The 144,179-nt window shown below is 36.5% G+C and overlaps 3 protein-coding genes across 4 annotated transcripts; 1 reads left to right on the top strand and 2 right to left on the bottom strand.

The window, feature by feature from the left end:
- Positions 1–64,598: 64,598 nt before the first annotated feature.
- LOC128199246 (uncharacterized) lies at positions 64,599–65,791 on the bottom strand. Its single transcript, XM_052887945.1, has 3 exons — positions 64,923–65,791; positions 64,717–64,838; positions 64,599–64,636 (listed from the first exon to the last, which is right to left on the bottom strand). The coding sequence occupies exons 1-3, from the start codon at positions 65,789–65,791 to the stop codon at positions 64,599–64,601; spliced, it is 1,029 nt and encodes a 342-aa protein (XP_052743905.1).
- Positions 65,788–67,593, bottom strand: LOC112045164 (uncharacterized). Its single transcript, XM_024081255.2, has one exon. It carries the CDS (start codon positions 67,591–67,593, stop codon positions 65,788–65,790), a length of 1,806 nt encoding a protein of 601 aa, XP_023937023.2.
- Positions 67,594–83,799: 16,206 nt separating this feature from the next.
- On the top strand, positions 83,800–128,788 carry LOC112045148 (diuretic hormone receptor). 2 transcript variants are annotated; one of them, XM_024081232.2, is made up of 10 exons: positions 83,800–83,884; positions 92,415–92,508; positions 95,089–95,191; positions 102,063–102,143; positions 103,741–103,820; positions 108,047–108,172; positions 108,794–108,982; positions 114,557–114,723; positions 122,447–122,561; positions 123,635–128,788. In XM_024081232.2, the coding sequence occupies exons 2-10, from the start codon at positions 92,455–92,457 to the stop codon at positions 123,680–123,682; spliced, it is 963 nt and encodes a 320-aa protein (XP_023937000.1). In that variant the 5' UTR covers positions 83,800–83,884; positions 92,415–92,454; the 3' UTR covers positions 123,683–128,788. The 2 variants fall into 2 exon arrangements, with proteins under 2 accessions (XP_023937000.1, XP_023937001.1); XM_024081233.2 differs by lacking the exons at positions 122,447–122,561; positions 123,635–128,788 and adding an exon at positions 120,008–121,770.
- Positions 128,789–144,179: the final 15,391 nt, after the last annotated feature.

Raw genomic sequence — 144,179 nt, 5'->3', positions numbered from 1 at the left:
GGTGCCAAGCCAGTGTCGTGTTTTAATTAAAGCTGTTTCTGGAATAATCACAGAAATTTAGTTTAAACGTATTTAATTAAAACATCACTGGCTTGGCACCGACTTCTAACTGATCAGTAGGTAGCACATAGGTAGGATGTTATTTTTTGCTTTTTAGTTAAAGTTATTTTTTGAGTTGGAAGTCGGTTGAATTTTTTTTATTAAATTTTTTATTTTACTTATGTGCAATTGTGCACTTCGTCCCTACCCCTACCCTACCCTACTCCCAATTTACACCTACCCTACCCCTACCCTACCCCTACCCTTTCCCTACCGCTACCCTAACTTACCCTACCCTACCCAAACCATACCCCTGCCCTACCATACCCTACCTCTACTGTACCCGTAACTTACCCTACCCCTACCCTAACGTCACTCAATTATTGTTTTGCCTTCACGTAACCTCTTCACTAGCACTTGATCAAATGAATGAAGTCCCAGTGCAGTAAAGAAGCCAACTGCAAGTGCAAACTGCAACTTTCACGTTCCATTTAATTAAGACATAATACTCTCAACTTGTCTGCGGTTCAAGCTAACGCTAGTTACGAGAATTCTCTATGGAGTAACTTGTTCCATTAAGTACTTTCAACCTGACAATAAAGTTTTATGGCTGGGTGGATGGCTTTCATATTAAAAACCAGCGGATTCCCGCGACTTTGCGTGCAATCAAGTTATTAACAAATCCAGCGAAATTTTTCGAGATAAAAAAGTGAAAAAAGAGAATTTTTTAGTGAAAGTCTCGTTAGAATCATTGCTGAGCGCCTTCAACTTGTGTATTGATGAATAAACTATTAAAAAAAACAAAGAATATTTGATATATCTTTTAAATATGACCAATATTCCATTCCCCTCCAATTCGTAGGAAAATTCTGTGTTAATGGTGGGTATGACAATAGTCCAGCGGGCGCGGATCGAACCACCACCTCTTGGTGATGAGTCCGACCCCTTTACCTCTAAGCTATTGAGGCTTCGAAACTTAATTTCAAAGTAGATGTACCAAAATTATCTTGTTAGTTCAGTTCGGTTAGCTTTATGTGGCTTAGGACCACGAGGTCAGGAGTTTGAGTAAATTGAGTTTTTTCTTTTTTCTAAGAAACTTTTAGAAAAACTCATGAACCCGGAGTTAAAGTTGTTAAAGTGTTTTTCAGATAGCATGGGTACGGTGACGGTCATCAGTCAGATCAGTATATAATACGTACTTTTATAGTGAATCGCGGCAAACTTTCAAGAGTGAAACAAACTGTCACCCGCACCGTTCTACATGTAACGAACTGTACTGTTATACCCCCGTAGCTCAAGGACGTTAAGCCAGCCAGTGGATATGACCTCTGCCTATTCCGAAGGGTGTGGGTTTGAATCCGGTCCGGGGAATACACCTCCGACTTTTCAGTTGTGTGTATTTTAAGAAATTAAATATCACATGTCTCAAACGGTGAATGAAAACATCGTAAGGAAACCTGCACACCTGAGAATTTTCTTAATTCTCTGCGTGTGTGAAGTCTGCCAATCCGCATTTGGCCAGTGTGGTGAACTATTGGCCTAACCCCTCTCATTCTGAGAGGAGACTCGAGCTCAGCAGTGAGCTATGGGTTGATAATGATGATTTAATAATGATTGGATTACGACCAATCGTTACGGATCCAAACATTAACTTAAGCCCACCAACCCGCATAAAAGCAGCGTGGTTGATCTAGGATCCATATTCCTCTTACAAGAAGGGAGGCTATATAGGCTGTTATTGATAAAAGGTAATCTACTACTCTACGCCTTGCTAAATATAGACCAGCCATCGGAAATGCAACATTCATTTACAACAAGGCAACATACACACATTGTTTCAGTATATGTGCAGCAGAGTCTAATCCATGACAGGAATACTAAAATCTCGGACGTTTTAATCCGTTGCAAGACTACGCTCAGATTACGTATGCTCAGCTTTAGCATACCTATGCTCGACTTTACTCAGTGTGCTCAGGTTACAAAGTTTCCGATTGTTTGCGAGTTTCAGTCGTTCGCTGCGGCACTGATACTTTCCCCTGGTGCGGAACGAGGTTTTTTGACCTCGAACTAAAACATTTTGTGGTGTGGAACGAGGTTTATCGACCTCGTAACGTTTACAAGGTCAATTGACCTCGTTCCGCAGCGAAAGTGTTAAGCAAATGGCTAAAACATGGCACAAACAACCTGTGACAAGCAAGATGTTGATTAATTATGTACCTGTTTCCGTCACTTTAGCGAACCCTTTTACTGATTGGCGACGTCCACGTCGGCACGGCTATCTATCAAAGATCCTTATAAGCTTATCTCCGACAGCTATACCTATTTCCTATATCTAGAGCAATTTCTAAATACCATACATATATTTTGTATATTTTGGGTTCGAATGCGGTCCGGGGCAAGCACCTCCAACTTTAAAGTGGGTGTTAAGAAATTCAATATCACGTGTCTTTTTTTTATTCTTTACAAGTTGACTACAATTCCACCTTTCCAATCCATCCGCATTGGGCCAGCATAGTGGACTATTGACCTAACCCTTCTCATTCTGAAAGGAGACTCGAGCTTAGCAGTGAGTCAAATATGGGTTGATAATGGTGATTTTGTGTAGAAACCTTTACTCCGTTCAGAAAATACTTTCTTAAATCATCAAAATTGTAAATGTACATTAGCTTCAATAAATGAAATTCTTTATATTCTCCTTTATTTATTATTATTTGCCACTATAAGAATACGGGGATAAAATACGGAGCTGTGATACTCACAAATAACTCGGATTTCTAGTGGTAAGAGTATTTACAAAATCGGTTCAGCAGATTCAGAGTTTACCTGAGTTTACCCCCTACAATACCACAGTTTACCTCTTTAAAATATTAGTGTAATATTTCTATTATTTTATATATATTATTTCTGTTCACAGGTATTACTTGCCATCATCTTTTACACTTTGGCCTTCCTGTAAGTAGATACATATTATTTTTTTTATTTAGTTTATAATTTGTAATTTAGATAATAACCGTCCCATTATGTGCTCATTTTTATAAAGTAAACAAAACTAGCGTCAAGCTTCGCTTTGACTCATTTCCGACAATTATCTTAATCTACTTCCTACCCTACCCTACTCCCACGCTACACCTACCATACCCCTACCTACCCAAGCTACCCCTACCCAACCCTATCCCTACCCTACACCTATTGAAAAAGAGATAATAACCGATTCCCAGACTTACTGAAAATGCATAAAAAATTTCATAAGAATCGGTCAAGCCGTTTCGGTGGAGTATGGGAACGAACATTGTAACATGAGTTTTATATATTAGATAATTTGCCAATCTTAATGAACTAAATGTAGTCATACAATTAATTACACCAGTGTTAATTCCGTACGAAATCACTACGGCCGTTTACTAATGTAATTAGACTAATCATAGCTATAAAACTAGAGAGGTTTGGTACCAATTAACGGATGCTAATAAAAAATAGAGGTACTTTTTACAGAAATGTTGTTTATTTAGCTTCAAACACTGCAACCATAACACATAAAGTTTATTATGCCCATATTTTGGCTGATGCCGTGGCTAGTTACCACCCTACCGGCAAAGACCTACCGCCAAGCGATTTAGCGTGTCGGTACGATGTCGTTTCATCCTTCTCTTAACAAGTTAGTCAGCTTCCATCATAGATTGCATCATGAATTACCATCAGATGAGATTGTAGTCAAGAGCTAACTTGTGAAGAATGAAAAAAATATCGTAGTTCCCGTTTTTGTGATAACACGATCATAAAATATAGCCTACGACACTCACAAAATCTAACATGGTTTCCTAGTGGTAAAAGAATTTTCAAAATCGGTTGAGCAGATCCAGAGATTACCCCCTATAATACCACAAACTTTACCTCTTCATAATATTCGTAAAGATAAATTCATAATTTATTTAAGCCAAATAAAACAAATTAAAAGTAAAATTTACCTTAGCTCCACAACAAGGGTATACTTGTCCCGCCCACACGTATTTGGTGAAAAAAGATTATCTAGTTACCTATCACATTACCGATTTCGTTACTTTGACATATAACAGGAAAGGTTCCCAAAGGTCACGAATTTGTGCTGTGTAACGTTCTACCAATAAATTATGCCCAAACTTATAAAGCTGTTGTCACGTATGAGGCATCAAAGTTTAATGTAGTTTCTGCCTCCACAAGACTTAGATAGATGAGACGCACAAATAACCATTTTTAACTTGGTACTCTTATGACTAATGTGCTCATCTTATTTCATTTTCTTTCTTTCTCTAATTTCTTCTTCTTTTTAAGTTAATAATACGAGTGTGTATATTCTTTATTTGTGATATTTAAGTTATCTTTTATTTACTGTTCTTCTTTTTTTAATGCTGTGTTTGTTTGTAAATAATCACTACACTTAGAGTGATTTATAATTTAGTTACATTTTATTATTTTAGTTAATGTAAGTGATAATAAATAAATAAATTAACACGCTTATATTTAGCTTCACTTGTACTATGTATGTAAGAAAATCTTGGAATCTCAATTTGACCCACTTCCCGGTCTTCGATTAGGATGAAATTTTGCACACGCTCTGAGTTCTGATGACGAACATGAATACAAAGAAACGTCATTACAAATCCAATATGGCGGCCTCCCCAAGACTGGCTGTTTGAAATCACCCCCATGATATGGATATCAAATGAAAGGGTTTGCTGTCAGGAAACATCAATCAGCCCAGCCGGGACATAGGGGGTCGAATTCTAATTGTAAATCCACCGCGCATACCACTGGGCCACAGAGGCCGTCAAAGGCTATCTAATTTAATATTTGTAGGATTAAAAATAATCTAGATAAATTGAAATATCTTAATTGATGGAATAATTAATGTTAAAAAAAATTAATAACCTCTTGGCGGCAAATATGCAAGTCCTGTTTAGAATCAATCACTAACTGCCTTTTTGATATTTTTTTTAATCCTGTAGAGGTATAGTGGCGGTGTGTAGGTACTTACTCGTAAATACAGAAATTACTTTGAAAGAAAACTTGAAAAATTCAAAATAAAGAGCGAGGGTGGACTAAATTATTAATGTAGCTGTAAAGGGAACTTTACGACTTGTGAAATTATAATTAAGAAATACCTCAGAGAGCATGTCGTTGTAGTTTATTATGTAGGTATATAGAAGTGCCATGACGAGATGTTATGCTATACCATCAGATACAGTGTTTTGTGGTGAGACTCATAATTGAGAACCTCGCAAATGGTCCCTTATATAGTCGTCGTTGTTATCAACCCATATTTGGCTCACTGCTGAGCTCGAGTCTCCTCTCAGAATGAGAGGAGTTAGGCCATTAATCCACCACGCAGGCCCAACGCGGATTTTCAGACTACACACACGTAGAGAATTAAAAAAAATTTCTAGTTTCCTCACGATGTTTTCCTTCACCGTTTTAGACACGTGAAATTTAATTTCTTAAAATGTGTGCATTTTGCAACTAAAAAGTTAGACGTGCATGCGACGGATTCGAACCCACACCCTTCGGAATCGGAGGTAGAGGTTATATCCACTGGGCTATCACGGCTTACATATATGGTACCGGTATTTAAGTGATTTTGTACACTTAAAAATACACAAAATCTCACTCACTGTATCTCAGTTGATTCTGTTTTGATTAATAATAAATAACGCTATTTTTCAAAAGAAAGAAAGAAAGAAAATGATTTTTTTTTTGACACACACTATATACAAGATATGACAAAAATCTATAGTAATATTATAAAGCTGAAGAGTTTGTTTGTTTGATTGAGCGCGCTAATCTCAGAAACTACTGGTCCGATTTGAAAAATTCTTTCAGTGTTAGATAGCCCGTTTATCGAGGAAGGCTATAGGCTATATTTTATCCCCAAAATCTATGGGAACGGGAACCACGCGGGTGAAATTGCGCGTTAGCTAGTAAAGTTAATAAACTAAAAATACGGAAAACAAAACAGAAGGCGTTGTGTGTTGCAGGTAACAAAACATGTTTTTAGATACAGTGTTTTATAACGGCCGAGCCAGCTGTATACATACATAGTAGGTATATACGCTATTACAAAATTACAAGTACGATATAGAAACAGTAGGTACTGAAAAGATTTATCCCAGATTCTAAATCACAATAAAAGTTTAATTGGTCGGAATCAGCCGAGGAAGGGACACAGAGTTTCGATTACCGCACCAGTCCTAATCGTTTTCAATTAATGTTGAACATACGTATAAGCTAACACAATATTCTATGTAAACATATTATATAAATAGAATAAGTATATTATAATTATATAGCTACGTGTGTAAGCTTAGCTGAGCTGTGATAGCCCAGTGGATATGACCTCTGCCTCCGATCCCGGAGGGTGTGGGTTCGAATCCGGTCCAGTACATGCACCTCCAACTTTTTCAGTTGTGTGCATTTTAAGAAATTAATTATCATGTGTCTCAAAACATTGAAGGAAAAACATCGTGAGGAAACCTGCATACCAGAGAATTTTCATAATTCTCTGCGTGTGTAAAGTCTGCCAATCCGCATTGGGCCAGCGTGGTGGACTAATTGACCTAACCCCTCTCATTTTGAGAGGAGACTCGAGTTCAGCAGTGAGCCGAATATGGGTTGATAATGATGACGTGAGTAATACCTACATAGTGTCAATTATGGACTTTAAATTTATCCAACCGACATGGCCCTAATAGTTTTTAAAGGTAAAAAAGGTTTTTTTTTTTTGTTTTAGAATACTGTACTTTATTTTTTTATTAGCTAGGTAATATTTTTACGTGATGATTCTATTTTCTATTGAAGTGTTATTCAAAATAAATTCCACACACACATTATTTGAAGCGATATTCATCGTGTCAAAATTACTCATAATACTAATAATACCTAATCAAGCATTACAGTTAGATAACGGAGAAAAATTGTCAATTAAACTATTTTTGTATCTCTAAAATTAATTTTCAGCAATTTTCATGAATTACATATTTGATGGAACATAAAATTTATATTCACATAGATTCATATAATGTGGGTTACATTTTTGTGGTACCATTACGGCTAGAAATGAAAGTTATTACATATGGGCAGTAATTACAGAGGTAACCCTCTAATGTACAATATTACGTGGGCAATGTTTGTCGAAATTTTCGCCCGCAGTTTAAACGATTTGTTTGCTTTTACACAACAAATCCTGTCGTCTGTAATACGTATTGTCAACAAAGTTACACGTGCTGCAAATGTCAATGTAAAAAAAATTTAATAAAAAAAATTTAACCGACTTCAAAAATGTATAACATACTGCCTAAACTAAAAAGCGAAAAATAACATCATACTATGTTCTATATATCACCTTACAATTTTAGAAAGTTTCCATCGATTTCTCCAGGATCCCATCATCAGATCCTGAAATGGTGACAATGGGACCACCTCAGGAGGATACCCTTTCAAACAAAAAAAGAATTATTCAAATCGGTCCAGGCGTCTTCGAGTAATGAGGTAACATACATACAAAAAAAAAACATACAGACGAATTGAGAACCTCCTCCTTTTTTTGAAGTCGGTTAATTAAAATAGGAAACGATCATATAAAATTACTAGCTAATGCCTCGCGGTTTTACCCACGTAATTTCTCGTGTCCATTCATTTTCAAGTGTGAAAAAGAGGATAAAATAGAGCCTAGTCTCTGCCTACGAATTGATTTGCCATTAACAATAAGGAGTTAGAAGGCTTTCAGGCGTTAGATGCGGATAATCCGTCGCTCTTAAGCACCCAGGTAGGTTTCTCATTTAAGGCCCGAAAAACGTAAAAAAAGTTTCTATTAATCTGTCGATGATTGGAGAGGACTCATTTGGAAACAATAAACTATATATAAAAATCGATACCACTATAAATTATATAAATCACTGGTATGGAAACCTGGAACCATACAAAATAAATAATAAACGAAGTACGAAGTCACTGATATAGCTCAGCAAGTCGCGAAGTTGAATTGGCAATGGATAGGGGGTCCGAAGGTGCTGGAATGGGTACCCCCAACGCGAAACGCAGTGTTGGTCGACCCGCTGGATGCTGGCGTCCTCTTCTTCTTCTTAGAGTGCCTCTATATTACTGACGCCCTAGACGTCTATCGGCTGTTGCTCACTGATGATGAAACTTAGGACGGCCAAGTACAATTATTTAACGGACCGCAATACTTGAGTTACTCGAGTAGCACATACAGTATATTCGAATCAGGCATCGGCCTAATTAGTACACTGGTACAAAATACCTCTCTCACTGAAATTTGTGCGCTGAATATTTGCAAATCCATTTAAGCTTATCCTTCAAGCGAGTTTGATTAGTTCGCCCATTAGCGGCAAGTGTCACAATCATTATCATCCATTAGGGGTGTCGGTTAACTTATACCCGCGAAATCCGCTTAACACTCCCTTCACACTACCAGTTGAGGGCTAAACAAAATGCCATTTAACCCTTTGAACAGTCCTGAAACTATCCAACCATACTTATAGTTGCAATAATAACTTTTCAGATGGTAAAATTAATATAAATATTTAGTTTTAAGTTTATAGCCTCGTAAGTCCAATGGTTTACTCCGCAAGCGTTAGATTTAACGTTTTCTATGTTCTGTGTTCTGTAGTTTACCACATGTGGGTTGAGGATCCAGTAGTCATGGGTTCGAGTTCTGGGTCGAACTATGAAATCTTTCATCATTCATCATTATCAACCCATATTCCTCACAATGTTTTCCTTCACCGTTTGCGACATGTGATACTTAATTTCTTAAAATGCGCACAACTGAAAAGTTGGAGGTGCATACTCCGGATCGGATTCGAACCCACACTCTCCGGTATTGGAAGCAGAGGGAGGAGAATTAACAAAATTCTCTGATATGCAGGTTTTGGATATGATCAATAGATATCAGAGAATTTTGTTAATTCTCTACGTGTGAGAAGTCTGCGAATGGGCCAGCGTGGTGGACTATTAGCCTAATCTCTCTCATTCTGAGACTCGAGCTCAACAATGAGCCGGATATGGGTTGATAACGAACGAATTTGTGGTACTCACTGTTACTCTTTTTTCTTAAATCGATGGTGACAGTAAAATTAGTTATGTTTTAAGTAATTATATTTTTTATTGAAATAAAAATACCGAGAAACAAAGTACCTATCACCATTTTTAATAATGTGAGAGTGAATATTAATTGGATCTGCAGCTTTTATATAGACTTTTATATAGCTTTTATATAACCTTTGACGGTTAAAATAAAAGAGGCAAAACTGAAATACCTACATGCTCTTTTAGCTGTGTTCCGCTTCAAAGAGGGCTGGAAATAAAAGCCATGTTGTTTTAGCTTCAAAAGTATACACACTTTTGTATTGTTTAGCCATATTTTTAAGCTATTGCGTAGCTTTTATCGCGAGCTTTGAGCGCGGTGACCGAATCCAGAAATTCCGTAACAAAAATAAACCTAACACCCAAGCCGTGCATCAAGTTAACACATTCCGACGTTATCATATCGACTCAACTGGACAAGTCGTGTGAAACTAAGGGGAGTTTGCCCCTTATTAAGCCAGAGTTTGGTTAAAGACATTTACGTTGAGCGGGATTTTATTTTTTTATTTATTTACTCTTTTATTTTTATTATTTTCTAAAAAAATACTCAACTCAACCCCTCTCCCAGCGCGCAATGCGAGCAGCAGCGCGTCGCGCAGCCGCTTCGCAGTTTGGATCGTGCCGCGATGCAAGAACCAGCTCATGGCTAAGGGCCCCGTATGGGGTCGAAACTAGTCGTAGTTTTAGCCGTGTTTCATAATCAATTAATATGAATAACACTCACGATAGTTTTGAATTCTAAAATAAAGAAAATACTGCATAAATAAAATAAATAAATATTTATAATTGCATAAGTCGATAAAAAATTATATGCAATAGCTTTACCGGGGCAGTTCCGAGTGCCACACGTATTTCGATACTAACTCTTAGTTGCTTTGCTATTTTTTAACACGTTCACAGGGTTCATACGCATATTTTCTAGAATATTAAACTTGCTAAACTGGCAACACTGTGACGCAAGGCAGTCACTTCAACGTTCACCGCCACTTATCCCGCATACTATGCCCGTAACACGATTAGCTACAGAGCGGCCATAATGAAACCCATTTACTTGTATCTAAAAGAGAACATTTACTTTATAATCTACCTCTAGAACGTTTAATCTCGTATTTTAATATCCACTATTACGTAACTGATACAATCTACTATTACCTACCAAAAACCTTGAGGCGTTTATCTATGAGGAGCTAATTCAAAGGGATACTTACTAGTATTTACCGGGACATTAAATATGCTACACTGGCATACTTGCAAGGCTGACACTCCGATGTTCGTCGCCGCATGTCCCGCAATCCGCACACATGGCCACGTAACAAAATTAGCTACAGAGCGACTGTAATGAAATGCATTTACGTGCATCCACATGAGAACATTTACTTTATTATTCACTTAACATTACGAGGACAATCTACCTCTAGAACGTTTAATTTCGTATTTTAATAGCAACTTTTATGCAACTGTTACGATTTACTGATATCAACCAAAGGAGGAGGAGCTAATAAAGGGATATAATGTACTCGTATTTGCCGGAACAATAAACATGCTAGACTGGCAACACTGCATCGTAAAACTGTCAGTCCGACGTTCACCGCCTGTCACGTAGTCCGCACACATGGCCACGTAACACGATTAACTACAGGGCGGCCATAATGAAACGCATTTCTGTGTATCCACATGAGAACACTTACTTTATAATTCACTTAACATACAATCTACCTCTAGAACGTTTAATCTCGTATTTTAATAGCCACTTTTATGCAACCGTTACAACCAAAACCTATTACCAACCAAAGGAGGAGGAGCTAATAAAGTGATACATACTTATCTAGTCATATTTGCCGGAACATTAAACATGCTAGGGTGGCAACACTGCAACGGAAAGCTGTCAGCCCGACGTTCACCGCCTGTCGCGTAGTCTGCACACACGAACACGTCACGGCTAGCTACAGAGCGGCCGTAATGAAACGCATTTCCGTGTATCCACATGAGAACACTTACTTTATAATTCATTTAACATACAATCTACCTCTAGAACGTTTAATCTCGTGTGTTAATAGCCACTTTTATGAAACAGTTACAATCTACTATTACCAACTAAAAGAGGAACTAATAAAGGGATACAGTATACTCATATTTGCGGGAACATTAAACATGCTAGACTGGCAACACTGCAACGTAAAGCTGTCAGTCCGACGTTCACCGCCTGCCGAGTAATCCACACATACGAATACGTAACACGGTTAGCTACAGAGCGGCCATAATGAAACGCATTTCCATGTATCCACATGAGAACACTTACTTTATAATTCATTTAACAATCAATCTACCTTTAGAACGTTAAATCTCAATGCTGAATAAAATCTAAAATCTGACTATTCAAAAATATATTCTTAAATAGATCAATTAATAATATTCTCATCTGTAACTATAGTAAAACATCTATTTTATGTTTCATCACTATCAACCCATATTCGGCTCACTGCTGAGCTTGAGCCTCCTCACGATGTTTTTCCTTCACCGTATGAGTCCCCATATATTTAAATTGCCTGCAAATTCCTCCGCGTATTTTTTTTTAATCCCGCAGAAATCGTGGATTTTTTTGTATAAAAAGTAGCCTACATGTTATGCAATAACCTCCACTATCTTCTAAGTCTCATTCTAATTGATCAAGCCGGTCCAAAGATTAGACCAGACAAACAGTCAGACCTTCAAAATTAAAAAAAAAGTTTGTGTGTGAAACTCTAGCTCAGCAGTGAGCAGAATATGAGTAGATAATTTAAAAATTAATTAATATTAAATAGTCTCCGGGAAGGTTTTGAGGACCCAATAATTTAATTTTATTTATTTCTACTCTATATTATATTTATCACTGACAACTACTAATAATTTATTTAACACACTATATATATATAATTATCAATTAGTAACACTTCTTCTTGTTGTTTCCGCCCGCGTCACCACATGGTTCCACGGAAGACCAGCGCTGCGCTGGTGCATCCATCACTAGCGTAGCACATGCTGAGTGGAGACCATTTTGGTACCACACACATCATTTTTTTGGATTTAATTTAATCATTCGTTTAATATCTTTAAATTATTAGTTTACTATATTTTTAAAATTTCTGTCTTTTGTTTTAGGTATTTATTGTCTTTTGTGTATTATGTGTGTGTGTGTCCAAATAAAATAATTTTCTTTCTTTCTTTCTTTCTTTCTTTCATAATGATGATGATGATGATAATCACTAAAAATAAGCGAGAAAATTTTGGTTGGCCACTTTATTTTTTTTTTACTTAAAAAAATGCAATTGAACCTTACACTCAACTCATTATTGACTTTGATTCGCGTAGAAATTTCAACGCTAAAGGTGAATTTACTTTTACCTCCACACATCTCACGAACTTGGCGGCGGTGGTAATTTTCGTCGCAAACATTTCAACAAGCAATTACGAGAACGAATACGTTCTCATTTAATACTCCCCAACTCTGAATATTCAAGGCCTTGATTTGAAAACGAGTTAAAACGAAAATGTTTTCAAATTTCTTATTGAAGCACACAAACGGTTAATATGGTAGAACGAAACCTGCAATAGTCAGAATAGCCTCATTTTATGAGTTTTTTTAGCCCATTCCCTTACTATAGCTAAGTATGACATCCAATTTGGGAGTTTGAACCATGGTTATGGAAGGTAGTAGGTTTCAAGGGTCCAAATCCTCAAATCATCATCATTAACATATTCGGTTCACTGTTGAACACAAGACTCCTTACAGAATGAGACAGGTTAGGCTAATAGTCCACCACGCTAGCCCAATGCGTTTTGGCAGATTTCACACATGTAGAGAATTAAGGAAATTCTCAGGTGTGCAGGTTTCCTCACGATGTTTTTCCTTCACCGTTTGAGACACGTGATATTTAATTGCCATTTTTTTCAAAGTTAATACACAATTGATGAGTTCCTTAATGATAAAACTGCTTGAAGGCCATTGAATCAGCTTCCACCTTCACACAGATAAGTATTGATGTTAACAATTGTAAATTATAATACTGTATAATTTTTTAAAAGAGCAGCTGTTGAGTTTTTTGTCGGCTCTTCTCAGCAAAACCTGCCTTCCGAACCAGTGGTAGAGTCTATACAAATAGTCAACCCTTACGTTTCATAAGTGTTTGTAAATTAAGCCTACTAGAAAAAAAATGTGAACCATCACGGGACTCCTGGCAGATGTGAAACGTCGACATTATTTTGTAAAAGTTAAAAAACACTGTATACACTATAGGTATCCGAGCTCAGTGTAGCGAGAGAGATGGCTTAACGCCGGATCGAGTAGGAGAGAATCGCACAGTCGATTGCGCATGGCGACGCATCGCCACACCGTACACACTACTATATATACTGTATATATATACCATCATATAGCGTCGCCACGCCAGAAATCGGTTTTACGTGCGGCTACAGATGTTTCACATCAAAAGTTTTGAAGGTTTGTCTGGTTATCGCTAGCTTTTTGTTCATAGAGGCTTATATGTAAAATTATTGAAACCGAAACTTTTTACACAGTCGCCTACACAACCACAAAAAACCGTCTGAAGGGTAGGGATCAAAAGGGCCCTTGGTCTGTATAGAGATTGACCGATTTAGCCAGCACTGAACGCCCTTCAAGTGAAAATAATCGCATGCCATTCGTCTTTATACCCGAGAGCTTACTCTCATAACAATATGGACACTGTACAATATTGAGGCTCATAAATAATTCTTTGAAACTGTAACTAGACTAAAATGATAAAACTTTTCACTCTACTGCATAGGGTCAATCTTTACTATAATACAAGAGTAATAACATAAAATTGAAAAAATCCCGAAGGTCCTTTATTTATTTATTATTCTACAAAAACATATTTAAATTATTTAATAAATAATTCCTAATCATAGTGCAACACAAACCACAGTTGTTTTACTGTGCACTGGTTATTATTACATAATATCATATTTAAGAAAAAAATAATTAACAAACAAAAAGAGAAGAAAAACAAAGAACAATCATTAGCGGGTAGTTAAATAAATATCATAATTATAGTGTGAGTAAACCGCTGCTGCGACGCTACGTAGGCTGTCAAAAAAGTATTCCTTTAATTTCCGCAAATGTATGTTCGTAAATATATTCGTATCTTTTAAAAGATTTTTGACCGTATCCGGAAAATCGTTAAAGATTGTTGGAACAATATATTCCAGCCTTCACATAATATAATATATGAAATTATTAATTACTCTCTCGATCAATATTCATGAATATTCTCTTTTAGTGCGCTTTCATTTGGGTCCCCACTCGAGTATATTTGCAGACATTCGGTTATTCTTCCCCACATTCACCCCCCAAAACTTTTATACGGCTCAGCAGATTTTCATCAAATATGTCTAAGAACATTCACACATAAGTCCTTTAATACAAAAAAAAACTAAATTGAAATCGCTTCATCCTTTCGAGCGCTATAATTTACAAGACTGAGGTCCTGGGTTCGATCCCCGGCTGGGCAGATTGAGATTTTCTTAATTTGTCCAGGTCTGGCTGGTGGAAGGCTTCGGCCGTGGCTAGTTACCACCCTACCGGCAAAGACGTACCGCCAAGCGATTTAGCGTTCCGGTACGATGCCGTGTAGAAACCGAAAGGGGTGTGGATTTTCATCCTCCTCGTAACAAGTTAGCCCGCTTCCATCTTAGACTGCATCATCACTTACCATCAGGTGAGATTGTAGTCAAGGGCTAACTTGTAAAGAATAAAAAAAAAAATTAGGAAAAATCGGGAGTAGCATCTCAATAAAAAGTCGTATGCGTTTATAATTTTATACGTATTCCAATACTCTCGTTAATGTTCACATAAAATATCTTAATAGTCGAAATTTTCCATTACGTTATCATTAATTCCTCTATATTCCTATAAAACACATGACGCATACAATTTCATTAAACATACGGCCACAGTGATAAATGTATTCCCAAATAGAACGGAGCCCTCCTTATTTTATATTAACACAATAAAGGTTAGTTTACACAGAAAGTAAAGATAGCTTATCGCTTTGAGCGATACCAAGCTGAAAGTTATCAGTTGGTAGAACTTACCCTTTACACCCGTATATTTGAGCGAGAAAAGCTTTATCAGAACTTTAGATTAGAAGTCGTACCATTACGTGTGCATTACGATATAATAGGTAACTTGACCAATTAACTGTCTCTACTAAAATTCATCATAATTATCAACCCATATTCGGCTCACTGCTAAGCTCAAGTCTCCTCTCAGAATGAGAGGGGTTAGGCTAATAGTCCAACACGCTGGCCCAAAGCGGATTGGCAGACTTCACACTCGCAGAGAATTAAGGAAATTCTTTGGAATGCAAGTTTTCTCACGATGTTTTTCCTTCACCGTTTGAGACACATGATATTTAATTTCTTAAAATGCACAAAACTGAAAAGTTGGAGTTGCATATCCCGGACCGTATTCGAGCCCACACCCTACGGAATCGGAGGCAGAGGTCATATCCACTGGGCTATGACTACTTTTAATGGTGTACCTACTCGAGCTTCAGCTATATAATAGCTTGGCAGCTACAACTGTACGGTGCGTCTCGCTAGATATGCACCAGCCCTAAATCATAAACAATTTGGTGAAAGTGCTTCGAGCCCAATGTTAAGAGGAAAGGTGTATAATGCGAAGGTACTAGTACAGGTGAGCCTAAACGTCCCGGACCGTTACGTGTCGCGGAGACGCAAGCCTCAGTTGCTGGTGGTACCGAGCGGACGTACTCTTTTAGCCAAAAAAGCTCCATTGACGTGCGCACTTCGCACTCTGAACGTCGTAGCTGAAAACATCGACATCTTCTCTTGTACTCTGAGTGATCTCACAAGGATTGCTGAGTGGTGTATTTGTTATACTAAGTAGGTAATATTAATTGTAATGTATATAGGTAAATAGAATTAAGTTTTAGATTTATAATATAGTACTAAGCTAGCGAATTAGGTGATACCTGTAAGGCTAGTTTTAAGTTATGATGATAATAAATAAATAAATAAATAAATGTTATGTCAAATGTTCTAGATCTGCAATTTAGCGTTTACTTTAGAAATCTTGATACCCGCTTATTGAAATTTGACCTTTCAAAATTCGAAGCCTTTATGCCTAGACTGTGTGTAATGTGCCTTTTAAATAAATATCGTGCAAGTCATATGAGCCTGCCTTTGAGTATTAAAAGTTTGACGTTTATTAATGAATGATTTGACTTGTTGCCTTTAAGTATTCAAGAAGTTATGTAGTAGGTAGCAGACCCAATAGACGATTCTTTGTCAGAATCACAGTTTTGTGGTTGGAATCTAGTCTGATAACGATGATTCATTGGTTTATTATGCCTATAAAATTATAGGATTCTGTTCAGATCAAGAGATTGGCGATTTGGCGTGGACTGACAGAGAGACAAAACTTTTAAATTTATTAATTTACCGAATACTAAATGGTCAAATAAATAAAGATACTTTTGTTAAAGAGAGAGAGAGAGAGAAACGAACATTCCATGGATTCACCGTGTGGGTGCTAGGTCTCTCTTGTAATAGAGAGGAAATGTCCGAGCCGGATTTGTAACCTGGAGATGACGTAAGGTTAAGCCCTCATTCGCACGAGAGTTTTTTAACGGACGTTTAAAAAAGCATTCAAATATAGTATAAAGTTGAAGTTAAATGAAGATCTAATCTAATCATTAAAAAGCTCTCGTGCGAATGAGGGCTTGGACTTAATTATGTTATGACATATCAACACTCTTCTTCTCTGCTCGTGCTGTCCTCTCTACCAAATTTTGGAGCTACTAGAACTGAGTTTGTAGCTAGCTTTAGCTTTGAATATCCAGTCTAATGTAGACGTATAGAACTGACAAAATAAAATGAATTTTAGAAATAGTGTTCGTAAAAGGTCCATGCAAATGAAACTTATCGCCCGGATATAAAACCCTTTCATTCCTGCATAAAGTTCCGGTAGGATCTGTCCCGATGGAATATTAAATTCAGAAATGAATATTTTACCGCCTGGCCGTTTACAAGAAAATTTTTGTAAGTATTATAACAACCTCGTGGAATTTTTTCGTTTTATTTTCATGGACTTATCTAAGTAATTTTAACTACCTCGCAGGGTTGTGATTAGCCATACCAAGCTTTGGTTCGATAGGTTTCGGGTTCAAGTTATACATCGGGTTGTGGAATTCAGTGTTTCAGAGTAACCGTTCCCGTTTATGATACTACTAATATTATAAACGCGAAAGTTTGTTTGGATGTTTGCTTGAATACCGCAACTACTGACCCGATTTGGCTGAAATTTGAAATGGAAATAGATTTTACTCTGGATTTATGCTACTTTTCATCCCGGAAAAATCAATGTTTTCCGAGGAATTGGTGAAAAACTAAATCTCACGCGGGCTTTCCCTAGTATTAGTAGGATTAAGCTTTTTTCTTCCAATATTTTTTTATTTTTGAGTTTACATATTTAAAAAAGTTCGCATTTTACCGCATACATGCTTTTAGCGGTTTTGTTTTATATGTTCACGGAATTTCACGGAAATTCAATTCAATATTTCCGCGTATTCATCAGACTCTTTAAACCTATTACGTCCAAAGCTCAGCGTATTATTCTCAGAGCATTCCAATGCAGTTTCCCGGCGTCGTATTTTTGTTCCACAATGCTTTTTTATTCTTATATTTACCTGAAAATTCGGAATTTTTTAACGTTTTTTTAGATTTTTATCCTTACAACGTACTTACTATACAGTTTTCCTTACTTCTTTAACGCCATGGAAGGATCTGCACGGCTATTCTCTAACGATGTTTTGTATAACTCGCAAGAGCTTGTTTCGAATTCTTCGTTATCTTTCTCATTCTAAAGTATCTTGTTAAACAGAGAGAGATAGAGGTGAATTTTGAAACTCGCACTTGCGAGTTATGAAAACGTCGTTATAGAATAGCCTAGCTGGAACGCCCTTTCACCTTCGCTTTTCCATAACACTTATACAATGTGAATATTGTACATCAACGATTACCAGGAGTGATTTCAATGAATTTATATGTACTTATAAAAAAACACAAAATAAGCTACAAATTCAAAACGAACCCAAATTGAAGATAAACGATCCACAAGCCAAACACATGCCGAAACGTTAAAAGCTCTGTCTAAATAGTGTAATTAGTGCGTCTCAAACTCGGCCAAATGATTTCATTTCGCATTTGGTCTACTAGTGATGTGATGCTAGCCACCATCCGATAAACTCACATGCCGGCAGCGCTAACAACACCAAACACATCGCGCCCAACACACGATCTGTTTTGTTGGCCGTCAAACCGTTAGCGCTGCAGGCATGTGAGCTTACTTGATCGTCAGTGGCTGACATTAGTCCAATCAGAAGCCACTTTGACTACGCCACTACGAGGCAGTTCTACTCTAATACGTACGTTTCCCAATTCGAACTAAACAGCTCAACACATGATATCCACATGATCCAATATTCCTCCCGATTATTATATTATGTTAATAAGATATTATACTCGTAACTGACCGTATTGTCATTTGTGACTGTTTAATAATCGGGTAGTGTATTGCAAACTATATACAATATCCTTAAGCTTAGTGTACTTAATCAAAAATTTGGAGAAGAAACAAAGTCACCGACATAGCTCATCGAGTCGCAAAGCTGAAGTGACAATGGCGGGGAACATAGTTCGAAGAGTTGGAGTCCCAAGATGCTGGAATGGCGACCTCGCACTAGAAAGCGATGTGTTGGCTAACCCCCCACCAGGTGGACTGACGACATAAAGCGAGTCGCAGGGATTCGCTGGATGCAGAGAATTATCTAAAACCTGTCCAGATTTTCGGAACCTTTTCGTTAAAAACAAACAATGAAAATATCAAATCTTACTCTTTATAATATTAGTTTAGAAATTACTTATTGAGGTTGCATTATAATTTATATTTTTAGGTAATGGTTTGCATTAAATTTTATCCAAAGTTGACAGAAGTAGGTATCCACAAGTGTGCCTGGCCATATGGGATCTAATTTGCTAAGCTTATGCGTCCGGTTACACTAACTATTAGATTAAGCCAAGGATTAAGTTACCGCTGCTACAAATTGCATATCCGGTAAACGTATTTTGCTGGATAATCTCATGGGATTATTGTTTTTATCAGAGCTCAGAAATTACTTAATCTACTTTTGGCTGGTGGAAGGCTTCGGCCGTGGCTAGTTCCCACCCTACCGACAAAGACGTACCGCCAAGCGATTTAGCGTTCCGGTACGATGTCGTGTAGAAACCGAAAGGAGTGTGGATTTTCATCCTCCTCCTAACAAGTTAGCCCGCTTCTATCTTAGATTGCATCATCACTTACCATTACGTGAGATTGTAGTCGAGTGCTAATTTGTAAAGAATAAAAAAAAATGCGGATCTATGCCTACCATAAATCGAAAAACAAATATAAACTCTCCCACAATATACTACACAACCATACACAGTATACTGTTTTTTACAGGATAAACAAGTTGAAAAAAGTGTGTGTGAGCTCCGATGCACGAATGGAGTTTACTCTTTCAGATCGACTGTCTAAATAGGCGTATGTTGCCCCGCAGCATACAATATGTACGTCTCAATACTTACGCCTGAAAAGTGATAGGTGCGCAACCGAGGAGCAGCAAGCCGCGGCCTGATGCGCAGAATATGTTTCGCACAAAAAAACGAAACGCTGTCATTCGTTCATCGAATTTTACTGCCCATATTTTTTTCATACCGGGGTCTTTAAATGAAAAATCTCCACTTTTTATGTCCACCCCTGAACCTAGAAACTCGTGATTTGAAGCCGCATGGGCTAACCACTGAACATAAAGGCTTCTCATTCAGTATGAGGCAGAGGAACGTAATGTAATAACGCTTCGAAGGGTACCACGCTACACACACAAGAAGATAATACATTCAAGCAATATGCTTAGAATATTGCATTATGCATACGAATCGGAAGGCAAATTGGACTGAAATTTAATTCAATTTGTTCGTAGCGAATGCCAATATCGCTAGACGAGGCTCTTCTACAAATTGTAAGCCGAAATTAACTTATGTTTAACGCAATAAATACAGAAAACATGAACATTACACGCTATCCTTAAGATATACGTAAGATCTTATTAAATTTTGTTAAAATTAATAAGGGCTTATCTTTAATTTTTCTTGATTATTATTTAAAAGCCGATGGACGATGGGGTTCCAAGGTGCTGGAATGGTGACCCCGCACCGGAAAGCGCAGTGTTGGTGGATCCTCCACTAGGTGGAAGAGGACATCAATTGGGTTGCAGGGAGCCGCTGGATGCTGGTGGCTCGAGGCCGTTATGTTTTTGAAGTCCATGCAAATGGCCTATGTCCAGTAGTGTACGTCCATCGGCTGATAATAATTATGATGATGATGATGATGAAGAATATTCATTGGAGCTCCATAGCGACCCCGCGCTGGAAAACGCAGTGTTGGTCGACCCCTAACTAGGTGGGCCGAGGATATCAAGCGGGTTGCAGGTAGCCACTGGATTCTGGCAGCTCAAAACCATATTGGATGTCCAAGAGGCCACTGGAAGATAAAGAAGATTACTGAGCTTAATACACAGGATACTTTTAATCCTAGAAAAGCTCATGGTTGCCACAGGGTTTGGGATGATAATGATAATGAATATATACATAAAGTATCATATTTAGACTGCCACATAGGACATGATAGCCCTCTCGTCGTTGTCAACCCATATTCGGCTCACTGCTGAGGCCAATAGTCCACCACGCTGGCCCAATACGGATTGGCAGACTTCACACACACAGAGAATTAAGAAAATTCTCTGGTATGTACGCAGGTTTCCTCACGATGTTTTCCTTCACCGTTAGATACACTTGATATTTAATTTCATAAAATGCACACAACTGAAAAGTTTGAGGTGCATGCCCCGGACCGGATTCGAACCCACACCCTCCAATCATATCCAGAGGTCATATCCACTGGAGGTCATATACATATAACCCTCTAGCTAGTCAAACTTAATTCTATACTTCCAAATACTACGGTCTTGGGCCGCTTGCATACAGCGGCTAACTAATAAACTCTATACCAATAGGGCCTCCCCAGAGGTCGTAATATATATATAAATGTAATTTTACGGTCCAACGAACTCAAACGAAAAGGCTACACATTCAAAGGACTGATAAATGTGCCGGAGAAAAGTATTTCGAATGTTTAATTAAGGTCATCGAACCAATTTAAACTTTAATGGAAAAGCTCCAGAATTTTTCTTCCACTGTTTTCATATAATTTTGAGAGAGTGGAGTTCTTTTATTGCTTCCCGATTCAATGAAAAATAAATACCTTTTTTTAAAAGTGTAAAATTGGTGTAAAACATATGTTTTAGATTTTCCGTACGTAATTAGATTTATTTTGGTATTGAACTCTATAATCCTTACTTACATACCGCTGAGCCACTGCCGCTGAACTAATTTCCAATGGAAAGCTACATCATTAGCGAGTGTGAGTGAAATTAGCCTTGCCATATCCGTGATTATACTCAGAATCCACTTCCAGCAGGCTAATTCACTAACTTTGACGTATGTTATTGTAAGTTGTCATAATATTATATGAAATTGAAATTTTATGTTACGAGTACAAATGTCATCCGGTGTGTACTGACATTTCTCAGTTGTGAATTAGTGAATAGACCATATATGGTATATAAGAAAATTATGAAGTTTAAATGGATTGTTCTCCACGTTCCTAGAATGAGTGTCATTCATTTTATTGGTCTATTATAGATGCGATGGTTACCTCACTTAGTGGGGCACCCAAGGTGGGGTAACTGTTTTATAGATTAATCAATAGTACAAAAAACCGACTCGCCCTCTGTATTCCACAGGGTTCCGTATGTTCGATACACATTTAATAATTAGTTACGTTTTGAATAAGGACTATATTTTTAAAGATTTAATTACAAATACACATTTTTTTGATTTCTTTTCCTTTTTACTTTCCCTTGACCTACACCTAAAAAATCTTAGTAAAAAGGTATTCTCCTTTATAAGATAAGTAGATATAAAGGTGCATACCCATTTTACTAAGAAGTTGGGTCCATTCCACGTTTGCATTATTTGTATAGTTATTAGGATAAGTTAGCTTAAGTTCCTTATTGTATTCTTTCTAAATAAATTAAGAAAATAGCTAAATTCATAAATCAAATTTTGTGAAGTTTTTAGGCTTTACCCAAGTAAAAAGATTGCTCTTTTGACTTTTGTAATTTCTGAAGTGAAAGTCTATACGCAGTATTTTATGTTTTTTTTTTTCATGAAGCACCAGATACGGGATACGGGGCCCATGTATTCCGGGGCCCCATATCATTGATACGGCTGATACGGCGTTAGCTACGCCCCTGCTACGGAACCCTAAACATTACGAGATTCTATTGGCACATTTTAGTTACAAGAGTAGAAAACGCGTTGACGAAAACGGAAGCGTTTATCTCCTTCGGTGCGAGGTCAGGCCACAAAAACCGTTTGTCACTATCTGTCACCTTTTGTACGCCACGGAACATTAGGGTGGCTCTTATCTACTTCTGCACATACATATTTTACATTTTCTGTGTCAAAAAAGTAATAAATGAGGGCGTTTTAATATTTAAGCCAAAAATATTTTAAAGCTAAAAGAATATTGATTTGAAAAATTCGTAATGAGTTGTCTATCTCGCTGTATTTAAGATGTTTTGACTGTATTCGTTTCAAAGTTTTAAAAAAACTTTTAATTTTCATTTTTTTATTCTTTACAAGTTATCCTTGACTGCAATCTCACCTGATGGTCAGTGATGACAATCTAAGATGGAAGTCTTGTTAGGACGAGGATGAAAAATTCACACCCCTTTCGGTTTCTACACGACATCGTACTGGAACGCTAAATCGCTTGGCGGTACGTCTTTGTTGGTAGGGTGGTACCTACAGCCGAAGTCTACACGAGCTAAAATTTATACTATACGTGAATAACTAAAAGTCAAAACTAAATAGGAAAGCGCGTTCCACCGTAGGCTGAATCTTGGCTTACCGCTAAGCTTTATTGTACACAGCGCTTGCTTATACAATGTAAATATTACATAATTACAAGCGGACGCCCGCGACTTCGTCCGCGTGGAATTCAGTTTTCCACAAATCCCGCTGGAACCATGGACTTTTCCAGGATAAAAAGAAGCCTATGTTTTAGTCCAGAGTAAAATCTATTTCCATTCCAAATTTTAGCCGAATCGGGTCAGTACTACTACTGTTAAAGAGTAACAAACATCCATACAAACTTTCGCGTTTATAATATTAGTAGGATTAAGTTTTCGAGTTCAATTATCTAATATCATAACCTGACGTTTCAAAAGTGCTTGACTATTATTGAAATAAATGAATTTTGAATTTTAATCTTTTAAATACCGACTCTTGATGGACTCACTAGATTCTAACTCTAACAAATTTAATTTGTTTCAGATTTCAAGAAAATATATCAAGATTACGTCATAGGTAAGTCCAAAATATATTACTTTAACAAAACTACAAATCTTTATCCTTTACAATATTGTATAGTAAAGAAAGCTAATTATTTAGCAGAATAATATATACCTAAGTTAGTTTAGTACGGCCTGTAAAGTTAAACAATACGTGGTAACAAGAGAAACAATGTGTAGATTCCGGCCAAAGCAAATTTTAGTAAATTATGGTACGAGTAGAAAGGTGCTTCATTAGTGTTGCAAGCTCAACTTTAGTAAAACGATTGTATAGAAGAGAAATATAATATAACAAAGTATTTAATTTTACCCTATTTTAGATTAAAGCAGTTTTAATTTTTTTTTATTTGTAGGAAATAAAATAGATATGATTGGAAATAATTAGGTATTTAATTACCACAGATTGGGCGCGCCAATCTGCATTGGAGTGTGGTGGGCTTAAACTCCAAATCCCCTGTTTCTATATTATGAGTCTTCCTCTTCTTCTTCCTAGCGTGGTCCCACTATGTGGGCTCCGCTTCCCGAAATAATTTCGCCCACTTTGAATGATCTTGGGCATCCGACTTCTAGTTTGTTGCTGCTATATAATGAGTATTATACATTATATATTACAAATTTATTCATAAATCTTTCCTAAAGTTATTTTGATAAACGGCTAAAAATAGTTTTCTTATTTTTTTTTTTTTAAAGTTTTTTTTTATTGAAAAACAATACAATAAAAAACTTAAGCTAACTTATCCTAATAACTAAACATCATGCCCACGTGGAATAGTGGCAAGAATACTGGCTGCATTTCCGCGCTGGACAGCCAGGCTGATCCTTTGCGCATAAAAAGAGCCAGCCCTCCTGTCACCAGTCGAGGCAACTAAATTAATAAATAAATCTTCCAACATAAATTAATTAATAAACAACAAATGTCACACATAAAAGTCAATCACAGCGCACAAAACCAACACAACCTGCTATAGGCTGTTCAAATAGGCTAAAAATGATTATGATAAAAAAGTTATAATAATTAGGATTAAGAAAAATTGAGTTGAAAATTGTAAATTGAAGACTGGGAGAATAATTAATCTCAATTATGAGATTGAATATACCCGTAGTTCAATAGTTCTTCGTGACACTACCGACTCAAACCCATAAGTTTAACTCTAAGCATCTCGAACACTCTCGAAGGATATATTCTCTAAGGCGAGCAAGTTCAAAAGTTCTCGAAAATTCTACGAGTGAATCTCATTAGTTTAAATAGGCGTAATTCCGGCACTTGGGAAGTCTTGGAGCACACGAAACGCGTATCCTTCGTACGTTCGAAGAGGTATGTGCTTAATTGAATTACGGAAATAGACGAAGCAAATATATCCTCAATTGCCTGCAATTCGATCGGCAACCCTGCAAACTTAAACAAAGTAATGCTGCTTGATCTCAGATAAACTTTATTAAAGTGTTGTAGTAGAAGAATTAAAAAAGACCTTCACCCATCTATTTATTGAAGTGTTTCAAATATAAGGTTAAACAAATATTTTATACTATTAGATGATTCACTAGCGCGTCGAAACTGAGGCGATCAAAAATGCCTAATTAATTGTCTTGATTTCATTTGCGGCTAAATGAAATTAATTATGAATTAGACATTGATAGTTAACAAACAAACAAACAAGTACTTAAACGTGCCAACGTGGCAATACTGCCAGCCTTCTGGGCACTTTACCTATGATCGTCGATTCGGACGAATTCTACGACGCCTGAGCCTTTAGATATAATTTATATTTAGTATATTTCCTTTTTATTTTTTATAATATGTAGTTATAGATATGTAGGTACGTAGTTTTAATATTATTTTAAAACTTTATAAAATTGGATAAATAAACCATTACTTTAAAAAAAAAAGTATTCATTCAAACATTCATATGTAATAGAATAAAATCTTTGTGGTCAAAGGTACATTGCGTGTAGCCTGCCTATAAAACTCCAGGCCAAACTAAAGTAAATAGTGGTTAATAATAATAGACCAGCAGAATATTTAATTGAAACTATTCGAACTATATTTTTAGCCTACTAAATTTTATTTAAAACCATTTTGAAAACTTTACATCCAATTAACAGATGGGTGAAGGTTGATTCTAATTCGCATCGTAGACTATTATAAATCAATGTACAATAGCATCAACAACATTAAACTCTCTGCTATTTATAGCAGCCTATTATATTTTTCGCTCCGATGCACAAATGGCGTACTTAATGCGGAATACGGATATTTTATATTAGATACGATATTATCAGTATCATCGAACTGGAAAACTAAGACTCGAAGTATGGTCAGCATTAGTTATTTTCATTGACTTTCGGGTTTACACCAATGTCTCAGTATATAATGAACTAAATATGATGACGATGACGATGACGATGACGATGACGATGACGATGACGATGACGATGACGATGACGATGACGATGACTATGACTATGACTATGACTATGACTATGACGATGACGATGACGATGACGATGACGATGACGATGACGATGACGATGACGATGACGATGACGATGACGATGACGATGACGATGACGATGACGATGACGATGACGATGACGATGACGATGACGATGACGATGACGATGACGATGACGATGACGATGACGATGACGATGACGATGACGATGACGATGACGATGACGATGACGATGACGATGACGATGACGATGACGATGACGATGACGATGACGATGGCGATGACGATGACGATGACGATGACGATGACGATGACGATGATGACGATGACGATGATGACGATGACGATGACGATGACGACAGCCTTGAATGATACACAACGTATACAATACACACACATAAACTCTTATATTATTATTGAACATTACGTATAATTTTACAAAATCTGTCAGTGCTAACTAACCAATGATGTTAGAAGAAAAAAGAGGTAGATAGATTACATAAACCACATTCGATGCTTACAATTGGCACGCAAAAAATATTTTAGCGAGTGCGGCGAATGAGCTCAGGTTTGCTAATTAGCATAGTTTTAACGTGCGTATCTACCTCTTTTTTCTTCTAACACCATTGGTGCTAACAAATTCAAATATTGACAAGACCAAAAATGTCAAATATTCAAAATTAACACTCCACCCAGATATTTAATTAAAAGCAATCATGATAAAATTAATTATTAATTAAAATAAATCGTAGTTACGCTGAATCGTATCTCCCGCATATCCTTAATTCCGCGTCGATGAACTCCAAACATTCCGGAGGGCTCAGCCGTAAGCACGCCATCTTGAGAGGATAAACTTTGGAGTGGATTTCCAAGGCTTCATCCACTTATTCTGAAGTTCTTTCAAAGTAAAACATCTGCGTTGTTTGCGTTTAACATGCATCGCTGGCTACCAAAGTTTGTTTTGGACCCAATACGACAAAGTAAATTAAGTTAACCACCTAATCTTTTGTCTGAATTCTAAATAATTTGCCAACAAGAATCATATTATATAAACTAGAGCCTGCAATAGCCAGACATGCTTCATTAGTGTGTCAGCCCAAGCTCATAGCCAATTAGAAGCCTCAATAGCTCAATGTATGCGTACATGGTAAAGGGTTCCCCGCTCGCTGGACTATTGTGGTACCCACTCCTAACACAGTATTTTTAGACTACTTGGAGAGAAACGGGAATATTGGACATTTAATACAAAAATATAATAAATATAATATATTTTTTTAATACGTATATACATTATGGATATAAGTGGTGGAAGGTAACAGGTTTTATGGATCCAAGTCCTCAAATTGTTCAAGTATAAAACGTATTTTATTGATAATTTCTAAGATATATTATGAGCGTTGGCGCTTTTTTAAATGTCGTTAAAAAAAAATTCGTGCGAATGAGGCCCAAAGATCTTCTGCGGTCTCGTTCAAAGATATGTCACAAAATTTAGTAATTTGGCGACATAATTTCTCATAATATGCCGAAGAAAACTTCCAAAATAAATCATTTTATACTTTATACGATTGAGGGTGTGGGCTCTTGAAACCTGCTAACTAAAGCCCATAAATCAAACTCCTTAACATGCTACCTTACCTATGGAAGGAGAATAGACTAACAAACTAACAGCTCCATAAATGAGGTGTATCTGGCTATTGCAGACACTTAGTCTAATGTTAATATTACAGAGAATAAAGTTAATAGTTAAGCTAATTCCTTCACCTTAGGATACTATACTAATATTTTATAGAGATAAAGTTTGTGACGTTGCAGAGGATAATGTCTGGATCTACTGAACCGATTTTGATAATTCTTTTACCACTAGAAAGCGATTATATGTGAGTACCATAGACTATATCATATTTCCATAATCCCACGGGAACCGAAACTATGCCGATGGATCCGCATGGCGCTGGTGTGTTTTATTATAAACACAGCTTTTACGCTTTCATATAAGACGCGGGCTCATATGAATATAACATTTCCTTTGATTTAAAATAGGGGCCTGCTTAGAAATGTACATGCTTTTACATGTGGTCTGTTAATATTAATAAGGACAATATTACACCTCTCCTCTCTTACATTTTACTTTGAAAGGTCCTATGGTCTTGAATTATTAAAATGTTGAAAAATACACACTTAGATATTATTTTTAAAAGTTATTACTTTATAAGTAGTTAGTAGTATTACTTTTCACTTTACGTGTCAATATTTAATAAAATAACGATTAAAGTAGAACAATTTTTCTCAGTAATAGATGTTCTATTTTATATTATTTTCGCACTTGGATGACTTTCTGTATTAAGAATACTAAAATCACTTTGATACGATGCGTCCGATACGATGCGGATCTGTGGACGCCTACCTTTGGTGCGTGAAACTGAAGAAGCGCCGGTATAGCATAAACGTATAATATTAACATCAGCTGAGTGGTTGCTAAGCAACGATTAAAAAAAAAGCCTCTCCAAAATATAGTCCGAAAGTAGAACTACTAAAATAAATGAGAGCATTTATTTATTTTTTATTTATTAGCATATTCGGGGTCATAGTTCGTGAAAACGTTAAGATCCAGCATAGATGCATTTAAGTGTCCTTCTTTTATAGACACATCACACACATACACTCAAATGTTTATAGCTAACAGTCATTTTGAAGCCAAAGTCAGACCAATTTTCGTCCTGAGTTTTGAAGCAATAAGAAAACTGCGATCATAAACGTCATGAATTATTAATATCTATTCCTCACTTTAATACAAACAATGAGGGTAGATTTAAAACAATAGAAAATGACATTGTCAGCTGGTTAACATTTATTTATGAGCGCTTGATATGTCATTGTTATTCGTGATTTTTTTTTATACCAAGCAACAACATGAGGCGGGTAGCTACAGTCCGTTTCATGTAGGATGGTGCGGGTGACAGTTCGTTTCACTTTTGAAAGTTTGCCGCGGTTCACGATACTAGTACGTATTATGAACGTCATATAGGCGACTGTCACTGTACTTACCCGTGCTATCTAAAAAACACTATCTTCGTGTTATAATTTGTACTAACAAATTATAAGACGAAACACAAATAAAAAATCTAAAAAGTTCCAGCCGTTGCGAGCTCTTTAGTATTCAAGAAACTATTTATTAGACTAATGATCTGTTCGGAACAAAAGCAGATATCAGTTTTCAATTAGACATTCCAGATTTAGTCGCCGAGTGTTTTTCAATCTAAATTGCTGTCGACGGTCCTGTTTAACTATTTACTAATTACGTCGAACAAAGGATACTCGTTGCAAGTGAACGTGACATATTGCCAATGGCGATACTTAGCGTTTCCATCGAACGTTTTTTATAGACTAAGAGCATGTGACACTAAACTCTCTGAGATCTGGGATCCCTAAAGTTTAATGTAATGGTGTTATTCGAAGTTTCCTATAGGCATTATTCAGAAAATTCTTATATAGCTTTAAAACGCCATATACTTACCATCAGGTGAGATTGTAGTCAAGGGCTAACTTGTAAAAAATAATAAAAAAAAGATTGAGCGTTTAGATCTTTGATAAAATGCTTTCTCCCAAAACCAACATGTATCACATTCCATAGTTCCCTACCGTACTTACCTAACGTAAGGACAATGGGCTGACGAACTTTCAACTGTTATACAATGTCGAAGGTCTAACTATCACATGCTCTTAGACTATTATAGATTAATATTACACAGAATCATTGTACAATACACCTATAGCACTGAGCATGTACTGATATTAGATTACAAATGCTGGAATAATTATTCCACTTTTCCCAAAAGGAATATAAACTACTATACCTATTCTAAAGTTGACCTCAGTTGCTAAATAACAACAAATCTTCTAGTTGTAATTGAGTTTCGACCTTTATTACAAATGTAGGTTTAGCAAATTAGCTTGGAAACCCTGATGAGTCGACTGCGGCTTTAAGAACATAGCAACATAAATCTACTAACCAACTTTACGAGGATGTACGAATAAAAGTCTATTTATTTAAAACTAGCTAACGCCGCGCGGTTTCACCCGCGTGGTTCCCGTTCCCGTAGGAATATGCGGATAATTTATAGCTTATAGCCTTCCACGATAAATGGGCTATCTAAAACTGAAAGAATTTTTCAAATCGGACCAGTAGTTCCTTAGATTAGCGCGTTCAATCAAACAAACAAACTCTTCAGCTTTATAATGTTAGTATAGATTCTTGTTACACATAATTTAAATAGTATAAAAAAATAATACCTAAAACCTTAGTCAGTTTATTTTTAAAGTATGAAAACATTTATTAAACAATGTACAATTATTTACACCAACTAAAACAATAAATAACATTTACCTAATTAAACTAACTAGCTATACCTATTATAAAGATAAAACAAAAGGAAATTATATCTACAGGCATTGTAGAATTCAAAATAATACAAAAAAGAAAAACTTAAGACTGCGAACAGCATACAAATGCGGCTTTATCGCTAGAGCGATCGCTTAATTAGTTTATTTCATTAACCTAAAAGAGTTTGTTACAAATTTGACATATCTATGTATCTATCTGAGACATCGTAGTTGGATGGACTGATTATGATGAAATTTTTGTTTGAAATCCGATCGAAAAAAGAAAAGATGAAAATGATTTCTGACAAGACATTCGTCATATTCCTTGCGAGGTTTTTAAAATAACAAAAGAAATTATATGTAAGAACTGCAAACTTAGAACTTGAAGCGAAAAGCTTCTTTCAACACCAGTTAGAGTCTTGTGAGAAGGTTTCTCACTCCCTACCCTGATCGCCGGTTGTTTGGGGTCTCAACGGAAAGATGGGTTTTTAAGCTCCCACTGAAAATCAGCGCTGCAGACCTTGACTACAATCTCATTTGATGGTAAGTGATGATGCAATCTAAGATGAAAGGGGGCTAACTTGTTAGGAGTAGGATGAAATCCACACTCCTTACGGTTTCTACACGATTTCGTACCGGAACGTTAAATCGCTTGACGGTACGTCTTTGTCGGTAGGGTGGTAACTAGCCATGGCCGAAGACTCCCACCAGCCAAAAAGTCTTTCTTTCTTTTATCTTTCTTTCATAAATTTTGATAGTGTTTTTATTATATAAAGTATTGATAAGATAAAAAAAAAGTTTAAATAGTATTAGAGAAAAACAAATGTAAAATGAACAAAACCGAAGTGAAAAATGCGCAAATCTCGTTACCGACGTTTGAGATAGGGAAGCTATCCATCAATCGTGACATTTTAGACAGGACTTTAAAGTTCTAAAGTGCTAGGAAGTGCTTTTAGAGCGTACTAACGGTTCGATAAAATTCATAAATTCAAGCCTTTTATCCCTTAGGCTTTTATAGTATTGGTGACGCTTGTGTTAGGACATAAAATCAATAATTAAATTATAGCACTCCCATGATATGCGGGCGACGGGGGAAAAGAACCGCGCAGGTGTGAAGTCGTGCGCGCGGAGCATATCTACCCACTCCTGACCCGCGCGGACCTTCGGGAGCGTTACGAACAAATTTGCCAAGTTATAAAAAGTATCCTTGACCTTTAGAAATTGAAATCTGCTTTTTAACCGTAGAACCTTCGCCTTTTTACCATCGTAGCGAAAGATATCGGGTGGATTTTCATCCCTATGTCATAGATATCCCTAGGACTCGTACAAAACGCTTTGCGTCTTCTTTTCTCATACGCACAGCTTGGGTTTGGAATACAATTCCTTCTAATAGTTCTATAGTCAGTATCTTCAAAACAAGAGTGCTATTCTTTTTTTTTTTCACAGTTTTGAAGATACTCAAGTTATTCAAGTTATACGATACGCACCTTCTAGGCAAGCGTGTTCCATCTTATACTGTACCTACACTTACCATCAGGTTAGATCATGGTCAAACGGAAACCTATTTGCACAAAAAAAGATTCACAAAGCTTTGAATAAAAAACAAAATAAAAAACACGAGAGTATTTTCAGTTTATATTATTAAAATTTATCGTTTCTTTTGAACACGCAGCTGTAATATCGAGCATACTACGAGTAAGATAATCGCTAGAGAAGCACTTTCCCAAAACGTGAATAAATCAAAAGGCTTCATAATTTTCCTCCGTGACACTTGTAAAAATTCCTACATCAACTAAAAGTCTTATTCAAATTTTGTCACGGCAGCTACTGAAATGTGAGGCCATAAAGTACGTGACGTTATAGTATATCTTTTGCACATTAAATTCGTTTCATAAATATACCAAATTGCTTTTTATTTTATTAGTAACTGGCGGTCTGCCTGCAATAAGGATGATGACAGTTTTTGAAATTGAAAATAAATTAAGAGTATGCATATAGGGTATTTGATAATTTGAGTTCAGCTGTTTGTTACGTGGACACCGTCACGCTACCAGTCGCCTTAGTAATTCTGTGCTTGCCTGTGATAATGTTTTGTAGTAATTATTAAGAATGTTTTGAGTTTAATTTATTGATAATGTTTAGTGTGGGCATGGAATAGAAAACGCTAGGTATGATTATATTGATTTTTATGAGACGCCAGCTAACGCCGCGCGGTTTTATCCGCGTGGTTCCCGTTCCCGTAAGAATACGGGGATAATAAATAGCCTATAGCCTTCCTCGATAAATGGGCTATCTAACACTGAAAGATTTTTTTTAACTCGGTCCAGTGGTTCCTGAGATTAGCGCGTTCAATCAAACAAACAAACTCTTCAGCTTTATAATATTAGTATAGAAGTATAGATTTCGGGTAATTAGTAAACACAATTTTTGTGACATTCGTAGAAGAAATTGATATGTAAAGAAAGGGTTATTGACCTCATTTTTATGCCATGATGCACTGTTATAATAATAATAATAATTTATTTGCTGAAACTGTGGGTTACAATGGTTCTTACACTATAGAAAAAAATTCCAACACAATTTACTGATATATCAGCGTGCAAATATTTACAGAATTTTACAATTATTATACCTACAATTATAAAACGTCAATATTTATACATTACAAAATTTCATGTCATTCATATACTCGTCAACACTATAATAATTCTTATTTTTTAAAATGGAGAAGATTATTCGCTTAAACTTTATTAGGGGCATAGTTTTAAATATTTCCTAGACGCCTAAGATAATGAAACTTTCTTAGCTTTTGCTAGATGCACTCATATACTCTTATTATATAGAGCACTGTAAAATTTCCCAAAATCTTGTTACAAGAGGTATATTAATATTCCGTAATGTGTAGACAAAACGTGAGCCAATAAAGTACGTGATACAACGGTATCTAGTAGCGTAGTCATTTATCCTTTGATTAAGACAATCAATGTTTTATAACAAGTCATATGAATTATTATGTACTAGCGGACGCCCGTGACTTCGGCCGCGTGGAAATCAATGTAAACTTTCAAGCCCTATTTCACCACTATAGGGGTTGAATTTTAAAAATATTTGAATTACATTATATTTCGTATTTATTTTATGATTTATGAATAAATTTTTAAAACTGTAACTCTAAAAATAAAGGACTTTCCATACAAACTTGAAACCCCTATTTCACCCCCTTCTCATTATATTTTCGCAATAAAGACTTCTATAACCTTCTCCGGATTATGGTCTTAAACCGTGCCAAGTTTCATTTGAATTCATTCAATAGTTTCCGCGTGATGACCAAATAACAAAAAAACACGGACAGACAGACAGACAGACAGACAGTCAAAAAATCAAAAAAATTTTAGCTTCAGTATCGATTATATAATACCTTCCAACAATTTTTTTAATATATGGTCGGACATGTCGAAAGTATAAGGGTTCCTTGTGGACTACGGAACCCTAAAAACACAGACGCGTCAATTTAAGAACCTCTCCTCTTTCTTCTAAGTAGCAGAACATAGTTATAATGTTCGTGGTTTTACACCCTCGTGGCTCAAAGAAAACAATAACTTTGTTTGTTTGTTTGAAAACTTTATTGCACAAATATGTGAAACTTAATACCGTGAGGGAATTTTTTCATTAACGTTCATTAACTATTATGAACAAAAGTTGCACAAACGCTATAATTTTCGACAAAATTCCAAGCTCTGTATGGATTTACACAAAGCAAGTTCATATTAGACCACGTAGATGAAAACACTCGCAGCTTTGAAACTAGCGATTGTAGAGTTTTTGTTCCCTGTTACTAATGAAATACTGAAAATGTTTTCTTGTGTTTATTTATTTGTGTTTTTAAGCGATTGCATAGCTTTTATCGCGAGCTTTGAGCGCGGCCGAATCAAGAAATTCCGTAACGAAAATAAACCTAACACCCAAGCCGTGCATCAAGTTAACACATTACGACTCAACTGCACAAGTGGTGTGAAACTAAGAAGCAAAACTTATCAAACCGTTTTAATCCAGGTCAATGTAAAAAAAATGTTAATTTATTCTGTTATTTTTTATTCTTTTCTAAAGAAAAAAAAAATTATAATTATAATTGCATAATTTGATAAAAAAATACCGCGGCAGTCCCCGAGTGCCAATCTTTTTTTTTTATTATTATTTTGTATAAGCAAGCGCTTAGCCGCAATCACGCCTGTTGATAAGCGATGATGCAGCAAATGGTGGAACGCGCTTACCTAGAAAATGCCTATTCACTCTTGACTTGATACCTATATTGTAGGTGGTGGGAAAACGGAAGCTGGAAGAGCATTCCATATCTTTGCAGTGCGTATAAGGAAAGAGGCTCTCACTTTGCGATGCCTAGCAGTCCTGTTTACCTCTTGGTAGAACGGCGAAGGTGGCACAAGATCGAACAGTTCCAGAGCGCACTCTCCGAAATATATTTTGTAGAACACCGATAGACAGGCAACCTTTCGGCGATGCTCTAAACATTGAACTTTAGATTTTGTTCTATTTAGTTTTTACTTATTTTATTTCAAGTTCATATCTAATCCCTTTAGACATAACAAGTAATTAGACAAATGTTAAAAAGGAAATCATAAGAAGTGGCATATTAATAGAATAGAAACAAAATCCAAGGTCTAAAATTCGATGCTCACAATAGAAAAATATGACGATATCCACAATAGTACGATCCTTATTATCGTAAACTGGAGACCATATTCTATCTATTCTATCCCATTGTATATCTCTATGGGCTGGGTATAGTTTTCATTCTATTAAAAAAACATTTTTTTTAAATATAGCAATTAAATAATCTTTTTTTTAACATAGAAATGGAATTGACTTCAAAGACGTATTTCAGTTATTTGATTTTAACACAAAATTAATAAGCCGATTTTCACGAAAATGAAAAAGGACCAATCTGGAAGTTACTCTTTCAAATTAAAACACAATTTTCAAAATTGGTCAATAAATGCCGAAGTAATGAGGTAACAAACATAAAAAAAACATGCGCGTCGAAATGAGAATCCCTTTTTATTTAGTCGGTTAAAAAACATGAAATTTGGTGCCCCTTAAAATATTTTTTTTGGGAATAAATCAATCGGACCCTTTCTTTGAAACCTTATTCTTTATTGACAGCCTGTTCATCGTGAAGGTTAGCGTTACTTTAATTGGAAGGACTCAGATGGTTATGGACATAGCCTACAAAGACGAGCCAATGGAGGGTCTTTATACAGGATGCTCGGAAGTATGTCCCATAACTTCAATGTGTTGATTAGTCCATTTATCATTATTACCCCATATTCGGCTCACTGCTGAGCTCGAGTCTCATCTCAAAACGAGAGGGGTTAGGCCCATATTCCACCTGGCCCAATGCGGATTGGCAGACTTCACACATGCATAGAATTAAGAAAATTCTCTGGTGTGCAGGTTTCCTCACGATGTTTTTTCTTCATCGTTTGAGACACGTAATATTTAATTTCTTAAACCTTCTTTTATTTTTCAACTAAAATAAAAACTCATGTTTTCGTACAAAGTAATTCAAATAATTCCGACTATCCATGTAACACACGCCTATAACTATCCTTGCATTTTAAAATACGTTAAACTTATAACTACGTCATAATTATAAGGATGCGTTTATGGGTCATATTTTAAGATCTATTGACAAAAGAAATATTATTTACCCCGAAAATATAAATTTTAGAACATCTTGAGACACCTTTAGACATTTTAAATTAATTTTCGGTAAAGAATATAATCCCAGAGTTATGGGAAATACTCCCCAGCACCCTGTATATATCTAAATGAGCTTTCATCTGGACTGGTCAAAGGCTTCGTCCGTCACACTACCAACAAAGGCGTACGTCAAAGGATTTATCGTTTGAAAATTATTAACATGAATGCTATTATGATTTATTAATCCGAACGACGAATAAATGCCACGTGTATCTGACCACTATTTAATTATGCTGCATGTATATTAACCGATGTTGTTGAAAATGTTTCTAAGCCGTAATAATATTGCAAGCAAATGAAATAGTGATTCAGCTTTAGATTAACTAGTAACACGCGCTTTTCGAAACAACATAAAATATTACAAACAGTCCGAACTAGATCAAATTGCAGGAGTTTTTATAGTAGTGCTCTGGCCACATGTCATGAAGATACTTTTTTTTATTCGTTACGAATTAGCCCTTGACTGCAATCTCACACCTAATTATTTAAAATTAACTTGAATAGTTTTCAAAAAAGAAAAATTATTATTGCATTCAAAGCTTCTTCTACAAAACATATAATTGGTATTAAAAATACATTGGTAATTTAATCCGCTATGTATAACAAAAATCAGTCTTTAAAATCTTAATAACAACAGCTACAGCATTGAAAAAAAAACTGATTCAAGAAAGAAAAATTTGAAAAATCCGAAAAAAAATATAACTTGGTCACCCTAGGGATTTTTGGAAAACTATTGAAATAAGTTTCAGATAATTAGGTGGTGTGGTGTATCTATCATTTGCGTATTATCCATTAATTACGTGACATTCTGTATATACGTTCGATTGTACATGTACGTTATATATTTAATCCCTCTGATCTTAGTGCAAACAATGAATTCAGCGGATTAACGTTACTTGACATCAATTGAGTGCAATGCGTAATTTACAACAATGAAGCACTGTGTACTTGCACATATATATGTATTTACATTATACTTTAGCAAATGATTGCATCGTTGATTCAGAGAAGAGCTACGGTTCAACATACAGGCATACATCCTCTGTTTCCTCGAAGGTTTTAAATGTTCTCGTATCGATCGGCTGGCCAATTGGCTAACTTTGGCGTATGTTAATAGTAGTCATTCTCAAATCACGTGATTTCGTATTCACAATTTATTTAATGCTAACTGATCACAGATCATCCGATGTCTACTGACAACCGTTCTTTAATATCATAGAGTATCATATCAAGGAGTAGGTGACATTGTCCAGTTGACATTTATGATAACAATGGCTCTACGGAATAGGAAAAATGCGGTTTTAGATTTGATGTAAATTATATTAGATGGCTAACATACGTCAATGTTATGGTATTGGCTAGTTGAAGCCACTTACACTGTACTAGATATTCTTCTTCTTCTTCTTCTTCTTCCTTCAGGGCCGTTTCCGCAATTTGCCATGTGATAGGGCGTTGTACGTGTGTCCTTCGGTACAGGTCCCTGCTGGATTCAGTCCATCCAGAAGCTTAGCAGGCCGCCTAGGGCACTAGATGTTATTATTGCTATTGCCATTGCCAGTCTTAATGTTGTTGCTATTGCACAATGTGCGAAGTAACCCTAAGCATTGGAGCGCCGTGGTGAGCCTAAGCTCCATATCCCCTCGTAAGGAGTCAGGGGCTTTATCCATGTAGCATCGATTCTCTTGATCGACAACTTGATCACGTGATAATGACGAAGCGTTAGCGTTTGTAGAAAGAGAATCGACGTGCGTTATAGCTAAGACTCAGGCTTGTTTGTGTAGAGGGACATTCAAATAGGCTGATAATAATAGCGTCTATTAATGTTTTCATTAAACATTAGAATACAAATTCTCGTTACAATTAGTGTTAGCGACAGAAACAGATATGTCTTTTTGACAGAAATCCCTTTGTTGTCGTTCCATTAACATTACGTCATCGTATATTTTAACGATCCCGAAATTCCTTTGTCAAACTTCTATTCTTATAATTATATATAAAGATGTTATTATTATCTGTATCTACTTGTTTGTGAAACAAAGAAGCTGTCAGTTCTTTGATCTCGACTAACTTCGTCTGCAAAGAATTCCGTATTCATAAAAAAATTACGGATTTTTAAATAAACTTTCATACGCATTATCGCTCTCGCATATACGCTCTCCGTGTACAATACAACAACGCATTCAGTGTGCTGATGGGGCTGCCCCGCTTTTGTAGCGCATCGGGGATGTTCGCGGATGCGCGTGTTGACTGTTTTTACGCCACAATGCGCAAACGTTGTGGATCCTTGGTGCGTAGGGTGCGGGGCGGCACCAACAGCATTCTTGCAATGATTGCGAGCAGGTTGGACTGTAAATATGTGAATCACTGCTGTTCCATGTCAAATGGATTGGAGCGGCAATGACACACATATTACTAGTACGATATATTTAATATAATAAGTTTGCTATAGTTTATAAGTTACTAACACATTCTATTTTTACTAACACAATTATGAGCCTATTGAAGCTTGAAATAAATAAATTATTATTATTATTATTATTATTATCGTCCAAAAATTTTTACTATTTGGGTTTTTATTTTGAAAAAGTTGGAATAAGCTGTTTTTTTTAATATTTGCCTAATATTTACCTAAATATGACCAATATCTCTGATTCCCTCCAAATAGTTGGAAAAAGACTGTCTTAGGTGTGGGTGGGGGATCTGGTACGACGATTGTGCAATGGTCAGCGATCTGAGAGACCTTTTAGATATTGATTTATACTTAAAAGCACCCAGTGTGGACATGGACCAATATTGTGTATAGAACATGCTTCAGAACTGAAGTAAAGGTCACAGTTGACGTTTTTGACGGAAATTTTATCATATGAAGAACGTAGGCCTAAATAAATTATACAGCGAGCATTTGAAAGCCAAAAAGGAAAAAGGTAAGAAAGGCCTAAAACGTTTTAGTGATATGGGGAGGACAAGCATTGTTAGGTCTGTGGATTGCGGGACGTTTGAGCCTCACAATGTATCTGTGGCTAAAAATACAAACTCTTTTTAGGGTTCCGTACTTAACAAGGAACCCTCATACTTTTGGTATGTCTGTCTGTCCGGAGCTTAGCTCAGAAACTACTATTAGGAGTAGAAATATGTAATTTAACATAAATGTATTTTTTTATTCCTTACAAGCGGGCTAACTTGATAGGAGTTTCTACAAGATATCGTACCGGAACGTATTTTAATGTTGTGATATTTAACACAAGTATCACAACCTTAAAATAAGCCATGATATCCCAATGCATAGGTCTCTGCTCTCGATTCAGAGGGCGTAGATTCGAATCCAGTCATGCACCTCTGACTTCTCAGCTGTTCATTTTAAGAAATTAAATATCACGTGGTGTCTCAAACGGTGAAGAAAAACATCGTGAGGAATCCTACTTACCTGATTTTTTTTTCCATTCTTTACGTGTGTGAATTCTGCCAATCCGCATTGGGCCAGCGTGGTGGACTATAAGCCTAACCTCTCTAATTCTGAGAGGAGACTCGCGCTCAACAGTGAGCTGAATATGGGTTGCTAATGGTGATGATGATATAGACATGGTGATATAGACCCCGGCAAGTAAGTTGAACCAAAATGGCGGTCACTGCGAACAGTTGGCCAGTACATTAAATATGCCAAATAATGTCGTCAAAGTGTTGTGTTGGTTACTAGTCCGTACGTGGCTAACATCCGCAAAATGTATTTGTGAGCATAGGTCAACTTATATACCGTGTACTATACCGGCTACTTTCTCAGATGAGCTCTTTTAGCAAATAATTCTAAGATTAAATGAACATGAAAGCTAACTTCTATCTTTAACCTGAATTCAGAAGTTATCTCTATATCTGAGAGAGAATCTAGTTAGCGCTTTTAGGCACAATCCCGATGACTCCTCTATAAATTTGAAGATATCAAGTTAGACAATCTAGGAAGCAGTTAAACTTGGTCCTAGTTTAACTGCCTTGCACTAGTTATTATGCGGCATATTTGTTTTATGTAATAAAACTAACGTATATATTAAATAGTTTTAAATGTTTTCATAATTTTTTAATTTAAACATATTTTTCTATATTTTATCCAACTTTTAAGTACGGTGGTTTAAACGGTGAAGGAAAATATCGTGACGAAACCTGCTTACCAGAGAATTTTCTTAATTCTCTGCGTGTGTAAATCTGCCAATCTGCATTGGGCCAGCGTGGTGAACTATTGGCCTAACCCCTCTCATTCTGAGAGGAGACTCGAGCTCAGCAGTGAGCCAAATATGGGTTGATAACGATATTTTATTTTACGAATTTTTCGGCGTGATATACTTACAAGAGTTAGTGATATACTTACCGTGGACGGACATCCATGACATGGCGAAACTATAAGTGTTCCTTTTTGCCAACGGAACCCTAAAAAATTACGCGGACGAGGTCGCGGGTGACAACTAGTACATTCATGAATTCTAGTAAAATCTTAATATATAAATGCGAAGGGTCATACAACACGGAATCTCAAAAACCGCTTGTTGTACAAAGCTAAAATTTAGCAGGGAGGTAGTTTATAGTTAGTAGGTATGGTATTATCTAAGAACGGATTTTGCGATAGGGCCGGATTAAAGAGGTCTAAGGGTGGACGAAGTCGCGGACGTCCGCTAGTATTATCATAAAATTTATCGTTGTTGGCTAAAACGGCTTAAAATGAAAAACCACGATTAATTAGTTTTCTTTTCAGGCAGTAACCGTAAGCTTAATTACATTGCGTCGTAAAAGAAATTTTAAATATCGGCATAAAACTTTACAAGATCTCTAAAAATAAACCGATCTGTACCTAAAGGTGATTAATGTCAGAAATAAAAATTCTAGGTAAAAAATCTGACGTCACTCTTTTTAAAAATATCTCTGAAACTCTTTTCAGAGATATTTTTAAAAAGAGTGACGTCAGATTTTTAAAAGTGTCCTTTCTTTCCTTGACTGTTAACACTCTCCTTTTCCACTCGAGTCACTCTCCCCGCCTATCCCAAATAACCCATAAAGAATTACACGACAAGAAATGTGGCCAGCTCGAAAGCCACGAGCATACTGAAGCCGACCGTACAACGAGCGCCTTATATCACAAGTCTTTCCGCCAACCGATCGCTACCCCTCTCTAACTCCCTACTCTTTACGGAAACAAGTCGCACCACCTAGCATTGGCACGAGCTAACACGAGATCAAGCGACGTCATATCCGTCTCAGAAAATATTTCCTACAATATTTATTGTTATTTAGGTACCTTTAATAAAACTGGGATCTACGAGTAGTAAGTTAATATCCGCGTACGTAGATGCTGACATGTATTGAAATATATCGACAAGGGTAAGTATTTAGTGTATCTACGCCAAAAAGATTTATTGTTAGGAATCTCGTTATCAACCCATATTCGGTTAGGCCAATAGTCCACCACGCTGGCCCAATGCGGATTGACAGGCTTAACACACGCAGATAATTAAGGCAATTTTCTGGTATGCAGGTTTCCTCACGATGTTTTCCTTCGCCGTTTGAGACACGTGATTTCTTAAAATGCACATAAAAAAGTTGGAGGTGCATAACCCGGACAGGATTCGAACCCACACCACAGGAATCGGAGGCAGAGGTCATATCCACTGGGCTATCACGGCTCTTTGTTAGGAATAAAGAATTATATTAAAAACTATCACGTAACATTTAATTCTCCCAGTTTCCTCTGGGAATATTAAGCTTTATTTAACGTTTATTAAGATAAATATCCTACTAACCGAATTCAGCTGCCGGATAAGAAAACCTAATCTTGATTAAACATCGCCTGTATCCTGGAAGAATTTTAAACAGGTTCTCTTTTCCCTTTTCAGTAAACATCAGTAAACTGTTGCCTTAAGCTAGCCACACGCGATCAAGTCCACTGACCAGTTTGCAAAACGCTTTGAGTTATGGCCAATCAAAATTCATAATTATTTTATTGGGGGTTATGGTTTCGATGGATTCGATTATCACAAGTAGAAAATGATGTGTGTGATGAGATTAACATGGATATTTTCCAGTGCCTAGGCTAGGTGTTTTTTTTTTTATTTTATTTGAATGGAATAAATAATCCTCAATCTCTTTAATTAACCGCTTATTTAAATATTTTATACGGCCATATTAAAAATATACCTTAGTTTCAACTTTTAATAAATTAAATAATATTTACCAAACAAAGAATGAGATTTTCATCATAAACCTTGAAGCCAAAGAAAAACGTTGAGTGATTATTATTCTTTCTCATACTTGATAAATATTACACAATCAATCAACTGGATAAATTGTAGCAATCGTGTAAAAAGCAATACACGAAACTTGAAGGGTGTTAACAAATTGCAACGTCAGCGACGGCCGACAGGCCTTGATCCGACACACTTTATTAATATCGATCCAAGTTTTTCTCGTCATCCGACTCTATGAAATCCGTCTCGTAGACTTCGTTAATTTAGCTCGCAGACTTCGTCAATTTAGTGCGTAGACTTCGTCAATTTGACTCGTAGACTTCCTCAATTTAGCTCGTAGACTTTAACTCGTAGACTTTGTCAATATTTAACACGTAGTCGTCATCAATTTATCTCGTAGACTACGTGAAGTTAGCTCGCAGACTTCGTCAATTTAGCGCGTAGACTTCGTTAATTTGACTCGTAGACTTCCTCAATTTAGCTCGTAGACTTTAACTCGTAGACTTTGTCAATATTTAACATGTAGTCGTCATCAATCTAGCTCGTAGACTACGTGAAATCAGATCGCAGACTTTGTCAATTTAGCTCGTAAACGTCATCAATTTAGCTCGTAGACTATCAATATTTAACTCGTAATCTTCATTAATGTAGCTCGTAGACTACGTGAAATTAGCTCGTAGACTTCGTCAATTTAGCTCGTAGACTTCATCAATTTGTCTCGTAGACTAGATTTTTTTTTTTCGCTATTCCTTATAGAGTTATTGTCATCGTCATTATTATTTTTCTTTATTTTAACTGCCCACTTCTGAGTTAAAGGTCTGTCGAAACCTATGATTCATGTTTGCAAATCTAAAAAGATTTGATTTTTTTTACATACAAAATACCGCAAAAAATGTGGTCTTGTTTCAGATTCCGTTACTCAATTTATCCTCATTATCAACCCATATTCGGCTCGCTGCTGAGCTCGAGTCTCCTCTTAAAACAGGAGGGATTAGGCCAGTAGTCCACCACGCTGGCCCAATGCGGTTTGGCAGAGTTACATTACTCAATTACATTTTATCAAATTATACAGAATTTAAGCCGGTGTTTTTAAAATATAATTTAATTTTATTCTTTCACAAAATCTCTATCAGCATAATAAAGTGAGCCACTCTATTGTTGTTGGGCTCACCGGCTCACAAAGTAATGGCTACACTTTATTAAAAAAGGAAAACGCTTTTCATTTCCTACTTGCGTTCACGGGTGCAAAGTTAATTCCTGTTAGTTTCTCTTATTGTTTCATTAATTTAAAACAACTCAACTGAAACGCAATTGAATGCAAGGAAACCTATTCAATTGTGTTTCAGTTGAGTTGTTTTAAATTAATAATCAATTTAAAACAATATTACTGCTGTTTCAATAATATATCATGTACGAGTATTCGATGGAATTCAGATATTGAAAATATCTATATCTATCTATCTATTACTTATAATAAAACTGGTCGATTTCTATACATTTCTTCGCAATTTGAGATTTTACTTATACCATTTGTAACAACAAACGTTAGCGTGGCATAAAGAAAGCCAGCGCCATCTAGAATCTATACTTGTAATACGAATTCTGTACATTTTGTACATTCTATACATTGAAGATATTTTGAAATTTTTGTTAGGGGGCATTATATAATCGATACTGAAGCTAAAGATATTTTTTTTCGATTTTTTGTCTGTAGCGAAAATAAAATGATAAGGGGGTGAAATAGGGATTGAAAGTTTGTACGGAAAGTACTTCATTTTTAGAGTAAGTAAGTTTTAAAAATTCGTTCATAAATCATTAAAATAAATACGAAACATAATGTGATTCAAAAATTTTTAAAATTCAACCCCTAATAAAGTGGTGAAATAGGGCTTGAAAATTTACATTGATTTCTACGCGGACGAAGTCGCGGGTGTCCGCTAGTATATAATAAGTTCACTCATTGGTGGGTTGGTGTTTTTTTTTCCTTTTATTCATCCCATAAGCGTGCACTTTATAGAAGCAAAAATGCACTAACAGTAGGAACCTTGGCCTTACTTTAAGTAAGTACATGATTTTCATTTTGTTGGGATTTACTTTTTACGGATACTTACTAATAAAATTAAAAAAAATTAAATTAAATTAAAAAATGGATAATTAATCTTAAATATAACTGTTTTATACGAACCCCACTTTTATCGCCACTGCAAAACATACAACCATTTTTGTTTGTGCACATAATACTATGTTAAAGTATGATATGCATAAAAAATAAGGAAAACGAAGCGCAAAGCCCGTCTTAATTAAATTGAAAATGTTAACATGAAAAATATTTTTAACTCGGTTTTTCTTTTATGGTCTAAATACTTAAATAGTGTAATTTCCTAATGACTACATTTTTTTCTGCATTACGGCTTTAAATCACTTAATTATCTAATAATATTGTTAGTTTAGTAGTTTTTGACCGCGATTTCGTTCGCGTCCCAGGTTATTTTACTTTGGAAATTTTCCTGTACCTACATGAATGAAAGCTTGTGGAGATGTTGGATAGATTTTGAGACTTCTTATTATACCCATAGTTAGTTAGCATCCAAGAATCGGACTTTGATTATCTATACTAATATTATAAAGCTGAAAAGTTTGTTTGTTTGGTTGAACGTGCCAATCTCAAGAATTACTGGTCTGATATGAAAAATTTGAAATTATTCCTACGGGAACGTGAAAAACGCGGGTAAAACCGCGCGGCGTCATCTAATTGAATATAAGTAAGAAAAATCCTCATAACAAATAACAACTCAGTAAATAAAACGCAAACATTTTAACCAAAACGAAATTTCATACGATTTTAATTTTATGGTTCACATATTTTTATTATAGAGTTGGAAAGCTAGTTACGATTTTTATTAGTTCATTGACTGATTTCAAAAACTACTATTTCCAATGTATATTGGATCGTCAATAATTGCAATTTTATTTTCGATTTAATCATTTCGCTTTATTACCTACTCGTATGTGTTATATCATTTTTAACTGGATTAACTCTCCGGTTTTGTAGTGGACTCCTTTTTAACCCAAAGACTCCAGTAGGTCTGGTCTAAATAATTCTATTTTATTAATCATCGTATTTTGTTTGTATTTTTTTGTTTTCAAAGATCTTGACTGTGATCTCATGATGTTGAGACATGAAGTCTATTCTACTTATATCTATTGATAGTTTACCCTTACATAGTAGATATAAAATATTGTAGCCAGTAGCTAGTAGTAGTAACTAGTAGTACCTATTAAGATAGCTCCGTTTGTACGCTTGATTTTTTTTAACTACGCAATAGTTTTAAATGTGGTTTTCAACAATAGATAGAGCGATTCACGATAAAGGGTTAGGTGTAGCTACTTAGTATAAAAAATGTCAGGACTCAGGGACTTACTAGTGAATGCCCGCGTCTCAGGGCCCCCCACTACATGTCCTATCATCATTATTGCATTGTTTAAACTTCCAAACATCGCGGTCTCGAGCCGCCAGCATCCAGCGGCTCCCTGCAATCCGCTTGATGTCCTCGGTCCTTCTAGTGGGGGGTTGACCAACACTACGCTTTCCGTTGGGGGAACGCCATACCAGCATCTTGGGATCCCAACGCCCTATATAGGTCATTAAAACGGGCTTATAAAGTTGAGAAATAAAACATGTAATTTAGTTTAATAACCAAAACACACTTTGTTTTAATTAAACCTGTAAAGACGTAAAATACCAATAAATCCCGGTAATGCTGTTCAAATTGAATTTAGTTGAAAACATTTTATTTCTTCCAATCAGCAATTGCTTTAGCTAGATGTGTACAAGAGAATAAAACTTTTATTGGGGCGCATTTGATGAATCACCTTTTTACTGGTGTCGTAAATGATTGATTTAAGTTTATTTTTTACTTAATCAAACACAGGGACTGTTACTCAATTTTCGATAACGCACTCTTGTATGGCAATACCTATTTGTAGACTCCAGAAGCGGGTTACAGGACAACTTAATTAACAAATCAAACTATAACAAAAATAAGACCCTATAATAGCAGAGAATGACCTTGAGTGGAGTCACGCACTTGTGAACATTGAGTGTAGGGCTAAAGACGTCTTTATTAGTTAACCAACGTCCCCGTTTCCACTCAAGTCACTCTCCCCGAGTAAGAATTACACGACAAGTAATATTGACAGCTTGAACGCCACGAGCATACAGAAGCCGACCGCACGACGAGCGGCTCATATCGCAAGACGTTCCCGCCAACCGATTGGTACCCCTCTGTAACTCCCCACTCTTTACTAAAATAAGTCGCGCCACCTGAGGTCATATCCGTCTTAGTCTACTACTTCCTACACTATACCGGCGCTCATTTTATGAAGACTGAAAGTTTGACCATAGGTAAGTACGGTAGCCAATTATATAGTTTGGACCGAATGGCTTTGGAATGTACCATTTTATGGTAATATTAACACTCCACTCCAGGAGATGTTATCGTAGACAAGGTGTGTGTGCAAGCACAGGTGTAGGTATTCTCTATATCCTCACTCCCATAGTCCGATAGATAGGACGGCACGACCAGTAAAAGATCAGACGCAGGACCTCTCGTACGTACTCTCGTCTCGTACTCGCTTTACGTGCTCTCCGAGACCTCTTAATAATACCAGTATAGATGTCGAAAGTCTGACAATCACAGACTCCTAGACCACATTTACTCTCGTTCACCTTTATAATATAAATTGAAATAAGATTTGTTCCACGATATCTCCGCAGTGTGCCGCACGCTTAAGCTCACAAACCGTGTTGTATCGTTAATCTTTGCCCGCCCCGCTGAGTCATCAGCTATTCATCATAATTTGTCTCCTCCGTCACGACCGGGTATATGACAGCTCCAATTTATTTTCCCTCAATTTTTAACAAGTAAGTATCTGAAAAGGTCCTCAATTTCATCAATAGTGATTTTCTTTTGACAAACCTATATCGTTAGGTTACTTACTCATACTACGTGACCCTTTCAGGCCTAATATGCGTCAACGAATTATCTCGTGAAGAGACAGACAAATGTCAACAAATAGCGGCGGAGTTTTTTTTTATTATTTTCTCTCAATTTTTAACAAGTAAATATTTGAATAGGTCCTCAATCTCATCGATAGTGACTTTCTTTTGACATACCTATATCATTAGGTTACATACTCATACTACGTGACCTTTTCAGCAGGCCTACAAATGTCGACAAAATTAGGCCAAGCATGCGTCAACGAAATATTTCGTGAAGAGAAATACAAATGTCGACAAATAGCGGCAGAGTGTAGAAGCGGCTTCACAAGTTAGCCCTTGACCACAATCTCAGCTGATGGTAAGCGATGATGCAATCTAGATACGATTATGCTCAAGGTCTAACTTGTCATTTATGAAAGAGTATTGAGAGTACAGAGTATTAAGAGTATTGAGAGTTCTTACAATGACATTAGAATATACTTTATTTCTTGTAAAAAAAGTTGGCAGCCGTAGAGAGAACGACGCAAGACGAGATATTTTTTCGAGTATGCAGCCGGCTCCATCGAATTATAAGAAGTTGTGTCAAAAATTGACAACTAGCCTATTGGTATATTCTTCTTATATTGTGTATCATTGCGTCCCAGCTGTTTAACTACACGGGACAACCGCAGGGCATAAGCAGATTACGTGTCATTCACATTCGTAAGTGAAAACACAATGCATTTGCACTGCTTGGAACCTAACATGTCCAATAATCCCTCACACGAGTTTCGTCACAGTGTTACTTGTAGATGTTCTATTTTATGATGAATGTTTTGTTTTGATTGTAGTAGTAAGGTGCGCTGTGTACAGACAACAAAACATAGTAAACTTAACTGACGCTTAACACGTTGAATGTCTATGCATTATATGTAATACATTTTGGATTTGGCTGTGACGTCAGTGCATTACATTGCATGCATTTACCAATGTCTACTTAATGATGTTCCTTGAACTGGACGTGTGAGTTACAGCTTTGATTTTTTTGAAGGAAAATAAAACACAAATGTCCCACCGTAATTTTTTAATTTCTATTTTTTTATCCTCTTCATCACTATTCTCTAAAATACGTCGCACTTGTTCGTCCGATAATGGTCTAAAACTCATTTTTGCACTTTTTTTCAACAAATAAAAACTAATAATTTTAACTTGGATATCCTTCCTATACTAATATTATAAAGACGTAAAATTTGTGTGTCATAAGCTATATTTTATTCCCGTGTTCTCGCGGAAACGGGAACTACGCCAGTAAAACCGCGGGGCGTCGGCTAGTTTAGAATAGAGCTGATTATTGCGTGACATATTCTTAGGTACGAGTAGGTAGGTACAATGTAGGTGCACACTCACATTGGGGCATGTCAATATCCAACCCTGTAATCATCCCCTACACGCGCATCCTCACTTTGTCTGGCCTAATAACAGAATATTACCTACTAGCGCCCAGTATTCCGGATTACATAGTATGAAGTACCTACCCACCTATAAGTAGATATAACCTGTAGAATGTAGATTTGGATGAATGAAAAATTTTTTGGTTTTTGGAGCTTTGCGATCTTTCCGTGGCGCAGTGGTATGCGCGGTGGATTTATAAGACGGAGGTCCTGGGTTCATCCCCGGCTGGGACGTTTGAGGTTTGCTGAGTTGGTCCAGATCTGGCTGGTGGGAGGCTTCGGCTTCGTGGCTAGTTACCGGCAAAGACGTACAGCCAAGAAATTTAGCGTTCCGGTACGATGTCGTGTAGAAACCGAAATGGGTGTGGATTTTCATCCTACGCCTAACATGTTAGCCCGCTTCCGCTTAGATGCATCATCATTTACCATCAGGTGCGATTGCAGTCAAGGGCTAACTTGTAAAAAATAAAAAATAAATTATCTTAAGTAACGATGAAGTCAGAAGAAAGCTAGATAGCATCTACGCTATTATTTAACACTCCTCGCTTGCATCATTATGACGTTTCATAATATTATTAACAGCCTATTTTAATGGCCTAATACCGCCCAAGAAGAGAAATGATTTAGCTTAGAGCAACCATGCTGAGGCTTTATTGTGAGGTTGTGGGCTTTCCAACTGTGGGCTGCTACTGAAAAATTATTAGAAGAAAATATGAACCCAAATCCTAATGATCCAATCCCAAAAAAGGGAACCTATGGACCAACCAAAGAGTTTGGTCTTCATAATGGAACTCAACCGAATGGCACTACATCTTATGGCCTTTGAAATCTACGAGTCGTTATCAACCCATATTCGGCTCACTGCTAAGCTCGAGTCTCCTCTCAGAACGAGAGTTTGATACACGTGATATTTAATTTTTAAAATGCACACAACTGAAAAGTTGGAGGTGCATGCGCCGTACCGGATTCGAACCCACACCCTCCAGAATCGGAGGCAGAGGTCATATCCGCTAGGCTATCACGGCTTTTCTACGAGTACCTACTATTAAACCACATCTTGCAATTTAGAAAACAAATAAAATCCTATGACCCGAAAACTACAAAAAAAGTATTATTATTTACTCATTCAATATTATTTCATGCTATTTACTCAAAAATGTAATACAATGTTTTTGTTAATCGTGTGTTTGATAAAATGTTGGGTTTATAACCCATTTGATTTATTAAACAGAAAGGCCAGAGGTCGTACAATGTACACAATAGATTCGTGTTATTCGAGTCAATTATTATATTGTTATAGAGAAATAATTTTATGGAATAATATTTTCGTTGCGTAGGTGGCAGTGGCGCGTACTTATTATTTAACTGCTGTTTACTTATGTTAATAAGCTCACATAGCGGAAATATCTGAATGAAGTATTTATTTCAGAAATGTCATTTTATACACCGTGAAGTTTCCTTCATTTTAGACAGAATTCCTTCAAAATGTACCTATATTAACCATTAGTGTTATTATAAAAAACAAAGCATAATTCAAGAAGTTTCAAGTACATTTCAAGGATTATAACCATAGATTTACGAGTCGGTACAAGTATGGTTGTAACTTTTATTATTTTAAAACATGCTGTATTTACAAACACCTACTTAATAATTCGCCTCGATGCTGCTATGCGGCTCGTCGGTCCCTTTGAGGTCATTTATTTAAGCTACAAAATTGAATGACTTCATACTTACGAAACAGATTAAACAGAATGTTTAAATTTTAATACATATATTACATTATTTTTTCGCTAGGGTATGAAGCGAATTATAAATATCGCTTGAGCTCATTTTTAATATTGTTAAGGGGTTTCTTGTATTGTACTTATAACTGGCGAAGCGGCTTACAGACGATAAAACCGAAATTACATAAATTTTAATTACTCAGTATTTCATATTACTCAACAGATCGACATATAAGTCCCGGATTTGAATATTTTAAGACCACGATTTTATAAAGCACATTTATCCATAGTATATTCGAATAGAGTGACATAAACACACAAACTCACGCACGCACACAGACACACACACACACAACGTACACAATCGGTCCATAATAAGCACAAATATGATTATCAAATATTTTCTAACTTTAATTCAAGGACTTGAAAATAATTAAATGCCAAAACATTTAATAAAACAAGTCAAGTTTAGGTATACATCTCAAGTGCCTAAAGTTATACATACACGGACGATACTAAGACACATTCAAGCTTTTTTTTTATAATTGTGTGTTTGTCCAGACCAGGTTAATCTACGGAACAGCTGAACCGATTTAAACGGGACTTTCACTGGTAGATAGATAAGAGTATTGAGAAACATATACCTAGGCTATCCCAGAACAACCTATGGTTCCCGCGGGACTTATGAACAACTGATTTTCACGCTAACGAAGTTGCGGACGTCCGCTAGTCATACAATAAAAATTATATAGTAAAATACTTTATAAGTATAAATTTAATATAAAATCTGAGCAGCTACTAATTTAGCTCGCTTTGAAGTACTTATTATAAAGTTAAACTATTTTTAGATTAAATTTTCCAGAGGAAATCTGCTTTATAACGCTAACGTAAAATAAAAATAAAATCTAATAGTCCTGTTCCCTTCTGAACCGACAAAATGAACCGTAAATGTTGGAGCTTTTCCACAATAAACGATTTTGTTTTGTATTCGTGAAAGCTCATTCTATTCTAGAATGTACCTATATTTATACATTCGGTCTTGATTTATATTAGTCCGGGCCGCGCCCAGGGCGTGTTATGTACGTCATTCGGACAGTTCATATACAAACGGAGACTCATACAAAATGCATGTATGAAGCATTTCGTTTAAGATATATATAGATATATAGAGATAGTATATATATTTATAGTCTTGCAAGTTCGTTGGTAACACTCCCATGATATGCCTGCGGAAAGACTGCACAGGTGTGAAATCATGCGTGCGGGGAAATGACGTGCATCAGTCGTGGGTTTTTTATTCATCGCTACACGCTCCCCGCCCCGCGCGCAACATCGGGACGTCCGCCCGGACACACTGGTCACAGCCCGGTCTAATATAAATCATCCCTAATGCTGGGGTCACACTAACGGGAAACGCCGTGAATTAAGGCGTTAAACCTTAGTGTAGCCACGATTTAACACGTTAATTTTCACCGGCATTAGGAATGGCGTTAGAGTGCGGATACACGGTGCGCTGAGCAGCGGTGCGACGCCGGAAAACGTTGTGGTTTCATATAAAAATATTAAAATCGCGATTAAAAATGGGGATGCGGTTAAAATTAGAAGAAGAAAAAGAAGAAGAAATACTTTATTGCACACAACAATACAATTATTATTAGGTACTAGGTATGTAATACTTGAAAATTAGTTAATGCTAGTACGATTTCTTTTTATTAACCGACTTCCAAAAAGGAGGAGGTTCTACGTTCGCCTGTATGTATGTTTTTTTTTTATGTATGTCCAGCGATAATTCCGTCATTTATAGACTGAATTTGAAAATTATTTTTTTGTTTTCAAGGGTTTTTTTAATTAGATTTATTCAACTTATTTAGATTTTAATAAAATCCTTGTATCTTTTAAATTTTAATAATACGGGTACAAGAGTGGACCTCAAATGTACCATCTCCTTTGATTATATAACTGATTTATTTATTTACGATAGATGGTCGATCGTGGTTATTTTACCTTTAACGTCTATTCTGATAGTGATTACTTCAAACATTATCATTTATATTCAAACCGCATGATTGGATAAAACTACTAATCCCCTCATTTATTCCTGGTCACGCAGTGGGCTATTTAAAAATGCTAGGCTAGGCTTATTACGACCACACACATTCTACATCTATCATCACCTTTTGCACCTTGTTGCGTGTATAAAGTAGGACATATAAGATACTGGCTAACGCCGTGCGGTTTCACCCGCTTGTTTGCAGTTCCCCTAGGTATACGGGATAATATATAGCCTATAGCTTTCCTCGATAAATGGGCTATTTAACACTGAAAGAATTTTTCAAATCGGACCAGTAGTTCCTGAGATTAGCGCGTTCAATCAAACAAACCAACAAATAAACAAACAAACTCTTCAGCTTTATAATATTAGTATCATTTTTAGAATATAGTCGCCAAGTCATAATTAATGTTAGTTGAGAAAAAAAATTACTGTTAGATGTAAGTGAAACCACAGCCAAAAGCTAGTAAAGTATATTTCCCTATTCAAGCCAAAAATGTTTACTCAACGATACTCAAAGATCAAATGAAGTGTAAGACGAATCTCATTTTCTTGTGGAATAATTTAAAATTAATTAAAATTAAATATTTCTTCATTCAGGAATCTTTTGAGAGAACATTTAAATGAACCGTTGTTGTATCCCTCCATTAATTACTCGGAAATAATCTTTTAATCATTTCAAAACTCTACCAAGGAAAAGAATTTTACAAAACAGATAAGTAAAATAAATGGTTCTGCGTCACTCGAATTTCCCTATAATTGTAAAATTAATGCATATTCAAATATGGGGTTGACGTTGGGGCCTTAAGGTGCTGGAATAGCGACCCTATACTATAAAAAGCAGTGTTGGTGGACCTACCAGGTGGACTGATGACATCAAGTGAGTCGCAGGGTTTCGCTGGATGCAGTCGGTTCAGAATCGTGATTTTTGGAAGTCCCTACAAAAGGCCTATGTGCTGCAGTGGACGTCTATCGGCTGATATGATGATGATGGATGATGATGATGATGATTCAAATATATTATTATAATAAACAGCCCCGTCAGTCCGGTGGTTAGCTTAAGTGTCTTCGAATCGTGAGGTCTTTGAGTTCGAGTCCTGAGGTGCTAACATGCAACTGATAAAGAAAAACAGGAACGAAAGGGGCAGAATTCGCACTGGCCAATACAACATCGGCCCCGGGAACTCGGGTATACCCCCGTATAAAAGTATATGGAAATGATAATATGATGTATAAATTAGCATCTGGTTAAACAATAAAAAAATATCTCTCTTCTTGCTCAATTGTATCGGTGTAAGCGGACTAATATATGAAGCTTTATAATTTATCTTTCTTTTACAAACAAGCTTAACTTACTACTTAAGGCAAAAAAAAATACAATTAACTAATTGGCATAGGATGTTTTTTTTATTCCTTACAAGTTAGCCCTTGACTGCAATCTTACCTGATTGTAAGTGATAATGAATCTAAGATACAAGCGGGCTAACTTGTTAGGAGAAGGATGTAACTCTACACCCCTTTCGATTTCTACACGATATCGTATCACACTTCTAGAAATCCAATTATATCATTAACAAGAGTAGGTACTTCTATGTCGAAGTGGCCTAATTATGACCTAATCCGTAAAGTAGTTACGAGTAGGTACAATCAGCAAGTGACAATTCATTTGCTCTGATAGTACTCGTGTTACGGGTTATATTGGATGCCGCCCCTCCCTAAGAGCTCCTACTGATTAATTGGATTCAGCAATTTGGCAATGACAAGACACTTCCAGTGGTGCGTAAATATCTGTTTCGGTGATAAATAATTGGAAAACATGTGGATGTTTTCGTTATAACAATAGGCTCGACAGCCTTTCGAACGTTTCCCTATATTTTTTTTAATTTTAGAAAAAACAGTATTTCTAATATTAATGGGGAGTGCTTGGAAAATGAAATTGTAGGGTTCAAAAATTAAAAATTAAATTTTTTTTTTTTGAAGTTCAAGTTTGACTTTTTTTTAACTCAGCCACCGTTACGGAATGCATAATTTTTCTGTTCGGTTCTGATAATAAAAGCCGACAATCTATTATACTCCCACCCTACACCTTACCTACTTCTACCCTACCCCTACCCCCATCCTACCATACCCTTACTCAAACCTACTCCTACTCTACCCCTACCCTAAGTATCCTAAGTTCTTCCCCTGGTTCTAAGCTAGAGGTAGCTTACCACCACTTTTCAGCCAAATCGGTCCAGCCTTTCTTGTGTTATAAGTGTTGTAACTAAGCCAACTTTCTTGTATATATAGATTCCTCAACTAATATCTAAAAGCAAATACGAAACTGAGGCTGGCAAGTCAACGAAGTATTATTTAATATGTTATTAATAATTCATGAAATTCATATTTTATTTATGCCCCAAATGTAAGAACAACACGGTATGTGGTATGATCCAGCGGGTCGGTGGTTTGTTTGATGTAACGAACTCTATCTTGAATAATATATGAACAAACACGAAACTTGTGAACTGTACAACTAGTTTGCGGCTACTAAGGTTTATGTTACTAGCCGACCCGCTACGGTTTCACCCGTGTAGTTCCCAATCCAATGGAGAATGTTGGAAATAGTAGTCTGGGACGGATATGACGTCGCTGGAACTCGTGTTGGCTCGTGCTGACGATTGGTGGCGCGATTTGTTTCGTAAAGAGTAGGGATTTAGAGAGGGGTAGCGATCAGATGGTGGTAACGAACTCTATCTTGAATAATATATGAACTTGGCAAACAAACACGAAACTTGTGAACTATACAACCAGTTTGCGGCACAACGAAGGTTTATGTTACTAGCCGATTCGCTACGGTTTCACCCGTGTAGTTCCCAATCCAATGGAGATATAATAATTATAGTATTGGAAACAGTAGTCTGGGACGGATATGTCGTCGCTAAATCTCGTGTCGCCTCGTGCTAACGCTAGGTGACGCGACTTGTTTCGTAAAGAGTAGGGATTTAGAGAGGGCTAGCGATCAGTTGGTGGGAACGACTTGCGATATAAGAAGCTCGTCGTCCGGTCCGCTTAAGTGTGCTCGTGACGTTTGAGCTGTTCATTACTTTAGTGTAAATTCTTTATTACTTTGGGTAGACGGGGAGAGTGACTCGAGTGGAAAAGGAGAGTGTTGGTTAACTATCAAAGACGTCTTTAACCCTACATACAACGTTCACAAGGTCATTCTCTGCCATTCTAGGGTCATATTTTGGTTAGAGTTTGATTTGATAATTAAGTTGTCCTGACAAATATTGTGAATCATAATCGACATTGGTTTTCTTATTGTTTGTAAACCACTTCTGAGTCTGCTAAAAATAGATACAAACAGGGATAAAATATACATAATAAGTATTACTCGCTGATAATGTAGCTTTATTTTTATTTAATAATCTTTATTTGTACACCACAATAATTAGAGAACAATCGAAACAGAAACGTAAAAAGAAGTAAATACAAAAGGCGGCATTATCGCTTAGCAGCGATCTCTATCAGGCAACCATAGGCTTAGGAACTTTATATTGGTGATGGAATTTTTAAAATTGGTAATAAATGTTGAAGTAGGTATTTAAAAATATTTAATACCCATAGAGTAGTTCCAATTTGAATGAAATTCATTTGAATGTTTTATGCTTATAACACAATTTAGATAAGCATAAAATAACCCTCAAATGAACCTATAGGTGACATAAATTTTATCAAAATTTTTATAAAAACCTCGGATTCTAACCTCGATAAAAATGAACTTTTTGAAGTGAAACTTCTTTAGGCGCATGAGGGTAATTTTTTTACAGATGTAACGTCACGCCGGTATGCAACGGAACTGTCGAAAAAGAGAGAGAGAGAACAATCGAGACCGATTGAGAGAGTATAAGACAGGGCGAACGTAGAGACAGAGCGAACGTCGTATCACGCACAGTGCTATGGAGTGGGAGGCGGGGGAGAGCTATAGTGAGAAAGATTGAACGAGAGAGAGAAATCGCGCAATGTAAATATTAAAGAAATAAATTGAAAAATTTAAATTTATAATTTACATTAACTTTCAACACTTTTTATATTTTAATGATAATTAAATTCCTAACCTATCTTCCTTTTTCCCTTGCTCTTAGTCTCGGAAATCTAAAGTTTTAGATTTGTATAAATAATAATAAATAATAAATATACTTAAACAATACACATCACTATCTAGCCCCAAAGTAAGCATACAGAGTAGCTTGTGTTATGGGTACTAAGATAGTTGATATTATAATATTCATATACATTTATATACTACATATAAATACTTATATGATGTATAAATACACACAGACACTGGAAAACACCCATGCTCATCAAACAAATATTTTCCAGTTGTGGGAATCGAACCCACGACCGTGGATGCAGAAAGCAGGGTCACTACCCACTGCGCCACGCGACCGTCAAATATTAACAAGATTTATTTTAAATTAGTTCGCCAAAGAAGTTTCACTTCTGACATGTGTACTTTGTACGCACGCATTTTTTTTTTATGTTCAATTAGTTATATTATATTCAATTATAACTTATTCTCTTTTAACCCTGCGAACCATTTCCTAATCCCACATGCAATTAAAATGTTACATCATAAAATGTGATACGAGTCGTGATAATATTCTAATTACTATTTACCACGGATGAGTTTATAAACGCCCAGAGGAATATAATCAGAGATTCACTCTAAACCACCCTCTGTTACAGTTTACCTAAACTTTAACTAATTATACAACCCACACAGTTGTTTATCATAACTTCAGTTTCTAAAGATAAATAAGATATCTTATACATATACAGATGTATAAAATGGAAAACTTACAAACATTAAACAAATAACTGTAATATATAAAGACAATACAAACTTCCCTTACATACCAACCACCAACATAAGCAGGCATAACACATTATGGGTCGATACTATGATAGCTGTACATTTATATACTACGGTTTCACCCGTATGGTTCCCGTTCCCGTATTCGTTCGTTTGCTCGTTATCAACCCATATTCGGCTCACGCTGAGCTCGAGTCTCCTCTCAGAATTTGAGGGTTTAGGCCAATAGTCCACCACGCTGGCCCAATGCGATTGGAGGACTTCACACACGCAGAGAGTTAAGAAATTTCTCTGGTATGCAGGTTTCCTTACGATGTTTTCCTTAACCGGTTGAGACACGTGATATTTAATTTCTCAAAATGCACATAACTGAAAAATTTGAGGTGCACGCCCCGGACCGGATTCGAACCCACACCCTCCGGAATCGGAGGCAGAGGTCATATCCACTGGGCTATCACGGTTCCCGTATTAATACGGGTTTAATGTATAAGCTTTTTAGCCTTCCTCAAAAAATGGGCTATCTAACAATTAAACATTGGGCCAGTAGTTCCTGAGATTAGCGCGTTCAACCAAACAAACAAACAAACAAACTCTTCAGCTTTATAATATTAGTATATATAAAAGTAAACATTGGATATAGAGCGATGACCAACTTTGCCCAGTATGTAACGGTGTGGTAAGGATTAAAACATGTTCCGATACGATGCCGTGTAGAAACCGAAAGAAGTGTTAATTTTCATCCTCCTCCTAACAAGTTAGCCCGCTTCCATCTAAGAATGCATCTTCACTTGCCATCAGGTAAGATTGTAGTCAGGAAAATGAAGAATACTGAAGAAAAAAAAAACAGAGTTTCGACTTAGGTACTATTTGTATGAAAGTCGGTAATTTAATAACCATTCATTGTTTCGATCATTAATTTAAACCTAAACAGTTGGTATTGTTTTCTGTTGACTGAATTTAAATGAACAAGTAAAGCGATGCCAAAGCCTTTAAGAAATTTCTCTAGTTTTCTTCGTAAATTTGTTGCCGACTGATTGTTACACGATAAATTTTATTTTAATACTTCGATTCTAAAATTTTCAGCTGCGTAAACAAATATATAAAACATTAATAAATAGGTATTTGATATCATTTTCCAGAACAAAAGCAAAACTTTTCTCGGTATTGTATTACACAAAAGGTTGTACTATAATAATCCGGTCAATTTAGACATTCGAAGGTGCATAAAGTCCCAACAAGCTGAAAATCAGTAAAGTTGTTCAAAACATAATTATAAACCGTGTATGGAAAAAAATATTCAAGGTCAAAAGTCAAAAAAATGAGTATTACACGATTTTCAGTAAAACGGTAAGTTTTATCATAAAAGTACTTTAGACAAAAATTGTAGATCATAAAATTGTCTATAAAAATATATTAATACTATTTTCTTACGAGCCACCGTTTCTGAGATATAACGATTCAAAAAGTTATAAAAGTTGACCTCGAATAAATTTTTTCCATTCACGGGAATGAAGGGGAATGCATTGTTTATAATTATGTTAACCTAACAATTTTAACATGTTTATACGTGTATGTAAAAAAGTCTTTTGAGTGTAAAGTAACATCTGGTTAGAGTAAGCAAACAGAATGTTAGCAATTTGTAATTAATTTTCGTTGGTCTAAAACAAGGTCTATGTTTCTCTAAATTTTCAAAGAAAACAGCTCATACAATTAGTTTAAATGAAACGAAATACTGAAGGAAAGGTCACGCCCTTCTAAGTGAACTGAGTGTGATTCCATTTAATTTTTGTTAATTGACTTTTGCTTGCTCTTCATTAAAATAATAAAAATTGAGAGGAGTCTAGGGACACCCGGTTGGAACGAAGTTATCGCTATCAATTTCACAATCGCTATCGCTATCGCTATGAATATCGTTATCGATATCGCTATAGCTATCGCAATCGCTATTCCCATCCTATCCCACTCTCGATCAAGCCACCAATATTCTCTTTCAGTGCACTTTCATTTGAGACCCTACTCGAATATATTTGCAGACATTCGGTTATTCTTCTCTACACTTTCACCCCCACAACTTTTAAACAGCTCAACCGATCATCAAACATGTCTAAGAAAACACGTAAGTCACCTTTAATACAAAAAAAAATGAAATCCGTTCGGGAGCTATGGTGCCACAAACAGGCTGACAGACAGACATATATAGACACGTCACACTTATAACATCCCTCTTTTTGCGTCGAGGGTTAAAAATAGACATTAGTACATATTACAATGTTTCAAGAATCTATTTGTACCAATTCTTCCTACTTAGTTGTGAAGTTTCCTCGCTTATAAATAGCACAGTTATTAGTTTAACGATACGTAGGTAAATGCAATCTATAGCAGAATGCATTGAATTGAGAAATTGAATTCCGTTAGCTATTCCTGTTCCGGTGCACTGGAAAACATTTTCCAACACATTTTCTATTTCATACCGAATGTAATCTAAACATTGTCGAATGTTGTTCTGAAAATATTATGACGATTGAAGGAATATCTCACAAATAACGCTGAAATGTGTGTTTGTTGTATTAAATTAATTCCCATTCCTGTTGTTCCTTCGAATGCAAATTGTGTAACAATCTTCTTAATATTTTTTCTTGATTAATTGATTAAAATTTGTATGACGCTACAATTCAAAGCGATTTTTAACCGACTTCAAAAAAGTTTTCTTTTTATGTTTGTTACCGAATAACTTCGTTATTTCTTAACCAATTTTAAAAATTCTTTTTTGTTTAAAAGAGTATACTTCCAGATTGGTCCCATTTAATTTTCACGAAAATCAGTTCAGTTAAAATTGGTGTTAAAATGAAAATAAAGAAATTGCCCTAACATAACAAGTAAGAATAATTAAAAAAAATAACATAGTACGTGCTACCTTCTGATCACTTTGAAGGCGGTAAGTAATGCCTTAACCTTAAATTGTTGTAAAATGTATGCTAATTTAATGACCATGTTGATTAAATAAGCAGCTTATTTCACAATTAATCCTAGTACCTACCTACTAATAATAGTCTTATCCTAAGCTATAAATACATCTTTGTCCCCGACATGCATTCTATCTACGTTGATATATTATGTTGTATATAAATGTAACGCGTAATTTATGTATGTCGTGGAAGTCCCTTGTAATTTCCGCGTTCCCCGCACAAGCGCCCTGATTATATCGGACATCGTCCGTTATGACTTCACGGTATAACGGTTATGACCAGTCATTATCAACTTGTTAAGGGTGGAATATTTTATAAAGTATCTCCAACGAAGCCGTGCTAACATAATGACTGCTTAATAACCACAACCCAACGTGATAGACAAGTGGATATGACCTCTGCCTCCGATTCTGGAGGGCGTAGGTTCGAATCCGGTCCGAGGCATGCACCTCCAATATTTCATTTCCTAACTCCTCTTCTTCTGGAGAGACTCGTGCTCAACAGTGTGCTGAATATGGATTATTAATGATTTAATGATGAAAAAACCACAGAGCTTAATAAAAGTATAGATATGATGCCGATGAAAATATATTTTTTGAGCGAAACATCTAGTCTAGTGGAGCTAAATTTAACTTTATTTTAATTACAGAAATATAAAACAAATAATGTTGTCTTTGGAAACTAAAGTTTTATGGTAGATGAAGTTTTTTTATTAAACAAAATTTTTATATACCTAAACAAATATTTTCTGTGATTAGACCAGCTGGTCTATTCACTAATTCGGTCTTTATTAACAACCTTTTATAATAAACATCAAATCGAAATTGACAACCATTCTTGGGATGATACTCACGATGGGTTGTCAATTTCGTATATTATGTGAACTAACTTACGTCAAAATTAGTGAATTAGCTTGTTGCACTTAAATATAGCACCGTTACACCGTATTCGCCAAATTTTATAAAATATAAATACTTATTTAATGATATCCTACAAAGTTAAATTCGTCTAAGCACCCCCATGTTTGTACGTTAATTAGGCTAACTCTTAACTTATAAGTAGGCTCTAAGTATCTCCGTTCCAAAGAAGTCACGTTATTGAAACGAAGATTTCTCGTATGTCGTCCTCTTAACACAAGTATCGGTATACCCTCTCAAATATGAAAAAGATCTCAATACTTTGTGAATAAAACTTGACGGCCGAGTGGCGCAGTGGGTAGTGACCATCTTATCTGCAGCCGTGCAAACCGTGGGTTCTATTCCCACCACTGGAAAAAAATCTTGTTACATCACACAAATCTTTTTCAGTTTTGGGAATAATATTCTCAGGTATGCAGGTTTCCTCACGATGTTTGCCTTCACCGTTTGAGACATGTGATATTTAATTTCTAGAAATGCACACAAGTGAAAAGTTGGAGGTGCATCCCTGGACCGGATTTGAACCTACGCCCTCCGAATCGAAGGCAGAGGTCATATCCACTGAGCTATCGCGTACTCGTGTGTAACTATCAATGTAACTCTTAACTAGTATGTAATCATTTAATTATCATTCTAGTTGACAATATTATTTGCCCTGTACCTAGCCTTATTTATAGAGTAATAGAATTAGTGTAAATGAAGCCATAAAAGCCTTGAGGCAGTCCGAGCCTTTTGTTAGGCTCAATTATTGAGAAGCAAACCTTATACTTACTCCGTAATAAAAACACTTATTTTTTTATATTATTTACTAGCTGACGTCGCGTGGTTTCATCCGCGTGGTTCCCGTTCCCGTAAGAATACGGATACGGATAATATAGCCTTCCTTGATAAACAGGATATCTAACACTTTTTTTTTTTTTTTTCGCTGGGAAATGCTTTTACGCATCCCGATCGTAGAATGCCAAAAGTCGCATTCTACATCCGGGTATGTGGGACTCACTGAACCAGAATACCCACTAAAACCCAGCGGAGCCACCTGCGTCCTATTGGGATGCGAAAGGATCGCGGAAGCAGGCACTTTCGCATCCCGACGCACTCGTCGTCGCACTCACTGGTGTCTACAAGGGTGGAAGAAGGTGCGCATATCGGCGCCTTCTACCACCCGTCCTTCGTCTGCGGAGTGGGTCAGCGTCAGGCGCCCGCTCTCTCTGATGCTCTGATGCCTCCTTTAAACCGATAACGGTCTCACAAAAGGAGGCAACATGGGACCATCCTTCATCGCTGTCGAGCATGTAGTTGATAAAGCTCGAAAGCGAGAAGTCTCCCCGAAGAAGGGACACCAGTGAGTGCCTTTGCGGCGCCCATGCCACACACTCCGCCAGGGTGTGGCGCGCCGTGTCCTCTGGCGCGCCACACTCGTGGCAGACCGGCGTAACCTCCCTCCTCGCAATCTTGTGCAAGTACTTACCGAAACAGCCATGTCCTGTAAGCACCTGCACGAGACGGTAGGACAACGCACCATGACGCCGTTTCAGCCACCGCTCTAGGTGGGGTCGGAGACCTTCCACCGTCCAGATGCCAGCCACCGGGGACTCGAGGTCTTCTTTCCATCTGCGGACCAGGGCCTCACTTCCGAGGGTTCTTAAACGATTTACTTCATCAGGCCCCGGTCTTTCACCTCGTGCCCTGAGACTTGACCGGTAGCGGTACACCTGGGCGAGAATCTCGGCCTGTAGTTCCCACGGCGGGTCGCCCGCCAGGAGAGTGGAAACCGTCCACGACACTGTACGATACCCCCGGATAGCACGCACTGTAATAACTCTTTGTGGTCTACGCAAAAGGGCCAAATTCTGCGCAGACAGCGCTTGCACCCATATGGGGGCACCATACAGTGCCATACTTCTGACGATACCCATATATAGGCGCCTACAGGCCGAGGCAGGCCCTCCGACATTTGGCAAAAGCCTCCCTAGAGCGGCGGCTGCCCCGACGAGCCTAGGACCCAGCAGCTCGAAGTGCCTATGGAACGTCCATCTGCCGTCCAGGATGAGGCCCAGATATTTCATGTGGGCCTTCAACTCCACCCTTTCATGATGAACTCTGATATAGGCACCTCGAGGAGGACCCCTACGTGGACCGTGAAATAGGAGAGCCTCGGTTTTGGATGCCGAGACTCTCAGCCCCAGCATTTGGATTTTCCTCACAACCAAAGAAGTTGCAACCGTAGCCAGCAGAGACGCCTCCCCGTAGTTGCTTCCACGAGCCGTAACAAGGGTGTCATCCGCATAGCAAAACACCCTCATCCTAGGAAGTAGGGGTGTCCGCAGGAGCCAGTCGAAGCCGATGTTCCAAAGAATCGGACCCAAGACCGACCCCTGTGGTACGCCATTCAGCACTTGCCGCCGCGTTCTTCGTCCATCTCTCCCCATCCAGGCTATCCATCTATCTTGGAGGTATGACTCCAGTAGTCTCCCGAGATATGGAGGCACTCTATGATACCGAAGTGCCTCCAGCAAAGTCTCAGAAGGGAGGCTATTGAAGGCGTTAGTGACGTCCAATGAGACGGCGACGTCCCCTCTAGCCACCGCATCGTCCGTAAGGGCCTTTAGTGACTCCAGGGCGTCGAGGGTCGACCGACCCGCTCTGAAGCCAAACTGCGCAGCTGAAAGCCCCGGACCGACAGTTTCAAGGTGCTCAACGAGTCGATCTGCAATGATCTTTTCAAATAGCTTCCCGACTTCGTTGAGTAAGACTATCGGTCGGTAGGCCGCTGGAGTGTCCAACGGTCGACCTTCCTTACGAATAAGGCAAAGCAGGCCTTCCTTCCAAGACTCAGGAAACTGTCCAGTTCGCAAGCATTGATTAAACAGCTCTCTGAGACGACCTTCGAGGAATTCTCGTGTTATGAAAATTACCCGACCCGGAATACCGTCCGGTCCAGGTGCCGTCTTTTTAGACCGAAGACGCTCCAGAGCAACGTCCATCTCTTCTTCGGTTACCAGCGGGACATAACCGTTGTCTTCGATAGTCACCGAGGAGGACATCGTCGGAGGTATGTGGCCCCGGGAATCCGGAAAAAGTTCATCGACCACCCGGCGCAGGAACTCCGGCTGGAGAGTCTGGGTAACGGGAGGTCCCTGATTTCGAAGCTTTCCTCTCGCGACGCGATAAGGGCGCCCCCAGGGATCTCTATTCAAACCCTCCAGCAGCTCCTCCCGGGCCTGCTCCTTACTGCTCCGAATCGCTATTTGTAAGGCTTTCTTAGCCTGACGGTAAACCTCCCGCAGCTGTTCTTCTAGGACCATATCCAGACCATTTCTCCTGCGGCACCGAACATATGCCCTTCGGGCTCGGTGACTGGCGGTACGGAGGTCCGCGATTTCTTCCGACCACCAATACACACACCTGCGGCGATGCCATCTGCGGGCCCTCGGCATGGAGGAATCGCATACCACGGTTAGGTCTTCGTGTAGACGATTCACAAGCGTATCCACGCTGGTATCCCCGTCGAAGGTGAGAGACGACCAACGCTGAACTATGGCGGCCTCTCTCGCCAGTTCACGATCCACCTGACTCAAACACCACCGTGGGAAGCAATTCGAACCCCGGGAGGGAACTATAGGAGTAACACCAGGAGCGGAGACCTTGAATCTGATGTAGTTATGGTCTGACAAGGTCTCCACCCAGTCCCAGACCTTCCAACCAGTGACTCTGTCAGCGACCAAAGGCGTGGCAAACGACAAGTCCACTATGGATCCCCCCTCTTCGCGAACACAGGTGTAGGTTGTCCCTCTGTTAAGTAGGTTGAGTCCTTGGTGCACAGCCCACACCTGTACAGCCCTGCCCCTGGCGTCAGTGGCCGGACTTCCCCAAGCTTGGCTTTTAGCATTGAAATCGCCAAGTACCAACGTGCGCCCTACGTTGTGTCTGCGAACAGCCTCACTGACGGAGTCGAGGAAAGCCTCAAATTCAGCCAGTGGACGATTAGGCGAGAAGTACACCCCGACGATAATGTACTCCCCCCATCTAGCTACCGCGTACCCCGGGCCCCTTTCGACAGCTGAAAGAGAGGGGCCAGCGCTGTTTGCAGACACTACTACCACCAAGTCATCGGTGTCACCAACCCAATTTGCCTGCGAGGGGACGAAGTATGGCTCGCATGCCACGGCCAAATCAATCTGCCACTGCGCGATAGACTGCAGTAGGAGGTCCTGAGCCCCCGCACAGTGTATTATATTCGTCTGGAGGACGCTAATATTTTGTGTCTGATTCATGACGACATATTAGCATCCTCCCGCGCTGGACTCTGTCTTTCACTAGCCTGTGACTGGATGCCGTTCACTCCTTTAACAGAAGGGGGGCAACAATTGTTGCTCCCCATTATGTGTCCTGAAGACAAGCCTGCATCAGCGCAGACGGCGCAACGCATGGTGCCCACGCACCCCGCTGCCTTGTGACCATCTCCACCGCACCGGAAGCAAAGTCTGCTCCGGTCCTTCTTTGAAGGGCATACGGGACCCGTGTGCCCCATGCTCATGCACCTAAAGCAGCGCAAGGGGCGTTGCTCTAGTGCACGAACACCAGCAGAGCTCCAACCAACCAAAAGCCGCCCAGAATCACACACCTTTTTAGCAGCGTCCACCGGGCAGTAAACTATAGCCGAGCCCACTCCTCTAAGGCCCGGTTGCACTTCGCTCACTTTCACTGCTGTCTGAAGGCAGCCTCCAGCCTGAGCTACCGCCGTTGCAATCTTCTCAGACGTAGCGGAGTCATCTAAGCCTGTAACCTTAAGTGTCACAGTTTTTGTCGGACGATTGACTTCTGCAACCCCTTCTAACGCCGTTTGAAGTCGTACGGCTAGTGCTTCTGCCTGTTCCTGTGTCTGCCCCTGTGGTAGCTCAAGAAGCCTAGCCCCCGTGGCGGCTCGTCGGATTTTAAACCCCGCGCCAATGCCCAGGTCTTGCAGATTAATTTTTTGTTCAGCCAATTCTAGGACCTGAGCATAGGTCACCCCCTTTTTTAATGCATCCGACGTCACCGTAATAATGACTGCAGCGTTTTTATGTGGAGCCAGACTCCGCTCGTCTTTTTTTGTGGCAGCCGCCGGGGAGGTTTTTGGTGCGGCCGCTGGAGTGGCAGCGGTGGATGTCGCCTGTCGGGAGGCCTTCTTTGCTTTTCTTCCTACGACAGTGGCCCAGCTATCAGCGACCGGTGTTGCCCCACTTGGGCCAGCAGTCGCCGGTGGAGCCCCAGGGGACGCCACCGACGCTTCAGCACCATGAGTTGATGCCGGCGTCTGTGAGGTGCCTGATCTCCGGCTATCCGAACTCAGAGGGGGGCGGATGACCTTCTGGGGAAGAAGACGCTCCTCAATGCCCGCAAAACGGGCATCCAGCATCACCCCAACCGACGGTACAATGGAAGCCTTCAACTCTTCAATTAAATCAGCACCAAGTGGTGGTGCCTCCATGTTTTTTGCCGCCGCACCTTTAGCAGCAGTTCGCATCTCTGAAAATTCGCGCCGGTGAGCCTTCAACTCGGCTTTGACACTTTCTAATTCGGTTCGTAACCGGGCATTGTCAGCACGTAACCCACGCGTCTCGTCGGCCTCAGTCCGAGACGCGAGTGCCTCCACAATCTCCTGCAGCTCACTTGCAGCCTCCTTAAAACGGCGAACAAAAGTACCCTTCAGGTTGTGGGATCGCGAAGCCATTTGCATAATAGCAGCAACGCTCCGGCCAGCCGAGGCTCGCAACTCCTCGGACGTGAGTCCCGCTGGGTCTTCACGGCATGAGGCCCCACTAGCCATCCCTTCATCAGGGTCTAAAACAGGCTCCGTAACCTCTTTGCGGACGATTCGATCTTTAAGGAGCTGATTAAACGCTCTCGCGGTGGCTATCCCCGTGCCACGGGGCACAGGCGTCATGGAACGCGAAGAGTCCCGCGAACTGGGAGAGACAGACTCCTCACGCCGTGAAAACCGCGTAGCCGGGCCTAGGTTTCGGAAACCTGGGACCACGCGGCGACTTCTGCGCACAGGCGCAACCTCCATTTCCGACGACTGGCCGTCGGCCATAGTCGTGTTTATACCCGCCTGGCTAGCCAGACGGGTTGGCGCCTAGCAACCACCAGCACAAACAACAAGACACAACAAGGCCCTGTAAGGGGCTTTTTACCCTAATTACAGCAACAACACCTAATAAATAACTAACAATGACTTCCAACAACAACCACCAAGTGGCCCTGAAAAGGGCCTTTGTAAAATATAATACTTCAATAAAGACAAATCGTAGCAATAATAAGAAACCTACTTACTAAGAAACTGATACAAACAATCAAAACTTAACTAAACCCAACTATTAAGTGAAGAAAATATAATACAATCGAGCTTGTATCGAGCTCAAGTATTTCTAAAAATAGAATCACCGCGCCTGTGGCGCGTCGAACTCGATACAAATACACAATTATTATTACCATAAAACTTTACAAAAGTTTTACAGTATTTACAATGACCCTAAGCACCTAAGCGACTTAGGGCTATTAGAACAACCTAAAACCGACAAACAAATAATAATATTAACTGCTGTTGTATACTTCGACACGAATTAAATCAAGTGCGGAGCAACACAGCACACGACCGCTCGCCACCGCGCTCCGGCGCAACTCCAGGATATCTAACACTGAAAGAATTATTCAAATCGGACTAGTAGTTCCTGAGATTAGCGCGTTCAATCAAACAAACAAACTAATTCTTTAGCTTTATATTATTAGTTTAGATGTTGAATAGTCGTGAAATTGAGTTAACGTTGAGTCAAAACTGTTCCAAGTTCAATTCCAGGTATGCCAGGAAAATGGAAGAAATTCAAAGCCCACCTACCCTCGTAGCTAAGAGGTAAAGCTCATGCCTTAAACAGAACATAGTTAAATCGCTTAAGCAAAGCTTTTTGACTAATATGTTTATTAATGTCCGAATGGAACAATAATGAAGTATCGTGATTGATTATGAAACACGGCCAAAACTCACGTGATATTAGGAGTATGCCCGACTAGTTTCTAACCCATACGGGGCCCTTAGTCATGAGCTGCTTGCAACGCGGCACGATCAAAACTGCGAAGCGGCGGCACTTCTTCTTTTCAGCTGGCTGCCCGCATCGCGCAATGAAGGTTCCGTTACACTCCCTGACGGTTCATTAATGTCATCTTCATTAGACTCGTCTTCTTGTAAGCAAACCGAACTAACGCTATCTTGTTCCAAGTTTGTTTTATGTGACAATGAAAGAAATAGCGGTTTCCACGCTGTGGCAACAACCATCTATGATCCCGATCATAACTAATTAATATGAATAATACTCACGATAGTTTAAATTCTAAAAAAGTATCATAATAAGGATGGTGTCCCACAATATATTTGTAGGCGTCGTTGGTAATTTATCCACGTAAAAAAATAACCTTTTATGTAACAAGAAATCCTTATACCTTATTTGTTCGCAAAGAATCTGTCGAAGTGTCGCAAATAATGCCCTATAACCATAAAACACTACGACTCAAAGTTATTTATAGGCAATAAGATTCCTTATAAAGTGCTGAAAGTCAAACAGAAAGAGCAAATAATAATAAAAATGCTAAATACTCGTACAATCGAAGGCCACATTTCGCCCTATTGACATGGAAAAAATACGTGAGGAGAATACTAAGAGCTATTTGGCAGTCTATTTCTATACTTTATATTTTTTATGGCCTTATGCCCGAATGATTTGAATTAGATTTTCGAGCTAGAATCTATTTTGATTTTATTCATGTATTCCCATTAGTTTGCTCGCCTAAAAATTAGAATAGATATTTTAAACTTCACGGCAGAAAAAAATAAAACCACTAAGTTCTTTGATTCAAAATCCAAAAAGAATTAGTAGATGTACATAAATCTGATAGTCCTAGTCCTTAGGACAATCACTTTGTTTAAATTGAAGAACAAAGAGCCCGACCCTGTCAAGCTTCCTTTTGACTTATGTGCACTTCTTTCCTACCCCTACTCTACCCTACATGTATTCTACCTTGCCTCAGCCCTACCCCTAACGTACCTCTTCCCTACCCCTAGCCGTCTTTTAAATATTATTGCGAATGGTTTGTATGCGTGTGTTGTTTTTTTGACTTTTTTTAATTTGTAATTAAAAAATATAATATTACACATAACCTTATCATAACAAATACATAAAACCAAGAATCATCTAAATTGGTGCAATCATTCGAAAGTTATATTATTTTTTTCGATGATCCATTTTTATTTATATATCTACTTAGATTGCACTTATTGACAATATTAGGTAATTATGCTTAAGTTATTTGATATTGCTGTAGACAACACTTAATTAATATGTATATCATCATATAGCATGGCGACGCGTCGCCACGGCAAGCGTCGCCACTCTATTAGAACTACCCTATTGGAACTTGGTAAGCCTGCACATAATATACCTATAAGATCATCTACGCCAATTAATGTCCATGGATACGGCATTTTATGTACTTTATTTTATCTATCATAAAACCACCATAAAAGTTCAACTTTACGAAATACCTATATCCACAAATATTACAAACATTAGATAACCCTTTTCAACAGACTTAAAAAAAAAGAGGGTTCTCGATTCGACCGTATATCTTTTTATATGTATTCACGCATAACTTCGTAGTTTTTGAACCGATTCTGATCATTCTTTTTTTGTTGGAAAGGAGATATTTTGAGAGTAGTACAGTGATAAAGGAACCAGGATCTGATGATGGGAACCTGGAGAAGTCGAGGGGAACTTTCGAAAAACGTAGGGGTGGCCAGTACGTTTCTTAATTTTTTTTTTTTTATATTTTAAAGCACTACATTTTCATGAAAGTCTGTCTTATGATGGAGCCGTATACGATGTTATTTTTCACTTTTTAGCTTAGTGGAAACATTTTTGAGATTTTGAAGTCGGTTGATCTTCTTTTATTTTATTATAATTTTTATATAAAAAAAAATATTAATTAAGCCTCTTCGGTCATGGTTCAACTACTTAACCATAGAATGATTAGGAGTAGATTAAAGCTTTTATGTAATTAACTTTTATAATCGTTTAAAATCTTTTAAATCAGCAACTTTATTTTTGTATTCTAAGCTTCAGTACTAAAAATATATCGAGCTTTTTTCAGACTTGCTAGAACAAGTTAAAAAAAGACGTAGATCTATAGACAAATGTCGATATAGATTTTTGGGAGACTTTTTGACTAAACTGAAATTCAGCATTCAGCAGAATTTTCCCGATTCTTTTCAGCTGGCTCATTTCCAGTATGGATTTAAACGCTTTAAAGTTTGGAATTCAAGCTTTGCACAAAGCGTCCCGTGTGTGTGAACAATGTGAGAACATCGAACAAGCGGAACTTTTGTGTGAAACAATATTTTAAGAACTGTCCAACTGCCGTCAACCCTTTAAATCCGCCCGGTTTTCTGTCCAATACATTTAAACAATACCGTTGGGACATGTACATCAGACTTATATTTACCCAAGCAAACATTACTTTCTAAACAAAATAAATAGAAAGTATTTGCAGTACAGAAAATACAAATAATAATTTAGTGATAGCCCAGTGGATATGACCTCTGCCTCCGATTCCGGAGGGATTGGATTCTAATCCAGTCCGGGGCATGCACCTCCAACTTTTCAGTTGTGTGCATTTTAAGAAATTAAATATCACGTGTCTCAAACGGTGAAGGAAAACATCGTGAGGAAACCTGCATACCAGAGAATTTTCTTAATTCTCTGCGTGTGTGAAGTCTGCCAATCCACATTAGGCCAGCGTGGTGGACTAAGGCCTAAACCCTCTCATTCTTAGAGGGGACTCGAGCTCAACAGTGAGCCGAATGTGGGTTGATAATGATAATGATGATGACATACTATTTTGGTTTTTAGAGAAGTAGTAATTTAAAAACTGAAGTAAGCTGTAATCATGAACTTTAAGGTTGATTTTTGAATATTAACTTACGAAATGGCTTACCAGTAATTACGATATTTATTCCGTATCGACACGCACTTATGTTCCACAGAGCGGTTTAAAATATCAAATTAACAGTGGATTAACATCGTACTCATTAACGAGGGAAATGTTTGCAGATTAATTTGGTCGTGTATTGGAAAATGTACCGCAAATTCATTAAAATACCTTTAAATAACATTATTTATACTAACTTCATACGGAGAGGGTTGAGTGAGGCCTGGTAATTTTTTTTTTATTCTTTGCAAGTTAGCCCTTGACTACAATCTCACCTGATGGTAAGTGATGATGCAGTCTAAGATGGAAGCGGGCTAACTTTTTAGAAGGAGGATGAAAATCCACACTCCTTTTGGTTTCTACACGACATCGTACCGAAATGCTAAATCGCTTGGCGGTACGTCTTTGCCGGTAGGGTGGTAACTAGCCACGGCCGAAGCGTCCCAGCAGCCAGACCTGGACCAATTAAGAAAATCTCAATCTGCCCAGCTGGATATCGAACACAGGACCTCCGTTTTGTGAATCCACTGCGCCACGGAGGCCGTCTAATAATAAATTATTTTTATTGATTATATTGATTTTGTAATGCCAAAACATTAAATTATTGATATTTTCTATGAAGCAAATTACTCGTATTTCTTCGACTTTCAAAATGATATTCAATTTTGTTTATTATACCTAATAACATTAGTCCTGAATAAAATGTGTCATTGTCCATCTAAGTTGTTTATTTAGAATTTCACTTAAATCCTTAGAACGTAGAACTTAGGTAGATATATCGAAGGTAAGGAATAAGATACTAATTTATCTAAATAAAATTTATATACTTTTACATGTTTTAAAATAACTGAGATTTGAATTGAAATTGAGTTAATACAAGAATGTTCCAACCAACAGACAGATTTTTTCTAAAAATAAACTATTACTAGCACCGTACAAAGTGATTATTATGTTTAAAAATTCAAGCAGACTTTTCAACGTTCAAATTCTCGTAAGCATGTTATTCTTGGGTGTACTCTGGTTATAATTAGCTATAGATGTATGAAGATCAAAGGATTCTGTGGAGCGTATAAATCCTCAACAGCTTACCTTTGCTGACCGCGTCCGATCGATTTATGGACGAGGATTATGGTATAGATGTTATAGGTATAAAGCGTAAGCTGTAACGTTTTAAAAGAAAAAAGTTGAAATGAGCACACTTAACGGCCTCCGTGGCGTGTGAGTGAGAGAGTGGTATGCGAGGTGGATATACAAGACGGAGGTTCTGGGTTCGATCCCCGGCTGGGCAGATTGAGATTTTCTTAATTTGTCCAGGTCTGGCTGGTGGGAGACTCGGCCGTGACTAGTTACCACCCTACCGGCTAAGACGTACCGCCAAGCGATTTAGCGTTCCGATGCCGTGTAGAACCGAAAGGGGTGTGGATTTTCATCCTCCTCCTAACAAGTTAGCCCACTTCCATCTTAGACTGCATCATCACTTACCATCAGGTGAGATTGTAGTCAAGGGCTAACTTGTAAATAAAAAAAAAAACTTTAAAACTTTTTCTTGTATTGAAAATTCGGCTCTTCACCTACACTTTTACCGGCAACTTTGTAACTACAATAAGTAGACACAAGTTTTATACCATTTTATAAACCTCGATAAATGTATAAAATTTTAAAATAATAGTAGGTACACTTCAGTTTTATATATTTTTTACAGGACAATTTTTTAAAATCGAGTCATCTTAATCGAAGAAAACTAATTATTGCATTCAAAGCTTCTCCTACAAAACAAATAAAACATTATTTATAAAAGTAGTAATTTAGTACATTGGTAATTTAATCTGCAATGTATAACAAAAATCAGATTTTTAAAACCCTAATTACAACAGCTACAGCATTGAAAAAACAGGCTTTAAAAAAGAAAATTTTGTAAATCCGAAAAAAAAATATAACTTGGTCACCCTAGGACGTTTGGAAAACTATTCAAATTAGTTTTAGATAATTAGGTGGTGTATCTACTATTTCCGTACTATCCATTAATTACGGGACATCCTGTATACAGCTTATATACATATATAATAATATGCTCCCCACCGACTATTCGATCACGGCGGCTAATCTCATGATGAGATTAAACATGAACGCAGGAGATATTATAGTGCACAAGTGTTTGCGCAAGCACAGGTGTATTCTCTTCCCTCACTCTCGAAATCCGATGGGACGGCAAACCGATAAGACCGGTGAGAGATCAGGCGCAGGACCGACGGCTTTACGTGCTCTTCGAGGCACGGGGATGTACTAAAACCGCCAATTTCCCAACTCCAGGCTGTTTTTGAGATTTTTTTGTAAGAAAAATCCCAATAATCTATTTTTTTAGGGTAGGGTAGGGATAGAGTGGTGTAGAGTAGGGTTAGGGAAGAAGTGCACATAAATCAAAGCGAAGCTTGACCGGGTTCGCTAGTCATTCGTAAAAGAAATTAATTAATTAATTAATTAACCAAATAAAAAAACCCGACTGCATAATAAAACTGAAAAGAAAAAAACAAGCTCAGTCCAGAAGTGTAGAAACCAATTAGAAAACAGTCGGGACCTAAGTATCGACTGTTTTCTAATTGCTTTCTACGCTTCTGGACTGAGCTTGTTTTTTTCTTTCCAGTTTATGCAGTCGGGTGTTTTATTTGTTTAATTAATTTATTTATTTCACACTTTTTAGTTACGATAGATGGTTCATTTCGGATTTATTTATTACGTTTATTACAAAGTACGATTATTTATGAGGTAATAAAGAATATCACATACATACATACAAGATACGCGCGAAAAACATAACCCTTCTTGAAGTCGGGTAAAAATTCAATATGACTTTTACAGAACGAGGGTTGTGAATTTCACAAATCAAGATTAATTTAAAGCAAGCAAGAGCCCGAAGCTGAACGAAGATTGTTTTATATCTACCCGTCCCTGCATTGTCCACTGAATAATGCAATTAAGTGCTGCAGCTATTATCTTAAATGAGGACGTTAAATTCCCGTCTCACTCAGCGCTGTTGATTGTTAGTCTTGTTGTCGTTGTATAAATGTTTAGTTTTACTTTTTGTTGTTTTGGTTGAGTAACAAAAACTGTATTTTAATCTGTATAATATTTACGAATACTTGTTTCGCGTCCCTTAATAGAGGCACCAATCTATTTGTACTTCTATTTCGGTGTGCCATTTTTGAACCGATAAGGGTAATCTATGACAAACTCAGTGGCGTAGCTAGTAGCTACCCAAGGGCTAGGCAGTGCAGTGCCCCAGGGCCCCCGAATCCATATCAGAAAATTTCGATCGAACTGAACTTTCCAAAATTTCTCCCATTATCAAAATAAATATGACTTATATGGTTATATGGTTGCAACTGGATAACCCGTTTGAGCGTTTTATTATTTATCGATATTAGTGTTCAAGTCAAATTTTTTTTCGAGAAAATTAATGCTGTATCAGTAAGCAAACAGTACAGGCTAATAGAGTGGTTTAATTTTATATGATTTTAGTCCTATATTGATGGCCTTATGTCAGTAAATCGGCTCATTTTGAACCACCAGAATGAATTTATCAACAGCCCGTTTATGTTTTACTGTTTAATAATTTTATTGCAGTGTATGAAAAAAAAGCTTATGATAAAGTAACTTAGCTTAGATCCAGAGATCCTACGAAACCATAAACTTTACCTCTATTAAAACTATTAAATCTATACGAATATTATAGATATAATATTTTTATTCCATAAAACATGAAAAAAGTTTATTATTTCATGTTTTATGGAATAAAATGGGCCCCCATTTTTTTATTTGCACCAGGGCCCAGTTGCCTTGCTACGCCACTGGAAAAACTCATACATCTATGCTTACGTTCGATCTAAGTCGACTAATGTTTGTACCATTAGTCATAGTCTAACCTACCTGTAAAAATTGAAAGCCATTTATGTTTCTGAAATTAACGTAAACAGAAAGCAATTCATAACATCCACATTAATTTAAAAAAATGGCGCATATTCTTAAAAAAAACCAATATAAGTTAAATTGGGTCATATCTGTCCCCAATGGCTGTATTCTTTCGCAGAACAGCCATAATTTATGCGTTGTAATTTAATGTATGCAGTGTAATGCTATCACGACGTTTTTATAGGTTAAGGAAAGTCAATAGACCTAAGACGCCAAATAAAGTCGGTTACACACGGCAAATAAAAATTAATGACGTGTTTGCTTTGTTTTATTGACATTTTCTTTGCGGTTCGTTGCCCTATTTGTGTTCAATAAAGTAAAAAAGAACACTAACCTTTAAGTACTCTACTCACTTTATGAACAAAATCCATCTTTGAGTGTCTGAAATAAAAACAATTTATTTATTACTAGAAAATTGTAAGTGAAAAGCTTTATATAATTAACTAGCGGTCGCCCGTGACTTCATCTACGTGGAATTTAGTTTTTTACAAATCCCTCAGGAACGGTTAATCCAGACCATAATCTAGCTCTACTTCAAATTTAAGGTAATTCGGTTCAGTAGCCGAGGCGTGAAAGAGTAACAAACATTCTTACCATCAAAATAAGCAGGTTTTCGCAAATATCGGAAATCCATGGATTTTTTCGGAATAAAAAGTGTGTATGTGTTAATACAGAGTAAAATCTATTTCCATTACAAATTTCAGCCAAATCGCTTCACGTTAAAGAGTAACAAATATCCAATCAAACGTACAAAATCCATACAAACTTTCGCGTTTATAATATTAGTAGGATTAAAGTCAATAAAAGTACCCCTCAAACAGATTGTTTTAAATAAAATAAGCAAAACTTGAAATGGTGTTAAAAGGCGAGTGTGTTCTGCCACAAAAAAATAACAGTTCTTTAAACTTCTCATAATCAGTTCTCGCTAATCTTCGATACTACTTAACGCATTTCCATGTGGCTACAAAATTGGGTCAGGGCTGTGAGCTGATAAAACAAAAACATCTTTCTTTGATTGTCCACAGCAATATTTATAAAGTGCTAAAACGATTTTCTTACCGATTCCCAACATGGACAAAACTTCAAACCTGTATGATAGGCGCATGAGGCAAAGGTCTGGTCACTATAGGCTATTTCTCTATTTTTTTTTGTTCTTTACAAGTTGACCCTTGACTACAATTTCATCTGCTGTTAAATGATGATGCAATCTAAGATGGAAGCGGGCCAACTTGTTAGGAAGATGTTGAAAATCCACACCTCTTTCAGATTCTACTTTTTTTTTCTTCTTTGTCGGTAGGGAGGTAGCCACGGCTGAAGCCTCAGCCAGCCAGACTGGGACCAATTAAGAAAACCTTAATCGGTCAAAAAAAAATCCGTCCTACGGTTTCCGTCTTGTAAAACTAAAAATAAATACCAATATGGGGATATTATTTAAGTAAAACTGTACTTTTTGATATTTTTGTAATAATGTATGATACGTGTAATTGTACCTAAAAGTAATTAATTGTTTGAGGCTTTACAGGGACGATAAAGCATTAGAAATTGCTCAACTAAATGAAATCTGAGAGCATAATAGGTCATTTTGAGAAAAGAGGCCATTTTAAAATGAACTTTTTAGGTGCCATAGGCCGTTTGATTAAAGTAATTTTGAATTTAAAGTTAATTTTTTTACGCATACAAAGTTACCAAAGGGAAAAATCCAATTTAAATTATACGGATGACACGACGCAATATGGGCCATCAAGGCTGAACTGACGGTGGTATGAGGGATTACACTGGCAGGATAACGGCTGCCATGTTGCCTCCTCTAACTTTTTGTTTTGGACCCCTGATATGACAGACGGTATCTTTTTTTATCAGCCTTAATTATCTTTATTTGAGAACATATAATTCTGTCGAAACTTTATTCAATATTTGCTTTAACAACAAATGTTTTTATAGCGATAAGTTGTCAGATACCAGAAAAACATCTTTTCCAAAAATCAAAATTCGTTTATTTTAAGTAGGAATAGTTTTGAAACGTCAAGTGTGGATCGCGTAGCGTACTCTACCGCCGGTTCGGAAGTTAAGTTAATTCTTTTTTTTTTTTTTTTTATCCTTTACAAGTTAGCCCTTGACTACAATCTCACCTGATGGTAAGTGATGATGCAGTCTAAGATGGAAGCGGGCTAACTTGTTAGGAGGAGGATGAAAATCCACACCCCTTTCGGTTTCTACGCGGCATCGTACCGGAACGCTAAATCGCTTGGCGGTACGTCTTTGCCGGTAGGGTGGTAACTAGCCACGGCCGAAGCCTCCCACCAGCCAGACCTGGACAAATTAAGAAAATCTCAATCTGCCCAGCCGGGAATCGAACCCAGGACCTCCGTCTTGTAAATCCACCGCGCATACCACTGCGCCACGGAGGCCGTCAAAATTCTTCTAAGAAGAGCCGGCAAGAAACTCAACATATACTCTTTTGAAAAAGAAATAATTCAATATTACAATAATTTACAATTGTTAACAGCATTAAAAATTATTTTAGTTTTACTTCCTGTGTGAAGGACGAAAGTACTAAGTAAAAGTAGTATTTTCCTTCTTTCGTAATTTTTTAAATGTTACACAATAACAAACAATGTCATTTTGTTGCAGGTTAACGATCGAAGCGGGGAGAATTTGGTGAAAAAAAGTAGAATTCCTTACACGATCCATAAATACTCTTATAGACTACCGATGTTTGCTCTGGCTGTCTTATCACTTGATAAGTTAGAACACAAGCCGCGTGCAAACAGTGTTATCATGGTAACATTCGAACTGACGCTAGAGTGCTCCGCAGAATCCATAGCGTTCAGGCGTGGTGAGCAAAACACTTGAACAACCCGCGATGGAAGAACTAGTGTCCCAAGAGACATAAATGTGACAGTGTTAGTGACGATACCAAAGAGAAACCCAAAGTTTACCATATTCTAGTCGCGAGGACATTACATCCGGCAAACTGGAGGACCTACATACATTGGAGGGCACAGAGGGTGTGGGCGACAACACAAGCGAGGAGCTATGCCTGGCGAAGAACGTGAATCTGTCGGGAAACTTCTGCGAGGCATACTACGATGGCTTGCTGTGTTGGGACCCTACGCCCTGGAACACGAACGCGATACAGAAGTGCTTCAGTGAGTTCCACGGTGTACAGTACGATGACACGCGTAAGTTTTGGTTTTTATTTAATGAGTAGTTAGCCTTTTAAAGCTGGAGAACTAGTTAACCATGCGAGTAACGTTTGTACGCTTATGATTTATAGCATGTTACGGGCCACGCCACGATCTGACAGACGTCAGCTCTGCACGTCATCTGCCCCATTTTTGAATTGAGTAAATTAAATAAAGTAAATTTTAAGTCTCTATACTAATATTATAAAGCTGAAGAGTTTGTTTGTTTGTTTGATTGATTGAACGCGCTAATCTCAGGAACTACTGGTCCGATTTGAAAAATTATTTCAGTGTTAGATAGCCCATTTATCGAGAAAGGCTATAGGTTATATATTATCCCCGTATTCCTACGAAAACAGGAACCACGCGGCTGAAACCGCGCAACGTCAGCTAGTATAAAAATAAGTCGGGTTTTCCTTTCTGACGCTATAACACCAGAACGCACGAACCGATTTCCATGGTTTTGCATTCGTTAAAAAGGTCTCGGGCTCCGTGAGATTTATAGCAAAGAAAATTCAAGAAAAATTTCAACGTAGGGTAGGGGTAGGGTAGGGTAGGGGTAGGGGTGGGGTAGGGTAGGGTAGAGGTAGTTGAAAGTTTACATAGAGTTTCACGCGGACGAAGTCGCGGGCGTCCGCTAGTTGAGTATAAAAACTTGTAGATGTTGTTGATGTTGACGAGGTACAATAAACTTTCTCCTGTTTAGATGAAACTTGGATATGTTTTAAGTAATCATTACTGCGATCTCACCTGATGTTATGACGATGCAATATAACTTGGAAGCAAGCTAACTTGGAAGAGGTATTCGTACAAGTTTATTCCCATACCTCTGACGGTTTCTACACGGTATTGAACCGGAACGCTAAATCTCTTGGCGATATCTCTGCCGGTAAGGTGATAAGAAGTCTACCAGAAAGAGCCAATTTAAAAATATAAAGTTTTAGTTTATTTAAAATATAAAATCCTAAACTGACTCGAACCCCAAATAATTCAGGACCTCTCTGTTTAGAACGACAGTTCTAACAGAGAGGTCAACTGCACCAGAGAGGAGAGTTGTTTGTTTCTTACACTAGCAACAAATACGGTGAACAATTTGTTAAAAGAATATTGCCCATTAGACAGGTGACAAATTGGGAAGACATCCACAGATACGCATCTTATTGTATAGAAAGTCATACAAGTGCGTCCACTGATCCGCATTGTACGGACGCATCAAACGGATTTTATCTGCCATAAAATTAAAAATCCGTTTGATGCAATGGATCAGTGGAACAGTAACGTCTACCGTTACTGGCGAGGTGTAGCGTTTTATTCTGTCAAGCTATTATTAACTGTATGAGTTGTTGATAAAGTCGAAAATTAATTAACATGATAACTAATCCCTGAGAGATGACGAAAGCGTATTGCTTATATATATTTTACTACCACAAAACATAAATTGCATTCCACTATTACGAGTAAAGTCTATTCAGACAAAAATAAAACTAGTTGTAAAAGTAAGTATTGTTTTATACAAGTGCGTCCACTGATTCGCATTGTACGGATAGCATCGAACGGATTTTTCTACCGTAAAATTAAAACTCCGTTTGATGCGATGCGTCCAATACGTACGATGCGGATCAGTGGACGCCTACCATTAGTGTATTCCAGTTTCAAGGGTATGGTTTGCGGTGTGATTACAGGCATAGGCTTACCACCTACAAACTCAGGTTGAATGGATACAGGGTAGTAGGTACTTTGTAGGATTTGTTTATTGCATGCCCTGGGATATGTTATTTGTTCGTATTCGGCCACTTGCTAAGTACAATTATTTTGTAATAATAATTAATCGATGTATCGATTAATTGAAAAGTGAGCCCCAGGCAGATAAATATCAAATGGACAAACCTAGCTCTTAGTTAACTTATCAAAATGTTATAATTATTATTGCGGAATGTTTAATTATCTAGAGAACATCGAAGTTCCACAATAGAGAGAATAGAATAGACACTCAGACACTATGATTTAGATTTTAAAATGAAAACAAGTAAATCATATATAATTATAACTTGAGAGCAGTGATAGCCCAGTGGATATGACCTCTGCCTCCGATTCCGGAGGGTGTGGGTTCGAATCCGGTCCGGGGCATGCACCTCCAACTTTTCAGTTGTGTGCATTTTAAGAAATTAAATATCACGTGTCTCAATCGGTGAAGGAAAACATCGTGAGGAAATCTGCACACCAGAGAATTATCTTCATTCTCTGCGTGTGTGAAGTCTGCCAATCCGCATTGGGCCAGCGTGGTGGACTATTGGCCTAACCCCTCTCATTCTGAGAGGAGACTCGAGCTCAGCAGTGAGCCGAATATGGGTTGATGACGACGAATTATAACTTACATCCAAATACACTGCTATAAATAATATCATGCTACAGTTAAATAAACTATTTAAACGTACCTACACCTATATAATATTAACATGCTAAATATAAGTACCTGCATAATATAAAGTACATAAACAATTATTACGTATCTAGTCTGTTTAACAATAGAATTCCTCTCGGTTGCGTTGCGTTGTTTCTAGTAGAAAATACTTCTTATTTGTTGTAAATATTTTGCAAAATATACTTTATACAGTGAGTAAGTTTGAAACAAGCTTCCTTGATAATAAAGTTTAGAGTCACTTTAGCGAGCGATATTCGATGTATCTAGAGGGGATCCGAGTAATAAGAATATACATAATGGGAACATTAGGTATTCCATATATACCTAATATAATGGTATAATATAACTCAGAAAATCAATGGCGCCTTCTAGAATAACGACCCCTATTAGAAGTGTACAGATAATAATATAGATAGTTCAGTATTATTTGTATAAAATACTTAGGTAATTTTATTAGTGAGAAGATATGTAAGTTTTTGAAAACTATAAAGTTTGTCGTAAACAATAGAAAATATACATAATAGAAAATGTAAACTAAATTTATAATTCCTGGAAGACGAATTGAATGTAATTTTAATTCATTTGCCGTTGAATGTAAATTGTTTTTTTCTTTATTTATATACGCGCCACGCGGTATCACCTGCGTGATTCCCGTTTCCGTAGGAATACGGGGATAATAGACCTATAACCTATAGCCTTCCTCGATAAATGGACTATCTAATACTAAAAGAATTTTTCAAATCGGTCCAGTAGTTCCTGAGATTAGCGCGTTCAATCAAACAAACAAACAAACTCAGCTTTATATATAACTCTCGATCAATTAATTACACTATCGATCAAGTCATCAATATTATCTTTCAGTACGCTTTCATTTTAGACCACTCGAGTATATTTGCAGACATTCGGTTATTCTGCCCTTTCCCAACCCCCAAAACTTTTAAACAGTACAACCGGTTTTCATCAAACATATCTAAGAACACTCGCCCATAACCTCCCTCAACCGTCACCTTTCATTAAAAAAAACTAAATTGAAATCGCATTATCCGTTCGGGAGCTATGGTGCTACAGTCAGACTGACAGACAGACAGACAGACAAACAGACAGACAGACATGTCAAACTTATAACACCCCTCTTTTTTTCGTCGGGGGTTAAAAAAGTTTAGCGGTAGTACTGTCAGGAAAAGATCTACTTCTGTCTTATTAATATTTTTATAATATTTTTCTCTTTTTGTTTGTTATTTAGTTTTTAATATTGTATAATTCAAAGATTTAGTATAAAACATCATTGAATTAATTATATTAAACAGTGCACAGTAAAACCAACTGTGGTTTGTTGCATTAGCCTTAATTTCAATATGTATTATGTAGAATAATAAATAAATAAATAACATAACGTCAATCTGCATTGGTCCAGAGTGGTGGACTATTGGCACTCTCATTTTGAGAGGAGACTCGAGCTCAGCAGTGACCGAATATGGGTTGTTCATGATGATGATTATGAAATAGCATTCAGAATAGAACTTGCAGAGATATTCACGGATAACAGTGACATTAACAGATTACTGTTAAAACACCTCGGCCACTACGAGCCACAGTTACTCGTAATACGCATACCAAAGCGAATACACGCCAGCAATTTGAGAACAATTTCGTAGGCAATTTAGTGGTATGTTACCCGTTTTCATCACCCACGGACCCTACGAAATAACTAAGGGCCAGCGGAAACACTCCCATAACGGACTTTCACGCGCGATAAGTACACTAACATCGGAAATAATCAAAAATTCACTTATGTCTTCACACTGTAAACAATTTTGAACAATAATTAAGTTGTTCCCTGGCTTCCTAGCTTTCACTGTATCTTGGAAGCCAGGGTATGCCCATTAATGTTACATAATATAAACTAAATACTAGCAATTACAATTAACCGTAGTACGTAAATCGCTGGCGTATTTTCAAAACAAATCATTTAGGGTAATCGGTTTGGGATTTTAGCCATTACTTGTGTTCTATATGAAGATATGCCTAATGATTTTGAGTAAAATATGTACTACCTTACCACTTCCATAGTTCTGCACGCCGAAATAAGCGACTCAAAAATCTTCTCCCTTTTGATCACATTCGACTAAGAAGTTTCATTTTTTCTCAGCTCCAACTGATTGCAAACTTGAAGTTTTCTAATAATACCAAATTGTTACCTTGACGTGCTCCTGAAAAAAAGAGTCTTAAGTATTCAAGAACAATTTTTCCCTTTTTAAGCTATGAAGTCCCAAATTTTAAGGTTGTATTCTTACTTCCAACAGAAAACGCGTCGAGGTACTGTTTGGACGGCACATGGCGCAACTACACCGACTACGTGAACTGCACAGAGAAGATAGCAAACGTTTCGCCGACAGATGTCACCAGCCTCATCTACCTAGCCGGCTACTCGCTCAGTCTAGCCGTGCTCACACTCGCTGTGTTTGTTTTCCTTTATTTCAAGTAAGTATCACACATGTTACAACTAACGTGAACTGCACGGAGAAAATAGCCAACGTTTCGTCGATTGACGTCACCAGCCTCATCTACATAGCCGGCTAGTCGCACAGTCTAGCCGTGCTCACACTCGCTGTGTTTGTTTTCCTTTATTTCAAGTAAGTATCACACAAGTCACAACTAACGTGAACTGCACAGAGAAGATAGCCAACGACTGACGTCACCAGCCTCATCTACCTAGCCGGCTACTCGCTCAGTCTAGCCGTGCTCACACTCGCTGTGTTTGTTTTCCTTTATTTCAAGTAAGTATCACACAAGTCACAACTAACGTGAACTGCACAGAGAAGATAGCAAAAGTTTCACCGACAGATGTCACCAGCCTCATCTACCTAACCGGCTACTCGCTCAGTCTAGCCGTGCTCTCTGTGTTTGTTTTCCTTTATTTCAAGTAAGTATCATACAAGTAACGGACTTCTAAACTTTTATTGCGACGGTATTGTTAGGTGGCATTACTAACCGGCTACTCGATCAATCTAGTCATGCTGACACCCACTGTGGTTGTTTTCCTTTATTTCAATAGTTCGATTATTGAAGTAACATACTTCTACATTTTTATTACTAAAGTGTTTTTATAACTTACCTAGTCAGCTAGTTGCTCAGTCTAGCCATGGTAACACTCTTTATTAATTTTTTGCTTTTATTTCAAATAATTATCACACCACCAAGGTACTTCTGTCCTATTACTGCTACAGTATTGTAAGACGGCAACTACTTAAATGCGCAGTGTTGGTTGACCTCCCCACTAGGTGGACCAAGGACATCAAGCGGGTAGGAGGGAGCCGTTGGATGCTGGCAGCTCGAGACCGTTGAGTTTGGAAGTCCATGCAAGAGACATGTCTCCAGCAGTGGACGTCGATTATGATGATAAATTACTTAAATGACACACATACCTTTAGACCTTTTTAACCGACTTCCAAAAAGGAGGAGGTTCTACGTTCGGCTGTATGTATGTTTTTTTTTTATGTATGTCCAGCGATAATTCCGTCAATTATGGACCGATTTTGAAAATTATTTTTTTGTTTTGAAGGGTTTACTTCCAGGGTGATCCAATTTTTTTCATGTCAGGATCTGATGATGACATCCTGGAGAAATTGAGGGGAACTTTCGAAAGTTGTAGAGACGGCTAGTGCGTTTGTTAGTGTTTCCATAAGGTATTTTAAACCACTACAACTTTATGAAGGTTTGGAGTTGGTCTGATGATGGAGCCGAAACACAGACGATGGAACTCGTCAAGGATTTACAGCAGTCACCTTTTGTTTGGGCTTGATTAATTTGTATTGATGAGTACTTTCCACCTATATGTGTTGTGACTGTATTAAGGGTCTGGTGATGAAGACGAGGGACAGTGAAGAGAACTCCTCGACGGTTCATAGGAACTACTTTCTGTTTGGACTTGATAAATTTGTATTGATGAGAACTTTCCACCTAGATGGATTGTGACTGTATTAAGAGTCTGGTGATGAAGACGAAGCACAGTGAAGAGAACTCCTCGACGGCTCACAGTAGCTACCTTGTGTTTGGACTTGATAATTTTGTATTGATAAGAACTTTCCACTTAGATAGGTTGTGACTGTACACACGCAGTAGGTATGCTAACACTAAAAATAAAAAAATGAAAATTTTAATAAAAAAATTCAACTGACTTCCAACTCTAATAATAACTTTAACTAAAAAGCAAAAAATAACATCCTATGTGCTACCTTCTGATCAGTTTGAAGGCGGTGCCAAGCCAGTGTCGTGTTTTAATTAAAGCTGTTTTTCAAAGAACCACATAAATTTTGTAGTTTAAACGTGTTTAATTAAAACATCGCTGGCTTGGCACCGCCTTCAAACTGATCAGAAGGTAGTACATAGGATGTTATTTTTTGCTTTTTAGTTAAAGTTATTTTTAGAGTTGGAAGTCGGTTGAATTTTTTTTAATAATTTTTTTTTTTTTTAAACCTTTTTTTCGCCCTAAAAGTTAAAAGTCTGGGATAGAGTTGCCGAAAAATAAAAACTTATAATTTGAGACCATACCAGTGCCAGCAGATTAAAAGTTCTAATACGATGCCGTAGAAAGGTACGTAGGAATGAATTCGTATTCGTAGTGAAAAGTTACGAATGTTCATTTTACCGAACAAATTCCATTTCCGCGAAACGGAAATTTGTATTGAGGTCGTTTAATATTGTAAAACCTCAATGCTAAATAAACGATACATATCTAAATAAAATTGAGGTATATGTCTGTGATTTCAAATTAACTGTGTTTTCTACCCGCGAGTGGGTCATTCGATCGGTCGGCTCGTGTCGTCACGAGCGGATAGTACGAAGAATAAATAGAATATAAATAGTAAGAGATAGTACGAAAGGGAGTGTTAAATAGTTTTGAGAGACGTCTTTAACCCTACATCCTTCGGTTACAAGTCCGGGACTTTACTCAAGGTATTCTCTGCGGGTTTATTGGTAACATTGTTAGTGGGAATTGTTAGACCTGATAGGTTCCCATTCAATAATCGTATTTTGCTCTTTAAATCCGCTTCTGATGTCAACCCGTTTCTGATATTTTTGTCTCTCTTTTTATTTGTCCGGGCTAATTCAAGTTTAAAGAATAAAGGTAGAAAACTATTTCTATGCGAAGGAAGTCGCGGGCGTCAGCTAGTATAATAATATAAAACGATTACATTTCACGCTCATTGTGTTTTAATAATAATAATAATATGCTCCCGACCGACTTTTTTTTTTTTCGGTCACGGCGGCTAATCTCATGGTGAGATTAGCCATGTACGCAGGAGATATTATAGTGCACAAGTGTATGCGCAAGCACAGGTGCACTCTCTCTTCCCTCACTCTCGAAATCCGATGGGACGGCAGATCGACACGACCGGTGAGAGATCAGGCGCAGGACCGACGGCTTTACGTGCTCTCCGAGGCACGGGGGTGTACTAACACCGCCAACTTCCCAACTCCAGGCTGCTATTAAGATTTTCCTTGTAAGAAAAAAAATCCCAATTAGTTTTGTTGGCCTGACCCGGGATTCGAACCCTAGACCTCATTGTCCGTAGCTGAACTAGCTAACCACGGGACCAATGAGGCAGTTAAAGTTGTGTTAAGTTTAAGTTGTGTTTTAATATAACAATATTCACATTATTAATTATTAAATTATAACAATTGTTGTATAAACAGTTTGCAGAGCCATTCAAAATTAATGCAAAACTCGTAATTTAATCATAGCAAAACAACAAAGGCTTTACAATTCGGTGCTTCGAAAACATTGTAGTATGTATCATAGCAAATAATGATGTCGGATGCATTCTCTACTATAGACAATAGAATATGAATACAAAAGTTAGTAGCGTCTTTAAAGGCTGTAATCGGAAAGCTAGCGGGAAATTAAGACGAGATATTTGAGCAATTATTAAATACTAGAGGACGCCCGCGACTTTGTCCGCGTGGATTTCAGTTTTTCACAAATCCCGCGGGAACCATGATTTTTTCTGGGATGAAAATTATGCCTATATATTAATCCAGAGTAAAATCTATTTCCATTCCAAATTTCAGCCAAAACGCTTTAATAGTAGCGGCGTTAAAGAGTAACAAACATTCATCCATACAAACATTCGCGTTTATAATATTAGTAGGATGTCATGTTTTTGGACATGGCTAATTATATTATTATGTTGTATGTGTATGTAATAAAGAATAATTTGAATCAAAAATTATCATATTACTAGCAGAAAACATCGAAGAAAAAACAAAAGATAACCTGTAAACTTACTTATAGGTACTAATCAATATAATCTAATAACTAAGGAAGAGCGAGGATCCTGAGATACAAATTTTTTCAAACTTAATTCAGGGTCTCAGCACTATTCTAAAGAAACTTATTTTAAACACAAATTTCATGTTCATACTAAGGCATCGCCTGAAGAATATAACTTGTCAGTCGATGAAAACAAAACAAAACAAAACAAAACGAACAAAAAATCAGATCTTACTTCTTTTTAATATTACTTTAAATATTTTCAATATTTCCCGCGAGTTCTTGGACTATTATAATATGTTAGTTTATTGTAGTAGATATATTCTGAAATAGGAGCATATTGCAACTTCTCCGTGCAAGTGAATTACATGAATTTTGAAAACCATTGCGCAGCCAGATGCCGTAGGAAAGTTCCGCAGGTATTCTTTCATATTATAAAAGCGAAATATAAATAAACGAAATACGTGTTAGTTACACTACTTATAATTTAGAACCATAAGGTAGGTACTTAGGGTAGGGGTAGGATAGGGATAGGGTATGGGGAAGGGTAGGGATAAGATAGGCATAGGTTAGAGTTAAGGTAGGAGTAGGGTAGGGTTCACGCGGTCGAAGTCGTGGGCGTCCGCTAGTTTATCATAAAACTAGCCGACGCCGCGTGGTTCCTGTTCCCTTTAGTTCCTGTTCCCGTTACAATACGGAGATAAAATATAGCCCATGACATTCACAAATAACGTGGCTTTCAAGTGGTAAAAGAATTTTCGAAATCGATTTAGTAGTACCAGAAATTACCCCCTTTAACACCACAACCTTTACCTCTTTATATTACTAGATATATTATAGATATTCAGTTTCATTAAGCAAATAAAATCGAAAGAACCCTTTTTTTCAAGCTTTGACCTTAAGTATTTTTTTCTAGGTACCGGATCGGTCGATAGGTCGATAGGTCGATAGGTCGATATTTTAAACTATATTCATATTTATATGTTAAACGATTTTACCAATTTTCAGCTTTATGAGAATTTATGTAGCTTTACATATATTTTAGATGTTAAATTGATAAAAACTTTGGTAGATTTTCTTTAGTTCAATCAATTCTTAGCAGTATTTTCACCCATTTCAGAGAACGCAATGCTATTTTAAATTTTAGCTTTTCTTCTAAAACTTACACTATAATAAAATTTACAGAAATCAAATACCAGAAAGACATTACCTACAGTTCATTTTACGAAATTTTGATCTCGCAAGACTGTCGGCACAGTAAAGATATTACAAGCAGTATAATAACTCGGCCGTATTTTTGAAATAAATACCTACAGCCGCGCGGTACGTAAACATGTCATAGGGCTGCCCGCATGCAGCAATTTAATTACATTTGCTAACTTTGTGTTTCCACTTAGTTTTGTGATTGTAAATAAACTTTTTTTATATAAACAAATAAAATACTTTGTAAATTGTAGTAAAATGGGAAGTGATAAATAAAAATGTGTGTTTTTTGATTGGTTGATTTAATTAAGGCTGATACTACGTCAATGATCTTGAAGGATTGGTCGTATTCTTAAACATATTTATTTCGGTGATGCCATCTAGGTATTACCTCCACACTACGTGAACAAATAAAAAAAAAGATAAATACCTTCATGAAATTGTAGTGATTTAAAATAGATAATGAAACAATGAACAAACGCACTAATTGTCCCTACGATACGATAGTTCCCCTAGATTTCTCTAGGATGCCATTATCAGATCCTGACATGAAAAAAATGGGACTAACCTGAAAGAATATTCATCCAAACAAAAAAGAAACGGTTTACAAATGACGGAAATATCGCTGTAAATACGATACGATTCTTTTTGGAAGTCGGTTAAAATTCTTGTCACCAATGCCAAGCTGAGCAAAAGTTTTATGAGCTTGCACATTAAAGTGCATAAAATCCGCCATTTTGATTTTTTAAGAACTAAGTTACCCAGTGACACTCGGCCTATCTAGACGAGTTTAATGACATATCATTTATCAGTATGTGTGCTTGGCAAATTTGTTCGTAACACTCCCGAAGGTCGGCGCGGTCCGGGAGGGGGGTAACGATGCCCAGCGCGTACGACTTCACACCCGCGCAGTCCATTCCTCCCGTCGCCCGCATACAACAACAAGTCATAACATTCAAACACATACTCCTCCTTTGGGCTTCGCCGCAGTCGGGTAACAAAACACAAATGATCCGAGCACAGTCACACAATACATTGTACAAGCAGTCGAGGTTTTAATACAAGCTTATCGTACCTACTGTATCGTGATTCATGAACCGCGTATAGCTACATATTTCAATCGTGTCAATCACTTTCCTTTACTCTATTCACTTTATTTACTAATCCAGATACCTACCTTTATTCTGGAGATAAAAGGAAATACCTTATCCATTAAAAAATACAAGATTATGTACCTACCTACTAATAAGTAAATTTATTTTAAAGTTAACCTTTCAGAGTTTCCAGGTAACTTAAAAAAAGTTATCTCTGGATGGGATAATTGAATTCATGCATCCAAAAACGGCACAGTATTTCCTACTGGTCATAATTAAAAAAATCTAATACTATTAATACACTTTACTCTGTTAATACACCGTGCGTTCGTTCGTCACCGCGGCACAGTCGCGACTGTCTTCACCCTACGATCACCCCATGTTCAAGGAGCGTAGGTATAGCTCGCGTTTCGACCTCTAGTATGAAGTCCAACTACTGGTTGTAATATCTTTTCTGTGCTGTCGGTATCCACAATATTACTTCTCACCTGGACAACTGGAAAACCAATGTTGAAATTTTATATCCACACTTCAAGTAATATTAGCTATCTAAGGTTTTCTGAAGAATTTTTGGATGTTCAAATAATTGGATAAATTTTAGATGCTTTTTATTTATAAAAAATAAATATTCAGCATAATTATTCGACATCCGAAGCTATATGTGTTAACCAATGAACCCAACGAGGTAGTTATCTTGTTTGTATAATAGTCGACAACCCCCATACCGCCATACAAAGTACAAATACTAATAATTTTATTTTTTGTTTTTAAGTTTTGAAAAGGCTCTAGAACTACTGAACCGATTGGAACCAAACAAAAGTAGCTTTTCCGGGCAATTGAGATGAAAAATGTATTTTGTCGGTAAATCGATAAATTATGAACCTGACAACTGGTCTACACTACAGCCTTTCGAAGGTAGAAAATGCATGTCATTTACTATATTATAACTTATTTATTTTAAATTCTGTATGGTTCGTTTATAAAAATGTTATATAAAATATATTAACCATATCTAATTGTTCTAAGCTCATTAATATCAGATTTATTTTCATTAATTTAAGAACAGGTTAATTATAATTATTGTTAGGTGTGAAAAAACTAGTGATTTATACCCTCATTTTTTATTTGTTTGTTGGTAAACAGTACTCATCAAGAAAGGCTGCAGTATACAGTTTTGTTAGTATTGTAGTGTAGTAATATTTTTGTTTCATACGATATTTGTATTTGTAGTTTACACAAAACCGTCTGACTTACAAGTCCAGATAGGAAAACTAAGGCAAACGAACAGAAACTTGCAAGCGAAGTTTACGAGTGAAATTGTTTAAAAGCATTTAATTCTAATCACAATTCGACAACAACTTTCAACTAGGGTGAACATTTTAGAATACATTTCCCTAATCCCAATTAAGTTGATTTAACTTGAGAGTTTATAAGATATGCGATACCAACTTTAACCTTGATCGTATACTAAATCCTAACTCGCTGTATATTTGTGTAATGTTTATCAATAAACAAATTAAAAATGAGGGTTTATATTGCTAGTCGTTTTACGCCTAATATTAATTTAGTTTAGTTGTTCCTAAATTAATGAAAATAAAATAAAAAAAAATTTTCAAAAGATTTAATTATTTACTTTTTACAATAAAAATAAATTATGTATGAAATGACACGACTTTTCAACTTTAATTTCTAATTTGTTTGTTGATAAACATTCCACACCGAGTTAGGCTTTAATCGCTTTAGTAAAGATAGTTCCATTTTGATCCTCCTACATACAATGCAAACTAGGACTCTAACTGTATCTTAATCCAAGTTCGAATTTCATATGAATATTAACAAATCATATGCTAGTCATGTTCAAGTCAGTTATCTTGGTCGACGTCAATAGCTACATCTATATGGTCTAAAGGTTAATTTATTCGACTACGGATACTTGAAAAATCTACGGAAACGGTGAAGGAAAAACATCGTGCGGAAACCTGCATACAGAGAATTTTCTTAAATCTCTGCGTGTGTGAAGTCTGCCAATCCGCATTGGGCCAGCGCAGCGTGGTGAACTATTGGCCTAACCCCTCTCATTCTGAGAGGAGACTCGAGCTCAGCAGTGTGCCGAATAGGTTGATAATGATGAAGGAAATAGAGTGTGAATCTACGTTTGCGCAGTAACTTGTACATTAGATAGTCTCCTGCTCTCTTACAAGATCACTAGTTGAAAGATGAGATCAAAAAACTTATTTGAGAAATATGCCACCCTCCCCAATCGACTAATGGTTGAGGATTGCAACTATAGCCCAATGCCGATCGTAGAACTAGACACAGTAGAAACCCAAAACCCCTGGTGGTAATGAGGTCCTATTAAAGAGCCTACGGCAAGTAAACAATCAGAATATTCTATTTAGAGAGGAAATCATAATTATATTATTCTAATAGTAGACGCCGCGCGGTTTCACCTACGTGATTCACAGCAGCTCACACTGCATTAAGCTAAAGAGTTTGTTTGTTTGATTGAACGCGCTAATCTCAGAAACTACTGGTCCGATTTTTAAAATTCTTTTAGTGTTAGATAGCCCATTTATCGAGGAAGGCTATAGGCTATATTTTATCCCCGTATTCCTACGGCAAAGGGTACCACGCGGGTGAAACCACGCGGCGTCAGCTAGTATTAGTATAGATTACAATATGACTGTTACGCGGTATTGTTAGTTAATTAATTGTAATTGTGCTTACTTGTTTCAGAGATCTACGATGTCTTCGGAACACAATACATACTAATTTGATGACCACGTACATACTGTCAGCGTGTAGTTGGATGTTGAACTTAGCGTTACAAGTAAGTATGTACAAGTCAGTATAGTCTGGCAAGTTCGTTGATGATACTCCCATGATATGCAGGTGACGGGGGGAAAATTGCGCGGGTGTGAAATCGTGCGTGCGGGGAATAAGGTGCATCAGTTGTGTGGTTTTCATTCATCGCTACTCGCCCCCCGGTCCGCGCGGACCATCGAGAGTGTAACGAACGAAGTTACCAAGCTATAGCTTTGCCTAGTGGTGTGCACTTCATATATGCAAAAATTTACTGCCTACCCTCACTCAGTACGAACCTATGTCGGAAAAGGAATTTTCAGTGGCCCCTGTAAATCTTCTCATGGGGATATCACAATACAATATAGACCAAGTGGTTTTCCAGCTTATAGTCTATGTTTTTGACAAATTTCACGTATATCCTTTAGACTTTCTAGAGTTACAAATGATGGAATTTCCGGTTACTTCGACTTTGTTTAAACAGGCAGGCAGGTATATGTTGCGCAGTATTTCCCATAACTTCAAAGTGTTGACAAGTCCACTTATAGGAGCCGAACTGCATAACAATTTTTTTTACTAATAAAAACTTTTATGTTTTCATACAAAGTAATTTAAATAATTCCGACTATCCATGTGACACACGCCTTTATCTATCCTTGCATTTCAAGACTGTCGATATCGACGAGATATTGCAACTGGCACTCCGCACATCTCTAGTAAGCTACTTTATGATATTTATCAGTGCAAACTAATGTTATAAATAAAACGTATAAGGATGCGATATATGGGACACAATTTAAAAGAACTTTACAAAAGAAATATATTTTCCGAAAATATTAATTTTAGAACACACGTTACACCCTAGCACCCTGTATATGAAATATATAATTCGATTGGGCATACAAATAGGTATATTTTTATACCTTGTGTGACTTTTAAAATAAACTACCTACTATCAAAAGGATATTTAAAACTATTTTAATAAAGCAAAATTACAGTCCAAAATAATTTTAAACCTCGTAAAATATAAGGCGAAAGAGAAATGAAAAGATATTTTAAGTAATTTATATTTTCTAAATACGTGAAATTTTTCAACAACTTTTGTAAGTAACGTGATATTAGGTGCTTTTGATTTTCTATAAAGTTTATAAGTAACCAGATATAATGAATTTAATTCGCGCCTCTTCGAAAATCAAATATCTTACAAAGATTTCTCATTTTACTAAGAATGCTTTTTTTAATTATTCCCCTTTCACAATGACCTACTTTACTAATTAACTTTGTTTTTTTTAAACGCACCGTTTTGTTTTTTAATTAGTTTAAAAAAATTACCTTCGTCTGTGACGGCCCCACCTGTCATTATTTGAAAGTAAGGCTAGTGTAAAGTTGCATGCTCTTGACTCTAACTACAATTAATATTTTTCCATAGTAAGCATTATCTCCCTCAACATAGACTATGGGCTGGCGATGCCTTTGGATTTGGTTTGGGCTGACAAATTTTCAGTTTTTATAAATAACTAAGGTCTGGTTGCACGCAGACTGTCTGTCTGGTCACAGCTATCCTACTAATGTTATAAATAAGTTTGTATGGATGTTTGTGTGGATGTTTGTTACTCTGTAACGCCGCAACTACTGAACTGATTTGGCTGAAATTTGGAATGGAAATAGATTTTACTCTGGATTTACACATTACTTTTCATCCCAGAAAAGTTCATGGTTCCCGAGGGATTTGTGAAAAACTAAATTTCACGCAGACGAAGTCGCGGGCGTCCGCTAGTAAGATCATAAAGTAACATACCATGTTCGCACAATTAATTTCAAAATTTGAATGACACTAACCCATTACTTTCTTTTTCAACGCTGAGAATTTCTAAGAATTACAGTCCCTTATTGACTCAAACTAGATTGAGTACGAATTTCCATTCTAGATGACACTTCAATTTGATTTCCCTACAGATATTGCTAGAGAATACGCTATTTTTGTAGGAAATTTTATACCTATACTAATATTATAAAGAGGTAAAGTTTCTGATGTTGTAGGGGGTAATCTTTAGATCTACTGAACCGATTTTGAAAATGTTTTTACCACTAGAAAGCCACGTTATTTGTGAGTGTCATAGGCTATATTTAATCCCTGTATTCACACGGGAACGGGAACTACGCGGGTGAAACCGCGGGACGTCGGCTAATATTTATTAAAAAAAATCTAGCAGACTAGTCGTCAACTCCGTTCGCGTGAAATTTTGTTTTTCATAAATCCCGCGGAAAGTTTGAACTTTTCCGAAATAAAACAGAAAAAGATAACAGAGATAGACGCTCTTTCGCATTTATAATGATAGAATGGATTTTTTTTAAAACACTTGTACTTCTATATAATCCATGCAATATAATCGCAAAAATCCAAGAAAAAAAAACAACTACGAAGAAAATTCCATTAATAAAAGTATGAAGAAAAATAGCTTTCTCTATGTACTATAGAAATGCTTTTTGATGAAATCTCAAGAACCTTCATTGCAAGCCAACATTCCGGACAGCACAACGTCTGTCGACTTTTATAATGGGAAATACAATGAAATACAATAAATTCAATAAATCCTTTTTGTTTCAGAATTGGTCAGAAGAAGCCAACCAGGATCAAACTTCATGCATGATTCTAGTCATATGCATGCACTATTTCTATCTCACGAATTTCTTTTGGATGTTAGTGGAAGGTGAGTAAATAATCATCTAGAACTAATCGTCATTAACAACACAGTTAGAGCTCACTGTTGAGCACAAGTGTCCTATCAGAATGAGAGGGGTTATAGTCTGACAAGTTCTTTGATGACACTCCCATGATATGTGAAATCGTGCGTGCGGGGAAGTGACGTACCAGACCGGGACCAATTAAAAAAACCTCAATCGGCCCAGCCGGGGATCGGACCCAGGACCTGAGTCTTGTAAATCCACCGAGCATACCATTGCGCCACGGAGGCCGTCAAATATATCTATACTAATATTATAAAGCTAAAGAGTTTGTTTGAACGCGCTAATCTCAGTAACTACTGGTCCGATTTGAAATTTTTTTTAGTGTTAGATAGCCCATTTATCGAGGAAGGCTATAGATTATATATTATCCCCATATTCTTATGGGAACAGGAACCACACGGGTGAAACCGCGCGGCATCAGCTAGTATTAATATAGAATACAGAGCCGGTAGAAAGAAAGACTTATTTAATACAATTCTAAGTACAATTAAAAATTTTAATATTACGATTACGATTTAGTTAATCTATTATATTATGTACATATAGGTATTCGTACTAACGGCGATTTACTTAAAAGTATTCAATAAGAAATCATTAAATACAAATCGTATTCCATAAAGAAATCAACGTTTGTACATACAAAACGAAATTAAATTTTTATTATTAATATAGGTACGGTTTTACCTAATTTGTTAATAAATCCTGAGCACTCAGCCTGCCGTGGAAACCTGCTGGAAAATTAATAAAACAGCATTTTCACATAAAATATGCCTAAAACGTGATTCATAGCGTTGCTCGCGGTCTACTAAATTCCAACGTGAAAATGAATGAAAATAGAAGAGAAATCTTTTCGAGGGTTTAAATTTTTGATGTAACACGAAATGTTAGCCGTCCGACCCTTGTTAACTGTTAGTTGTGTAACACGGCTTCAAAGTTAACAATTACCCGGATAAAATGATAACATAGCTATTGTTACATTTGAATTATTCAAAATATACGAAAACACACATTAGATAACTGCATGGTTATTTATTTATATTTTAATTACTTAAATGTTCAATTTTAAATTATAAGAGGTATAATAGGTGGCCTTAAGCATATTTTTTGCAAAAAAAAATCATAAGGTTATTTTAAACTCAAAAAAAACCCTACGACTTGTAGCCACGTCTATACTACTCGTATCTACTACCAAAATTTATGGAAATGACAGGTTCTATCGACAACTCGATAACGATAAATTCGAAGCGTTAGCGTTTGTAGAAAGAGAATCGACGTGCCACATGGCTACAGGTCCAGCCCCCCTAGCTAAGTGGCACGTCGATTCTCTTTCTACGATCGCTTCGAAAACTAGAAAGATGTATGGGAATGAAATTTGCTATCGACAGGTCACGTGATCAAGATCTGTCATTCGAAGCGTTAGCGATCGTAGAAAGAGAATCGACATGCCACTTGGCTAGGGGGGCAGGTAGGCTATTCTGTAACGATATTTTATCACTTCGACAGTGTGAGCTTCGAACTCGCATCTTATTTATTTATTTTTTATTTATTTATTTATTTATTTATTTGTAACGCCAACAATGACAGCAGAAAACATTATATATAAGTGAGTTACAAAATTCTTGAACTACTGCAGCCATCTTTTACAGGCATTCACAACACTGCAGAGTCCGGTTAAAAACTTAAAGTAAAAGATTAACTTACAATCTAAAATAATTTACCAAAAATTTACAATAATAAAAAAAATAATTAAAATGTCAAAATCAAGAAGGTTTACAATGTTAATTAAAATGTCAAAATCAAGAAGGTTTACAATATTAATTAAAATGTCAAAATCAAATAATTGAGTTTAAGAAAGGGATGTCATTAATTAATACATAAGCTAAAGTCATAAATTAATATATAAAAATAAACAATAATACAATTAATTAATAAAAATAACAATAATAATAATGTTTACAGAAATGATGTCAATTTCCTTTTAAAACTAAACAAGGTGATAAAGCTGAAAGATATCAATATCATGGCGGGTCAGACTGTTGTATCCGTTAATAAACCGATTTATTGGAGAATTCCTGCCTAGGTTACTATGTGAGAAGTGAGGTATAAAAGTTATCGGTAGGGGTCGTCTTGGATTTCGTCGCTGTGTATTAAGGTTTACCTCATACAACAGGTCCGGAGAATCTATTGAGCTATTGACTATTTTGTATAAGGTAACAAGATCCGCTACACGCCTACGTTTATCAAGGGACTGCATTTTATAGTGGTGCAATCTTGTTTTGTAATCTGCTCTGTATTGAGAAGTGGGATCCTTGAAAGCAAGATACCTGGTGAAGGAACGCTGTATACGCTCAATTCTTTCCGTATGTGTTTTATAGTGCGGGTTCCATGCCGAGACTGCATACTCCAGAATACTTCGAATCAAAGCGTAATATAAGTGTAAAATTGAGTCAGTTGTTCTGAAATCTTTGGTATTACGTTTAATGAACCCCAACAATTTCCATGCTTTAGCAAGTATTTGGTCGATATGGTCTTTAAATGTAAGTTTGGTATCAATCATAATACCGAGATCCCTTATAACTGTAACCTCTTCAATCTGTTGATTTTGTATGAAATATTTAGTCTTCAGTGTATTCTTTCTCTTACGAGTGAATTTAATATGCGCGCATTTTGAAACGTTAAGGATCATTTTGTTACGATCACACCAGTCCTGGATAGAGTTGATGTCACTTTGCAACAGATAGCTGTCTTCAATAGTGTTTATTATGCGATAGATCTTAAGGTCGTCGGCGAAAATGGAACATTTACTGTGGCGTATGTTATCAGTTATATCGTTTATGAACATAGTGAACATAATAGGCCCTAAATGAGATCCTTGAGGTACTCCTGAAGTGGCAATGAAAGGATCAGAGATATGGCCCTTAATAGTCACCCTTTGTGTTCTATTCGTCAGATATGACCTAAACCACGAGAGCAATGGCTCGTGGATCCCGTAACCAAATAGTTTTAGAATTAAAATACTGTGGTCTACCTTATCGAAAGCACTACTGAAATCAGTATATATGGAGTCAATTTGTAATTTTTTATCAACACATTTAGATACATATGATACATAGCCTACCAGATTTGATATCGTTGATCTGTTTCGACAGAATCCGTGTTGGTCAACTGAAATAATATTATTAGAGTAGTTGGTTAATAGGGGGCATATAAGTTTTTCAAAGATTTTCGAGAATGTGTTAAGCATAGAGATGGGTCGATAATTGCGAGTGTTATTTTTGGCTCCTTTTTTAAATATCGGTAAAATATTTGCGGTTTTCCAGATATCAGGAAATGTTGAGGTTTGTAAAGATTTGTTGTAAATAATTTTCAAAGGCCACGTGAGATATTTGTACGTCTTTTTTATAAAAATTGGAGGGATACCATCGGGTCCAGCACTCTTACTTTGGTCCAACGATTTAAGCACATTGCTTATATCACGTTCTCGTATAAAAATATTTGATAGACTTTTTTGGGGAAAGAGATCTGGAACATTTGTTGTTGCGCTAAGTGTGGGTGTTGTAAACGTCGAAGAAAACTGTTTCGCGAATAGATTACAAATATCTTTACCACAGGTGGCCGTATCGTTGTCAAGGGTCATGTGAGATGGGATTTCGCTATAAGTAACCTTTCGCTCTTTTATGTACGACCAAAATTTTTTTGGAGCCTTCACGATTGCCTGTTCAGTTCCCTTAATGTAGTTAGAATAGCAAGATCTTGTTACCGAATCGACTCGCCTCTTGGCTAAAGATAATTCAAACTCATCTCTGGAATTGTGATATATTTTAAGTCTACGTCTTATTTTCTCTTTTCTCTCTTACGCTCTCTGTCTATAGTATCATGTTAAACAGAGAAAGATAGAGGTGAATTCGACATTCGTACTTGCGAGTTATACAAAACATCATTACAGAATAGGCCTCCAATTCTGCGCTAGCTTGTACATATATGTTTTCTGTGGCTAGGGTAGTACAGGGGACGTACAGGACAAGTTCTCAGCTTGTCTCAAATTTCTGCCCAAAATGATTAAACAAATTAACAGTTAATGTTTTATAACCTGATAGCTACTTAAATAAGCCGATTTGTGCCATATTTGCCTACCCACAACAATGAAGTACAAAATTACATAAAGCCGATTCCATTGTACTAGTATAAGAGATTTAATAAAAAATAAAACCAGCCTCCAAAATATAATAGCCTTAGTTAACGTTGATGGATTACGAAAATAATAATTTACCAAATGTCGATATGTCAGAGCCTCATGCGTGAAAAAATATCATCGAGCCGAAAATATAAGCACCTACGTATTTTCCAATAACATAATATTACCTATGTAACCAACTAGAAAATGTGTTACTCATACTAATATGAAGTTGAACTTAATACGATTTCCCGTGAGATATATATTTTGATTTTCTTTTTGTTATAATATAGAATGTGGCACTAGTTATATTTGGTTTAAGTTTGTTAATTTATCAAAATATATCTTAGTCACATATTTTATTTTATTAGAATATTTATCATACGACATAATGATATAATATATATATTAGTTTATTTTATGATATTTATAATTATTGTATAATTTGTGTATTATGGTTTATGTATTAGTGTGTAGTTATTTGTATGTATGTATATGTACATTATTATTACGTATACACCACCTACAGTTGTCCTAATAAGTTCCTAAGCCTAAGGTTGCCTGGAAGAGATCGCCACTAAGCGATAAGGCCGCCTTTTGTATTCTACTTTTTCTTATGTTTCTGTTTTGCTTGTTTTCTTTTATTTTTTGTGGTGTACAAATAAAGAGTATTAAATAAATAAAAGAATAAATAAAATATATGTAATATATACCTATGTTATATAACCTATGTAATCAAATAGAAAATGTGTTATACTAATATCAAGTTGAACTCAATATGATTTCTTGTGAGATATATATTTGTGTTTTTTTGCTATAATATCGAATGTGGTACTTAGTAATATTTGGTTTAAGTTTGTTAATTTATCTAAATATATGTAATATATAACTATGTTATATAACCTATGTAACCAAATAGAAAATGGGTTATTCATACTAACACGAAGTTTAACTCAATATGATTTCGCGTGAAATATATATTTGTGTTTTTTTGCTATAATATCGAATGTGGTACTTAGTAATATTTGGTTTAAGTTTGTTAATTTATCTAAATATATGTAATATATAACTATGTTATATAACCTATGTAACCAAATAGAAAATGTGTTATACTAATATCAAGTTGAACTCAATATGATTTCTTGTGAGATATATATTTGTGTTTTCTTTTTGTTATAATATAGAATGTGGCACTTAGTAGTATTTGGTTTAAGTTTGTTAATTTACCAAAATATATGTAACCAACCTATGTTATATATCTATGTAACCAACTAGAAAATGTGTTACTCATACTAACACGAAGTTCAACTCAATATGATTTCCCGTGAGTATATATTTGTGTTTTCTTTTTGTTATAATATTGAATGTGACACTTAGTTAAGTTTGTTAATTTATCTAAATACGAATACATATAATAGAAAAAAGGTTTGTTTGTTTAAAACTTTACTGCACAAAACAAACACGTGCAACTTAATGCCTTGAAGCATTTTGTTAAAACTTTTGTTGTTATACAAGTTGAGTTGAGTTGAGTTTTATGTACATAATGTGTAGCTAGTGATGAAGACTTGAATTCAATTATTTATTTGCTGAGAACACATACATTCATTGAAAAAGGGTTAGGTATATATCGTAGGTACATAAACCTTTTTTCATCGCTTGAAATCCGTTCTGTAGTATTTTCTTTTTTAATTTATTACAAACAGATAAACACAATGACAGAGGAATTTATTTTATAATGTGTATGAATAGATTTAGATGTAGCTAGTGACGTTCACTTCATACATGCATTAATGCACTGCATACCCTAAGAAATATTTTTGTTAGTGTTTAGCAGATTTTCCCTGTTAGTTAATTGGTATTACTGGTGCATAACCTGATCAGACTTATGCACGCCACTGGATGTAGCCAATAGGTGCCACGTTTATAGGAAAATTCATTCTTTAGTCTAGTACATAACTTGCACGTGTACAATGTACATCCTAGAATTAAATATGGAAGCTCCTCCGCATTTCAATAACACTTCTCAAACTGCAGATTCAAAGGCGTCGCTCAGTCTACCTTTGAATATTGTATTACAGGTAATATTAGACACGAGTATAATGAAAGCTTTAGGTTTAAACCCTAAAACTTAATCCTATGTAGCACATAGAAAATAGAAATACAATTCTTACACGATGTATTTAATAAATAGATATAATACGACTAGCTGACAGCTGCGCGGTTTTACCCGCGTGTTTCTCGTTCCCGTAGGAATACGGGGATAATATAAAGCCTATAGCCTTCCTCGATAAGTGGACTATTTAACAGCCTGACCAGTAGTTCCTGATATTAGCGAGCTCAAACAAACAATCTTTTCAGCTTTATAATATTAGTATTGATAAATAGCTACCTAGCCACGGTCGAAGTCCACCACGAAGCTAGCATAACAGACATAAAATCATTAACCCCACCTAAGAATCAACCCGAACCCGAACCCAACCTCTATTTTGAAAATCAAGGTTTTACCAACTGAGCCTGACTAACGAGGTCGTCAAACACTATATGTATACTACGAGAGGAGAGGAGGAAAGTCGAACTCTGGACCTTTCTATTGAACACCAAGGTTTTACCAACTGAGCCACAGAGGTCGTCAAACACTAACATATAGTATTTCTTTTCAGGTCTGTACCTATACATGCTAGTTGTAGAAACATTCACTGCTGAGAACATCAAACTTAAAGTCTACACCACAATTGGATGGGGTAAGGAATTGTTATTTTTATAGCGTTTTTATGGTTCCTTAGTCAACACGGAACCCTTATAGCTTTTTTAATTAAAGAAGACCGTGAAAAACTTTTGACACAAAGCTTTAGAGTAAGCCACAGTTACAGCTGAGTTTTGGATGCTATATAGTTTTTCTTCGTTTGTGGCTAGGGTTTGGAATACTCTTCTCAAGTCGGTGTTTGTGGTATCTTCAAAACAAGAGTGAATAGGCACCTCCTAGGCAAATGTGTCCTATCTTAGACTGTATCACTAACCATCAGGTTAGATTATGGTCAAACGCGAGCCTATCGGCATAAAAAAATGCTGGCTGGCTGGCAGAACCGTAGTATTTGGAAGTCCCTACAAAAGCCTTGTGTTTTGTAGTGGACATCCAACAGCCGATATGATGAGGCGAAGCAACCATTTATATAGCCTTTCTTGATGAGTACCGTTTACTAACAAACAAATTTTCTACCTTCATTTCTAATTTCTCTGTTGGTAAACAGTACTCATCAAGAAAGGCTGTAGTTTAGGCAACGTGTGACCCTCTTACTTAGTTTCTCATAAACTTTATGCTACTAAGATCAAGGTCCGTTAAAAATATATTTGAAAAAAAAAACGAATAAATTTTTATCGTCGGACCTCAAACCTCGCAATACAATTTTATGATTAAAACCTATTTTTATATTACCGATTAAAATTAAATCTGGTGCATTAAATACCAGCGAAAAGTTCATTTAACACAAACATGTGTTCAATAATTTACTTATATTATTAATTATTTATTTATTTATTATTTATTTATTGACCTTAATAAATTTTCATCTCACAAACAAAAACATTGAAAATTCAATCCAACATGCATATTTATACAGCATAGAGCCGGTGCAAAGTAATTAATAATTTTATAGCAAACTTGGCAAATTAAATACCGGACTTTGTGAAATAGGTACATAATGAAATTCCCATGAGCTTCTTTGACATAAAAGTCAAAGGACTTAAATTAAATTTGAATAATATGTCTCTAGGGCTTGGATATAATCAAATCTGCTGAGAAAATACCAGCAATTTAGTATTACAGATTTTAGAACTTTGATTTTTATTGATATAGTTTTAAATACGAGTAAATATCAACTTTCGACAGAACTGGCGGACACCCGCGACTTCGTCTGCGTGGTAAATCAATGTAAACATTGAAGCCCTATTTCACCACTTTTGAATTTTAAAAATTTTTGAATTTTATATTTTTTTTTTATGATTTATGAACAAATTATTAAAACTGAACTCTAAAAATGAAGGACTTTCGATACAGACTTTCAATCCCTATTTCAACCCCTTTTTATTCTATTTTCGCAATAAAAAGTGTCCTATAACCTTCTCCGTATTATGGTTGTAGACCATGCCAAGTTTCATTTGAATTCATTCAGTAGTTTCAGCGTGATGCCCGAATAACAAAAAAAACACGGACAGACAGACAGACAGACAGACAAAAAGTCTAGATATAACAGGCTGGAAGTTCGTTTTAGCTTAATTTGTATTGAATTTTTAGCACTACATTTACTGGTGGCGCATATTTTGAAAATATTTTCTTTCCAGGTGCTCCTGCCATATTCATCACAATATGGGTCATTTGCCGATGTTTCGTCTCAGAAATGCCCACAACCGATCAAGACGGGGTAAGCACAGTTTAGTGATAATGATAAAGCTCACTAATATCGCATACGATAATTTCTCGTATTAAAATAACGCACATATCACACACTCAAACATATATACCTAACGCTGACGCCACGCGGTTTTACCCGCATGTTTCCCGTTCCCGTAGGAATACAGGGATAATATATAGCCTATAGCCTTTTCAAGAATTTTTCAAATTGGACCAGTAGTTCCTGAGATTAGCGCGTTCAATCAAACAAACAAACAAACTCTTCTGCTATATAATATTAGTATAGATTTCAATAATTATAGTTCACACTGTCGTTTTAAATTTTTATGTACACAATTCAAACGATAAATTAAAATTGAAACTATCGTGAGTATTGATTATATTAATTTAAGAAACACGGCAAAGCATTAATAATTGTGCTATTTAATAGATGGTATTTGTGAACCAAAATAACGTAATATGATATGATATAAAAAGTCCTTATATAAAAATCTAATAAAAACTTTGTTTGGTTTGGTATCGGATCATTACACAAATTAGTTATTTAAAAACTTAAAACTTAAAAGCTCTTCTAAGAGGGGCTAAACTTTTATAAGAAAGTTATACCGAAAGAAATTCCGCGTAGACCGCCGATTCTAGGCCACGCAACCGAAATACCAACGCCCTTTCCAATTTAGTATTCGTCGCCTTAAGAAATTAAGGTTGAACAAAAATATTTTTTTCGTCAGATTCTTTTTAACTTTTGACGATTGTTATTTGTACAAGTTTTGAATTTTTAATGGTTGACTTGGAATAAAGGAAATCTTTTATTAAATCATAATACTTTTGTGTTAGTTTTTCCTTTGTTTAAAGTGGCTTACTTATTTTACTGTATACTAGCTGACGGTTCCCGTTCCCGTAAGAATACGGGAATAATATATAGCATATAGCCTTCCTCGATAAATGTGCTATCTAACACAGAAAGAATTCTACAAATCGGTCTAGTACTGCTCCGTTTCTAGAGAGAGCTTAGCGCGTTCAATCAATCAAACAAACAAACTCTTCAGCTTTATAATATTAATATAGATTTAATATTGTTCATATACTTAATATAACATATTTATACTTTACTAGCGGACGCCCGCGACTTCGTCCGCGTAAATTTCGATGTCAACTTTACTACTACCCCTACCCTACCTTACCCCTACCCTACCCTATCCCTACCCTACCCTACCCTACCCCTACCCTACCACTACCCCAACCCTACCCTACCCAACCCTACCCTACCCAACCCCTACATCTACCCTACCCCAAACCTACCCCTACCCTACCCCTACCTTACCTACACCCTACCCCATCCTACCCCTAAATTATAAAGCGAATAAGTCTGCTTAAGAGGATTTTCGGTCCGACCTGTATGACAAAAGCTGTGATAACTCGGCTAATATATATGATACCAATATAAAATAGCCTATAGCCCCCGATAATGTAGCACTCCCCGATAATGTAGCATTCTACTGGTGAAAGAATTTTTAAAATCGGACCAGTAGTTCCGAAGATTACCCCATTTAAAAAATGTGACAAACTTACAAACTGTAAGTTTGTCACATTTTTTAAATAATTAATTTTTTAAACTTTACCTCTTTATAATATTAGTATAGATTTATTCTGCTATTACAACTAATTTAAATTTTTGAAAATACCAATAAAAATAACATAAAGTTGAAAATTTAAAAAACCCCTGAAGATTATGAAATTATTTATTACACTATCGATCAAGTAATCAATATTCTCTTTCAGTGCACTTTAATCTGAGACCCCACTCGAGTATATTTGCCACTTTCAACACCCAGAACTTTATAACGGCTCAACCGATTTCCATCAAACATATCTAAGAACACTCGTCCGTTAATCACCTTTCATGCAAAAAAAACTAAATTTAAATCGCTTTATCCGTTCGTTAGCTATGGTGCCACAGACAGACAGACAGACAAACAGACACGTCCAACTTATAAAACCCCTTTTTTTTGCGTCGGGGGCTAAATAAACACCATCACAAGAAATATGACCGTACTTGTTTTTCTCTAAAAGCGTAATATATTTCCCTCTCTTTTTCAATCAACGCAAGTTATCATTATCAATTTACTTCTGCTGAATAATTTCAGTTTCAATTTATGTATATATTCGTTTTACGCTTGTTCAGGCTTATACGAAGTCAATTAACATTTTGTGTACTCGTACATATTTAATTAACTATAAAATAGACTATAAATTATATTTACTTAATTTAAAATGTATAAGCCTTATCAAGGACGATGGAACGAGCTATGTTAGGAGTATCTCTGCGTGATCAAATCACAAACGAGGAGATCCGCAGAAGAACCAAAGTCAACGACATAGCTCAACGAGTCGCGAAGCTGTAGTTGCAATGGGCGTGGCACATAGTTCGAAGTGACGATGAACGTTGGGGTCACAAAGTGCTGGAATAGCAACCATGCACTACAAATCGCAGTGTTGGTCGACCCCCCCACCAGGTAGACTGACGACATCACGCGAGCCGCAGGGATTTGCTGGAAGCAGGCGGCTCAGGATCGTGATGTTTGGAAGTCCCTACAAAAAGGCCTATGTTCGGCAGTGGACGTCCATCGACTGATATGATGATAATGATCAAGGACATTGATGTTATTGGTTAATAAACTTGACTTAGTTTTTTTGAAAAATCTAAAATCGTAGATATGATTTACATTTCCGAATGCAATGCTCCTACAGATAGACGCAAGTTCAGTCGGAAATACTGGTCTTACCAATTGGCACAGCTAATTTTCCGGATCATTAATTCTTTCACGCACTTGCAAATTGTGTGGTAGGTTATTACGGGGGAACATTATCACTTATGTTTTTCAGATAGCATGGGTACGGTGACAGTCGTATGACGTTTATAATACGTATCTACTATTATCGTGAATCGCGGCAAACTTTCAAATGAAACAAACTATCACCCGCACCACTCTACATGAAACATCAAATCAATCGACAAAATGTCATTTACCTACTGTGTGATATACACCAGTAAGCACCGGATGACATTTTTACATAGAATCTCAATCTTAATATGCGAAAGGTTCATCACAAAATCTCGAAAACCGCTTGACGTGCAAAGATGAAATTTGGCAGGCAGTCTATAGTTAGTACGAATGCGCTAAGATCGGATTTTGCGATAGGGCCTGATTAAAGAGGTCTAAGGGCGGACGAAGTGGCGTCCCCATTTTGTATATGTCAACTAGCATACGTCAAAGATAAGTTTGCTAGTGATAAAACTACTTATTTTACAATGACTTTAAAGCTTTATGAAATGACTCAGTATTATGCACTAGATTGGAAAAGCGGACTCAATGAAATTAGTTCATAATCCTTGGCTTGTTCAGTGGAAACTTTAAATTGCTTTAATGCAGCTGCAGCTTTGAAAATACCAATTCGCGAGGTTATTATTTTAAAAGACGTGAGGGTAAAATTTTAACCTAACTGTATTAACTTAGCGTTTGATTAAATTTAAGCGAAATTAATTGCTTTTTTATAGCGTTGAAACTTGTCTTTAGAAACGAGGTAGTTTTGAGAAAATGGACTGTTTTCTTGAGTGCTGACTTTATTGGGTTAAAAGGAAACTTTAATTAAATTTATTAACTGCAACGTCACGGTTCAGACACTCGCTAAAAAAGCGTTTAAAAAAGTCAATAGTAAACTTTTTGTGAGCCTGTTAGCTAGCTACTCTGACTACGAAAAACAAGGACATATAGAAATAGTTCTAACATTCGTTTGTTTCAAGTAGTTCGTTACGCCAAGTTTGTATGTCTTTGTCTATAGTGAATCTACCACCGTTTCGGAAGGCAAATCATAATGAGAAGAACCAAATAAAACTCAGCTATTTTAACATCAACACCATTTACAATAAAAATTAGTTTTAAATTACAAAATATTATAACTTCTACAGCAGATACCCTTATGTAAAAATACTCAGCTCATAAACTGTCATTTTCCACAGTTATAATAAAGTTAAAATCGACACCTTTTGTTGTATGATTAGAAATACCCAAAGCTATCTCAAATGTGTTTACTTAAACGACTAGTCACCGAACATCATCCATCAAAGATTTTATATTATACTTAGATATTATACTTAAATTATATATCTATATTTAAATTCCCTGAAAGATAAACCAAGGTATAATAAGTTGGTCGCTCATATTTAATTGCATTCAGGTGGCAATAACGGGCGCTGCCAAAATGTGCCAGTGGATACACGAGCATCAAGTGGATTGGATTCACAAGGCGCCGGCGCTCGTGGGGCTCGCACTCAACCTATTTTTCCTTATAAGGATCATGTGGGTGAGTTACACAAAGCTGTATTTTTAATTTTGAACTAGCGGACCCCTAACTTCATCCGCGTGGAGTCTCTTGACGAAATTCAACATTAAGAGGAAAAATCTCCGTCACACATGATTTTTATGCAACTTTAACAGTTTTGCGATACCTCATTAGTGCGTTGCATAGCGTCCTAGAGCAACGGATTAACGCATTGTACGCCACACCTGCGTTGCGGTGATGCACGACGTCGTATGCAAGAGGACAACGCATGCACCCAGAGTCGCTACAACGCATACAAAACAAATTAGCACTGTCAGTCGTCAGTTGAAACGCCGCCTGCTCGACAAAACGCAAGTTTTTTCGTGCAAACGCGTATCAAACAAACTTCCAAATGTATTAGGGCGAAACCACAACACTACCTAAACGCAAGAACTCGTAGAATACGTGTAGTGCCGTCCATGGCTCACTAGAATCTAAACTGATGGCCATAATTTTCTCCTACGATGCCGTAAGCGATAAAATATTTGCGTTGCGTCAACACATCGCATTGCGTTGCGCCATCGTATTTGCGATGTGACGACGCATCGCAGTGTAGTGTTTTCGCCCTTAGACATGCTATAACTTAACATTTTCTGTTACAAGGTTCTCATAACGAAGCTCCGTTCAGCGAATACTCTAGAAACGGAGCAGTACAGGAAAGCGACGAAAGCGCTGCTGGTGCTCATCCCACTGCTGGGCATCACCAACCTGCTAGTTTTGTGTGGGCCCAGTGATGACTCCTGGTTTGCGCACGCCTTCGACTACGTGCGCGCCTTGATGCTCTCCACGCAGGTAACTTTATATTGTATCAATAACGAGGTTATTAAAAGTTGTTTAACTAACCAGTTGTTTTTTACTGTTGCATAAATAATAGTTATACAAGTTAACAGCCACATTGTCTTACAAATTGCGTGATACATTATATATATTGTTAGGTTAGAGGGTATTCGAAGAAAAAAAACCCTCCGTGACTCGTTCGTCTCTTTGTTCTTGTTTTGGATATAACGGCGGTCGTGGTGCGAGCTAGAACATTCTTTACCTAGCCGTCGTAGTGTTCAGTGCTATTTCTTGTATCGTAAATTCAGTGTTCCGTATCTTTTGTGATTATTTTAAGGCTTGTTTAATTTTTGTTTCATTTTGATTAGTTTGTTAATAAATTGTCCTGATATTAGTTGTAAATTATAATTTTGTCCTATATGGCCGTTGTTATTTTCAAACCCATGACTGAATAATCTAAATATATCATTCCGACGCTCTGAAATTTTCATTTCCTGGTAACGCACTTAGCTATCAGAGTCAAGAATTTGCGTGAATAAAAAAGTTGACCGTCTCATCGAGATGAAGCTACTCACGTAAAATTAGCTTGTTAGTAATCAGGTGTACAAAATGTTCTAAGGATCCCTGATTAGAAGAGAAACAGTCCAAAAGAATAAACTACAAGCCCTTGGCTTAAATTTACCTGTGATATGAACTAACGTGAATAACGCTTAGAAGGCTGTTACTAAAGCAGAAAATAACTCTGAGCACTGTGCCGTCACTTCTGAGCGGTACAGTGGTGAGTACGCGAATGAGTGGAATTTTTCAGGTACAAATGATGAATTACGACTAATTATTGTAATGTAATTAATAATGTACGGCTTTGTTATAGTGTTATAGATGATTAAAAATAAATGTCACCTGTTACCGATCAGAAATGACGGCATAAAAAATAATTTTCGTTTTTACGTTGGTACATTTCACAGGTAATTTTTTTCAAGGGCTTGTAGCCTAGAAGACTGTCGTGTTGCACCGTCGAATAATTCCATTTTTTCAATAAAAAAATTAGAACTGCGAAAGTTCATACGCCAACAACAAATAGTGTTGTTTAGATGAATGCACGCTTCAGTCTAGTGGAGCGAGCCTGACATAGCTTTTTTTGAAACAAAACGTTGCCAGTATTTTTAGGCTATTATTCCTCTTTCTTCTACAACAAAGCGTTTTGCCTGTGTTAGAAATACAAAAGCCAGTTTTTTTTTTTCAAAAATATGTCTTTTAAACCTGACCAATATTCTCTTTTCATTGCAACTGAGCAAAAAGGCTAAAGTGGACACGACCCACTAAACATCTAGTCTTTCAATAGCTCAGCGGGCGAAGACCGAACCCAGTGCTTTTCGGGCTTGAGTACCTTCGCTTAACCGTAGAGTTTCTAGAGCTTTCAATTTCAAAAATGTAAAAATCAGGAAGAAAGAGAAATCTTAAAAGAAGAATATAAAATTTCCAAAAAGGAGCTAAAGAAGACCATAGCAACAGCGAAGGGAAAAGCATGGGACGCTCTGTGTAAGGGTCTTGAATCCGACATATATGGTGATGCATACAGGATTGTTAAGACACAAATGCAATTACCAAACCCAAAAGTGTGCCTATCTCTGGTACAAAAAATGGATATTTTTAAAAGCCTCTTCATTACCTCAACACCTTTGCGCGAACTCACCAAAGAAATAATAGGGGACTTGGAATTTGAAAATGTAGCTTTCAGACTCGATGAGACACTGGAGTCTAGTAAAAAAATTAATGTTAAAAAGGCCCCGGGCCCAGATGCGATACCACCTGAAGTAGTGAAATTTGCTATATGCAATAATGTCGAGTATTTTACAAGTCTCTTTAATAATATGTTTAAGAAGGGCAGATTCCCCGAAAATTGGAAAATCGCTAAGTTGGTTTTGATCGATAAGCCAAAGAAAACAATTACCGATCAAACTAAATATAGGCCAATTTGTTTGCTAAATGTTATCTCAAAGACGTATGAACGGCTTATAAACATGCGACTTCTGCAGGAGATCGAAATAAGTGGAGGGCTACATAACAACCAGCATGGTTTTAGATCTGGTAGGACTACTGTTGATGCAGTGGAAGATGTAGTGAGAGCAGCAATGGAAGCCAAACAAAAAGGCCAATGGAATTCCCTCATCCTGGTTGATGTCCGAAACGCCTTTAACACAGCAACCTGGTCTATTATTATTAACAAGATGAAGGCCCGGAGTATTAACAAATACGTAACTAACGTTATCGTGGACTATCTATCGAAACGCCAAATACAATTAAAAAATAATGTTAGGGCTAATGTAACTGGTGGCGTTCCACAAGGATCAGTCCTTGGTCCAACCTTGTGGAACATTCTCTACGATGATGTGATGAGCATTGAAGTTCCAGAAGGAGTAAAACTCGTATGCTATGCAGACGATTTAGCGATCTCTGTAACTGCAAAGGATATGCATGACCTAATACTTAAGACAAATGAATCATTGCATGCAGTAGATCTTTGGATGCGCCATAACCAATTAGAGATTGCACCAGAAAAAACTGAAGCTGTAGTCTTTAATAGGAAAAGAAAGGTACATGCCATTCAATTTGACTGCGGAGGGCAGACGATTAAAACATCACACAGCGTAACCTACCTAGGCGTAAAGCTGGACTGTGGACTAACTTTCGGCCCGCACTTAAGATCCGTCTGCGAAAAAGCTTCGAAAACTGCAAGAGCCCTATCTACGCTGCTCCTCAACACTAAGGGTCCTAGTGACGTCAAAAGAAGGACGTTAGCTATGGCTACACAGTCCACTGTTCTGTATGCGGCACCAATTTGGGAGCCAGCTATGAAATTTGCTGTGCATAAGAAACAAGTGTTAAAAGCACAACGTATACTAGCACTCCGAGTTTGCTCTGCCTATAGAACAGTGTCGACTGACGCGGCACTGGTTCTGGCTAACCTAACACCCATTCATTTACTAGCCTCTGAGAGATCGGCTCGAAGAACAAAAAATAGCGCTGAAAAATCAGGAACTCTTGAAAAAGAAACCCTAGCGAGATGGCAAAAGGAATGGGAAGGATCTTCTAAAGGTAGATGGACATACAGCCTTATTTCTCATATAGAAGAATGGACCAGCAGGAGGCATGGCCGAATGACATATCGACTTACACAGTGCTTTACTGGAGATGGCGTTTTTATGTGCTATCTTGCAGGTATTGGTAAAAGACCAGATGCCACATGCATGTACTGTAAGAATACAGATGATGCGATGCACACCATCTTCCACTGCGTAAAGTGGGAACATGAAAGACGAGAAGTTTCTGCAAAGGTGGGCGATATTAGTGTACAAAATTTGGTATCTAAAATGCTGGAATCTGATAAAAATTGGAATATTATCAGTAATTTCCTTGAGGATATTATTAGGGAAAAGGAAAAGGAGGAAAAGAGGAGGAAAATAACAAGAACTTAAGACAGACAAAAATGTTACCGTGTTATAGGCTGAAAGGCGGGTACACGGCTAACAGGGCGATAGGAGGGGTTTTAGCCGGTAGGAGTCCGGCACTACCCTTTAGGGTGTCCATGAGGATTTCCCCTCCTGAAGAAGAAAAAAAAAAAAAAAAAAAAAAAAAGAGCTTTCAACTGAACTTGGAACGTTACGTAATTCAATCTCGAATGTGTGCCTAGTTGAAGTTTTCAATATTTTCATACTGTTATTGTCGCGTTGACGTATACGCGAATTTATATGGAATTAAAACAATTGTGCAGTAGTGCCACTAGATGGTGCTGTTTCAATTCCTTAAAAAATCGCATTTACGTTAACACGATAGTAACAGTATCAAACTGCCACTAGGCCCTTTCAGTATTAAAGCTTCAAATATTGGTTAATAAATTGTATAGACAGTAATTTAGCGCTCATATATTACTATGTTCAATATTTCATATAAAACATGGCCGATTACGATATCTGCGGTTAAATCATTGTTAAATAATATCGACGTCCCAACATTTTAGTTGGAATACTACAAAAACAATATTTGAGTTATTATCTCACTACTTCAATAGAATATTTTGAAGACCTCGTGATGATAAAAATGTGGATAAAATTTTGCACACGCACTGAGTTCTGATGACAATACATGAAACGTCATTACAAATCCAATATGGCGGCCTCCCCAAGATGGCAGACTGGTTGTTTGAAATCATGTAAAAGGGTTTACTGGCAGCAATACTAAAAAAATTGTCAAGTGACTTAAATCCAATATGTCGGACGTTCAAGATGGCGGACATGCTATTTGAAATGCACCCCCATGATATGGGTATCAAATGAATAGGTTTGCTGTCAGGAATACGAAAAAACTCCATTTGTAATTTTTTGTGCGTGCTAAAAGGGTATTTTTGAATTTGTTTTCAACTATTATATTTTTTTATACCATTTGGAATGTTTTGTCATCTCAAAGTATGGTTCAGTCCTAAGTAATCGCGAGCGGAACAATTGTTATTCTTAAAGGGAGGAAAGCTTGGCAAGAACAAATTTACTTTAGCGAAACTTAAGCGTCTAATCCACCTTTTAGCTACTTTAAACCTTATCAAGATACCGCGAGCCTACTTTGTGGGCAGTCTGTTTTTGTTTAGAATTAATTGAATGAAACATTTACGTTTTGACTTTGGCTCGGTCTTACTGAATAAATTAACAAATATTGCAGTGTTAATTTTTGAATTAAACGTAAACACAGAATACCTATTTAAATTTTACATTGAAAGCGAGAAACAGGAGATATTTATGCTGGTGTAATTACCTATGTTGACTTTAATAGTTTTTTGTGATATACCCGCCATTTTGCTGTTTATTACCTTGAACAGTGAAGTGAGTGGTCGTCCACGGCTATTTTTTTATTATACACTACTAGTAGTAGTAAGAATACAAGGATAATACATAGCCTATAGCCTTCCTCGATGAATGGGCTATCTAACACTGAAAGAATTTTTCAAATCGGACCAGTAGTTCCTGAGACTAGCGCGCTTAATCAAGCAAACAAACAAACAAACTCTTCAGCTTTGTATATTAGTATAGATAGTAAAGATATAGATTATATTACTATTATTATACGGTATATTTTTTGTCAGCTGTTAATTAATTCATACTTCTATACCTATTGTAAATGTAAGGCTGTCTGTTAGCTTTTTAAAACTAAATCTCCGAACAGATTTTGTCGAATTTTGGTATAGATAGAATAGTAATAGGCTACTTACTTGATGCTGCGAAATATTGCAATGGCGAAAGGAAAGGAAAGAATGGAGGGTGAAATAAATTTTTCAAGTTATATTTATAGAAATTGCTTCATAAATAATGATATAAATAAAATATATGATGTGAAGATTTTTTTAATTCCGTCCCTAAAGATCTGAAAAAGAGTTAAAAATTTGTCTAAAAATATAAATCAGCTGTCTTTCAAGTTATATTTAAAACGAAGATCGAAAAAATATTTGTCGGTTTTCGAAGAATAGCAAAATATACCAATTACTCCCTGTTCACAATGAACTCCCGCAAAGATTCAATACTAATTCTTATTTTTTTTTTTTAGGGCTTCACAGTGGCCCTGTTCTACTGCTTCATGAACACTGAAGTACGCCACGCCATACGCTACCACGTGGAGAGGTGGAAGACTGGGCGCAACATCGGCGGCGGCCGGCGGAGAGGGGCTTCCTACTCCAAGGACTGGTCTCCAAGGTCCAGGACTGAGAGCATCCGGTAAGAACTGCATGATCTATCAGAATGTGTGTAAGATGATTAGCATGCATCTACTATAAATGATAATCAGTGGCGTGCACTTTATACATGCATTGTTTACTCTGGAGTCCATATAAAAAGTTGGTATCATTTGTATGTCGTGCCTACCCTAGTTGAAAGTCTTGTGCACGCAACTGACTATAATCTACGAATAAGAAATATATACGGAATTTTAACTGACAACAAATCATGTAGTAGTTATGGTAGTTATCAGCTTATTATGACGGTCCACTACAGGGTTAGGTCTTATTAGGAGAGATGATATGGAGCTGAAACCCATAACGCTGCTTAAACACGGGTTGGGAGCTTAGCGTCGATCGTGGGCGACCACTATCAGATGACAATAATGACCAAGACTACTTGCGTGACATGGCGTGCCTCGCAGACCATGTCAAGATGAGGTTTTGGCCAAGGCCAGGTCAAATATTAGGTTCTTTTTACTGCTACAACTACGAGAAGGGTTATTTTATTCGCGCGTATCTTGTTTGTATGTATGTAATATTTTTCATTTCCTCATATATTCCAAACCGCTGAACGGATTTACGTAATTAAGATATCGTTAGGTTTGTCTTAATAACCCAAGTATTCTTAGTATAGTTGAAGTTAAAAAAACCAACACGACGATTGTGATATGGGTATCAAAGAGAAGGGCTCATCAAGAGGATTTCAAAATAGTATATCATGGCCATATTAAAAACAACCTACAATTAGAAAACGGTTATTTATTAATAGCTGTACAAAAATACGCGAGGCGGATGACTAGGTGCGAGCAGGTTTGGCAGTCGGGTGTTTTTATTTTTTTAATTTTTCTTCCATATTCTTAGAGTTAAGCCGTCGGTCCCGGTCATTATTATTGAAATCTGATAGTTAACATAAATAAAAACCCGGATTAAAGCAGCATGGTGGGTCTAAGCTCCAAATCTCTGCTATAAAAAAAAACTGAAAACATCTTTAGTGGACTATTAAAGTTGGATGGTAATTGTTATAATCTATCGTGTAGATAATAATTTCTCTTGTGGCTATTTCTTTAGTCTAATGCAAGTCCTTATAAACTTGCATGTACTAATAAATTTTCTTATTCGTAGAGCATAACGAATCTGTGATAACTGACACTAAAATTAACGATATCTTTATAGTTTTCATTTTCATTGTATATTCACAATGATGTATTCAAATAACTCAACTAAATTGGCAAAAGAAGATTCATTACACAGTGGAGAATTTGGTTGAATTTTCTATTTTTGGGCATTTCATTTTAGTTGAGTGATTTGTATTACTTTTATTTAGAATATATAACACTCATCATTATTATCATACTTTCTAAACATTTGATGAAAAATGCATTTTGGAGCTTACCTATCAAGTTTTATTCTTTGCAAAAATCTTAAAGCATGCTTTAAATTTTTTAACTTTCACAACACTAGAGTTTTGCAAATAATAGAATTAATTTATTATCAGTAGACTCAAATTGCTTACATATTATCGACAGGTATCTTATATTATTGCGTACATTAAAACTATAGAATATAGATTCATTCATTAAAAAAATATTATCGATGTCACAGATGATTTTATTTTTAATTTCAAATAATGGGAATTATGACTAGGTTTGTATATTGATTTTTATTAGACATTCGGGTAAATAAAGACAATATTGACTAATTTAATAAAGTCAATATTAACTATTAATATAAATAAGATTATAAAATTTCAAAATCTTTTATCGTAGTTAGATGAAAATTTATCCAATTTACTTTCTTATTTATCAATATATGAACTATAAATATAAAAAATAACAAAGATATTTGTAATTTTGTTTGAACGCCCATACAAATCTATTGATCATTATGATCAACGACGTCATTAATTTGTGCCATTTTGTATGGTACGTTTTTCAGGGATAGCAGTGCCGCAAATATGACCCTTTAAGTAAACCCCTGTAGCTCCGAAAGTAATGATCGCAGACACCCTGTTACTTTTACAAAATTCTTTTACCATTCGCAAACTCCTAATCTATATACTATTTAAAAACTGTCATCATCCCTATTAGCAAGCATAATAAGTTTTAGCCAACGCAACAGTTGAAAACTATTCAGTAAAACTTAACTTTCAAACCTCGTTAAATAATATAACCGCACGTACTTTTTTATGTACCACCCTCACCCTCGTGAACGACCAGAAATAGGGTCATCTCAATTTAGTATGTCCATATTTATTAAATAATCTATGTAGAAAGAAAACTGGGTACCTACTTGTCTGCCATTTTTGTGTATTCATTATTTTAAAGTTAATGACATATTTTCCTTTCATTACGCAATCAGAGTTTATCAGGTATCGACACTTCATCTGATCATACATACCTGGGCCTCTAGCCATGTCACATATCTAATCCCTGTCTACAATCACTGACGCTTCGAAACCTAATGTATGGGATTGACAATTTTTATCAATGAGGCGCGTGATTAACCTATAAATCAGATATTATATGATACATAACTTAATTTTTGTAGCGTTAGCGATTGTAGAAAAAGAGTCGATATTATGTAACATGACTAGAGTGGCTGTACTTACATTAAGCGCTTGCTTCATATGTGAATAGCACAAACTAATCCTAAGTAGACCAAGCGACAAATTGCGTTTATTCATTTGAATAATCGTTATAAGACAAAGTTGACCTTTAAGACAAACTTGTACAACAGACATACGATTTCAAATTTTGTCTCTAAAATCAAACTCACTTCAACAGTTTTATAAAATACCAATTTTAGAAACCCCTATTATAATCCCCAGGGAAAAGATTCTTCTACCTATCAGAACTAACTAACCTACGCAATGCTAATGGCCGTTGCTAACTGTTGGATTCTGAATATTAAACTTTACGTTTGACACTTGGTCTGCGCCACGCCTAGACTCCGTGCCACAAAAGAAGTCCCGCGGCTAAAACCTGAACTAAAATTAACAGCGCCTTAAACAAATGACAATAAGACCGTCATTACCAAATGACACATAAAGGACTTGTTTCGTGACGCGGAGTGTAATTCGATGTCCGAGGGTCACGGAACGTATAATGCAAAAGAAATCTTCGCTGCAATCGTCAGCTAGGTGTAACATGTAACCATAATATTCGCTACAAAATAGCGCTGCAAACTGTATCGATATATGCTGTGAAAATCTTTATATTGTTGTCTGTGAATTCGATCGTAAGAACAACGATAGTATAAAATCTTTGATCGACAACAATGGATACGTGTCATCAACAATGGAGCAATACCTAATTGTTATCCCGTAAACGCATACTATGTGATTGTTAAGCATTCTTTACGAATTGCTAACTTTCCCTTTGATGCATTTTCCCAAACACCATAATACAATATGGGTATTTTCAGGTCATACTCTTGACCGCATTTGAATATATAAATATTGAATACTAGCGGACGCCCGCGACTTCGTTCGCCTTTAGACCACCTTAACCCAGCCATCTTGCAAAATCCGTTCTTAGCGGACCTCTGCTATCTATAAACTACCTCCCTGACAAATTTCAACGTTTTACGTCAAACGTAAAAAGTTTTTGATTTTCCGTAAAAGGTTTTTGCGATTTCGTGATGACCTTTCGCATTTATATATTAAGATATGAATATATTGAATAGGCATCTGATAGGGAGGGGTGTTCCACTATAGGCAGTATCATAGCATACCATTAGGCATGATACTGTCAATCACTAGCCCATATAGTATTAAAATAAAATTGAAAATTTTGAAAAAACCTTCTGTAAGGACCCTCGTCCTTATTATAACATAAGCAAATCACTGGCTCATTTCTAAACTGGTATGGCAAGCAGACCGCACACAACCACTCCGGTCAAGTGCCGGTGACAGACTGTGACCACTGACCATTGCCCAAACTACCAATGTACATGAGATAGTGTATGTAGTATTGTAGGTATCTATTTAGTAGATAACTACACCCCCGAAGGTCATGAAATTATTAATTACACTCTCGATCAAGTCATCAATATTCTATTTCAGTAGGCTTTCATTTAAGACCCCTTTCAAGTGTATTTGCAGACATTCGGTTATCCTTCCCCACTTTCACCCCCCAGAACATTTAAACGGCTCAACCGACTTTCATCAAGCATGTCTAACACTCGCACATAAGTAACCTTTCATACAAAACAAATTAAATTGAAATCGCTCCATTCGTTCGAGAGCTACGATGCTACAGACAGATTGACAGACAGACAAACACGTCAAACTTAAAACACCACTCTTTTTGCATCGGGGATTAAAAATAGAAATAAAATATCTGCAAGAAACAGTAGGTAATGCCGTACACTTTGACATAATAAAAAGACGCTGTATTATATCTTAAGTTCCGTAGGTTATCTTGTGTTCGACGTTTAGAAATAACAATAGCAATGAATAGGTCTCTCAACCGGGGCAATAGTCTCGTAGCCCGGGTATAACCTGCACAGTTTATGCCTCATATGGAAACGTTCCAAATTCAAAACGGTAAATATAAACTGGAGGACTAACGTAACTGAAACACAATACTATTTACTCCCGGCTAAATAATGCAGTCAAGTAAAAATACCCGGTTTAGGTATACTTGGGCGGTTAAGGGAATGATTTAAAGTAAATAATCGGACATCTTTCGGTTTTGGTGATAAATTAGCTTAGCATTCTTATGTATTTGTATGTATTTAATATTTTTACCGATAAAACCTAACCAGTTTAGGTAGCAGTGGGGCCAAATTTTTTTATTTCCACCAGGGCCCTGGGTTACTTAGATACGCCCCTGGAATCGAGTGACCTATTGAGCATGGTCTCACCACAAATGAACACCACTCGCCACAAATGAGGCGTCCAGCTATCTCAGGCTCTTCAGGCTCAGTCCAGTATATTCTATTGTAAAAAAAATCAGTAAGCTTAGCGTAGCGCTGTAACGATATAACTGAACAATGTAAGTTTGGAATGATATCATCCCGCTATCTAAAGTATCTTGTTAGACACAGAGATACAGAGACATCGCTATTATAATAAGAGAAGTGATTCTACGAACATAACTGCATGAAAGCATTTTTTATTCACTCGCATAGCACAGGCTTACAATGTTTCTACGTCACGGGTCCCTTGCGACATCGCTGCTAAATTGATGAATTCTTTATGTGTTTTCGACTAACAGTTTCGGAGATTTACACAGTCCCATTTCCAAATCCATATTTGATCACCCATTTTTTCCTATTAGGCTCACGGTATGAAGATAAATGGACATCTTTACGGATAACTTCACCGGTGCTTACGAAAACAGGCTTTATTGCATTTAAGAAGAAAAACGAATGGAAAATAATAATGTGGATTTGGAGGAGAAACTTTTACTTATTCCTTTTTACTTTGTTACATTTTTAATTAATTTTACAAATAAATTTTATTGTTTTATCTGCTTTATGTCTGACTTTTTTCTGCCAATGCTTCACACTTCCTTTACGCCACGGGAATTTGCATGCAAGGTATTTGTTTCAGGTAAGCATGATGTTTTATTTATTTTTGTTAATCAATGATTATTGCATCACATGTATGTGTTTGCTTGATGCAACTGTAAATCCAAAACATATTTTGATTTGTTTTTTATGACGTCATATATTTTTCTTTTCTGGCTCCTCAACCATTCGCTAATTTTCGCTAAAGACGTGTGATGTTGCACTAAATATGAACGTAAGAATATTATTTTACCAGCAACAACGTTTGCCGGATCAAGTAGAAGTAAAATAATATTTACTACGAGTCTGACGACTGATCTCGGAATGACACAATAAATGAAACCCAATACACGACGTCAATACCAGTAGCGTAGCTATGTGGGTGAAAAGGCCCACGATTTTTTCAATTGAAAATTTTAAAAAATGAGAAAAGCAATATGTGCAAGCCTCATAAATAAAATCTAGCACAAAAATATGCCTCTTCAATATGCTAATGTTATGGGCTCATTGGGTTGGCCATTACTTCTCATAAATGTTTGCTCCGTGGTAGTTTACCTTAGTTTTCAATAAGTCATCAAATCTAAAAGGGTGTACAACTCAGTACATAAAAGTATAATACACGGCCCTGATTTACAACTGACCCGTGTGACGTCACAGCTAATATAAAATAGAAATTAATTGAAATTAATTAAAATAAACTTAAAAATTAAAGCAGCAAATATGAGTTACAATATAAAAATAATTAATTACTAATTAAACTACAGATTTAAATTGATATGATGTAATTTTATTAATAAGTTGTACGATGTAAATCAGGACCGTTGAGTTAAGTTAGAAGCAATAATTTCCAATCGGCCCCGGGCGACGAAAACCCAGGCTACGCCTCTGGTGGGCACTTACAATATCAAACTCCAACAACTATAACGCCATTGTTATTATTGCCACAATTCATAGAACGAGATCACTCACGTCAGGAATATTAGAAACACTTGGCTAGACTTGAAACTATGCGAAACGAATCAAGAGATATTTGCTATTGGCTTGGAAACCCACATATAAATGTTATTGAATTCTTGTAAATTGATTTATCGAGATACATGCGATTTATTTATAAACCTAACATTAATCTTATGTAACTATCAAAATTAAAATAAGTCTTCTTGGTTTGTGTCTTCGGATTATACGAATTCTGGTTCAGGCAGGTTTTTTTTTTCGGGAAATTGTCAGTATCCTGGCGTTGGAAAGTTGTTTATATTATAGTGCTCTTTTCCAGACAGTGCTACAGATAGTGACAAAGCACACATCACAATAAACATGAATTGAATTATCATGATGAGTATTAACTTAGAAACGCCTATCTTAGTGGCATAATGCTGTAGTAGATTAATTAAAAACATATCGACAACTGTTCTGTAGTAATCCCTGCATAAATAAAATCAGTCAAGAATAAATTTCATATACGAGTAATATTAATAATTAAAAATTATTACTGGACATTTGTTCAGGCTGTATCTAACTATAATGTTCTTGAAATCAGACAAAGACTATGTGTTCTGATTTCATCTTAATCTTTCACACAAAATTTGCAGATGTGCTATTAGATTTAGGTACACGAAAGGAAGACGTATTAGATTAGGAAATATTTGCCAAATTTAGCTTTACAGTAGGTATGCGATTGGAAATTGCTGTACCTACCCAATATATGCTATACCCATTTTCTAACTACAACTCAAATCTAGGTATGCGATTAGATATATCTATAGGTAAACTTTGAGGAAGCCCTTTCTTAATGAATACTGTTTACCAACAAATAAATTAGAAATGAAGGTAAAAAACATTTCATAACTTATTTATTTTAAATTCTGTATGGTTTGTTTATAAAATGTTATATAAAATATATTAAACATATCTAATATTCTAAGCTTATTTATTTTCTATTTATAATCAAATTTAGCTTATTTAGCTTTTTTATAATCAAATTTATTTTCATTAATTTAAGTACAACTTAAATATAATTATTATTAGGTGTAAAATGACTAGTGATTTATACCCTCATTTTTCATTTCTTTGTTGGTAAACAGTACTCATCAAGAACGGCTGTAGTATAGTTTCTAAATTCAACTTTACGGTAGGTATCCATCCAATTAATTTGCAAATTAGATTGGAACTATTTAAGGAAGATGTTTCTAAGGCCGCCTTTGCGCCAGGTTGTACAGCCACCCGTCGAAGCGGGAGTCGGCGGCTTCAGAGACGACTACCACGACGCTGCTAGTGCCACGGATGTCACTTGCGCCTCACCACGATGGCAGACATCTGCATGCTGTAAGTTTGCACTTCTTATAATAAACTAGAGAACGCACTCGACTTTCTCCGCCCTTAGACTATCTTAATCCGACCCTGTCGCAAAATCCGTTCTTATAGTTCGCGCGCCGAACGATGATCCGTAGGGTATTCCGTCCGATATTCTTCACACGCCGATGATGATCTCTGTGACGTTTCAATTGACAGTTGTATTAGTGATGCCAAACAATTTCATAACAGTCATAACATAAAGTCGATAACAGCTTGAGGACGTAACTTTTGCAGCACGTATACGTGCTGACATCTAAATTAGGTCGTCAAGCTGTTATCGACTTTATGTTATGACAGTTATGAAATTGTTTCGCATCACTAGTACAACTGTCAGTTGAAACGTCACAGAGATCATCATCGGCGTGTGAAGAATAGCGGACGTTTACGAGTACTAACTATAAAATAAACACGTCCCTGCCAAATTACATCTTTATACATCAAGTAATTTCGAGATTTAGTGATGAGTGTCGATAATAACCTTTCGCACTTAAATATTAAGTAATAATTAAGTAATATTAAATATTATCCTAAGTGTTGAAAAATTACATTCAAATGAAATTCACCCTAACACCTCTCCATCCTTAAAGTAAATTTTTTCATAAATCCATTGTTGTTCGTAATTTGTAAATTACAATACAGTATTCGGCAATCAGCATTACACTCTGTGTATGATCAATAAATAACCCCTATTTTCCCACCCTTAGAGTAGGATTTTAGGATTTCGAATTTATATGGGACCAACTTCGATGTAACCAATAAAAAGAACTATCAAAATCGGGCTATACTCTGTTAAAAGTTGTGCGTGGTCGTGCATTACAATTAATGAATAAACAATCAATCATCCCTTGTTTTTGTGCCCTTAGGGTTAGATTTTTCATCCAAATGTATAGGTGACCAACTTCAAAGTATTCTTTCTAATAAAATAAGTATTATCAAAATCGAACCACTCGGTAAAAAGTTATGCGTGTAAAAAGGACCTTCGTTCGTTTTTTCGTTGTTTGAAAATAGGTTATATGTCATTATTGTCCATTTCTAATGCGCAGGATTACATAACAAGTGGGAGTGCTAGCGGGGATCAGTCACCGGTGTGAGGAGGGGGGCGGGGGAGGCTCTCGCGCCTGCGCACTCTGCCCGAGGAGGACGCCCCTCCCGCCTCTCCCGCCTTCGCCACCCCGCACCCCACCGCTATGACAGCTTCACACTCATCCAGCTCGCAAGCAACGACGACTTCCGGAAACTCCAAGTGCAACTCCCAAGACCACCTACAAACGTTCGAAAACACAAACTGTCAAATTGAAAATGTCAAAAATGACAGCTGTCACAAAGGCGCACACTCACCGAACTGTGATAATAATAAAGGGATTGTCACTTACTTCACTTTCCACGATAACGCCACTGTTGTTTCTACCTCAAACTGCAATGATCTCATCACAAATGAAAAGTTTCCCGTCTCTCCTAACGGTCCTCTGAAGAGGCTTGATCATAAGTAACGCTGTAAATATTCTAATATTCTAATAACAGTTCACATTGACTTGCGATATTGACTTCGATTGTTGTCGCCAAATTTTGTATAAAATACAAAAAAAACAATTTGTAGATGACTAGCCCAACTACCATTCATCACTACTTAAACCAAATAACGGACAGACAGACAGACGAAAATTTTACTGATTGCATTTTTGCATCAGTATCAATCACTAATCACCCCCCTAATAGTTATTTTGGAAATGTATTTCATGTACAGAATTGACCTCTCTACAGATTTATTATAAGAATAGAAGATAGATAGAGAGAAAATAAGGTTATTTCGAAACTCACACATATAAACCTCGTTACAGAATAGCGCTACTGGACCTTTATTCTGCGCAAGCGAGGATTAATTCATTAGATCAAAATAAAGCGGTATCTGCGGTTTCACCCGCATAGATCCCGTATCTGTGGCTAGATATCGCAAGTCAATGTGTCTATTAATTTTGCTGTAAATAACTTATGATATTTTTTGTATATATAGTTATTTATAGGACAGAGGGCTATAATAGGGAAGGTCTGAGTATTTTACTCTTTACTACATACAAATTAAACATTAAAAACCTCACGACTGAACCGTTTTGTATATGCTCTACTTGCAGATCACATGTTCAAATCACATTATCTTATTTTTCATTTCAACACAACATGTTTTTTTAATTAATAATATATTTAAACAGTAACCTTTCAATGACTTAAGGTTAAGGATGTTTAATATTAATTGATTATGAAAATTTCCCTGTACAGGGCGTTGCGAAGTATTTCCCATAACTTCAAGATGTTGCCGAGTCCACTTATAAGAACCGAACTGCATAACTTATATTTATTTAACTAAAAAATAAATAAACTTTTAATGTTCTCATACTAAGTAATTCAAATAATTCCGACTGTCTATATAACACACGCCTTTATCTATCCTTGCTACATTTGGCTACGTCATTATTATAAGGATGCGTATATTTTAAGATCTATTTGCAAAATACTCCGAAAATATTCATTATAGAACCCATGTTCTTTGAACATTTTAAATTAATTTTTGTTAAAGAATATTGAGGTATGGGAAATACTCCCGAGCACCCTGTATATATATCTATCTGCCGTAGTAGTTGTAGCTGCTGTGTTTTTGTGTACAGTACGGCTATTCTGTAACGATGTGTAACGATGAACGATGACGAATGTGTTTTAACTCGCAAGTGCAAGTTTCGAATTCACCTCAGGGTTCCCAACTTAGGGGATTTCCCCCCAGATTTAGGGGGCAAATGAGTAAAATGGGATTTTTTTAGGGGTCTGAAATTTTTAGGAATATTTTCAGGGATTTTTTGACTCTTTAATATTTTTAAATAGCGACTTACAACGACATATAATACGTTATTCTACAACCATTCTGAGGCAACTGGCGACAATTTTCATCGAATAAAAAAAAATTGGTAAAATTGTCAACATGTATGATTTCAAAAATCTGAATCTTCAGATAAAGACGTAGTATTCTGTCTGTATTAAATATATACATTTGAAACAGCATATTATTTCTAAATTATTATAAATTTATATTTTTTTAGGGGGACAACTCAATCATTAAGGCAATGTTAGGAGTTTTTGACACAAACTTTAGGGATAAATATTTTGGAGAGTTGGTAACACTGATTCACCTCTATCTTTCTCATTCTATAGTATTGTGTTAGACAGAGAGAAAAAGATGAATTTGAAACTCCCACTAGCGAGTATAAGTGGTGTATACATTCACTTCATTACAGAATAGCCCAGCTGCAACTAAAACAAATACATTGAACGGTAATTCATACCAATATAAATAATATTGAGTATGTACCCAAGACCTTAACGTCACGTTACGTTACGTTATTGTTTCTCAAAACATTATTTTAATTTTAAAAATACAAACATTCTTTTTTTTTTGTTAAAGGCATTGGGCAAATTTCTGGAGTCTTAACCCAATGCGGCCACTGATTAAACCTTTTTTGAAAAAGAATTGTTTGACTGTTAAAACCTTGTAAAATATTATTTCTGTCCAATGATAAACCTTTGTTGATTTTCATAACTGGAGGTAGGTAAGAACTTTTTTTATATATGTGTGAGTAAATAAACATAATACAGACGAATGTCCATTTTATAAAGGTTGATATCATGACTTGGGCAAATTTGCCCAATAACCTTTTACTACCTTTTACTTGTATAAAGAGCAAATATACTGCCACAGAAGACTACGACTTCTAAAAAAACAACCTGTATATTTATTGTAATATACTTTAAATTATAATATTAATTTATTACAATGTCTGAATGTTTCAGCATTTCCACTTAAAGTTATTAAATAGGTATAAATTAATAACATACATTCTAATTTCTACGATAAATGGTAAGTAAAGTAAATGTGTACATAATTATAAAGAAAAAATCATCTGTAATATATTTTAATATTCCACACAATGTAAATACTAACCTACTATTGTATTAAAACAGATTTTATGAATGATTATTCCGATTTTTATATCGCTTACAGGAAATCCCTTTATTTCTCAGAATGTTCTATACAGTAAAACCTTCTTATTCCCTAAATAAATATGCCGTGTCTACACACACCGCTAATATGGATTACTCAAAAAATAAAACACTAAACCAGTGAAAAAAGCTTTTATCGTTACCAGTTATTTTACAACGAACATGAAAAACTGACAGTCACGGTATGTAAGGTAAGCAAGTAGTGAATTTATAGCTTGGCAAAGTACATTGATTGCACTCCCATGATATGCGGGCGACGGGGGTCGAAGGACTACGCGGGTGTGAAGTCGTGTATACGGGGCATAGACTATTATAATATAATGTTATGTTATTTGGGATATTCAGATATATCTGAAGACTAATCTGTAATGTAATAAGTTACTCATATGTGTAGCGGTGAACTTTTTGCTGTCATTGCTACCCGCCTCCCGGCCCCCGCGGACCATCGGGAGTGTTATAAACGTATTTGCCAAGCTATAGATAATGGTGGCTTAATTTAATTAATTTAATAAGGTTAATTTAAAATTAAATTAGCTGCTGGCTCCCAAAGCCAACACGGCCAAATGCAAGTTGCTTACCGTAGATACGTGCAGGAGCTTACATGAAACCGCCAAATTAAAAATAACGAAACTTTTAACCACAAGTAGAGTTGGTCACAACTACCGAATAGTGTAAACGCAAAATAAGCAGCTTTGACTGTATAGTACTATAATATATATATATCTTATACGTATATTACGAATAAGTATAGCGAAAGGCTAGCTTATATGTGTCTATATATTAAGTACTTATAATTGATATATGTAAATATATAAATGTTGCCAAAGTTTTGTTATATTTGTATCACTAAATATTTTAATTATATTTGATAAAAAAGTTAAGATATTGATATACATATAATTAGGTGAAATTGGGAAACAAAGCGCTAATGTATAGTAAAAATTTAGCATATCGTAATTTTACAAATTTTCATTTGGTTAATGAGCTAACGAATAAATACAATATTAAATTATATTTCTGTAATGTACTGAGTGAGGTAGTAAGTCATATTTGCTGTTTACCTAATTATAATGCATTTTTAATAAATACCTATTCCTAAAAATTGTATGGATAAGAAGATATTTTTAAAAAGTCTATTCACTGAACCGCTGGGATATTCGCTAACTCGGTGTCTTTCGGGGGATGAAGACATCCAAGCCTGTTCGACATTATTACTGGTTTCACCAGCGTAGTTACCGTTCCCGTGAGAATATAGTGAGAAAATATAACCTTGCTTGCTTTGCTTGATAAATGGGCTATCTAACACTGAAAGAATGGAGATGTCCCAAAATGGGCTTATGAATTATAAAATTCATAAGCAGGACGATAGTATTTTTACGGATAGAAGATACAAATTTCTGTTCAGAAAATAGTTTTCAGAATTTTTGGAACCCGCAATAATTAGACAAATATTTTTTTTTTGTTTTTCTCCCTTGTCTACAAATTAAACATAGACAATACAGAAGTGTTCAAAACAGCCAATAATGAATACGCATCTTCTAGGGAAGCTCGCTCTAACTAAACCCCAATTACTGCTTTTTATGAGTCACGAGCATGTTTTTTTTTTCATAAATAAATAATACAGAGTAAAACATATCGCATATCTACGAAATTCTATTAGATACAAACGAGTTTGATGGCTTTCATACACTGAAAACAACCGAGTTAGTGAATGCTTATCCTAAATTTTGTATATAACTAGTCAAGATGATTTCAATTTAAAATAAAATTATCAAATTCATGATTCGCTAAACAGACTTTAAACATAAAATCACATAAGATTCGCTAAACAGACTTTAAACATAATGTCACATAATCCCTAGGTTAAGAAAAACGAAATGGAAAATTAAAAAGTAACAAATTTTACAATGCGAAAGATTTGCGAATATCTGTCATTAAGTTTTAATATTGGTGTAACTTCATGTAAAAACTCATTGTGAATTTCTACATAATTGTACTACATAAAGTAAAGATTATATAATATTATATGTATACGTAATAACATAATATATTAAAGTTATATAAATATAAATTCATCTGTACCCAGTGGCTCGTAAATGCTCCTAAATGTACGTAATAAATGTTTATATCTTTAATAAAATATCTGAAAATTTTCTAATCTATTATTTTAACCTATACCTATAATAAATACCAGAAACCTACTTTGTAGGAAGTTTAGACGAAGAGACCACAAAACATTCAACAAACTTTCTTGACAATGGTCGATAAAGCATCGAAGAAAATGTTTGAAAAGTACCTAGTACATTCAACGTAAAAAATGAAAAATCTTTATTCATTAACTAAGTCTTACTATCAAGTAACAAGAGCAACTCATTCACCACACAGGACAACCTTAGTTACCAAATAACAGAATTATAACATTGAGAGTGTGTGAGTGTGTGTATATGAGTGTGTGTTTATGTGTGTTTGTGCGTGTGGTGCATGCGTGTGTGTGTTGTGAGTGCGTGTTTTATATGAAACTAGCGGACACCCGCGACTTCGTCCGCGTGGAATTTAGTTTTCACAAATCCCTCGGGAACCATGGATTTTTACACGATAAAAAGTAGCCTATGTGTTCATAAATATATCACAATACCAAATTTCAGCTAATTCGGTTAAGTAGTCGAGAGGTGAAAGAGTAACAAACATTCATATCATTAAAATCATCCTATTATAAAGGATAAAAAGTAGCCTATGTGTTAATCCAGAGTAAAATTTCCATTCAAAATGTTAGCCAAATCGCTTCAGTAGTAGCGGCGTTAAAGAGTACCTAACAAACATCCAAACATACACCCAAACATCCATACAAACTTTCACGTTTATAATATTAGCAGGAAGTAGGATAATTGCGTCGGTATCTTAAGAAAAGTTATATTTAAGTAAAAATTCAGTTTGTTCATAGTCTAGAATTTAACATCGTATAAATTCCATAGTCTAGTAGCACCTTGCGGAGTGCTTACATAATAAGGCTCCTTGCCTTTACAGATTAATTGACAGCACGTGTCCATGTCAACTACATTGTTAGCCTGTTTGTGGCTGATTGGCATACGAGTAGGACATATGGAATTGTTACGCAACTGGCGTTCATCCTTAAGCCCGGTCTACACGTCAATGATATAACTGTACAAATGGACTGCGCTCATTTGTACAGTTCATAGAACGTCGGTGGTACGTGGTACGTCGCATACCGAAAAAAACTGCGCCATTTTTCTACACACTTTCAACACAGTGTGCAGTTTTATCGTTGCCTTAGTCTAATGCCTTTAACCAATCAGTACCTAAGTCCGATATTTAATTATGATTTTTTAATTAATTTATACATACAGATCGATAAGCGGTAAAAGCACCTTTCGGCACTTAATCACACTTCAATAACTTATAGGTATTTTTTGCAGCTTACATTTCAGTTGTGCCCACTTGGTACAAACGAAAGCTACATACACAGGAGAATTGAATTGAATTACATATACGTATATATTAATGACGTTTTCGAACAAACAAACACTTTCGAAATATGTACTTTTGTAAGCAACAAATGAAAATGGAGAGAATTACAAAATATATCAAATTTTACGGTAGAAAAGGCATTCCTTTGCAAATATTTAGGTACTGCAAGTATGCATAATAACCTTTCGGGTCGTGTCAACAGGGGGAGACCCTGTAAAATATTCAATGGAAAGAGAGCTTGCGGGGTTAAAGAGAGGCTCGACCAAACCTCCCCCATTTATTATTTTACGAGAGAATATACAGTATTTATTTATAACTAGCGGACGCCCGCGACTTCGTCCGCGTGAAAGTCGTTGTAAACTTTCAACTACCCCTACCCTACCACTACCCTACCCCTACCCTACCCTACCCCTGCCCTACCCCTGCCCTACCCCTACCTTACACTACCCCTATCCTACCCTACCCTACCCCTACCCTACACTACCCCTACCCTACCCTACCCTAACCCTACCCTACTCATTAAGGCTGCACTTATTTATTTATTCCCCCCCCGCGAGTCGCGTCGAGCGCGGCAACCGTTACACAAAAATAATCCATATAGCATGAATTAGTATGCACGCGCGATGGCTTAGCGTATTTCTTGTATAACTTTGGTGTTTCTTTACCGATTTTTATGATTCTTTTTTTATTGAATAGGTAATAATGTTAACTTTTTTAGTTAGGGATGAGTGATGAGTGTTATAAACATAAGAGTAGACAAATTTAATTAGAAAGCTCCGAACTGCTAAGCTATCGGGAGTTACACGTAATATTGTGAGTCAACCATAAAAGATAGACATATATATGCTATTGTGTTTTTATAGATAATTTTAAGGAAAACATTTCCGTCATACATGATTTCTATGTAGCTTTAACCATTAAGGCTGTACACACGACGGAAGCTTAAAAAATTGAGTAACTTCTCCCGTTTTCTCAACATTTCTCTTCACTGCTCTGCTCCTATTGATCGTAGCGTAATGAAAAGTATACTATAACCTGCCCAGGAGTATGTAGAATAATTGTACCAAGTTTCGTTAAAATCCGGCAAGTAGTTTTTGTTTCTATAAAGAACATACAGACAGACAGATAGACAGACAGACAGACAAAAATTTTATTGATTGCATTTTTGGCATCAGTATCGATCACTAATCACCCCCTGATAGTTATTTTAGAAATATTTTTTATGTACAGAATTGACCTCTCTACAGATTTATTATAAGTATAGATTTTCTACTACTTATTTACACCATAAAACAACGTTATAAATGTAGATTGCTAATAATTCAATTGAAATCAGTGTTACTAATGGCAAACTAATTGAACGTTACAATCGTAATTAGTAATTTGTTCTTGATTAGTTTAATCTTCGTCTGAAACAAATTGCCATGTATCACCATCTGGCTTCGACATTCCATTGATTTATCGTCGATAGATATGCTAGAAAATATAATTTATTATGCTATAGGACAGACCGAAGAGCCATGTTAGCCCAGTGTATATGATCTGTTCCTTCAATTCGGATGAGGTTCGAATCGAGTCTGGGGCATGCACCTCCATGCATGTGCATTTTTTAAGAAATTCAATATCACGTATCTTAAACATCGAAGGAAAACATAGTGAGGAAACCTGCATACCTGAGAATATTTTTATTATTATTATTTACATAATCACGTTATAAATGTAGTCTATTGGTAATAATTCAAATTAAATAATTTCTACTAATGACAAACTAATTGAACGTTATGATTGTAATTAGAAATTTGTTTTTGATTAATTTAACCTAATAATGTAATTAGAAATTTGTTTTTGATTAATTTATCTTCATCTCAAACAAATTGCCATGTATCTCATCCATCTGGCTTTGACATTCCATTGATTTGTAGTCGTTATGCTAGAAAATATAATTAATTACATAGCATATACCTATAATATATATAATCTATATACCTTTATAAGTTATTTTTGATTGTATTGATTGTACAGTAAGTATAACGTATAGTTACTGTAAAATCAATATATTCGTAGGTAATATATGTAATATATTATGTAAGTTCTTTCGCGTGGATCCAAAAAATAGTTTCATTAATTTTTCAGCTGTCTTTCAGTAAAAGTCCTGTCAAATTCGGTCAGGCTGTTTTAAGGATTAGCTTTTAAATAATACTTTTTTAAGCATTTAGTGACAATCGGTTAGTTTAAAATTGCAAACAGGCACTTCATTTTTATTTGTATAGGTTATGTCGTCTAAATAAAACGAGAAAAGAAATAAATTTCGGGCGGAATAATAAATAATCAGATTTAATAAATAAACCTACAGTCCTATCAGGTTTCAGCATAGTCGTATTTAAAAACGAAATTAAAAAATATTTTTCAATTAAGATATCTTCTCTATTATAAATCAAAATGGCGAAATTTTGATTTATACTGAAAAGTTTATAAAATTTTACGATCGATGTTTTTCACAGTTTAAGCGAAATTTTAATCAAATATTCAAAACGTTGGAGTGAACAAACAGTTGTAACTAACTTCATCCAAAATTAACATGAAACAGCATTAAAATTAGCGGAATTCAGAATTATGTTATTGGTAAGTTTAGTGGTTTAAACAGTTTGCCGATTGATTTAGATTTTATACTAAACAAGGTTTAGTCCTTGGTGAAGCCCGCCTTTGTTTTTAGGATAAACTTTGTCTTGAACATAAATTATTATGTATATTTCATTAACTAAATATTTATTTTTAACTATGAGCTATGCTGCGCCATTTTAGCTATGAACCTACCTACCTACCAAAATAGTTACTTATTTTTGCGACTGTCATGTTGTAATGAGGACCATTGTAGCACGAGTGATTTTTGTACAAAGCCGAACTGCACAAAAAATCCATGCAGCCAATGCCATGAAACTATTTGAAAATTTAAAAAAAACATTGTAGTTTGGTAATGAACATTACCAAACGACCTGTAGAAATGAACTGATATGTTTGAGATTTTATATTGAGTAGATTACGAAATGGGAGTTGAAAAAAGACATTTCTGATTACCTACTGATTTAACAATGACCTAATCGATAATTATTAAAGAAAGATATCTCTAACAGAGCTGAATTTTGATAAAGACCTTGGGTACATCAAAACGTATCAAAAGTCCCCATGTATCACATAGGTGACAAAAATGCTATTCAACATTTTTAACCGAGTTGAAAAAAAGGAAAAGGTTTCTCAATTCGACCGTATATATATTTTTTATGCGCATAACTATCCGTATCCGTATATATATTTTGTTCGCGCATAACTACGTCGAATAAGGACCATAATCTAAAAAACCGAAAATGTTAAGTAACATTTTTGTCACCTATGTGATACATGGGGACTTTTTTACATTTTTGACTTGTCGGTTCGTACGAGTAAGTACACAGCATTATACCGAAATGTTACTTAGTTACGAATTCGTCAATAGAACTGTAAGGTTCTAATGGACCGGCTTTTTGGCTGTTGGGAGGCTTCGGCCGTGGCTAGTTACCACCCTACCGACAAAGACGTACCGCCAAGCTTTTAAGCATTCCGGTTCGATGTCGTATAGAAACCGAAAGTGGTGTGGATTTTCATCCTCCTCCTAACAAGTTAGCCCGCTTCCATCTTAGATTGCATCATCACTTACCATCAGGTGAGATTGTAATCAAGAGCTAACTTGTAAAGTATAAAAAAAGGACCGAATAAATAATAATACAAATATTATTTACGACCGACCACACTGCAGGACCATTATACTTAGAAAATTATAATTATAAATCCTTAAAATAAACATAGCTAAGGATTGAACTTCGAACTTCCCGTCCGGGTTTAAAAAAACGCATATAACTTATAGAGGTTGTCAAAAGGTCAGAAAATTCGCTTTAGCAAAGAGTAAAGCTATCTCGAATCCCAGTAGGTTAGTTTTAATCACAGCTCAAGTAGGAGTCGTAGTCAATTGAATAGTCAAGTCCATTGCTTTTCTCTCAGTTCTCGGAAAAGCTATACAGGACACGACTGGTTCAATTTTCTTGTGAACCCATAGACGATGCAAAGAAAAGATAATAAAATGGCATGTAATTTGTTCTTACGAATGCTTTTCAAAAGGAGGGAGATTTCGCTCCAAGATTCTATTAAATCAAAAGTTCATCAAATGTCTAAAAGTGAAGTCTAGATTCATTTACTTTAATTAGGCTTACTTTAAAAGTACTTTTGATACTTCAGGTAATGGTGATAATTTAATTTGAAAACCTATAATTACTTACTTAATTAATTAAACGCGCTGTTCTTCGGGCCAATTCACCCACTACGAGAGATTATTTTTATATCAAAGGTAATTCTATACTAAAAAGTACCTATTATATTCGTAAAAATTTGTGACGTTGTAATTTCTGGATCTACTGAACCGATTTTGAAAATTCTTTTACCACTAGAAAGCCACGTTATTTGTGCGTTTATTTTATCCCCGTATTCTCACGGGAACGGGAACTACGTGGGTGAAACCGCGGGGCATCTGCTAGTATCATATGCACATATAAGCAAGTAAAAGTCTCTGTTTTCTGAAGCTAGACAGTGTAACGCCGTAACGCGTTACGTTACGAAGCGGTAACATCCCATAAGAACTTATCACTCCAAAAAACAAATAAGTGAAATCGGAAAAACAAAGATCACAGCCTAACTGCGACGCAGCAGTTTTCCCCATAATACATCACTTGTGACACGCAATTTTCTTCTATGACAACACTTCGACGCAAGCCTCTTACGACTTTATAAGGATGCCTCGTTCAAACTCCACTTTGATGGGATACTTATACGATATATTGCTATCTTTCGAGTGATTCGCTTACTTTATTGCTTTCGTGTTTACTAAACCTTTATTTTCTACTTTTTACCTTAAATATAATAATATTAACTGATGATGCCTCAAAGCCGATTTCGGCTACAGCGACGCTTCAGACTCCTCAAATCAGGGTAAGGAACTCGGATGTATAGTTCTCTGGTGTGCTTTCCAGTGACTAATGTACCCTATTTTGGCCTTAAAAGTGCGACTACATAGGGCACAGGTTAGCACACCATCACAGTAATTGTATGGAATTGCGGCAGGTGGACGAAGCTTAAGATCATCTCGCTGCCGATCTAAGTCGAGTCGACGTTGTTGTTCAAACTCCTTTGTCTTGTCTTTCACCGTTTGTCTCCACTTTGCACGATTTGTAGTCATGTCCTCCCAACGCGAGGGATTTATATTACAACGTTTTAAGTGTCTTTTCAGAACATCTTTGTACCGAAGGTACTGGCCGCCAGACTTGCGCTTGCCATTCTGGAGTTCTGAAAAGAAGATGCGTTTAGCTACCCGCTCATCCGGCATTCGCAGGACATGCCCACAATATTAACTGAATAGCCGTGATAGCCTAGTGGATAAGACCTCTGCCTCAGATTCCGGAGGGTGTGAGTCCGAATTCGGTCCGGGGCATACACCTCCAACTTTTCAGTTGTGTGCATTTTAAGAAATTAAATATTACGTGACTCTAACGGTGAAAGAAAACATCGTGAGGAAACCTCCATACCAGATAATTTTCTTAATTCTCTGCGTTTGTGAAGTCTACCAATCCGCATTGGGCCAGCATGGTGGACTATTGACATAACCCCTCTCATTCTGAAAGAAGTTTCGAGCTCGGCAGTGAGCCGAATATGGGTTGATAATAAAAATGATTAACTGAATATAAAAACACTTAAAATACAGTAGTTATTAATCATACTTTTACTCGGTTCCGTGGTTTAGCCGTGAAAAGGTAACACACAGCAGACCCCTGTTCACATCTTTAAAAATACTGCTACTATATAGCTTATGTATTTTCGAAATGTGTATGTATAGTTGTAAAAAAACCAGAACAATTTAATTAAGAAAATTCTCTGGTATGCAGGTTTCCTTACGATGTTTTTCTTTCACCGTTTGAGACACGTGATATTTAACTCCTTAAAACTCACATAACTGACAAGTTGGAGGTGCATACCTCAGACCGGATTCAAACCCACACCCTCCGGAATCGAAAGCAGAGGTTATATCCACTGGGCTATCACGGTATTCACATAGATGTGTACTATGTATAGAATAGAATAGGAGGTATGTAACGTAGCCTATGCCCATTAATAAGACCTCGAATGATAAAAGCCCGCAGATGATAAACGCAACCATCTGTAAAGAGAACTTATCTAAATGAGAACTTGAGAGCTTAGGTATTTACTCCCGACTATTCTAAATGCGAGTGCAGAATTATTATATCATAAATTGAACTGGAAACTTTCATCTGTGTAATTCTATAAACGAAATATATTATGTAAAAACGCTTAGTCAAGTAATATATACATCAATTATTATCTTTCTACAAACTCTAACGCTTCGATAACTAAAAAATCGGGTCCGGGATAATATGTACATGCACTTCAGTATTGTGCATCTTTAAGAAATTAAATATCACGTGTCTCAAAGGGTGAAGGAAAAACATCGTGAGGAAACCTGCATACCAGAGAATTTTCTTAATGCTCTGCGTGTGTGAAGTGTGCCAATCCGCATTGGGCCAGAGTGGTGAACTATTGGCCTAACCCCTCCCTTTCTGAGAATAGACTCGAGTTCAGCACTGAGCCGAATATGGGTTGTTAGTGATGACATATTCGATTGATAAGTCTACGTGACCTATAATACATCAGTTTTCAAAGCGATAACGTATGAAGAAAGAGAATAGATTATAGCTTGGAATATGCACTGTTTCTCTCGCTGGAATACTCTGTCTGTAGTGTACTTGGATATGATAGACATAACCTAACCTTGCTAAGAAATTCAGGTTACACGACTCGCACGACATCCACCTACAATTGTAGCGGTAAGCATAAGAAAGCTTGGGTCTGAAATTAATGAAAAGGCGTAAAGCGATGACAAAACGATTGTAGACTTCACCGTCGATTGCGGTCACACTAAATTATTCAATACAATAATTTTAGCAGACTCAGAAGTGGATTACAAAATAAGAAAACCAATGTCGAACAAAGGTTATGATTATGATTCACAACATTTGTCAGGACAACTTAATTAACAAATCAAACTGTAATCAAAACAATACCCTAGAAAGGCAGAGAATGACCTTGAGTCACGCACTTGTGAACGTTGTGTGTAGGGTTAATGACGTCTTTGACAGTTAACAAACACTCCCCTTTTCCACTCAAATCACTCTCTCCGCCAATACCAAGTAACCCATAAAGAATTACACAACAAGAAATGTGGACGGCTCGAACGCCACGAATATACTGAAGCTAACCGCACGACGAACGCCTTATATCGCAAGTCATTCTTGCCAACTGATCGATACCCCTCTCTAACTCCCCACTCTTTACGGAAATGATGCGCCACTTGACGTCATATCCGTCTCAGACTACTATTTCCTACAATAAAAACATTATTTATTAGAAAATAGGTGTAAAATAAGTTTTATGTTAAAATCCTAATGGATTGTTAGTATAATGGCTTAGACTGCACAATTGCACATGCCATTTGGCCACCTCTGCAAGGAGCACTTAGCTCTTACACCTAAGATCCATTTAAGTGTTACTCCTCGTTTCTATATGCATTTGTGTCGGCTATGCGTTTGACTAAAAGGTACATACATTATTTCATTTCATTGGGGCCTTCACTTCAGAACATTCACTTTAATAGACCAGCTGGCCTATTCATTATTTTCGTCTTTATTATCAACATATTAAAATAAACATCAAATCAATGGACAAAATGTTTATTACCTACTGTGTTATATCCACCAGTAAGCACCGGATGACATCTTTACATAGAATATCACTTTCGTTAACGTCAAAGATAGCGAATTAGCTTGCTGGAAATTTAATAGCTTTATTGTAGAGTTTAAACTGACAATGACCAAAATAAAAAATAAATTAAGCTTTTGAAATATATTCGGATCCTTCATAAATTGCCTTTGATTTATGAGAGTTGCTAGCTTCTGCGTATTTGTGTGTATTTCACTCTTTCCCAGGTTTTAAAAAAGCATCAGGTTCATCCTTCTCACTAAAAATATTGACTTATTGCTTATGTTATTTTAGTTATACTTTATTTTATGTTTATTTAATGTTACGTATATTTTAAATAACCGATACAAATTTTGATTTAGAGTAGTTTTAATTTAAATTCAATTAATGAATGAGGCTAAGAATGCATGGCTAACTGGATCAAATCATTTCCCGACCAGACCAAAAACACAAAGGGCTTGGGACACTATAATATCAGCTTCAACGTTGAATTCTCTGCTTGAAGTCACATCTGGCAGGGACCGGGCGAGGCTTCTGGCATCTTCTAGACCAGAGTCAGGCCATTGGCTCCATGCTTATCCATCACCTAATACTGGCACTTTAATAGACCCAGAATCATTCCGCATTGCCGCTGCTCTTCGGGTTGGAGCTGTGCTATGCGCGGAGCACAATTGCACATCTTGCGGAGCCCGCGTAGATGAGCTCGGCCACCACGGACTCGCCTGCCCTTCAGGCGCCGGCCGCTTGTCCCGCCATTCCGCGCTTAATGACATCCTTAGAAGGGCGCTCGTCAGTGCTAACGTACCTGCCGTTCTGGAGCCTCAGATCGTGCGCAACGATGGCAAGCGTCCCGACGGGATGTCATTAATTCCCTGGAGTATGGGTCGTGCGCTGGTGTGGGATGCCACTTGTGCAGACACTTTAGCTGCTTCATACATCCAGTCGACCGGCAGAATTGGCGGGGCGGCGGCAGACATGCGGGAACGTCAAAAGTTTTTAAAATACAGTTGTCTCGGCGCCCAATATGAATTCGTCCCGTTTGGCGTCGAGACACTAGGTCCGTGGGGCAGGAGCGCTCAGACTCTCCACAAGGAGATCTGCAAACGCCTCAGAGAGGCAACAGACGACCCTCGGGCGGGCAGCTTTCTCGCGCAAAGAATTTCTATAGCAATTCAGCGCGGGAATGCTGCCTGCGTGATGGGCACCCTACCAAGGGCGGCAAATTTCGATAATTATTTCTAGGTATTAGTTTTAATTTTAATTTATTTTAATTTTGTAGTTGTAGTTATATTTCCTTATATTTTATTTTTATAATAAGTTTAGCTAATTTAAGTATTATCTTCATTAATAAATACTATTCCATTACATAAAATAATATAATAATCAATTATTATTACCAATAAAAAATACTCCATTAATGAATGTATAAATTAACATTTGTTTTTATTTTAAGTTTTTAACACTAAACTTCAATGCAGTTAGAAATTTACAGGAAATCAATATCAGGTAAGTAGGGGGTCTACCCAACACGGAAAAACATGGCACGGGGTCTACGACACAAAAAAGTTTGGGGAACTCTGCTCTAAACTGTGAGATACTATACCCGAATCTTAGCTTTCTGTACCAGTTGATTGGACGGTAAACCACAGCGATTATAGCAGGACCACTAGTTAATAATTGACAACACTCATCATTCTGACTAGACTATTAGTAGCGTGGCATGGACGAATGGCAGTGCTTTTGAGTTATGAGATAATGGTTATTACCACATATTAACTCATAACAAAAAAGTGCGAGTTGGACACGTGCAACGACGGTTCCGTATACATTTGAAAATAACAAATTAAATAGATATGTGGTGTCATCTGGATCGATTCCAGCAGCACTTTGCTTGGTTTATGCGGCACAATGCTGAGCCGTTACCTTTTTCAAGGTTGTGCCAAACATGACATGGTTTTTGATGCTTCAACTGCTTTAGTTTTGATTTTCAATTGTTCAGGTGGTTGAAGCATCAGAGACTACAATAGTGCATACTTGGGCATTGTGGTGTATGGTAATTTTGTTTAAATGAATGTTTTTTCTTTCTTTCTTTCGATATCATTACTACCTATTCCAAGTTCATGATCTTTTCCTTTACTTATCCTACCTACTCAGCTAAAAATACTCGTAGCTACCTTAATCATCATCATCATCAGCTAATGGACGTCCACAGCTCGATATAGGCCTGGAGAATCTGGCAAATTCTAGCTACAGAGTGTTCAGCATTGTAGCCTGCTTGGTGTCGTCGGTACCTGATCATCATTGCAGCATTTTGGGAGTCCAATGTCCATTGCCACTTCAGCTTTAAGACTAGTGAGTTGTGAGTAACTTACCACAAAACCTCTGTATAGCGCTGACTGAAACTCGATTATATTTTACAGCTCCAAATGCTTACATTTACACAGACACATTCTAAGTCAAAAGTCTGATATATCACAACTCCAAATGTTAACACAAACACACGGACTACGAAGTGATATTATAGAGGTTCCATTTTCCTTTTGAACTACGGAACCCTAAAAAATATAGTCAAGAGTCGTTGCTGAACTTCACTAAACGATCTGAGGATAGAGTTGGCAAGGTACCAGAAATACTATAGTGACCGCAGGCTGGATAAAAGATGATAAAAGTGTATTTTAAAGCTAACTTTATTACTAATGGCTGTTAGACTAACGACCACATTATGTATAGTCTGGCAAGTTCGTTGATAACATCATGATATGCGGGCGACGGGTGGAAAGACTGCACGGGTGTGAAATCGTGCGTGCGGGGAAGTGACATGCATCAGTTGTGGGTTTTTCATTTATCGCTACACGCCCCCCGCGCTATTAAGGGAGTGTTATGAACGAATTTGCCAAGCTATAGTGATTGTTATAAATTTTTGCCTCTACAAAATGTATTTTTTATTGGATTGGATAATGAATACAATACTAATAACTATTTACCAATCATGCCCACAAGGAATAATGGCAAGAAAATTGGCTGCATTGGACATTGGAGGCAATGGGGATGACGACTAGATTTGAATATATTGATTTTTACAATAAATTCAGGTAAATAAGGTCAATGATATCTAATTTATACATAAATAAGCAAAGATTGACTGGATATTTGCAAAATAAATAAGTTTATAAAATTTCAAAATCTATTAAAAATCTTTTATCGTAATTAGATGAGAATTCATACAGTTATAGCTTCCTTACATTAAATGTGACATTTTTTAATATGTGAATTATAAACATAAACGCAGAAATAACAAAGATATTAGTAATTTTGTTTAAACGCCCATACAAATCTAACGATCATTAAGTGCCTATGACGTCATTAGTTTGTATGGGGCGTTTTTCAGGGATCCGCGGCAGCGCCGCAAATCTGACATTTTGAATCCCTGTAGCTCCGAAAGTAATGATCGCAGATACCCTGTTACTTTTACAAAATTGCTTTACAATTAGCATACTCGTAATTTATACACAATTAAAAAAATTTACAACATCCCTATTAGCTGCGGTGAAATTAAATATAATAAACACATTAACACAAACCGTATGTGAACAACACGTTGATGTATAAACATAGTGTGATTTAGTGGCTTGAAATAACATTTATTGTTATCTTGTTTAAGTTTACAAACTGGCAGCTCGAGATTTACTACACCTGCTCGTAAAAATGGACACTAAAGTTTAACGGTGCTGTAAAGATCGCAGTTATTCCCTCATTTTACTTTTAGATTATATCAAAAGTGAATCAATCTAAATGATTGAATTGATACAGTCAGGAGTTTATTCATTCTCTGCATCATTAAGAATTATAAACTTTATAAGAAAATCAAGCAACAAAAACTTTTTTTAACACATTTATTATTATTTTTTTACAAGTTAGCCCTTGATTACAATCTCAAGGTAAGTGATGATGCAATCTAAGATCGAAGCGGGCTAACATGTTAGAAGGGGGATGAAAATCCACACCCCTTTCGGTTCTAACCCCTACACGACATCGTACCGGAACGCTATATCGCTTGGCGGTACGTCTTTGTCGGTAGGCTGGTAACTAGCCACGGCCAAAGCCTCCCACCAGCCAAAATAGGTGTCTGTATTTCAAATAATGTGTGTTCAAGTGTAAAAACGACAAAAATCCAAACAAACGACACATTTATTACCTATACGTTTATGTTTATGTATGTTTGTCTTTCTCTATATTCAGTTTTGTTTCCCAATTGTTGATAAAATTAAAACAATAATCATTTTACTTAATAAAACTGCTTTTTTCCTTACAAAGCGTTTACACGAAAAAAGTTCAAGGTCCAGATATCAGTAAACTATTCGCTATTCGTCAAAGAAATGTCAATCCAAGGTCTGAACAAATGTCGAACAGTGAAAGCACTTGGAAATTGTAAAAGGGGAATGAAAAGTTAAGTGCACAATGCTAAACGGAAAGAGAATGGAGGTCAGAGAAACATGCCACTTAGTTACAACTATAAAGCGGTTAGCACATTAGGTGTCGACTTTGTGTTGCACCATGTGGCAAAGACAATGACATTTTACACTATAGATATGCTACGTGCCTACAAAATCACATATGATTTGTGAAAAACTGAAATCCACTTATACTCAATACATGTACATTAGCAAGCGATTAATCGCTACAACCGCGAAACCGCTCGAGACGCACACACCACGATTTAAAATCGCAATGCGACCCGCAGTTTGAAGATGGATTTCAAGGTGGCAGTTTGTTGTTGCTTTGATAATAAGAAAAAGAAGACGTCAACCCGATTTTCGAAATAATTACATCCATATTGACGCAAAGTAGCGTCGTATAAAGCTGGTCTTTTCTGTACTTCCACGATGATTATTTGAGATAAACTTTAATATTCTGGTTCGTTTAAAACATACTCCGACTTGGTGGATGACATGGTTGAAATTGCTCGACAATGCTCTGCTACTCAAGACAGTCTACCGAATACTGACCAAAAAACCGCCCGCGGTTAACGCCAGTGCGTGCGCGTCAACTAAGTTACAAATTTGGCCGCAGGTGCGACCGCTTGTATTAGTTTTCTAAGGGCACAAATTCACACGATTAAAAACCAGAGCGGATTAACCGTAGTGCGGCCTAGGCCTTAAATTATTGCCGTAACGGCACTGATAATGCGTTGCTGAGCAGGTTTGTATTTGAAAAACGATATTATTTCTAGACAGAATATCCCTCTGCGTTATAAAATAGGAATGATGACAGTTCTTATTGTGTATAAATTAAGATTATGTTAATAGTAAAGCAATTTTGTAAAAGTAACATTGTGTCTGCGATCATTAGGTACTTTCGGAGCTACATTGATTTAAAGGGACATATTTGCGGCACTGCCACATATAAAATGGCACAAATGAATGACGTCATCGTTCATAGTGATCGTTAGATTTGTATGGACATTAATGACCTCATACAGCCGAATGTCTCATGAAGATCGTTATATTCAAACCTAGCCATCATCCCCATTCACCTACATAGTGCGTATGACACCTTAGAGTCCTAGAAATATTAATGGAACTCGTTTGAAGAATAACTTAGTAATTCAGCTCCGATACGCCCAGAAAATGCCGTATAAAAGCAACAAAAGGCGCCTAGACTTACTCGCCTGGAATTTATAAGAAATATAATTTATTCTTATTGAAATACAGTACGCGTATTTCCAGACAATATACTGGGTATAGTCGTATTTCTGTAATTTCTATTGTTATTTGATTTGTGCTCATTGGACCCATGGTAGGTGCTTTTTTATTCTTTACAAGTTAGCCCTTGATTACAATCTCACCTGATGGTAAGTGATGATGCAATCTATGATGGAAGCGGGCTAACTTGTTAGGAGCAGGATGAAAATCCACACCCCTTTCGGTTTCTACACGACATCGTACCGGAACGCTAAATCGCTTGGCGGTACGTCTTTGTCGATAGGGTGGTAACTAGCCACGGCCGAAGTCTCCCACCAGCCAAAATGTCAAAAAGTATATGAATACAGGTTTTTTCAATAGCGACATTAGGCATAGAGACCTCACAAAGTAAATGTTGCCGATGTCTACTTATTGTAATCTACTTTTAATTTTTTATTTCCGTTACAAGCAAATATTAAGTGACAAGCAAGTCTAGCCCACAAATTCCCTGCGTGGACAATAACAG

The sequence above is a fragment of the Bicyclus anynana genome, chromosome 20, assembly GCF_947172395.1.
Source record: "Bicyclus anynana chromosome 20, ilBicAnyn1.1, whole genome shotgun sequence".
In the NCBI taxonomy this organism is placed as follows: domain Eukaryota; kingdom Metazoa; phylum Arthropoda; class Insecta; order Lepidoptera; family Nymphalidae; genus Bicyclus; species Bicyclus anynana.
The sequence above is the reverse complement of the archived record's forward strand: the minus strand, read 5'-3'. Positions and strand labels throughout refer to the sequence as shown.

What these genes read in the sequence shown, in the direction of transcription:
- LOC112045164 (XM_024081255.2), bottom strand. Translation starts at nt 67,593, where the DNA reads ATGGCCGACGGCCAGTCGTCGGAAATGGAGGTTGCGCCTGTGCGCAGA.
- LOC128199246 (XM_052887945.1), bottom strand. Translation starts at nt 65,791, where the DNA reads ATGAATCAGACACAAAATATTAGCGTCCTCCAGACGAATATAATACAC. An exon ending in CGCAGATGGCATCGCCGCAG is followed by an intron (nt 64,839 to 64,922) that starts GTGTGTGTATTG and finishes TCGGTGCCGCAG; the next exon opens with GAGAAATGGTCTGGATATGG. An exon ending in CCGGGAGGAGCTGCTGGAGG is followed by an intron (nt 64,637 to 64,716) that starts GTTTGAATAGAG and finishes CCCGTTACCCAG; the next exon opens with ACTCTCCAGCCGGAGTTCCT.
- LOC112045148 (XM_024081232.2), top strand. Translation starts at nt 92,455, where the DNA reads ATGACCACGTACATACTGTCAGCGTGTAGTTGGATGTTGAACTTAGCG. An exon ending in CTTTTGGATGTTAGTGGAAG is followed by an intron (nt 95,192 to 102,062) that starts GTGAGTAAATAA and finishes ATTTCTTTTCAG; the next exon opens with GTCTGTACCTATACATGCTA. An exon ending in TCCTTATAAGGATCATGTGG is followed by an intron (nt 108,173 to 108,793) that starts GTGAGTTACACA and finishes TTCTGTTACAAG; the next exon opens with GTTCTCATAACGAAGCTCCG.